This window comes from Melozone crissalis, unplaced genomic scaffold (assembly GCF_028551555.1).
Source record: "Melozone crissalis strain CALT ecotype California unplaced genomic scaffold, PUWL_Pcris_2 ptg000002l_1, whole genome shotgun sequence".
Classification (NCBI taxonomy): Eukaryota; Metazoa; Chordata; class Aves; order Passeriformes; family Passerellidae; genus Melozone; species Melozone crissalis.
The window spans coordinates 19,030,536-19,174,714 of record NW_026535780.1 but is presented as its reverse complement, the minus strand read 5'-3'; the positions used below and the strand labels follow the sequence as shown (position 1 = coordinate 19,174,714).

At 38.9% G+C, this 144,179-nt stretch overlaps 1 protein-coding gene across 1 annotated transcript; it reads right to left on the bottom strand.

Moving 5' to 3' along the window:
• Positions 1 to 73,319: 73,319 nt before the first annotated feature.
• On the bottom strand, positions 73,320 to 137,593 carry SLC26A7 (solute carrier family 26 member 7). Its single transcript, XM_054284252.1, has 18 exons — positions 137,401 to 137,593; positions 124,950 to 125,060; positions 121,118 to 121,290; positions 113,375 to 113,539; positions 105,451 to 105,603; positions 104,006 to 104,088; positions 102,326 to 102,473; positions 100,177 to 100,290; positions 96,792 to 96,869; positions 95,187 to 95,282; positions 88,426 to 88,532; positions 86,216 to 86,282; positions 82,447 to 82,563; positions 80,717 to 80,765; positions 77,974 to 78,074; positions 75,560 to 75,614; positions 75,367 to 75,470; positions 73,320 to 73,355 (listed from the first exon to the last, which is right to left on the bottom strand). The coding sequence occupies exons 1-18, from the start codon at positions 137,591 to 137,593 to the stop codon at positions 73,320 to 73,322; spliced, it is 1,950 nt and encodes a 649-aa protein (XP_054140227.1).
• Positions 137,594 to 144,179: the final 6,586 nt, after the last annotated feature.

Below are 144,179 nucleotides of genomic sequence, written 5' to 3'. Positions count from 1 at the left end.
GTAAGCCTGATATTTCCTTGGTTAGCAGCTTTGTTGTGCATATGCTGCTGTTATGATCTTAGTTGCATTAATGCAGAGCAAAAAGCCCCACAACCCAGAGCTAAAAACAATAGAAATAATAGTGGCATGTGCCAGGGCAGGCTTAGTGCGAGGTTCAAGCTGAACAGCCCAGGGTGATCTTTCTCTCACTCTAAATTCAGGTTCCCAGGGAAGATTGCCAGCAAGGCTTCCCCAGACAACATCCCAATAAATGCAAATACACACAAACATCGCAGTCAGTTGTGCTCCACAGAGGGAGCCTTTACACCTGTGTTTTGCTGACTCTGAAGCTATAATTTCTCAACACTCTGCAAGGTGTTTTGGATTGCAGCTGCTCAGAATTTAACATCACATCTTTTTTTATGGAAGTATCACTTCTTTTTTTTGTGTGTGTAAGGATTGTTGTTCCTTTTTTCCTTGAAGTGTAATTATTTCACAAAAACTGCTGTCAATTCCTTGCATAAAAATATTTTAATGGGAAGAAATATGGCTCATTTTTGATGATTTTTTATGGAAAACCTAAAATGAAAATAAAATTGAAAATGTTCAGAGACTCAATAGAGAAGAAAACATTGCATAAAACAATTTAAAAATAACATCTACAATTTTGACAAAATGTTTTATAGCAGATAAAGGGCTCATTTTTTAAAACAAACAAAAACATTTAAGCATTTGCCTCCTGAAATTCTCTGTTTCAATCTTAAACATGACCTATGACACTTTAAATAATTCTTTCTATTTATTCAATATTCCTAATTTTGATAATTCTAATTTCTGATTGTTAAAAAGCAAACACCAACCTTGGTATTTTTACTAGTTTCTCTGTGTCATTAAACTTTTGCTACTGCTTGTTTGGTGTGTTACTACTGTAGTTAAGTACGTCTCTACTACTTGGGGAAAAGATCCTGAAATAGCCCCATCCACACTGTGCCCATATTATGGCATTCCCAATGCTGTCAACAATTTTGACAAACCATTGCAGTGCTGTGCACTGGAGATACTCCTGCTTGCCCTGAGCTGCTCTCAGTCTTTCTCCTGCAGTGCCACTTTGCACTGTCCAGGCACAACTTTACTGGAGAATTAGGCTCAAAATTAGAAATAAAAATATCAGTGAAATAGATCAGTGTAGGATCACATTGGAACACAAGCATTTCAGTGAGGTTGGAGAAATCAAAAGACTAATTTTGAGTTGCAGGTTATATTTTTAGCTACATCAGGCAGTTTCTCTATTCAGCTGGTAGGAGCCATGACCTCTGTGTCCTGGCCTCTAGAGTACTTTGGAGAGGATACAGCTGCTTGCCTCATTTCTAGTCTCACTTACTACCAACATTCATAAACTTTTAAAAAATTTATGAGACCTGTTAAAAAATCAAAAATACACATACAAAGTAATTATTCATGGTCCAGTTTTATTTTCTTCAGCTGCTGATGTGGCTATTACATTTCAGAGTAATTGGTGTTTCATCAAGGAACAGTGCACCCCAAGTGAATCTCCTGGCTCACTCAGTTCTGACTGCCAGCTGCAGACTCAGTGTTGCACAGATAAGTTTGTGGCACAGGAAACAAACATGACAAACAATCCCCAAAGGAAGACAGTTAAAGCAACTTTCACAAACATTTGCCTTGGTGTTGCAAGCATTAAATAAAAATAGCTACAAGCCTGAAATAAAACATACTTTTGAAATCTCATTTTTTTCCCACCCCTGCAGATTTACATTCCTCTTAATGGCTTGAAATATTCAAGAATTAAAGTTTCCTGTCTGAGCATTTGATCTGAAATACCATATACAGATCACACCAAACTCCTATGTCAGTTTCTTTCACTTTGAGAAATACTAAAAAAAATCCTGATCTAAACAATACCTCCAGAAATAATGAAAGGCCTTCTCCAAATTCTGCAAATAGTGGCATTCAATTCTGCAAGATCTTCAGCTTCACTTTAAATTTACTGAATACAAAGAAGAACTTTCAAGAGAAACTCGCTAATGCCTTTCCCTGACTGCAAGACTGGAACTTAAATGTGCATGTGGAATTTTTCACAATATGTTGTGTTTGTGGTTTCAATTATCATCATAAGTGCCACAGTTAATCTGTAGTTCAACATGTGAAAATGTTTATATAGTTTTACATGCTGGCTTGGTAACCCGTACAAACATTTAGGTTTAAAGGAGCATTGCAGGTTGAGTCCTCATCACTTTACGAACCCTTACGTCAGCCATGTGCAGCACCCCCCCAGCTCTCTTGCCACCTGTGACTCGGCCACCCAAGCTCTTTCTCCTTCTGACCTCACCTCCTCCAGCCAGCAAGAGAAAGAAACCCTTCTCTGCCAAAGGCAGAGGAGAAGCAAAGGTGAAAGACTCAGAATGGAGGACTTCTATGATGCTGAATTCAGCAGAAATTTATGTATAAGGAGTAATTCTGAAATGACCACGCTCTTCATCAGTGGTTAATGCCAGAGGTGGATTTTCCCCAGCACACAAACAGACCCTGCTGGAAACAGATCTTTCTCTTCCCACCTGCTTATTCCAGCATATGCATGTTGCCTGGCAGAGGGGCAGAAAAAGCATGGCAGAGAAGGATGCAGAAGAGTGAGAAAGGTCACCAAGCATAGGCACTTCTTCACCAACCCAAAAGCCACCCATTGCACTGTGGTGCCAAGCACAGGACAAGCTGGTCACCATTCCATGGAAATGCCCAAATGCCACATTCCTTACCCCCAAAGGATCCTGGCTCTGACAGAGCATTCAGCTGATTATGACTGAACCTTTGAAAGCACAGATTCTTACTTTACTAACTGATCACACTGAAGAAATACAAATTGAAATACCCTGAGTGGTGGTGCTGCAATAGAGAGGATACTGAGGCACATCCTCAGCCTGTGCACTCAGAAGAGAGTGGGCTCCTATGGATCCCAGAGCATTGCTGTAAGATTGTGACACCCCTGTGCTTTTTGCCTCTGGGACTGCTCCACAGATTAACCTGCAGGACCAGATCAGGCTTTCTCTCCTCTTCACTCGTCTTTTCCAGGAGGAAAACCCAACTGCTCATCCTGAGGCCAAGAGATCCCTTCGCTGTCTGATGGAGGGGAGATCACTGACCTCTTCACAACTGCCCACAGACCAGAAACATTAACAAAGGACAAATCTTTATAAAAAGTTTGTCAGGCAGTTCACAGCAAAACTACTGTGCTCTGAGCTTCTCATGTTCGCATCTTATGAGAAAAAATCACTGGTACTGACTTTCACCATTTTTCTCAAAAGCTTCTTCCTGAAGCTGATGACACACATGGTAGAACTAGAAAGGAACTTAAATTATTTGTGCTGCCCATTGCCAATGGTCTTCTAAATAAACTGAAAATAAAATTGTACAGAAAAATTGTTACAGAAAAGAGCACAAAGAAGTAATACAGCTAAAGAATTCAACAAATCGAGTGGCAGCTTTTTTTTCCAGCAAGGAGTTGTAAAAAACTTTGGAAAAATCAGCTACTTGTGCATGGTCAACTCACCTTTAGTATAGAGTTTAAAGGTAATGAAGTACATTTTTTTACACAACAGGCTTGATGAAATCCTCATTCTTTCTCAAAATTCTTCTGTGCAAACCATGTGAGATGTATGCTGTGTATGGTGTAGCCAGTAGTAAACTATGACACATCAATAGAACTTAAAAAGCAATCTCAGAATCTAGGAGGCCAAAATGCTGCCTTCTGTTTTATCACAAAGGCATTACCAAACTGCTTAATATGTCAGCATCTCTCTAAGGTTCGCATCACACATGACACTTTAAAATGAGATTGTTCCCACTCAAAGGAGTTCTCCTAAAACACAATTCATTCAGACCCAGCAAAACCAAACCAATTCCCTGAGTTTCACAAGCCCTCCTAATAGCATTGATGTGATGAGAAAGGCAACATAAATCTAAATATTCATGGAAGTTTGTAGAAGGCACAGTTTAAACAGCTGTGAAGAAGCTTATTCTGCATATACACCAAATCAATACCAGTCTTCGGTGTGTGGAAACAGGAACATCTTCATTCAAACCCAGACTACTTAACATGTCAAATTCATTCTGCTTCCAGATAAATAATCTATTTCTAGATCTGTCTCTCATAACATTTTAGAAGTACTCCTTGGTGAGAATGCAATAAATAAAGGTTGTGCACTACTGTGCATGTGCGTGTCTGTGCTCAAAGCAACTGTATATTAGCTCCAGGAAAAGATTTGACTTTCCTTATGCATCGCTCCTGATTCCTTCATGGTTGATACGGACATACCAATGCTATTTCTTGGAACAGTTTATTCTAAGCTACTCTTTCATTGCAGCCAACAGGCTATTTCTTGAGCAACTCACTGTAACAACAACAATAATTATTTTGGGTGTCAGGTGATCCTGCACACACCTTTTTCATGTGGTTTTCTTTCTTGCTAATAGATAGATACATGAAATAATAATCCAACAGAAATCTGTGTTATTTTTACCACAGAAGAGATTCCTTTCATTCAGCAGTTTCACTTGGACAAGTAATACATGGAAACTAATGAGGGCTGTACAATGTAAAGACTGACAAAAATCCCATGGGGAACTTTGTGGGACATTTTAAAGCTTCTGGATGCTCACAGTCATGTGCCAGCAGTTACCACCCCACAGCAGAGCTGGCAGAAGCGTGTGCCCGTGAAGACCCCCAAGCACCACCCTCAGCAACGTTTGCTGAGCAGTTCCGAGTGCCAGCTGCAGGAACCACAGCCCTGAGGCTCAGGCTCCTGCTCCCTCCCACCGCACCACAGCAGACCTGGCAGAAAAGAACTGGCATGGGGGAACAGGGGGGATTTTTAAATCAGCACAGCAGCCTTCTGCTCCTGTGGACCAGCACATATTCATCATTGGATGCAGGGGACAGGGGCAGCTGGAGGAACAGAAACTCAGCGGGGAGGCATGTAAAGGTAGTGACCTTCTAGGCTTCCCAGCAAGATTCATCAGATCTATATGATAATCCTTGGAGACATCTGATACAATGTCTGTGACTGTTTTCTTAGGGATCAGCTCTGGACGCCAAATACTATGTGGCTCAGAGGAAGACTACAATGACTATGTATAGAGCTGAGAGAATTATTCACATCTGGATGTGGCTGGCAAATACCCAGCCAATCTGGCCTTTACTTTCAAATTATTACAAGTGTGGGATGATTCACATATTAAAGTCAGGCCTCAGCTTCTGTGACATGCACAGGCCTGGCGGCACTGTTGTGTCTGGATATGCCAGATCATGGATCTCACATTATTTCTTCCTCAGCACTTTCTATGTCAGACAATACTTGCAATATTAACTGCATCTCATGAAGAATCTCCCCGTAGGTGCAGTTGCCCAGCCACTGGAGGTACTGAAAGAGAGAAAATGAGAGGGTGTAGCCCATCCTGAGAAAGTGTCATCCTGACACTTTGAAAACAAATAGCACATCGTTGCAAATGTGTTGGGGAACAGCAGAGTGAATGATTCATGGAGAGTCATTTCTTGTTGCTGCTTTAGGAGAGGAAGGCCAAGTCTTTTCTTGTTTGCTGAGCCAAGCTAGACTGAACAGGTCAGTTATGGCAGCACCATCTTGTGGTTCCCAGTTAATATGGCCTGACCCAGGTAGCCTTAGGTGACAATTCATATGTACACATTAGAAATTATAATACCATCTAACTGCTGTTCTTTCCAATTTGCTGGATTTCTGGTCTTCTTCAAATAGATCAATCTGGAGCATGCAAACTCTGTAAACTCAGGAGTTTGGTTCAAGACATTGGTTCAGCATTGGTTCAAGACAAAGCAAAAGATGGAGAATCTCATTTTTGGTCAGAAATCCAAATGTCTTCTTAGAAGGTTTGATTTATTGCCTGCTGTGCAACTGTTACAGAGAATTTTACTCTGAGGAAAGAGAAATTAAAAGACATTAGTGCTATCAGAAGACACAGGGTGAGAATAGGTGATAAGCTTCTGAAAGGGCTTACAAAAACCTGGATTCCCTCTACTTTCAAGCAGAGATGGGGACAAAACATGACCAGTACCATTCCAGTTTAAAATTCCTGTGTGAAGGGCTGTTTAATATAATTTTGCCCTTGCAAGTGTTTGCAATATTTCTGATGCTCAATTAACACGTTTTCACCACCCACTTCCAAATAGATTTAAATTTCAGAGCAAAAAAAACCCCCAAAAACTTATTATAAAAGTAAACTTCTAACTGCATGCTGAATTAAAAGCAGAAAAATGTTTCTGCTATCAAAGCTCATGTAAGAATTCTTCATGGGCAAGCTTACAAGCTTACAAGGAGTATACCATCTCTTGAAACAACCTGAAACAGATGCTGAACTACTTGAGGCTTAGTTCCTTGAGGCAATTTTTGTACTTTAAAGTAGCACAACCAGATGTTGCTACCTGGAAGGCCTTCAACATTCATTGCACTTAACATAATGTGAAGATGACCAAACATCATTCAGAGCTGAAGACTAAATGCAGCAGAAAACATAACTTACTGTTGGTTTGGTATGGTCTTCTCTGCAGAATCAGTAATGATTGGAAGCTGACCTTTAAGACACATGTCTTAATACATACATTATAATATTCATACAGCTTAATAGATACAGCTTAAAAGTAAAGGGTGGCTCCACAATGCTCCATAATCAGAAAGGAAAATATAGGAACAGAAGATCTCATTGGAAAAAAAGTTAAGCCTAAGTGCTGGAGAATTCTGAGCTCCCTCCAAAGTTACTCCTCCTTCACTGGTGCTGTAGTGTCATTGCCCAATAACATTTTCACTCCCTCCTACAAAGAGGATGCAAGATCCTCTTGCATGTTCTTCCATGTTCCAAATAGGGCACATCTATACATGCTTTTGCAGTACCTTTTGGGTTTTTCTCAGATGCATTTTCCAATAATTGAGACAAAAGAGAGTCTTTTCACCCCAATCCCACTTAGAGTCTGATGAAACTTCACAATAGCATTCTTCTTTCACAGATAAAACTTTAGTATTTAAAGGAACTGCAGAAAAGTGAGATTTCCTGTAAAAAAATTCTCCTTTTGGAATTTCATCTCCAATCTAATTATTATTTCAAGTAATAGCAAATCATGGAAAAAAATAGTTTCATTGTACAAATTACCAACTTGCAATTAATCCAAAAGCAGCCCTAGATGCTCTTCTATCATCTTGATGCAAATCAGAAAAAAAAAATGGAAGAGGCACAAAAGAAAGTTTCAACATTCTAAAATTTTATTAAAGAAAATAGAAGGCCCATTTATTTCCCTCCTTGCTGATTGAAGTTCAGGGGTTAGCTATATTCATATACTATCTATTCAAACTGATTTTATTTTAATTTAGATAAAAATTGAAAATATTCATTTTTTGACAAACAGGAGAGTTTGTCAGGTTTTCCAAGAAGTATCTGCTATGCAAAACCCAAGCACAACTCAAGACTGCAGGACCTCAGAAGAAACCCACTGATACCGAGTTGCCTATTGTAAGGACACCAAGGTTATTTTGTTTGTCAGAACAGTGGCTAGAAGTATAACCTTATTCCCACACAAAACAGTAGTGTGCATGGCAATGTACCTCCTGCACATCAGAGCAATTCTCTGCATTTGTCATTTCCTTAGAACTTATTTTTCTAAGCTACAAAAAATGCTCCCAAATGAAACCCTTAACAGAGACTCAGGACTGAGCTGCAGTAACACACAGAGCAGAAATCAGGGTCAATAGCAGAGAAGCATATACCACCTTAAATGCAGCAGTGTTTAATAAATGACACTTCTAAAATACAGCAACTGAATTCTACTGGTGTAATTAGTAAGCTGTCTCCTGTACTGAAGGAATGAACAAGGACAATATTGTTGCTTATAATTCAGAGCTAGCTTGTATGAAAAAGACATGTGGCATCAGGAAAATGTAATTAATTTGGTGGTGTAAGCCTTCATAAATTATCAAGTATTCCCAATAGCAGTCCTGCAAAACTTACAGAGAACATGAGCTGCCTTTAAATTACTTAGTTTGCTTGCTACCAGAATTCTTTTAAGGTGGTTAGATACTGACACAGTATTAAAAATGCTCAAACTATTGCAACGGCTGACATATTGAACCACCTTTAATTAAGACCATAATGTTCCTTTGGGCCATACCTAAGACAGTAATCTGTGTCCAGAGGCTGTCACTCTCTTCTCTAATGGACTACAGCACACAAAAATTAATTATAGGGGAAAGGTTGCTGCTCCAACTGGGACTAGAGATTCGAAGGCAAACGTTCTGCTGTTGATCAAAATGAGTAGCTCCTTTTGCAGCAGCTAATACAGTTTCTGTCACATAGCACTTAACCCTCTCTTCCAGCATTAATATGAGCAAATTTGTTGCCCAAGGGGAAATTTTTACATTTTTTTGTATTCATTCGTTTGTTCATTATGATGCCATCACAATTTCACCTCTCTAAAAATCAGGAACAAAACTTAATTTGAAAAATTCAAAAGGTAACATCAGAGATCCAAGCCATAAGATTCTTGTAAGCCTATGTCAATAGAAACAGACAACAGCTAAACAAAGATTTCAAAATATTTTTAACTCTTAGTTGTTTAAATTTTTAAACATAATTGTTTGGAACCTGATTATGCTCTTTGTTTGCTTTCAGCAGATATTCGATGGTAAATAATTTTATAGGAGGGGTTGCTTGCAGACACAGTAGATTTTAACCAAACAATATAAAATATTAGCTAAAAGAGAATTTCAAATCATGGATAGTACTGCCCATTGCCCAAGGCTGTTAACTTTTTGACTCTCTGAACCAGAGAAAGCAAAGCTGCAGGAAACAGAAAGAAAAACATTCCCTGACAAAGATACCTTCATGGTAAACTCCAGTTACTTGTGTTTATCAAAGAATCCTCTTGTGTTGTGAGCTAACCACAAAGATTTCATAACTCACCATCAAACTCACCAAAATATTCTGCTGAGTTAAAACACATCTGCACAGTGTTGACACAGTTCCTGCCTGCAGGAGGAATGAGGGAGAGGGAAATGTGAGTTATTGCAAATATTTAAGCTGAAGCAAGGGGTTAGGGATGGAGGAGAAAAAGGCATAACCAAAGTAGTAAGCTTGAAGACAAATTGCTGGCTAAAAGGAGGAGACAGCAATGATTGTCTTGACACAGGATGGCCCATGCAATTTTTCAACAGACAATCATCAAAATTCAGAGCAGCAACTGCCAGAATATATCTGCAGACCCCCTCCTCCAGCCTCAGGATACAGGCAGCTCCCATGAACCTCAGGGGAAATCTTTCAAGCACCAGTGTTCCCTATTTCAGTAACACCTGAGATGATTAAATGAACAATGAAACTCAGCTGTAAATTTGCAGCAAGATTGTAGTCTGCAATCTGAATAGTATTAAGAGGAATGAAATAAAAATGAAATCAATGCTCACAGGATAATGTAAATCAGATGCAAATAACCTTCCATTTTATTTGTCTTTTCTTTGTTTCTTTCTAATAGTGGCATATTTAGCTCATGAAATGCTCCACATTTCTTTTAAAACCCAGAGACTCTATTAATTCAGAAGATTTCTTGGGGGATAAGGACATAGAAAGTTCCCATTCCCATGAATAAATGAACCCCTATCTTTGCCAGTAAATAAGTTCAAAATGCTAGTCAGAATCAAATATATGAATATGAAATGACAAAAATATAATTCTTATTGCTAAAAAAAACACAGAAGCAGTCATTTGTCTCTCAGGGCCGTCTTCAAATGCTAGTGTGGGCAGCATGGCAGGGTGCTGTAACACCCTTTTTTACAAACTCTTTGCCTTTTGTTTCCAGCTCACACAAACACAAATGTGTTTTTTATATATAAGTGATACATGTACCATGTATCCTCATTTTGTCTGATCAAAGTGTCTGGAAAGGCATCTGAATCATTATCCTTTAAAGGGAAAGCTAAATATGCAGCATGTGTCCTTAGGATCTTAAGGCTGCAGGTTTTAGGTTTGGTTCTGCCATCAGACTATGGTACTGATTTGGTCTAATTCCTCAATGTCAATAAACCAGCTTCCTAGCCTGCTGTATGGAAATATTACACAGTTCATTTTTTTTTCTGAGTTGCAATATAATTTGCCTCTCTAACACAAGCCCAGCCCTTATGAAAGCTACCTATTCATGAACCCAAATATCTGACCTGTAACCCTGAAGATAACGACCAACAAAACAATCAAAGTCAAGGACCAAAATACCTATGGAATCTCCTAATATCTCTGTGGCATCATGAAAATACTTCAGTCCCAGGTAAACTGTTTTGAAGCTAACACTCATTCTTCAACCTGCTCCAGGCCAGCCCGACACCAACCCCTGACAGTTGCCAGGAGCAGGCTGGAAAGTGTCGATTGGCATTTTGCAGGGGCAATCTTTCTCATATTTCCTTCATTTCCAAAATAAATCCCTCCTTCAACTGACATTAAAGCATTAATCAATAGCTGAAGAAACCAACATGCAAGAAGATTGCTCTACATTTCTGTTCTTGTTGTCAATTTCTGAGTAACAGACAAGACCACACAGCCAGTCCTTCAAGTCCATCACAGCTCCTGGCTCGTGGCACAGGCACACATGACTGTGGAGCAAACATTGCACCTCTGTCTCAAAAATTCACTTTTTAGCCCCAGTATAAAAACTTTCTTGGTAAGATGTAATCTGTTCTAGGACAAACATAAAAACAGGCCCTTGGTCCACACGGTGTTTTTTTACATTCAAATAGCCTCAACAGTTTTAGGCTAACACAAGTGCTTTAAGAATGCCTTGAAAACCTCTCCCAGAGCTTGTCAGATCAATATCAATACCCAGCAGGAGAGATGTTTGAACTGAGAAAATTGGAAGCAAATCTGGTATGATACTACTTTAGTCTTTGAAGCAAAGTGTACAGCCAAGCTGGAAGCCAGGAGAGAGAGCAGGAACTTCAAAGAAGTTCAAAGGAACTTCTCTTTCCTTTCACTACCACTCTTTGCTCAGCTGCGTGTTTCTGCCCGAACAGATTGTTCTGATACCTTGAAATGTACAATGGCACCATCCTATGCAGAACTGGTCTCTGTCAACTGTACACACCAATAAGTACCAAAATAAACCAAAAATCTCAGAAAAGCAATGACTTCATCAGTCTCTAGTCCTCCTGCTTTCTTAGTAAACTGTCAGAAAAAATAATCTCAGACACAAAAAATACTTCCAGGCTTCTCCAGATCAAATCTTTTGGGATTTGTATCTTCATCTATTATCCCCAATTGAGGAAATAAGGTAATAAATGGAAAGGACCACCAATCTACTTCATTAATGTCCCAAGTGTATGAATACACATGAAAATTGCTTTGTTCCTAGAGCCAAATAGCTGAAAATCCTACTTTGGGTAATCTTTGCCTAAAGGGTTGCTCAAAGTCAGCCTTTTTGATTACCCCCAGTATGGGAGAATAGCAAGGTGAGCAGAGACACTGCGAGAGTGTGTGCAACAGCAGCCCAGGTAGCTGTTATCAACAGGGAAGCATTCCTGCTGCCCAACCCTAAGGGAAACTGCATGGCTGAAGAGCTTTGGTCAGGAGCAGAAATAGAGCAACTCGGGCCAGCCCCTCCTGGACTGCCAGGAACGCTGGAACAGCAAACAGGCAGCTCCTTCTGCTGGTTATTCCCCATGCAGAACTGCTTTTCTTTGGGCTACAGGTACACTCTACTTTTCTAAAACCTTTACATCACCTGATTCTCTGGTTTTCCTAGTCTTGAATTCTTCCTTCATGCTCTATCACTTTTATATTTAACTCTTTATGAGTTATTTAAACAGCAAGGATAAAAGGGCACTTTCAAAACTCAGAAGATGAGATTTAATACCGACAGAGAGTTTGGGTTGCTCTAGATAGTGAAGTTAGGGTGGAAGAGGGATCTACCACCCATTATCACTAACATCCTGTTTCTTTGTCATTATCGCTTAATTATCTTGTCTTGTTTATTTAAACAACAAGGCAATTAAGAGGCATTGTCAATGGAACAGAGCCCTGGCACAGGCGAATGGTCTCTGCTGTGAGATAAATGCCAAGATATTTAACAGGCAGCAGCATAACAGGAGAGAGATTGTTTCCAAAGCACTGGGCAGTAACTGCTGGAAAATGTGTGCCATTGCTACTGCAGGATGCCTTACAGTCCTCCTAGTAGTCATTAATTGTCTGCTGCTGGGAGGTCCCTTGGTACTTTGTCTAGATATGGCTGTACCTTACGAATATACCTAAAATACTCCGCTGGAGTTTGGCATTACCAAAAGAATGTTGTAAATACCAAATGCCACAAACCAGAAAGAACTCAGAAAATAACAACTGGAAGTACCAGTGACTTACAAGAAGTAGCTAAATATATTTTCATTAGGAGATTACTTATAGGGCCCATGAGACGGATTGTCCTATCTCATCAGACCAACAATTCATCTAATCCAGTGGCTGTTCTCTGACAGCACCAAACAGCAAATTGCTCAAGGTGCATAATATCTTTGCACCGGGTAATGGAAGAACAGTATGCCTGTAGCAGAAATTTCTACCCAAAATCTAGAACTAGTGGTGCTCTCCATCCTGAAGTAGCAAGAATTGTTTGTCGTTCCATTGCTTATTTTAGTGTAATCATGCTATCCACTTGCACAGCTTAATGTTTTTTGAATAATTTTCATTTTGTCTGGATTTGCATCAAGTAAGAGTGGAAATTTGCACCTAGTAGATGTGAAAGGAGAACCAACTGCCTTTGGTAAGCACAGAATGCTTAAGGGAGAGGAGCTGTAGGAGTGAAGACACTTTGAATGAGCTGAAGGGAAGGAAAGGATTAGGTCTGAGGTTTGAGGAACTTTGAGAAGCAGCTGGGACCAGGCAAGATGAGCAACCCATGGGGAGCTGTCGTGGTTTGACACTGGCCCAGCACCAGACACCCATGAGAGTGGCTTGCTCACCATCCCCTGCCACAGCTGGGAGAGAAAAAAAAGATTTTTTCCCTCATCTTCTCCTGGTAGAGGAGAGAAAAAAATTAACAAACGCACCATGGGTGAGATAAGGACCAGGAGACACACTTCAAGGGAAAATCAGGCTCCACCTAAGGTTGCAAAGTGAATTTATTACTACCAGAATCAGAGGAGGATAATGAGAAGTAAAATAAATCCTTGAAACAACTTCTTCCCCCCCAGCCCTTCCCTCCTTCCCACTGACACTGCAGGGAGACAGGGTGTGGGGGTTTGGGTCAGTTCATCACCCAAGGTTTTCTTCCACTGCTCTGGGAGAGGAATCCATCCCCTGTGAGGCCGTGGGGTCCCTCCCACAGGAGACAGTTCTCTGTGAACTTCTCCAGTGTGGGTGCACTCCCATGAGCAGCAGCCAAACCACACCTGCTGCACTGTGAGTCCCTCCCACAGGCACACAGCCCTCCCAAAACTGCTGTGGTGTGTGGGTCTCTTTCCATGGGGTGCTGTCCTCCATGAACAGGCTGCTCCAGCCTGGAGCAGGGGCCTGCTCTCTCCACCAGATCACCCACTGGATCACAGCCTCCTCCAGGGATCCACCAGCTCCAGCATGGGCACCTCCCCACGGGCTGTGGGTGGATCTGTGCATCCCCCATGGATCCCCATGGGCTGTGGGTGGATCTCTGCATCTCCCCTGGATCCCCACGGGCTGTGGGTGGATCTGTGCATCCCCCATGGATCCCCAGGGTCTGTGGGTGGATCTCTTCATCCCTCATGGATCCCCAGGGGCTGTGGGTGGATCTCTGCATCCCCCATGGATCCCCACGGGCTGTGGGTGGATCTGTGCATCCCCCATGGATCCCCAGGGGCTGTGGGTGGATCTCTGCATCCCCCCGGATCTCCACAGGCTGTGGGTGGATCTCTGCATCCCCCCTGGATCCCCACGGGCTGTGGGTGGATCTCTGCATCCCCCATGGATCCCCAGGGGCTGTGGTTGGATCTCTGCATCCCCCATGGATCCCCATGGACTGTGGGTGTATCTGTGCATCCCCCATGGATCCCCACGGGCTGTGGGTGGATCTCTTCATCCCTCATGGATCCCCAGGGACTGTGGGTGGATCTGTGCATCCCCCATGGATCCCCATGGGCTGTGGGTGGATCTCTGCATCCCTCATTGATCTCCATGGGCTACAGGAGCACAGCTGCTTCACCTTGGTCCTCACCACGGCCTGCAGAGGAATCTCAGCTCCAGCGCCTGGAGCAGCTCCTCCCCTCCTCCTCCACTGACTTTGGTTCCTCCATTTCTTCCCTTCACATGTTCTCACCTCCTCGTCTTCTCTGAGTAGATGAAATACTGTGTGACTTTGTTTTGATTTTCTTCTTAAATGTGCCATCCCAGAGTCACTACCAGCCTCTCTCATTGGCCCAGTTCTGGCCAGCAGCATGTCCATCTTCTGAACCGTCAGGGACTGGTTCTGCTGGACATGGTGGAACCTTCCAGCAGCTTCTCAAAAAAGCCACCTCTGTGGCCCCCCACTATCAAAAACAAGACCATGCAAAACCAATACAGGAGCATTTCAGATACTCACACTGAAGCCTCCCTTCCACCCTTGCACCAGCCTCATTCTCTTTGCAGGAAAGGGTTTTCACTAGTCTAGTGGAATAATGCATATTTGTGGCAATGATTATAAAAAATGGTCTGAAGATTCTTTTTCCAGTTTTTCTTAAGGGCACAAAGTTCATGTTTTGGGTTTATGTTCATTTCTGCATGACCACTTTAATACAACAGAAATAATAGCAGACTACTCTGTGGGTTAGTGCTTTAAAAACATATTTATTTATTGATATTTTTAAGTGCTTGCTTTTTCCTTGGTGCTCTGTGGAGCCAAAGGTCCATCTGTGGCAGAAACACAGCACTTAGGAGTCCGGTTTTGAGCTTAGAAAATACAATTGCAGAAATGGTGTTCACTTTGGGATAGAAAGAGAATAAGAAATGGAGTGGAAGGCTGGAAGGAACTGGGAGCTACCAATAAAGAAGCATAGTTTGTTCTTTCATGATGTTTTGATATTCTACCTGTACTTGTGTATTTTCCTCTTTTTTCATCACCTTTTCTTGGTGATTCCAAACACCGGGGAAATATTGGTGCTGATGTTGCATAGATTTTTATGATAAATGCCACCACCACTTCATGTTCTCTCACATAAGTGAGCTCCATTGCTTGATTATCTAAAGATCATGTCTGACTCCAGTTATCATTACTTATTAAATCAAGTTTGACTCAGAAAAATAATTAAATGTTTAAATTAAGGTATTCTACTTTGTCACACAATTGGGTCTTTGCTGGCAAGTATATGGAACAGTTGTTAATATTGAAAAAGAGATGAAAGATGTTCTAAATTTATCTCTCCAACATTTCCATTCAGCATAATAATGGGCATTTGACAGTAATGCATTGTTGTTGAGCCAGTGAGAATCATTTCTGAAATGATCACACACCTTTTAAAGTAGTCTCACACAAACCTGGAATCATTCAGGGTGGAATAGATAAATTTTCATTCACCTGGGAGCTGTATTTTAGCTGCCTTATGGCTCAAATAAAAATGAACAATTTTCAAATGAATATAAAAATCATACTTAAAAGACTTCAAATGCAAAGTATATAAGTATTTTCCAGCATCCATATATAAATTAATATGTACCATCTGGGTTACATCTGGTGATATTAAAGTGTTGTCTCATGAGCAGAATAGGTGTGAGAACCATGAAGAAAAGCTGAGCAGTTCTGGCACTTACTGCAAAGGAGACAGCATTCATATGTAACTCCAAAAGTAAACTGGCATGTCCCTTCACTGCTGCTGCTTTTCTGTCTCACTACTTTTCTCCCTATTTTTCCCTTTATTTTAATTTTATTTTCCCTAAGGATGTCCAACAGCCTTTCCATGATGCAGGCTGTCAGTTCCTCTAGGTCCACCTTTTGAAGCAGACCTTCAGTCACGTTGTAAGTGAAATCCATGGGTCTTACATTTTCCATGGTGCTTCCACAAGGAAGCTCATCCTCTTCTCACCATTCTCTGAAAATTCTTCCCAGAAAAGTATACACCTTTGGTTCCTCTGGTCATCTTCAGTTTCTCAGTAAAACTTTCCAGTGGCCTGCCTTCCTCTATCCCATTCTTTTGTTTAAAGACTGTTATCCATCTGGACCTCACCTTCACCTCCCTCTCTTTTGCCTCAAATTACCCATCTTCCCCAAACCATATGTGTAGCTGCTTCATTTCTTTTCTTGGTCTACCTGGACCCTCAATCATGAGCGCTCTGAGGGCTCCCAATGAGCAGCTGTCTGGAAATTTTTGCTGTCTCCCAAAGCCCAGCGCACCCCAAAATTCTCTGGTCCCTCATAACACCATGAAAACTCCTTTACAAAAGACTGTATTATGTGTGCTGAATTCAGCACACATTCTATAATCCCAAAGTAAAAACTGAAGACAAAATTACAGTGTTCATTACTGATTGTAAGAGTAATCTACATATGACCTAGGATAAGACTGTCCACAGTGTGGAAAGTGTGAGACGGAAACACGGAGAGGTGAAAGGATTACCTGATGTCTTGCTATGGACTTCAGATCCTGAGGTGTGGTGGACTGTACTACCTCTCAGAAGTCAATTCCACAGTTGAAAGAGAAAAAAAATTAATATCCTTACACACAGCTATTTTATTTTTATTTTCAGAGAGAGTCAGATGAGGTGTTAATTTGATAACATTGATCTTCCCGCAAAGGGAGTGAATAACATGGCCTTTCCTTCTCCATTTCAGAGCTATTCTTTGCTTCTGTGGGCTACACAATCACACTGTGAGAATGGCCTCTGGCCATGTGCTACAGACAAACACACCCACTTCAAGAACCTGCACATTTCAGAAGAAATGTATGTAAAAGCTCTATGCACAAATAAAATCTCCACCAACCTGTAACTTGAAAGTAATTGGGCAAAGTGCAGGAGAAGATGCCCAACTTCTGATTTATCATGTGTGAAATTAAAGTACTTCAGCACAAGTCCTCACATGAGCAAGGGAGAACAGCACAAAATTATTCACCCAAAGACATTAATCTCTTTCTGCACATAAACAAAAACCATGTCTGCTCCTCTGACTTTTCATATAGGCTATGTTCATCTGTAGGATCTGCTCTTGCCAATGGATCTTCAGGTTCCATGTGCAAGAACTTCAACATGTAAAAAATGTGCCTGGAAATGTAGCGAGAAGGCTTCTTCTAGCTCTGACTCACCAGACACTAAGCTATAGACGAGTCTGGCACGTGTCTTTCCCTTTGCAATGCATGTAGGAGGCCCTGGGCTTTCCTAACATGCTGAAGCTCTGGAGATCCTGTTTGCTTTCCTTAGGTCCTCTTCCAGGAGCAACATTTAGAGTGGGAAACTGTTTGTTTTTAACAGCTCATGATATTACGCCTTTTAACTTACTTGATTAGGCAAATGAACACATTTTAATCTTCAGAAGTAGATTTTCAGACTGGCATCAACTGCCTTGAATTATGTCAAAAGGCAGGTATCTCTGAAGGTTTCTCTGCAAAAAGCATTACATAAAGACGTGGTGACAGCTCAAATTACTTCCCAACACACCTAAATGAATCAAATAAAAGGAACATTTTTCACTGCATTTTATGCCCAAGAAACTGAGGCTTGCAGTTGAACCGAGACTCATCATTGTTATGGCCCCAGTGCCTTTGCTCTCAGCCCAGAGCCAGCATCTTCTTTCCACACAAGACAAGTTATCTTGAATTTGGGCTCATCGCAGGAGAGAGGGAGGGAGTGAAAGGTGTCTCCTTCACTTGGATGAACTATGGTACAGGTGGAAAAGTTACAATATTTTTATTTTACTTTCAAATGAAGCGTTAAAAAATCTGCCAGGCAGAATATTTTTTCAGCTTTCTTTCCTAACCCTAGAGTGGCTGTAAAACCTCAGCAGTTAAAAATGTTTTCTCTGGCTCCAAGTCTCATGCATCCATAAAAATTACATTTTAAATAAAGAAAACATGTTTTGTTCCAGCTCCAGAGTGGCTCAAAGACATTACATATTTTCTAAAAATGCATTTAATTCTCATTTTAAAAATCCTTCAATGCACCATGACTGAATAATTTGTTGAAAACTCTATATGTGTTCTAATCTTCAATTTATCAACCTTAAACCAGCATTTTGGGATCTGGTAGAAGAAAAGCCTTAGATTGAAAACCTTTCATAGTTTCCCCTGACCACATTTAATTCATGGCCTCTCTGGGGATGTCTGGGCTGGATTTTGTGTTGTGTGAGAAGTAGAGCTCCCCTTGTTTTTAAGTCAAGTCCAGATATTTTTCAGAGAGCCTGAAAAGGTTTGAGACCTCATGCCTTAGAGAAATGTCACCAAACATTTCTGCCTCTTTGACTAAAGCTGTGATTGTCCTTCTCTGAGCAGAAGGGAGGGTCTCATGAGATGTGTAGCTCTTTCAGAAAGGATCCATCCTTAGAAATGAACTGCATTATTTCCATTGTTCCTTCCAAGCTCCAGTAAAGGCTCCCTCTTCAATCTTGAGCAAGTGACTGAACCATTTTCATTTCATTTCCTTCTTTGCAGAATGGAAAAACTAATTTTTACTGGCCTTAAGGCATATCGTGCAGAGATCAATTCTCATGCTTTCAGCAGGCAGCATTTTGCAAATGCCTGTTTTAATGGAGGTGCTCTGAGTGAGGACAGGGGAGGAGAATGGATGCTCAGATTGCCCACGAGGAGAGGTTGTAGGAGAGGGTTTGCAGGGCACAGAGCCTGTGCCCTCTCTCCCTGCTGGTCCCTGAGCTTTACTGTGTCTCACTGGAGGCAAGAGACAAAGATGAAATTAGGGGTTAGAGGGTAAGAGCTCCCTCCAAGGATGGCTATGACTATATAAAGCTGTCTTCTGCTTTGTTCTCCATTTCTAACTCTTCTAAGGGCCTCTAAAACTTATTCTCTGAGAGATCACATACATTATGGATTATTTTTCCCTTGCTCTCCCTCCATGTTTTTGCCAAAATGTTTTTTCTGTAAAATTCTTTTACAACACCTCACAGGCAGTTTGAGTGTTGCCTGTCACTCACAGTCATGTATGACAAGGTAACCACCATGCCACTCTTCATTCCTCAGATAAAACACATCCCAACCAGCACAGCCTCTGGTACATATCAGGTTCATCTGGGGCTTTGAAACAAAAATTTGGGAAGGGACTGATGAGAAGAGTTACTCAAAAGAGTACAAGAAATCATCTGAGTATCTTTAGGTTCAACCAGCCCCTTCCCACTGAAGCTGGCTGGGAGTATTTTGCCTCCATGGAGAGTGGTTTGCAGCTCCAACTTTTCTTCCTGACTCATGTCATAAGTGAATGAGAGCTGTGGGATAAAAAATGATGCCTCACAAGAGGTAGCTCCATCACCAGCTCCTGTGAGCTCAGAGCACAGCAAAGCTGCCCAGGCAGCCTTCGCCTCTCTACAACCAAGACACAGGGCACACACAGCCAGCAGTGCCCTGCTTTCAAAGGTGAACCTGCTGCCCACCACTCACAGAGCTCAGCCAATTCCCTGCTGTTGGAGCTCTTCTGGGCACTCTTGGAAATGGTCTGCATTTGCTTGCAAAACTTCTTAATATCTTTTTATATATTGAAAATTAAAAGCTGCCAGCAAGAGCAAATGGACTACAGCCATCTACAGTTGGAACATAGTGAAAGGCATACATCTTTATTTTTTTAAATAAAGTAATTTTAATTTAATGCCTGGAAGAGCCTGCTGTCATCTTCTAAGATTCTCAGTTCTGCTTAATATGAAGTGTTATAAACATGGTTAAGCAGTATCTGTTTATGTCGGAAGTCTAAGGGAATAAAAATATTTTCACAGGTCTGCTAAAAAAAAATGCCACGATCAGCTCTTCCTCATGCTAAAGAGCACTGATCTTATGGATGGCCACAAAAGTCACAGTCTCTCTTTAGCAGAGAGGAGCTGGAATACTTATTTCTTCCCTGAACAAAGGACTGTCACATTCCCTCTAAAATAATGAGCATTATTTATTCATGTACAAATAATTTAAGTGCTGAATGAAAGCATCCCAAACATTGTCTATTAATCAAAGACTAGAGAGACAGCTCTCAGTTACCACAGCACTGTTTTGCTAGATTCCTGATTCCTGCATCCCAACCAGAAGCAGCACATTGTCACCTTTTTGCTAGAGGTGACTACCAGAGCTGAAGGAGTAAAAGGCTAGGGTGGTTTTGTGAGCTGTGTACAGGGGACTCTGCATTTGCTGCTTCACCTGACTGGTTGTTTATGAGATCTCAGCAATCCCCCCACTGCCATGGGGCAGGGTGTCTGTGACGTGAACACAACCCATGGCAGTACCAAATGTTGCCACTGAGAATTAATTGTCTTTTGTTACATCAATTTAATGAACTGTTTTTCAGGGACATCTGGCTTCCCTGCCTGAGGGCGGGGGAAAAGGTGGACTACTGAGAAAGCAGGAAAATGCTGCTCTTCAGCACATTTTGTCTCAAATATTCCTATTGCTATTGCTTGCTGATATGGCCCCACTGTCCTACGGGGGATGATTGATCCACACTGCTACATGTTCTCTCTCCAACATCTCCATGCACAATCTTCTCCCACATTCCTCATGTTTACACTACATTACACTGCAGAGTCCACTTAAGGCTTTTCCCTGGTTTTCACGATCTCTGCTAAGCTCTTTTCTCCTCTAAGAAGACCTCACTACAACACACACGAACACTGACCAGGGCAGAGTGATTCTTGCCACCATTTCCTGCATTAGCACAGAGGATCACTGTCTCTCTAGAAGTGGGACCTTATTTTTACTAAATGGCCTGTGAAAGCATTTCCATTAGAGATGGTTTGGTGTATTATAACTAAGTGGACGGAACAAAGTGAACATTTATTTACCCAGGAAAATTTGGATCAGACAGCACATCTGGCTTTCATTGAAATCCTCAACTTTACTAAAACAAAGAGTCCAGCTGAGTCAATAGAGACTCAAGGAAGGCAGGTGGTTGACGTGACTGCAAGAGAAACAGGATCAAAACATGAGCATCATCTGAAGCTTCAGTTCACATCATTCCTGGAAAGCATTTTAGCATCCAGTCTGTAGAACTGAATGAGTAAAAGGATTGCTTGTAAGTGCTGAGTGCACAAAGAATTGTTTCTCTGAAATGTTTTTTTCTTTCTTTTCTTCATAAATCTTACTATCAGGTGAGTCAGCCTAACCACTGCACAAGTCTCAAAAAATACATGAGCCATTTGCAGTGGGTGACACGACCACACTCAGCTTCCTAGGAGCCACACCAGACAGACCGACTGCTACTTGTGCAGAGGCACAGGACATCCAACTTAGCTGTCAGTGCTTGGGAAGAGTTTTGAGAGGGATGAATAGTGCTAGGACTGAAGCCTGGCTGAAAGCTTTGTTCTGAAAGCAGTCACAATATGCAGCATCTGCTGCTGCAGCTTCAGGGAACAACAGCGATGAAAAAAGAAATTTTCCCTCATCTGTTAGTGCTCACCACTGTCCCTGGTGATATGGGATTCCAGGACAACAAAGTCCTTCCATTTCTAATCTTTTTCATAATGTGGGAGATGTGTCCTGCATAGTGGGCACATTAGGCTCTGTGGCAGTTTGTCCAGGATATCCCACTAGATCTGGAAAATATTTATTGAGGAAAGAGATGCTGCCATAAGAAAAAAATATTGGGACTGCCATGGAGCACTGAGTATTTTTCTCAGACACCAGGTGCTTTGAAATGGTGTTTTGCTCTTTCTGTAGGTAGCCTTATATCTTGGCAATGTGCTTATGTGAGAAATTATGTACAGAGGTGCCCTGTTTGTGTATGGGTGTATATGCCTGTTTTGGTGGATGTGCTGGGCTGTTAGCCTGGCCCTGACACTGTGGGACAGGACCAAGCAGTGCCATTTTGCAAATGCTACCATCAAACTGATATTTCAGTTACTATTTTTCACATCAGCTAAGACTTCAATGAAAGACTCAAAGAAAGAACTAAGGCCCCTTGATCCTCAGTCTCTGCTCTAATAAAGGAGTGATTAACATTACAGTTCATTATTAGTTTCAATTTCAACTCCCATATGAAGCTAGAGGAGCTGCAGTACTAGCCAGAATCCTATTTTCTGCCTGTCAGTTAAGCAAATGAAGTCCCAAGACAGTTTGAATCACCTTCATATATAAAAGAAAATTCTTTAGTCCAACACACCTCTGTCTTTCTTAAAATGCATCTTTATTCTGAAAAGTGACTGTCAAAAAGTTGCATCCTTTCACTCAATTGTCTATTCCTTGCCTGTATATTTATCCAATGTATTTCGTACTAAAATGAATTTTTACATTTTTTTCTTTCACTTAGTGTTGACAAAGGTATGAGAAAAAAGCTGGTTTCCATTCCGGCTCATTTGTCACCCAAAGAGTTGTTAAATGTTTTTCATTTCCAGGACCAAAATGCTGCCTCCTCAACTATTACTTTGCAAACTCAGAGGAAAATTTATCTGCAAAGATTTAATTGTGAGTAGAATTTGATGTAATGAAGCTTTAATGGCAAAGCTGTATGAGCCAGAAAATGCACAGCTTGACTTTCAGATCCCAAGCTGAGTCTGCAAGTGGAGATGCTTCCAAACTGAGAAAATGTCATTCAAGTCACTCAGGCACAATAAATGTGAATCCCTCACCACCTTTTTTATGGTAAAGAGCAGGCTCACATGCACACTAATGGAGGACTAAGACACTGATGGCTACTTCTGCATAACCAGGGTAGTACTCAATGCCAAGACTCAAAGAAGCATTGTGTAAAAATTGTCAAGCTCAATACACACAAATGGCCAAATGTGCTTTCTTCAGAGCAGAACAACTGTGGTGCACCAAAAATGCCCTATTTTTCCAGCTCTACCAGTTTGTCTAAAGAAAAATTACTCTCTAGAAATCCTCCCCTGAGCCGTCATGGCTGCAGTGACATTTCCACTTTTGCTAAAGAACTCATCTAGGGAGGCAAGTTCTAAGAAAGCCTCAGGGAGTGATGGCCATAAAAATCTCTGATTTTGTGTGAAGAATATTGAAATGTGCCAACAAACCAGGAGTTGAAGTCTGGGAGGCTGTTCTAGGTGAAAAAAGCAAGTACAGTAATGCTCATTGGAGAAAATGACAAAAAAATTTCTATCAGCTAAAAGTGTTCAACAACCTTTCCATTCCTCATTCACTTTACCAGCGTGGTCTGAAGATAATTTTGGAAGCAAATCTGTATTTAGAATCTATTCATTCAGTTTTCTTGCCTTAGGTTCTTCCTCCAGGCAAAACCAGCCCAAATAAAGCAGCTGACACTGTCCTTGTTTACACAGGAAAGTACTGAGTATCTTGAGTCTCTTGGCCTCTGGGAATGCTTCCAGGCAGAGCCAAGCTGGTTAAACAGCCGTCTGAAGCACTGGAGATGGAAGGTAAGAAGGCAAGAGTAGTCTTTGATAACCAGGAAGCTCCGATTTTTGTGATAATATTTTGTTCTGCTATTGTTTGTTGCTCACCACTGTTATGTTTTTGCCAAGGACGGAGTTCTCCCCTGCTGCAGCTTTGTAATTACTTGTGTGCTGTGAGTGGAATCATAGAAGAGTTTGGGTTGGCTGGGACCTGGACATTTTCAGCTAGGTTGGGTTGCTCAGAGCTGCCTCCAGCCTGACCCTGAATGTGCCCAGGGATGGAGGATCTGTCACCTCTTTGGGCAACATGTTACAGTGTTTCATTGCTCATCACAAAAGATGAATCACTCTCATCTTCCTCATTTCTACTCTGAGTTTACCCTCTTTTAGTTTTAAACTACCACCCCTTGCCCACCTCAACAGGCCCTACTGAAAGTCTTGTCCCCACCTTTATTAGAAGACCCATGTTTGTACTGAAAGGCTGCACTAAGGTCTCCCTGGAACCTTCTCTCCCTCAGGCTGAACAAACCCTACCTCTCTCAGCCTGTCCTCATAGGAGAGGTATTCCATCCCTTTGATCATTGCTCCCCTCTGGATTGCTTCCATAGGTCCATGTCCCCTACCCAGGACTCCAGAGCTGGGTGCAGCATTCCAGGTGGAGTGCCATGAAAGAAGAGCAGAGGGGCAGAGTCACCCCCTTGACCTGATGGCTGGCCATGCTGCTTTGGGTGAAGCCCAGGATAAAGTTGGCTTTTCTGGGCTGTGAGCACACACTGCTGGCTCATGTCCAGAGTGAATATCAAAGGGTACTTCACACAAGTTCTTGCTAAGGCCATATTTTTAAACGAGCACATTAAATAAAAAGAATTAAAGGCCAACTCTGAATCTTGTTAAATTTACTGTCATCTTGCAAATTGACAAGGATATCTTCAAAATTGTCCCATAGTAGCTCAATTCAGCTGTCATGTAGTCAGTTACAACTTGCCCTATTTTTGCATCAATAATTTCCCTTAATATTTTTATTTCTTTGGCCAAACATACAGTGTTATTGTATTGCTGACATATTTACTTGTTTCAAAAACTATATATAGTTCCTGGCTGGTTTATCAGTCATTTCAACAGAATAGGAGATAAAGTGACCCCTGTGTCTTCAAAGTGCTACATGAGGTTTTAGCACTCATCTCTCATTAAATTCAATGATACTCGAGCTAAAAGCATGAATAGTTCCCTCTTTTCACTGTCCTCTTACCTGCAGCTAAAAGACAGGCAAGCCTGTGATCATTCTTTTCTTTAGGTGCCCCATGTTAACCTGAAACTCAGTAAATACAGTTTTTATAACCCAGTCCTTTCGAACGTTAGTCCATGCAGCACAACACTCTTTGTTCAGCTTCCAGGTACAGTGAGAGAAGTACTCTTGATGGGTTTGTTCACAGTCTCTACATGGTTGCCAGTCCTTCAGTGGTGATCTGTTATATATGCTGTGAATAGTGCCTAACACACTTTACTGTATATGGATGCATGTAACTAGCACTATTTAAGTGGAACCTCAAATTTCTCAACATTTTCTAAATGGCCACGCTTCATTTAAAAGAATTCTGAAATCAATCAATGTTGTATAATAAAGCATAAGCGTAAAAATCATTTCTCCATGGGGCTTGGGTTGTTTGTTTTAGTTTTTTTAATTTCTTGTACAAAAAGGGATCCCAAAGCACAATCAATCTTCACCTGACAGAAAAACTACATGCCCCTTTAGCCATATTTTTGCTGCCTTTGTAACCCAAGGTTTTCCCTTTCTAACAATGCTTTTAACCCACCTAGGAGAAGAAGTGAGAGGTCCCATTTTCCCTTGTGTTGTGTTACTGAATGGGTAGACACAGAGGCTCAGAGGGATGAGCTCCTGCTCAGAGCAGCCTTTTAGCCCCCTGTAAGAAATGATGAGCAGTGACTTTGCCAGCTCTTGCTGGAGGCAGCTCTGACCTATGCTATGGAATGAGACCTGGGATCTGTGTGTCACCTACTTGCTTTGTGTGCCCAAAGATCACCTCAAGGTGAAGGGCAGTCTCATCTAATATATCTTTTCCTCCCCTTTTCAAGAAGCAGCAACATTATTCTGTTCATGGCTCTATTTAAAATTTATTTTGCTAATTCTGTGGCACAACTATATGATATAATATATAGTCATAGGCCACAGAATAATCACAGAGTGAATTAGGACTGCATTATGCTAGTGGAAAAGTACAGGTGAAGCCACTGGTTTTCTGTGAAAATTGAACAGGAAACCTGGAACAGGAACACAGAAGGCAAGTTCTTGTCCTAAATCCAAAATACAGCACTATACCAGGTACTGTGAAGAAAATTAACTCTATCGCAGACAAAATCAGATAACACCCATCACCCATTTCTAAAATGTAGAAAGGTGATGCTCTGCTCAGTAATTAAATACTTCATCACTGGAAACCTTAACAAGAATGTGCTAATTTCAGTTCAGAGTAGATGCTCAGAGGCAATAAATTATAATCCTCTATCCCACTCGCATCCCTTTCATGATTACTATACTGCTATGGAACTAATGCTAAGGCTAAGTGTTTTCTGTTACCACAACCTTATAAAAAACCTTCTTAAACCTAACAAAAATTAAGTGTTGATTATGAAATGTGAATTTCTGTATTCTGTTAGATGATCTCCAAAAATACTGATGATAAACAAACAAGAGTCACATAAAGGAACCACAGCAATAAACATTTCATTTACAATGCTTTCCTCCAGATGGTAAGAGCAAAAAACTTCCAATACTAAGGAGGAAGTATTTGTCATTAATATAATCTTTCATATGCCTGACTGCTTCTGAACTGATCTGGAGTAGAGCCCCAGCGTCACATTGCTTTTAAGAATAAGGGAATCCTGGTTGCCTTGCCCTGAAAGCAATCTCACAGGTAGGTATTAGCAAGAATGACCAGAGGACAAGCACTTTCTGTTCAGGTTCTTTTCTTGGCATTTTTGTTCTCCCAAACACTCTTCCATAAGTCCATACCCTCAGACCATTATCAGCCAAAAACACAAAAAACAACTGGATGTTGATATGCTTTTCTTCCCTGTTCCCTCCTTTAGTCCTCTTCACTCTAATATCTCATACCATTGTATTAGAAATCAGTTTAAGGCAATTTGTTGTCTTGCCTTTCTTTAAAACATTTTTTAAATGGATAGCACAAGAAGGAGCACTCTAGTCCTCTCACCTTATAGAAAATATATTGTTCCTTCCAACTTTTCAAGATTTATTTACCATACATTGTCACAGTGATGGCTAACATCTGTAAATCCATGGCTCTTGAGTTTTACTTCTACCTTAAGGTATCTGCAATGCATCCTCCAGATTGCTGACAGAACTGGAAGCAGATGCTTTGGAAACCATTTGGATTTCAATAAAGGAAGGATCCTTTATTTGGTCAATAGATTATGTACAGATTTCAGAGGGTGAATTGGAGTCATAAATCATAGAACTTGAGGGAACAAAATTCAGGTTCTTCTTCATTCAAAGGCTTTCTGAAAGACCTTGAGTAAGTAGTTTAGTCTGATATAAAATGTAAGTATTTCCAATATTTTTAATGAAGTATGTCAAACTTTTTCTGTTCTTTGGGAAGTAGAATCATCTCACAGCAGTGTTCATAATTAAATTTTCTAAAGGGCCAGAAATATCCAGGTACTATACTGACATCTCATAAATTCTTTTGTTGGAGCCTCCTTTCCTTTTCTGTGAGAGGATGTGTAGAATAAGGAAAATTTTCTCTTCTTCCTGGCTACATCTTTTATGAGTGGGATATAATGTAAGTTTCTTGAAAGAGTAGTCATTTACTGGCTCATTAGAAGTGCCTTCTTTTGCTACAATCTAGAGCCATGCATGGAGCAGAGAGGTCACATATGATTTAAAGAGTTATTATTTCTTTTACAGAATGACAAGTCTCCCGTTGTACTTGTGCACTTCCTTCTACCCTACCAGTCAGCACTACTAACCATAGCACCCACTTGACCACTTTCTTCAGAGGGTTTTTTTCAATAGCTGCCTGCAGCAATCTGTGTTCTAAAACCTCTGAAGTACCCAGGGCTCATTGTTGCAATGCCTGAAAATCATCTGACCAGCTCAGCTTGCCACTAATGCCTTTTGCAAAGGGACAGGCAGCAAATACAAATCAAGACTTACGACTAACAATCATTAAATAGTTTAAAAACACCCGAGTTTCTAAGATGTTTACAAACTGCAAGAGGAAAAATTTTGCAGAATAAAACTGCAGTCCTGGAGCTTAATACTCACTCTACTATTTCATTACTGCTCCTGTTTTATATTAGCGCACTGAGCAATTTGTAAGCGTCTATGGACCTTTTAGAAACACAGACCCAAAGCAATTGCCAAATGCTATTCGGGGCTGCTAATACGTAATAGTTCTAATGAATAATGTTTTTGTTAAGAATGTGGCAAACTGCTATTTATTCAGATGAATTCCAACCAACCATAATGCCTGGGTCTTACTTCTGAGGTATGAATGCAATAATTACCAAACACAGCTCTAAAATACAATTTGTTAACTTGGAGGAGATTGTGAGATCGTGACATACATTTAAAGTGTCCCCAAAGGTGCTTTTGGTCGGGTTTTTTTCCCCTTTGAGTCTTTGTTTATGCAAGCAGGCTCTACACTTACTGAATCCACCAGCTGCGTGTCTACACAAGCATTTCTGCTGCATGCATCAAGATTCAATGACTGAATGTGAAGCAAGCAATAAGGTTACACCAAAAATAAAGGAGGAAATGCATTTTCAAAACTGTCCAACTCTTTTTCATTTTTAGATTGAGGCTCAAAAGTAACTTACAGTAGTTTAGAAAATGTCCTCAGAATATGTCCCAGAATCAGCAGAGCTTTGAAGTTAGCAAGAAGAAGCAGCAGAAGCAAAGGTTGTGCATTGGAACTGAAAGCCATACAGTTTGCTTCTGGGGCCAGGGACACACAGACATGCATAGAGCTGTCAGAATAAAACAGAACCACAAGCAGCAGCCTGAGCCTGGGGGGATGGGAGAAGAACAAGAACAGTGTTGAGGAGGTGTCAGTGACTAGACAGAATCAAAACAAGTACAAAATCCAGCAATTATATACTTATTAGTTTTAGGTAAGCATATTCAACTTTGATGTCTTAATGTGGCACAGTAGATTGACAATTGATTTAAAATGTTATGAAATTATGATTAAACACTTTAATTGGAAATTAAACTAGAACTAGCATTGACAAATGTGATCTAGAACAAAGTAGGAGAACTCAAAAAAAGAATAACTGAAACTAACATATTGCTGAGGAACTAACATTGCATGACCATAAAAACATGCTGGAGACTGGCCTAAAAATTTTTAAACCACGTGATGTAAATCTAAATCTAATAATGTGAATCTGAGTAACTTGTATTATGTTGTATGAATTTCCCATCAGTCAGGACTGTTCAGGACATACACTTTCTTCTGTTTCTCTGCAGAGTTTCTGCTGAGCTTGCAGAGTTGCAGGCATGTTTTATGCTGGAAGAGACTTATAAGCATTTCAACTTATGCACTGATAACTGCAGAAATTTGCAGCCTCATAGCTGGGAGACAGATGATACTGCAGGTGCATTAGTACAAATATAAATGCCACACTATTTTTATCATGACTCATCTGGGAATTTAAAGAAGAGGCAGTCTCCCCTCCTGCAGCTGAGAAAGGCCGGGAAAAAACCTCTGGAGAATTCAAGCAGCTGGGCTGGAGAAACATTTTGGTTTTGTGCAACTCATAACTTCAAGCATTTGGAAAGCACAGCAAATACAGAGACAAGGGAGGGAAAAGACTTGGGTATATAACTATTAGTAAAGGAAGAGTGTTCCAAAAGTAAGGACAGGTAGTACTTCTCTGTAGTACTTCTCTGAATGTTCTGTATAGTCCTGCACTTTCCCATTATTAATGCAGAGTTTTTTAACACTAGATGAAGTGTTAAAACTGGATTGGACTAGCTTGTCACATACACAACCACAGAAGGCGATTAACAGTTGAGGATGGCAGAATCTACTTCATGGCAATACAGACAATAACATCTCTGTGGCTGTGATCTTGATTGTGCAGAAGCCAACTCTCCCACACTAGGATCCACAGGAAGAATCTGAGTTTAAAAAATGTGCTAATTTTTTTTAAGGAAGTCCTGTGTGTCTGTGTCCTGAATCTTCTCCTGATTGTTTGACATTGCTCTCTCACAACCCATTAAATGAGCACAAGTGAGGACAAGCAGGCAGACAGATGCAGACGAGAAGCTGGTGGGAAGAAGGTGGAAAATTTCAAAAGCAGTTGTGCCTCTTTAAAAATACTGCGTGAAATGGCACCAGGGAATATGTGATCTGGAGAAAGGAGACCTATGCATTTCCCTCCAGGAAAAGGCTGAGGTGATCTAGGCTGAACTTGGAGGGTCTGTGGCTCAACTGATTCTTGCTGCAATGAATCTCTGTGGCAATCCACTGAGCTAGAGAATGCTGTCCTCACCAGAAGAATAAAAGGTCTCATGGTGTCCAGCCTTGCAAACCAGAGTTGACCTGGCCAAAGCTGTGGTCAGGACAGCAGAGTGGAAAAAAGGCTTAATTTTAGAAGAAAGGGTCAACTTTTGTGCATTAGTTTTGTATATGGGTTCAAAAATTATTTTCTCAGTCACATTTAACTCCAAATTGTACATTGCATGTATGGGTATAAACTTGTCAGAACATTTTCTTGCTGGTATTTTAAAACGGAAATTAATTAAAAAATTCAAAAGGAATGATGAGCAAGGTATTTTGATGAAATTTTTCTCTCCCCCTGTAAATACACTGCATGGGCTGGGGGCTCCCTCACAGCCTGTCATGCCCACTGCCCCAGCCAGGGACAGGGCAGGACAGGGGGCAGCCTGGGCAGACCCAGCCCTGGGCATCAGCCTGGGGCAAGTGGGGGCCAAGGCAGGGACAGGAGCTTGGGCATTCTAGGACCACCTTCCCCTGCCTCCAAAGGAATGGATCAGCCAAGGCTGCCCTGTCTCTAAGCCAGCCCTGGGCTGGCAGCCAGATCCCCAGAGGGAGATGTTCCCAGAGCCCTCACAGCCCTCTCAGAGACAGGTAAGGATTCCTGGGAATGCATTTCTTCTGCTGAGAGGAGAGGAAGGAAAAGCCCTTTTGATGCCTGGGTGACATTTGCTGTTGTGGTCCATGCCATCTCAAAAGAGGAGTAGGAAGACTGAAGGATGATAATCAACAGGGCAGAAAACATGGAAGAAAATGAGAGATTGATTAATTGCCAGAATTATGCTGCCATGAGCCTTGGAACCATTAGTGTACTGTAGCTTCCAGTAAAGCTCAATCCTTCATTGCAGTAATGCCTTAGTAATTAGTAATGTCTTAGATATTCCCTAACTTAATAAAGGCCAGGTGAATTTGGGGTATAGATCTTGCCCAGGGAAACACCAAGGATGTCTATTTTGCCCATGAAGGTGTAACATGCCCCTCTGCGCACCCACTGCACAAGTTTAGCACTCTAATGAAGCAGCCACATTGTTTTCATCCTAGAAAACATCCCATTCATTGTTTTCACCCACTACCTTCTTCAGTGTTCCCCATTCAACATATGGCCCAGGCATTCCCACAACTACTTTAGCAGACATCATTCAAATTAGATACTGATCACATCTTCATTTCTCACAGAGCTCTTCATTCTGATTCTTCCACAGGCACTAAAAATGCCAGTTATATGGCATTCCTGACACCCCTACAATTTAACCTCTGAGGAACTGCATCACAGGTAAATGCAAGCTCCTTCCTTTGGATGACCATTGGAGATGATGAGCTCCTGATACTTCAGATGGTACTGCAATTTTTAGCTTATAACCCATTCTCTCATGGGTCCAATCCATCAGTTCTACCTTTGTGAGCACTTTGCATCTCTGTTAGCTTGGCCTTAAGAAATTTGCAATTAGAGACCAGAAAGCAAGGAACAAAGAGGTCAGTGATCCTCAGAGGAAAATAAGGTTTTATATGGCTTGCCTAGCATCACAGAGGAATCCTGGGCCATAGATCCAGCTGTCTAAACTTGCATTTCATTGAACTGGCATGAAATAATTTCTTTGCTGAAACACATTCAATCAGATTCCCAAATTTTTAATAAGGGTTTTTCAGGTAATGGCACCCTCCTTCACTGCAGTGTCATAGCACCAGAGCACCTGAAACATCTTCATTGCACACACACAGTGCAATAAATAGTCTTAGATGCAATCTTAAAATAGAAGTTTTTAACTTTTGAAGGCTAAAAATTGAAATTTATTTTTTGGATTTTGAAAGGTCTAGTATACTTTTAACATGTCTCATCCAACAATTTTAAGTTGTTAAGGGAGTCCTTGTAAAATCTGCTTTCTTTGGTAATATGCGTGCTATTATTATGTTTCACATGCAAATTAAATGTGAAGGACCAATTACACACTGCCTTTTATGTCAGTGAGTAGTTTTCAAGTGTAGGAAGTGTAATAAGTAAATTTCTTTCTGAGAGGGGAGTTTTAAGCAGTAGTTTTTTACATCCACTCCATACTTATATTTCCTTATTAACAATGACTGTGAGGAGCTCAGATGAGAAGAGTCAGAACCTAAAATCTCAAAGACAGTTTTTGCAATCTTCACTCACTTTAATGTTCTTCTTCCATTGTGTCCAGTAAGACAAAAAACCTGAATTTGTGAGGTGCTGAAGAGAAAGCCATCTGATCAGTGAGAGATTTAGCATAGGAGGATTCAGGGCTTCTTGATACCACCTACACCAAAAGAATTTAAGACTCACAATGTGACCCTGGTCAGGGCTAACAAACTAATGGAGAGCCCTGAATGGGCTCAGCCCCATTGCAAACAAGGGAGATGAACAGCTGGTGCCTACAGAAATGGCAGGAGAGAGGTGCAGTAGGGCTGGAGGCAGGATGGGGAGCCTGCCCTGCAGGGATGTCCCTGGCCCCTGCACACAGTGCGTGTGACCAAGGAGCCACGGGGAGCTGCTCAGCTCCCGGCACTCCATCTGCCAGCAGCATGGTGGGCCTGCAGAGTGAAGGAGGTACATCCTCCTAACATGCCAGGTGTGAGTCAACACCTGCATCCTCTTTGAAACAGTTCCTCCTTCTCCATGCCATGGAAAAGTTGTACACAACATGGAATATGCAGTGACAGCAGTTGGCAGCTGCTTAAGCCCAGGCAACTATTTCATCATTAGTCTGAGTGCAGAGTCATGCAAACTGATCACGTTTATTGCTGATTTTGTTTATACTTCTGTGTACTAACGGGTTTTCAGCCAAGAGTAACTCCCTTGTTCAGACCCAACTCATTTGCAGCAGAAGTGATCCTCAACCCTGCTGCATCTGTGTGCACCCTTGCGAAAACAGAGGGAGGGTGGCAACAGCATTGGGAGCAGTGCCAATCTTGCCTTGCCAACATGGATGTATACTCTAAAATATCCAGAGCTGCTGTACACAGGGAACTGTGGTGAAAAGGACAAGCAGATGTGATTTACCTAATTGATGGCCTAATTAGGATCTGAAGAAGAGGTGCGTGATTTAGTGCTGTTGGAAAACAAGTTATTGAAAGGATTGAAAATTGATATAAAAGGTCTCAGTGGTGTTTAATAAACAGAATTCACTCCAAAATGTTTTTAAGTGTTCCAGATCTCATTTGCTACAACAGCTCTGCCAGACTATGATCGCCATGTTCAGTACAGAGCCAAGAGAGCACAGCTGGGGTGAGTGGGGGTTGCCACTGTTTTCTTGTACTTCTCTGTTTGATGTGATGCCTGTCCCTTAGACTGTGGCATTAGTCAGTAGACAAAACAGTGTGCAACATGCCTCTCACTTCAGTGAAACTCCCACGTTCATTATAACATGTTTTGTTCAGCAATTTCCACTCAGTTGCATTTTTAAGTGCTTCAAAACAAGTCACTCTGGGCTGGATGTGGTTTGAAAAGCAGAGAATTGCAATGCTCAGCCCTGAGGTGGTCCTCCTGGAGTTTACTTCTTCCTTCTATTTGCTCATTTGCCACTTTATCTTTTCTTCCCCTGTTTCCCACAAAAAGGAATAAACTACTGAATCTCCCACAGTATTGTCAAATTCTAGCCATCAGTCATGAGGTGGTGCTGCACCATGAGGGAAGCCAGATGTCTCTAGGCCAACCTTGCTCTTAAGATTTCTAAAACAGATATTTGGGCCAGGGAGGCTGGGAAGAGAAAACTTCTGCTTGATTGATTGGAAACTCAGTAGGTTTTTTTACAAAGACGGTCTTGAGATGAGTGAGGAGCAAAGGCAACAAGTAGGTGACAAGGAAGGATCTTGCACAGTCTGAGTCACTTAGCAGTTTGCTCCACAGGAAAGGAAACCATTGAGTGCAGGGAATCACTGGTGATGGGATTGCTGACAGAGCTGCCTTTGAAGTCAGCTTGGGTGCCACAACTGGGCAAAGAGCAATGTGAGTGACAGCAAATTTGGCTTCCTGTGTAAAGTGATCCTACTTGCAAGTCACCTCTCTCATTTTGTATCTGGATAGCTCATCAGGCTATGTCATGTTCACACCATGCTTGTGTAGAGGAGGGATCCCACACCTGTGGGATACTGCATTAGCCACCGTCAGCAAAGAATGGTCATCTCTTATCACTTAGAAAGGGAGATTATAAAAGAATCTGGTTTCCTAAAAATAGAGTCTCCAGGTGTTTTGCAAATCCAGCTTCCCACACAGACACAAAGCGGTTGATCCTTCTGGATTGATTCAATTAAATGTGACACAGATGCAGAGATTCAAAGGTAATTAACATCTTTAAAAAATATGAGAAGTTAAGGAGAGAGCCTCTATGAGACAATCATGTGAAAACAACCAAAGAATCTATCCTTGACAGAGCCTTCATGGCTCTATCATACAAGCAAGAAGCAATTTTCCTCAAAATGTCAATCAAAATAGCACCTTCTTAGATACCAAACTCAACCATAAGACATAGCTTAGTAGAAACTCTGACTCCAGTAGCTCAGATGTTCACAGGACAGTTTGTTCTCTGTGGGAAGCCTTCTTCTTTGAACTTTCTTCCTCCACTTGGTCAAAAAAAATGCATTAATCATCTTCCCAGTACAGTGCTTGCCTTTAAAGACTTGGGGATTGTTGCAGGAAAGGCCTTGAAAGGGTGAATAAAGAATATGTTTTGCTGATGGTTGAAATTAGTTGTGGTTTAGATTGATTTTACTTTAGTTTTATGACAAAGAAATCTGAAATACTTAGATGTATTTTCTTGTACATTTGTAATGGAAAATGAAATATAGTAAATCTCTGAATAAGCATTATCCAGTCCTTGTTTTATAAGCCTATGGAGATGTAGCCCACAAAATAAATAAGCACAATATCACCAAGTGCTGGACTGGTCAGAGTAAGCTGAAAGATGCAAAACCATAATGAGACCTGCTTGCTTAAGCAAGAAGGACATTAGTATCCAGCCAATGATATTATTCCCTTCTCTTTTGCACCCTCTTATTTCAAGAAGCCTGTGAAGTTCCAGTCTCAAAAAACGTAGCCTGGTACTTCTGACAGGAGAGAAATATGCAAGACTGTTGATGTGGCCTCATCATGGGTTTTGTTCTCTTGTTATTTGTACCCAGTTGAGAACTGACCTCATTCAGCACAACAGAAATGTCACCTTTCAGGTGGTTAGAAAGATTTAAATAGGAAGCAGGGTTGTTTTCTTTCTTTCTTTCTTTCTTTCTTTCTTTCTTTCTTTCTTTCTTTCTTTCTTTCTTTCTTTCTTTCTTTCTTTCTTTCTTTCTTTCTTTCTTCCTTTCCTTTCTTTCTTTCTTTTCTTTCTTCTTCTCTTCTCTTCTCTTCTCTTCTCTTCTCTTCTCTTCTCTTCTCGTCTCGTCTCTTCTCTTCTCTTCTCTTCTCTTCTCTTCTCTTCTCTTCTCTTCTCTTCCCATCAGTTACTGATCCAACATATTCTTGATACTGGAGAAAAAAGGAGCTGGGAAAAATTATTTATGAAATTTTCAGGTATAGGTATGGTCAAGAAGGGACTTGGCAGCTATGTCTACTCCCAACACTTGCTGCTTTATCTTGGAGGTGCCTGAGATATTGAGGATACTAAGTGCCTGACACTGGGAGCTGCTGAGATGCCATCAGCAGCAAACAAATTTCTGTCCCTGAAGTTCTGGCAGAACTCCCCAAGGAGGCAGCAATCAAGCACCTGTGGCCTCCACAGGTTGGTACCAATGCTCCAGCTCCAAAAAACGGGGTCTGGCCCCGTTTCTGCCACTTAAAACCCCATGAAATCTGTTCCTTTTCAGCCATCACTCTTGGCTAGACTATGAGTCAAATTTAGGATTTTCCATCCAAGCTCTTAATTTGCTTCCCCAACATTGAAAGCACTAAGTTTGTACTTTGGATACTTGTTTACTGACTAAGACCTCAAATACACAGTCATCTGACACATTGCACAGCTGGGCACACATCTCCAATGGGATCTTCTCATCCAGCCATACATCAAACAATTTTTTAGTAATTGTCCCTTCAAACCAGAACAGCTTTCCATACATCCCTAAGATCACCAAGGCCAGAATTCATTGGATCTGAAACCCTTCAGAGTGCCCATTTGCTCAGATTTGGGATATTGATGGTGGTTTTGAATGGTACAGGCCATATTGACTGAAGCTGTGACTGTATGGACAACAGAGGACTGAGGAAGTATTAAAGGGAACAGCCCTATATAAAAAAAGGTAACATTTAAAAACCACCTTATTTCTGCTGGAAGTCAAGCACATTTCCTCCACGCTCATCTCCAGTGAGAAATACTCTGGAAATTTTCCCCCTGCTATGCTAACTAATCTGCTATAAGAGAAAGCCCAGTTGACTTTGAAGTGGTAAGTATGCTTAAATTTGCTGCAGGCTTCAGTATCCCTGAGGGTCCCTAAGGCCTACAAATTATTTTTATTCATTTAAAATGAAATAGAAAAAAAAAATCAATACAGCTGAAAAAAAGACACTGGAGAGTTTTGTAACCCCCTCACTCTCCCTACGGTGTTTCATCTTCAACCGAATGGGATCTCCTTTATCTTTTCTTCTGGAGAAAATTCTGCTTTCATTCAAAGCAACATAGAATTTGACAAATGGTCTGGAAAAGGCACAAAATATTGCTGCCATAACTATGTCTGTTGTGAATTAGGACTGTTGGTGTGTTTGTTTGCATATTCTGCCAGCAGTGTATATGGAGAAAAGCTCCAATGAAAGTGCTGTCACAGAAAAATTTATTACTGCACCACAGGGTATGACTGCAGCAAAGATGCCATGTTCCAGCAGTCCCAGGAACACTGCAGTGGAGACCCTGTGTTGAACTTTGTCACACAAGAGGAGGGTTTATCTGGTAGCCTATGCTGATATCTGTGTTTCCATATCTTCCGTGCTGCTACTTAACACTTTATCCCTCCTGAAGCTACTGGAGATGCATCTGCCACACTTCTGTCAGACACCCGGTTACTCTGCAAGAGTAGCATGGGCTGACCCAAGGGAGCACAGATTTAGTGTTTGGAGGCAGTTTTCCTCCTCCTGTTTGTGGAAACAGGAAGCTCAAGGAACAAATGTGTCGTCCAGCCAACTTGCATCAATAGATTAAATACTGTAACCCTGCTATTCAGGCTATGGTTACCTCTGTGCTATTCAGCTAAATATCCCCCAAAATATTGAAACATTTCTGGGAAATGCTTGTCATCGTATATTAAGCTTAGGTCCTGCAAACCCTTCTTAATCTTCATACATTTTCCCCACATTTCAAGTGTATTAGCTCCTATGGCAATGAGATGCCATTGGTATGGGAGAGCTCAGTGGCATCCATAATAACCCTTATTTAGGGAGAATTATAGAGTCCGTTTATAAAACAGAAAGTCATTTATACTATGGTTTGTCAAATAAGGAAAGTGTTTATGGGCCAGGTTTGGATCTGGTGGTGTGGGTGGGAATTTTGCTACTGCCTTGAGTTGTATCCAGTAAGGTCCTTATGCTGCACACCATATGTCTTGCTAACCACCACACAATCCCTCACCCCAAACTGCTACCTCCTCTGTTTTTTTTGGAAGAGTATCTACAAAGACAAATTCATGCAAAGTACCCTCATTGTTTATAAAGAATACTAAAAGCATAAATATTCTTAGGAGTTCCTCAGTGATAGGAAAATCTAGGTTTCAGACAGAGATGCCAGATGATCTAGTTGTTGATTTCAGAAAAAGATTTCTGCAGGTACTGCACTCTCTTCTGTTTCATGTCTCTGCACCCGCCTCTCACTGACTCCTGGCTGCCATTTTAAAGAACAGTATGGAAATTATTTCAGACATGTAGAAGATGGGGTGTGATTCAGTTCGAGATCTCAGTGGGCTGCAGGGATGAAACTGGTGATTGTGAAAAGTCTTCCTACACATTTTCCATATATTTTACATGTCATCCCACAAAAGGAATGAAAATAGAAGAGTCCATTTTACCAAAGCTGTGAGAAGAAGAGTATAGAAACTAGAAAGGTGAGTAAAATATGCCAGAATGCCTCCATTTCACACAAGCTATTCCACAAAAAACAGGGAGCAGTCACCTTCCACACACAATATTTCTTAAAACCTTTGCCACTAATCCACTTCCTTCATCATGTATTGTGTGCAATGCACTAAGTATAGAGAAATAATTCAGAAAAAACAAGATAGCTCCCTAAGAAAATGCAAGTCTGAAAGTGGAATTAATAGCCAATGGTAATTTAAAAAATTGGATTTGGACTTGCGTGAACTGGCAGATCAATATTCCTGGAGTTTTGAACAAGGTATTTTTGGAGGAGATTTGAAGTGAATGAGGGAGCTGCCCTATGTACTGCAATGAGAAAAGACTTGGATAAAATAGACCTGTTATATTGATTTAAAAGGTAATTTCCTCATGAGACCCTTCTACACTACATTATTTTGGTCATTATGGGACTTCTGATGATTCTCTACTGATAGAAATAGTATCTTTAGACAGACACATGGAAGCGTGTGAAGGAAGGCATCAGGATGACCATGCGGAAAGGACTTTTTATTCTGCAGTGCCCTCAGACGAAAAACACTGCCTGAGGCACACTGACATCTGAAAGCCTCTCTGAGCTAATTTCCACCTTCCTCCTGGGACATCTAGGATGGGGAACTCTATATATGAAGGCAACCAAGGATCTTATGGAGGGATCATATTACCCTCTAGAAGCAGCATGTGTTTGTCAAGATCCAGCTTTGTGGTTGCAAAGGGTGCTAAATTTTAGAAATTCAGTGCTAACTAGGGAAGGCTACAAGAAGTTTTAATGTCTTACATTAACTTTCGCCTGAACTCTATTCAGCTCTGCCTGACTCTTTATGCAATATGGGACATATTGATATGTGTCAGTTCTGTCTGGAGGGATGTACCAAAAATATATCAATCTTGGTACATGATGAGACTGAATTGAATATTAAATTGTTATTCTACATAGGCAACACATTGCCTAGATTGACTCACACATACAAAAAGAAATGTCTGACTTAATTTCTGTGCTTTTTATGTCATTTTTGTGCATTTCTGTAATTTTAAGAAGAATCTGGTCTACTTTCACAGCTAAAGTTTGTTTCTTGTGAAAGAGGAACAGTGACATCCTGTGGCTCAACTATAGTAAAAACACGTATTTTATCACTACCCTTTCTTGGATGTATTTTCTCTTCTTCTATATAACTTAGCAAGAACAGAATCTAAATCTTAGCTACCAAAATAAAAAAAAAAAAAGGGGGATAGCACTTGTGAAATAATCTTTCTGTATATGTGGGATTACAGACATGAAGAAATTGAAGACATTTAATAAATGTGACATTCTAGCTTCATGCTAATCAAAATAGTTATTTTAAATTATAATAATAATTAGAGAAAATAACTTACAAAAAGACTTGAAAATAGGTATGAAAAGTGACTTTTGAAAAATAAAGTCTCATCAGGTCTAGGATTTAAGCCTTTCTTTAATAAGCACCTTTTTGTCTTTGGAAATACTTTGATTATCACTGTTAGCAGAATGTATTTGAAAGAACAGACTTCATTCAGAATATGATGGCATGTCTTCAGGGTAAGCTGAGAGCAGCAGCAAATGTAATAACTCAGCAAAGCATGGTCATATTCACAAAGGAAAAAAAATCTGATATATTAATTTTAAGAGCAATTTCCTCATGAGACCCTTTTATACTACATTATTTTGGTCATTATGGAACTTCTGATAATTCTGTAGTGATACAAATAGTATCTTTAGACAGATACTATTTTCAGATAATGTACTGAAAATTATACTAAAGGAATTTTACAAAGGCCTTGCAACAGTAACATAACAGATTTCTGTAGAAGAAAAGAACTTCAGAACTCCTCCCCTTTGGTATAAATTTAGTGTCATATACTGGTGACATCCTGAAGAACTTAAATCTTAAGACACTATTTTCTTATCAGATGTTTAATCAGAAAGATTGTTTTTGTAGTTGTCTTCACATCAGGTTCACACTCTAGATTTTCTTCCCAATATATGTTGCTCTATTTGCACATTCATCAGTTGTGAGGTTGTCCCTTACTTGAAACTAGTTTGCTTTTATTAAGATTCTCAGAGACAGTCAGTGGAGCTGTTACATTACAGCTCTGCAGGTTCTGCTAGGGCTCTTGACTGTGGCAGCAACACAAAGAGCAAAGGTTCTCCTGTCCCGACTCCTCAAACACAAATGGCCGAGTGGATGGATGACAGTGATGAAGAATAAAATTGGAATTGAAAACAAACCTGTTCAGACAGAAAGGCTGAAATGTGTTTCTTGAGCATAAGTGATTTTCTCCAGGGCTTCAATTTCATGACTTTTTCCCCTTCAATGCAAACAACCTCCAAAGGCAGAAATGTGTTTCTAGGAAAGAGGACACCTCAATGTGATGTCAATGTTGTGCATGATGCAGACATTCATGATGGAAGACAAGAATTCCAAGGCTTAAACTGTAAAGAAAGCATTGTTGACAATAGATTATTTCTTACCTTTCTTATCATTCAGAAGGTATGATCTCAGATAGGCACTATTTTTTAAATATAAAGAAAAGAAAATTCATACAGCACAGAGACTGTTCACTGAAATAGCTAATTTCAGAGACAAAAGAATACACCATCTAGCATTTGCATGTATTTCATTATGTTTGACTGGCATATGGTGATCCGTAAGCTTGCTGCTAATATAGAGCCTGTGTTTTTTAATTAAATTGGTGGTCTTAAAAAAGGTACCTAGTCTCCAGAGTAAGGTATAATCTTTTCAATTTTGAATATTGCATGGTCTCACACCAGCACTGCAGTAGTCCTAAAATTGCTTCAGCCTCTAGAAGTTGCTTCAGAATAATTTTTAAATATAGGCTTGTAAAATTATAGTAAAGGACAAAGCAAAACTATAAGCAGGGATTTCCCCAAAGAAAAATGAAACAAAGAACAGCGCAGGCTATAATTCAAATTGTCAATTAGATTTGACTCAGAGGAGTTTGAAAATTAAGTTTTTAATTTCTATATATTCCTTCCACTAATCTGTTTGTGAACTTTAGACTGTCAGCTGAGAAACAAAAAGAGAGAAAAACTAGACTCTTTTGAACCAGAGATTTAATAACTCCCCCAGGTCACAGTGCTCATTATAAAGGGAATGAAGTGCTGGTTCTTGGGCAACAGAGCAAACATCTGCATCCTGAAACAAGCCAGGTGCTCTAAATCAGGGCAAAACCAAGGCAGCCCAAGCAGCAAAATCTGAGCAAGTCCTCTGTCTCTCCAGCCTGCCTGAGTCCCTGCTATGATTGTGTCTGCAGCTGCAGCGACCTCCCAACCGAATAAGCACACCTGGAAACACTGATGGGCAGCAGCTGTCTGGCACCCACAGCGAAATTCCCAGCAGGCATCAGGTGTTTGCCTGGCTTTTCCTAGGGGAGCTGGATGCATGTGCACTGTGCAAGCTTTAAAATGTCATTGTTAGTTTGTGTGTCAGTGAATAACATTTAGGTCTTGAATTGAAATGACAAGGGAAAGAAACATTCTGCAAGACATTCTGCTATTGGCAAAAATACTCGCTGCATTTTATTGTGAATTTCCTTTCTGTAAATCCTTCAAGACTCTCTCCTTGTGAACAATAAAATGTTACCTTACAAACAGCTGAAAACTGTGCACACCTATCACTATAAGCAACGCATCATCTCCTTTATATTCCCTTTCCCAGACACTGCTTTACCAAAGTACAGGATTGATTTTCATGCATTTCTTCAAATACTTCTGTATAATAGCAGTTTACATGAACTCCTTATCTGCTCTGTTCTTCCCAGTCTGCCTTTGCTCATCAAAACCATACAGTACCTGCATCCTGACTCCTAAAATGAAGAGAAGCTTTCAAGAGAATCACTATAGGAGATGCCTATTTACACAGGGGTTTGTATACCTATATACTTTTTAATATCAGCAGTGCATGTGTAGGAGTATTCACATCCCTGCAGATATCCTCATGAACAAAATCTTTCCCACTTGAATGTTTGCAAGCCAAAGGCAGAGCAAATGCCACCAAAGACTGCTTTTATGAATGGGGATCATGTGGTTTTATTTTACTCCAAAGGTTTATGCATCTGGGAGCTATGTTGCATTGCTTGAATGGTGCATTTTTGCTTTGATATGATTTCATTCTCAGCTTGGTCCAGGAATCATGTATTAAACACACTTGATTTCTTTCATTGGGTGAAAAAAGCATTGGTTTTGGTCATACAATACCGTGTCCCACTCCATAAATGCACAATAGATATTTTAAAACTGCTAAAAAATCACCTTTTGGGTAAATCATACATAAGAAAGAACATTCCCCATGTGTCTGGGTTTTCCCAGGCATGTCCCCTTTTACCTCCATAATGAATCTTAGGATGTAGGAAATCCAAAAGCAGCCAGAAATCGTACACTGTGTACATGTGTCATTTGTCTGATTCCCCTGGTAGTTTATAGACTGTGCAGATGACAGTGTAAATGCAGCGTGTACTGGATCCATCTGACTGACTGTCTGTGCACAGCTGCACAGCACATGCAGAGCACATCAGACATGCTGAGGTTGGGATGCACTTCCAGTTCATATGTAGGCCACCTGGGTGGCTCATGCACACATACTTCTGGCCAGGAAACCCTTGTCACAAATACAGCAGTCCTAATCTAATCCAGGAGAAGATCTGGAAACAAGTGCCAATCACCACAATTCTTCTGCTTACTCCCTTAGGCATGTCTGGCATTGCAGATAAGAGATGAACTCCTACCTGTACACACTGAACTCTTCGGTTTATCTTTTTGTAACGTTGCTATTCAAAAGTTTTCCCACCTTTCCCAATTTGGATTTATTGTGACTTCAAAATTTAATAGCTCTACACCATATTTTACAGGTGCCTATATGAAAGGAAATATTTAATGCATTTATTTTCTAGAGATTGTATTTGGCATTCCCAAAAGGGGTTTCCAACTCCATGTTCCAAACCATCTGAGAGACAGCAGCAGCCAGAAACTTAATACTTTTACACAGGCAAGACCTGGTTCTACTCCTGCATCCAGAGCCCAGGATCAGTCATGAAGAATCAGTTAAACGCAGGATCTCCAGCAGAGCTTAGCTGTGTGCTGGCAAAGCCCCTCTGAAACACTTTGCACACTGAAAGCCTCCTGTAAATGATTTGGCTTGTCTTTGACCATTTCACTGGATTACTTGATATAAACACTGAGCATTTGTTGCTTGCTGTTACACAGTCATCTCCAGTTAGCCATCCACAAATTAGTGGTCAAAGTAAAGTAATACTTTGTTGCTATTTTCTCTTCCTCTGGTTTTGTGTTCACTGATGAGAAGAACCTGCTTGTTATGGATGGATGAGTTTTTCTCAGGATGCTCTATACAGAATTGGATTGTGGTTTAATGTGACCTCAGCTCTGGATTTCTGTCCTGTAAGAGACATTCAGATTTGATTTAACCTTTGCCTACATTTGCACATGACTTTTGGATGAGACTTTTTTTCTTAAATGGTATTTAGCACCAGATTATAAAGACATTTTCAGCCTTAGAGTCACCTAAGCAAATGTATTTGCCAGAATCACAATTATTCATCAGCCCTTCCAGGAAGTAAGTACCATAAAGTATGGGGCACTGCACCTCGATTTATATCAGCTGCTCATGTTCCAAATTTAATTTTAAAAAACTGTATATGCACATACCTATAAATATGCAATGTTTTTCAAGAAAAATCATGCAGTTTGATGCAGCTTAATAAGCACTAAAACAGATGATATTCCAGTAACATTGCAACAACTCATCCTAGAGACTTAAAACCATTGAAAAGCTAGAGCTACCAAGGCAACCTTGACTGTGATCCATATCTCCTTAAGTCACCTGGCTCTATTGCAATAGACCATCTGATCACTGTCTGTAAGTTAAAGGTCTGTACTTCAGAGAGGTGTTTTTTTCTCAGAGATGGAACACTGTGGTCTCAGCATGTGCAGCAATGGTAGAAAGTCAAGGGATAAAAAATCAAGATATTTTCTTTCTTCTTGCGGTGGTTTGACTCGGAAGAAGTGGGAATTCTGGGATGCTGTCGTCAAACCAATGGGTGCTCGGATTTTGATATTGGCACCTGGTGTGGCCAGTGGGGTTTGGACACACCTCCGAGAACACACAGGGGTTAAAAACCAGAGCTTCGGCCCTGGGAGACTCTCTTGGGACTTCGAGGGAAGGAGGCCATATCGCCCTCCCTCGTCCAGCTGCTGCTGCTGGGCGGGGGAGGGGCAGCCATGTGGTAGGCCTGGGCCTGGACAGAAATGGGGGGTGAGGGGGCCCTTGAGGATGGAAGGGTGGAGGAGCCCCAGGAGGCATCGGGCAGCCACCCCCCCACTCCAGCCCTCCCAGGAGAGAGAGAGAGGGAGAGCCGGCGACGACGGAATGTGATAGCCGCCGGCCAAGGAGGAGAAGGGCGGGAGTGCAGTGAGAAGGTGCCCGGCCAGAGCAGCAGGAGTGTGGGAGTGCCGGAGCTCTGGGACAGGAAGAGACTGAAATTTTTTAACCCCTTTCTTTCATGATTGGGACCTCGCAAAAATGCTGATCCTCCTCGGAGCTGAATAAGAAGAGAGATAAGAGATGAGATAACAAGGACCTGCCCCGAGAGAAGTGGAGAAGACTGGCTGAGTGGGGAGAGAGATGATTGGAGTGGCCTTTTGGCTGGACTTTTCTTGTTGGCCATAGACTGAACCATTTTTATTCCTGTGACACAGAGACTGCATTTAGGAGAAGGCAGTGCCTCAGAACCAGGAGGGTTTAGTGTGGGTACCCCTCGGCCCCAGGGGGTTGGAAAAAAACAGGGGGGACAGATGTCCCAAAGCAGAGAGTGTGCCTTTTTGGAGTGAGACAAGGCATCCTTAAAAGACAACCCTAAAAGCAGCTCTGGTCCATGCACAGTGGTGAGAGCACTGGGCATGGGAGGAAGATGTCACAAATGGCAAAAGGACTTTCCGGGTGGTGCTGAGTGACATGGAAGCACATGAGGTTTCAGCGTGTTTCCAGGGGAAGCCTATGGTGCAAGAAGGACTCCTCTCCTCTTCATGGATTGAAGTTTGAGTATTCTAAAGGGTGGTGCCAGACTGGGCAGTTGGTGATTTGGGGGAATGTATCAGATTGGGAAATTTTGGTGGTGGGGAGGAGGAAAGTGCTTTTTGTAAGGTTTTCCATTTTTTCCCTTATAGTTTTTTTCCTTCTTTTCTTGTAGTTTAGGTAATAAAGTTTTCTTTATTTCTAAGCTGGAGCCTGCTTTGCTTATTCCTGGTCACATCTCACAGCAGACACCAGGGAGAGGGTATTCTCATGGGGGCACTGGCTCTGTGCCAGGCCCAAACCATGACACTTCTTGGCAGCAGAGGTTTGGAAGCTTTGGTAATGTTATTTCAGAGTTAAAGGTAGCCTCAATAGCTCCAGCTCATTAAATTTTCATCATTGCTAAAGCATATAGATCAACAACATGGATATTTTCTGGAGAAGGTGGATCTGGTATGGCAGGAGGTAGGATACTTTAATGACTCTGACAGTGCTGCTGGTGAATACATAATAGTAAGTGTTGATAAAAGATCAGAACAATTTCATTTTAATTATTTTAAATGTAATATATATATTTTAATGTAATTTGTGTCTGAATAGCAAAGATTATTATCAGGTAACACCTAGTTTTATAAGGAAGTCCTCACAAAGTTCAGCAAGGACAGGCTCAAAGTGCTGCACCTGGGAAGGAATAACTTCATGCACCATTGTATTCTGGGAGCAACCCTGCTAGAAATGAGTGCTGTGAAAGGGACCTGGGGTCCCAGTGGACACCAAGATGAACATGAGGCAATAATGTGCCCTCCTGACTAAAATGACACATGGTAGCCTGGGCTGCATTCAGCAAACCATTACCAACAGGTCGAGGGAGGTGATCCAGCCTCTCTGCTTAGAGAGGTGAAGCCACACCTGGAGTGCTTTGCCCAGTTCTGGATTCCTCAGTATGACAGAGACATGGACATACTGGAGAGAGTGCAACAAAGGGCCATGAAGATGTTTAAGCATCTGGAGTATCTGGCCTATGAGGAAAGGCTGAGAGAGCTGAGACTGCTCACCCAGCAGAGAACACTCAAGGGGGACCTTATCAATGGCTAGGAACTTTTCAGCAGTGCCCAGTGAGAGGACCAGAAGAAAAGGCACAAAGTGAAGCATAGGAGGTTCCCTCTGAATAGCAGGAAACACTCTTTTACTGCCAAGATGACCAAGCACTAACGCAGGATGCCCAGGGACGCTGTGAAGTCTCCCTCCTTTGAGACTTTCAAAAGCTATCTAGACACAGTCCCGGGCAAGCAGCTCTGGGTGGCCCTGCTTGAGTGGGGTGAACTAAACCAGATGGCCTCCAGAGGTCCTGCCAACTTCAGCAATCTGTGAATCTGTGATTTTGAAAAGAGATGAAAACTTTGCCATGTTTAGTGTTCCACCACTCATTTTAATCATCAAGTGGGGCTGTTCATAGGAGCTGCAGCTTCAGGAAGGGACACATCAATGCAGAACAATTTTAAGAAAACTCAGGTCTCCAATCCCTGCAGCTCATGACCCAGCAGTTAGTCAGGTACACACAAGGACCACTGCAGTGTTTTCCTCACTGTTGTTTCTAGCCCTCACACTGCTGGCTCAGAGAAAAGAGCAGCACTTATGTGCTGTGAGCACGATGAGAGTAACCCAAGGGAATGGGACCCCAGCATAAAGAACATGCTGTTTCACTTAGACACTTTTTCAGGAAAACGAAAAAAAACTTAAAATAACATGTATGCCATCGAAGCAGTTTCCTTTGGATTAAAAACAGAACATTAGACACATATTTAATCAGTTTTGCTGTCCCGGGGGTGTTAATATTTGGCACTATCCCCCTTTCAATTAAGAGGTGGTTCTCTAGTTCTTAAATAAAACTAGTCAGGAAATTTCCACAAATGCTTTCTCATATAAAATGCATTTTCTGCAAAGCTGAACTTTACTGCAAGGAAACAATAATATACCTTGAAGTTTCTGAATCTTCACTGGGCAACACTGACTCCAAGAAAAACACTTGGCTGGTAAAAACACTTCAGACCATATCAGTTAGACCTTACCTCATGGTCACAAAAGTCATAGAAATGTCTCATGGCAGTTTAGTTCAGATAATACATGCTCTAGTTCTTTTCTGCAAAAGCTTCCTTAGACATTCCTGAAACTGAAACACCAGACCAGGTCCAATTGATCTGGGGACCCTAAACCACCAAGGAAAAATGGGGATGCTGCATTTGAACTACAATTCCTGTGAGGAATCCAAGTCCCTCTGAGTCTTGGACTCAGAATGTTCAAGTAAATAAATCAAAATGAAACAATTTTATTTGGAGTTGTTAAGAAATTTAACTTCAGTCAAAGGAATTGAAAGCATCTGCTGAAATGCATTTTAACTAGTTCTGTAAAAATATTGATATTCTTTGTTCTCCCCCTTAAAATGCAAAGACAAGTAATGTCTTGGGGTTGTGGTTCTACCTTTCTGTGTGAAGCAAAATGTAACAGAAACCTAGTCTGACCCAGAAAGTCACCTCAGAGTCTGCTGAAGTTTAAGGCAAGGATGAGCCAACATCTCTTTCAGTCTGTTCTCCTGGACATCTCAGAGCACCGCATTTTATCCAGTGTCCACGCAGTGAGTGAACTCAGCAATACGTGTGACTGAAGTAAAATTTGTGTGAACAAAAGTCTCCCAAAGAAAGCATTTAGACTTGTTTAGGCAGTATCACTGGGGTTTTTTTGGTATTGTGTTGCAGTAGTTTCTTGCCATTGCTGCTCAGGGCCTGTTTCATGTTTTCTTCCGACTTCATCTTCATATGGCCAGAGCTTCCAGCCATAACTCTTGCTGTGGTCATATCTGTTTGATTAGAGATTTCTTCAACATCCACCTTTTGACTTCAATAAACACACTGTCCTTCCAGTCAGTGAAGGGATAGTAACTTCTCTTGCTCTCAGATAATTTTGTTTACTCTTTTTCCTTATTTTCCAGAACTATTTTTTTTCTAATTGCTCAACATCTTGTTTAAAAAGCTGACTGCAGTCCCGTGTGTCATGTTCGCACACTAGGCTTAAAATGCACACACAGGAGAAAAGTAACTCCTGATTTCTACTTATCACTGACCTGGTTGTATACCTGGGGACTTCATAAGTCATCTGGCTTCAATATCATGGCAGCAAATTGTCATGAACTTTAGTCAGTTTCCAAGTCCTTTGTCTTGTGTTCCCCACCTTGTAGCTACAGTTGCTTCCCAATACCTTCTAACCTTACCAGGGCACTCTTAACTTTTTATAGAGTACTACAATTCTCCCTTGACAAATTTATCACACAGGAATATATTTAATATATTCTATGATCCAAAAACTAATCTGAACTTTGACTTTTGCTTCCATAAAATAAACAACTCTCTTGAGAAAAGGATTTTTATGAAGAAGTGCCGATATGTCCATACTTTCTTCCCTTTCCTCCCTCCGTTTTTTTTGATAACACACAGAACACACAAAAGCAAAACACACAGAATACAATCAGACTAAATGGCGATGAATGTAAGTTTTCAAAATCTTCTAAATTTTCCCCTTTTTTTCCTGTTTTTACCACTTTTTTCCCCAGTCAAATTCCCCCTCCCCCCCCCCCCCCCCCTTTTTTTTAAAATTTTCATTTCTAGACATTTATGTAATGTGCAGCTATGGTCAATTCTAAAAGAAGATTCTAAAAGAAGTGAAAGAAGCAAAAAAGTCTGGAATGTTTTTCCATAGGGAAAGCACAACCTGTGTTCTACTTTGTTGAAAGAATGAAAAGGAATAAGTACAAAATATATAGGATCTCACCAAGAGACAGACTAAGAAGAAAAAGAAATCTATAAACTCAGAACTAGTCAGGACAAAGAAACTTGTACACATCTTCTCAGAAATAACTTCACTGCAGTCAGTGAAGGTAAAGGACTGGGATACACTGGAGTGGTCCTGGTGTGGTCTTGCAGATTGAGGTGGGAGCAGAAGGGAGCACTGTGAATTCTTTCCACATGGAGACAAACATTTCAGTGTCCAGAGGGGTTCAAAGATAGCAAGAGGACAGGAACTCTTCCTGAACTAACCCTTGAAGAATAAATACCAGTGGTTGGGCTTGCAGAGTGGCTTTTTGTAATGGGATCTAAACCTATGGCAATCCCTGATTGCACCTCGGTGACCCCCACAGCAACCCTCATTTAAGTTACTGACAACAAGAACCCTTTACACGCACTTGCTTACCTTGCAATACAAGCCATCTCTGCTTCCACACCTTGTTCCTTAAAGCCTGGTGGCTCTAATAAAGCCACCAAGAAAATTCCCATAGATTTCAGTAAATACAAAATTTTACCCATTGTGCATTTGGGCTGTACCACCATTAATAAAAATTCTACGAGTACATTCAGTGACAGATGAAAAGAACCCAGCCCCCTTCTATTGTCCTTTGTTCTGCATCTGGCAGGGATCCAATCCAGCAGCAGGGTCTCACTAGTTAGGGGGAGAAAAAAACATTGTGTGATGAAATATACCCATGCAAGGCAATGCTCTTGCATACCTCCTTTTCAGCTGAGGCAACACAAAGTTGATAGACAGCTAAGAGTGACACTCCTTAGCTTCCACTAATCAAAGTTTTTGAAGGGCAGGCAAATAAGAGAAGATGATGTTCCTAAATTTTTCCATGCCATGCACATAAAAGGACATATCCCTCTTCACCCAGTGTCATCAGGAAGTGGCTCTCCAGAATTAATTAGACCAGTTCTCTTGTACATCAGCTGGGAATCAAGCTTCTTTCGTTTGCACTTTTGAATTTTAAAGGAGGAGGGTACTGGCTATATGTTGACTTTGTGTGTGTCTGCATCTGTGTGTAAATCTATGTAGAAAAGCTGAGTGTAAAGCTTGGAATAATCATTAGAATATTAGGCAAGAGAACCAGAAAATCTACTCACTTCCTTCATTTCACTGAAAGAAAAGTATGACAAGGAGCAAAACCCAAAGCAATACTCGACCCTGGTCTTTGGATGCTGGCTCTGAACTGTCAGTGGCCATTACATCAGATAAGCCATGAGCCTAAGCCAAAGTCTAAAGCGTTATAAGGCCAGGAAGGTAAAAAGAATCAGGGCCAGTGCAAGCTTTAAAAGTCAGCAAAGAATTTTAAAGCCATATGCTGCTTAACAGGCACCAGGGTAGAGGGAACGTGAGACTAGAGAAATATGATCTGCAGATCAAGTCCTAGTAACAATTCTGGCAGCAGCAACATTCAAAACCATCTGCAGCCAGTTTAGCAAACAATCTGGAACACCACCAGGAACAAATTAAAATAGTCAATCCTGGAAGTCATGAAAGTCTGTATGAATAAGAGCCTGAGCAAATGAAATGGTGTTTTCATGAGAATATCTTGCAATATTCTCAAAAAACATCAAAAGATTTTTTTTGTCCTCTCTTTCATGTGAAGACAAAAAACTGAAAGGAGAGTCATATGGGTAGGCAGAAAGCAAGACATTTCAGCACTGGAGCTCCAAAGCAATCAAAATGCCATAGATTTCACTGGCAGCAATATTAATACAAGCCAGGAAGAGTCCTCCTGTACACTGCAGGGCCTCAGACCCAGATATTCCACTACACTTTGCAGCACATGTTGAGTGCAGGAGCTGGGAAGCAAATGTGCTGAGAAATCCCACGGAGAGGGGTGTGGGTGAGAAAACTGGCTAACATATGCCGTGCTCCAACATGTAGCAATTGAACTCTCACTACATGGATCTCATTGTGCAGCACCTCCTCCAGCAAGTGAAAAAATCCAGTGCATGTGTGTAATAGGTTAGGAGTTGAGGATGCAGTGCCAACAGGAAACGGAAAAGGGGAGACAAGTAGAAAAACAGGCAGTTGTGGAAAATGCAAGGAAACACAACTCCATTAATGCTATCCAGGGAGCATCATGAATTGTCTGGAGTGAAGAACAAGAGAGAAAGTGCATTCAAAAAGGCTCACACATTGGACACAGCACAGCCAGGGACCTCTGTTGTGGACTAGATCCCCTCTTTTGGGGCAACTTCTGTCTGCTAAGTTTCACTGCAGGCACGAGAGGCACCTTCCGCTCCTGCTGCTCTAGCGCCATGCCCTGCTCTGCTCCAGCAGAGAGCAAAGGCCTGCCCACGCCAGCTCACCCTCCTTTTTAACCTGGGAAAGACAGGAAGGTTTTCAGTTGTGAGTTTGTCTGGATTTTTTTGAATCAAAAGGAAAGCTGAATTCAATCCAAATCCCTGGCACTTCAGATTCTCACTAGTTTAGCTGAATACAGGAGCTATTGGAGCACTCTTTTCACAGAGCAGTTTGACCCATCAGCACAGATGGAGACGCAGAACATACGATCTGGGCCAGGTTCTTGTACAGATACTGCAGGGTGTGAACAGGCGAGTTTCATGCAGTGTCTATTAAAAGGAACATTAGCATAGTATTAGCTTGGTTTTGAGCAGCCAGGAGGACAACATGAGAATAAAAAATTAATTTGTTAATCCTGCTGTGACTCTTGTTTTCATGACTCTACTCTTAGCTTTGTTACTCCAGAATTAATAGACATTAAAGCAGAATTGTGTCTGCTTTAATTACAAGTCCTATCCTCTTTGGCTTTGACAGGCAAGGTGAGACTGAACCCTTGGTCCCTTTCCTGAGGAGGGTTATGTTCCAGGGTTGCTGGCATAATAACAGAGTTGTGATGGAGCTGGCTCATTCCCAATCCCTGCTGCTCTTTACTTTGCCCAGGAGAAGCATGGTTAAGCTCACAGCAAGTCAGGGCTGATCTCCCACTAGGTGATTGTCTCGTTGCCATTCTCTGATTATTTTCAATCCAGCCCTAAATCTACAGTCAGAGCAAAATAAAATAAAGTTAACCAAAACAAAATATAAAATTGCAATAAAATAAAAAAAATAATAAAATGAAATATAAAATAATTATTTATATCCAAGAAAACATTTTCTGACAGTCTGAGGCAGAAGAGGGGAAACCAAGCAGGCACCTATAAAACACCATTGCAATTTGTGTATCGAGGTTTTTTTTTAGTGCAGCGGATGGCAGGCAGCATTCCCGGCTGATAAAGCTCACAATTAAAAAACACAGAGAGCGTCCCCTGGCTTTTTAATTGTCCTTTCTAAATCACCCATGGCACGGAATTGCGAATTAAGTGGTTTAATAGCTGAATCATACGAGTGATTTTGATGACGGTTTTATTTTCAAACGAAGGGCGAAGCGGGCCCGCAGCGTGGGGCCGGGGGCGGCTCCCAGCGGCGCCAGGAAAGGTCCGTGCCCGCTCAGGGTCCGTGCCCCCCTCAGGGTCCGTGCCCGCTCAGGGTCCGTGCCCCCCTCAGGATCCGTGCGCCCCTCAGGATCCGTGCCCGCTCAGGATCCGTGCCCGCTCAGGGTCCGTGCCCGCTCAGGATCCGTGCGCCCCTCAGGGTCCGTGCCCCCCTCAGGATCCGTGCCCGCTCAGGATCCGTGCGCCCCTCAGGGTCCGTGCCCCGCTCAGGGTCCGTGCCCCGTTGAGGGTCCGTGCCCCGCTCAGGGACCGGACACCGCTCAGGCCCCGTGCCCCGCTCAGGGTCCGTGCCCCGCTCAGGGTCCGTGCCCCGCTCAGGGTCCGTGCCCGTCTGGGCCCGCAGGGTCCGCGGCCGGGCCGGGGCCGCCCCGGGGGAGCCGAGACGGCCGTGCCGGCACCCTGGCTCACCGCCCTGCCCGTGAAAGCAGCCGGACACGGCTGGTGACCGCGGCATTCCGGGGCTGGGCAGCTGCCCGAGCCCCCGGGGCAGGAGCAGCGTCCCTGCCGCTGCTGAGGCATAGCCCGCAGACCGGGCAATGGGAGAGCTCGCTCCAGCCGCTCCACGGGGCCCCGAAATACCGACATGGACCATCCTACCGGGCAAGGCGGCAAAGACAGGTGTAAAAATAGAAGGCGGGTTCCATTTTCACTCTCATCTGTATCCCTCATTTCATGCCCAAACTTCGATGCATCCCTGTACCGCACACCTTGTCTACCACCAACAACAGAAGCCCGTCCCAGCTGGGGCTGATACCAGAGTAGAACCAGAGAGCAAGATGTGAGCCAAGAAAATGCCTAGAGGAAGGCAAAAGTCCCTGCCCTTGTCCTGCCCTCCTTCCAGCAGGAGCAAGAGGGATGCAGTATTTGAGCAAGGGGGTGACCAGAGATGGGAACGTAGACTGCATCATCTGTCTCACATCCTGTATGATCAGTGATCAAAACCCCAGATGCCCCTTCAGGCCCGCAGAGAGGAGGAGTCATTTAAATGCCTCAGCTTGCCAGAAAGACATGTCTGTGGAGGTCTTCAAAGCCTCTTATCCTTTTTCCATCACTTCTTAAGGGAATATAAGCACTGAGTTTAGCAGCGCTGTTTGATTAGGTACCCACAGCACAAATCTACATTTGGCAGACAGTGCCAGACCTGTCACACACCCTGTTTTGCAAAATATTTTTTCCAAACTTAAAAATGCTCTGTACATTTCTGTGTCTGTTTTTCTTTGAAAGTACAGAGGACTTGAAGCCAACCAAAGAAACTTGTGAAAATAGATACGAGGGTAATTTCTCATGTGTTCTGTAGGGCCCCCAACTCACCATAATATCTAACAGGCCACAGGAATTTTTTTTTTTCACAGCTTCTAAATCCCCAGTAAATTAATTAAAGAAGTAGAAATAAGGATAAAAATGCTTAATCATTTTTCCCCAATATATTGCATCATCATTAGGGCAGAAAGACCCAGAACTTGGGAAAGCTAATAAGTCACAATATTTAGAGCAGATCCCATGGTTTGTGAGATGTAACAAGTTCCCAGGAGCAAGACATAAAATGAAATGGAAAAGAAATGAAAGGGATAAGGAAGCCATAGCTAGAGGTCTTAACATTTTTATGGAATAAGATATCCTACCTACAGCTTTCAGCACAAAATGACTAATATAAAAGAAACCTGAGTTTCACCTCTCTTAAAAAAAATGTATTTTCACATACTTTCTTTATATGTTGAGAAAGGATAAATGAACTGTGGAGATGTTTTTAAAGAGCAAATGGATGACCAAGTTGGATTAGGCAGGGCTGTACCCCAACAAGAGTTTAGAAAGCAGGTCCCTGACCTCTTAAGATACACAAAAAATTCATCACTGATGTTAAGAGATAATTGAGATTCTTATAGCCACAGGGGAGGGGAACCAGAAGTCCCAGTGGGTAATTTGTGGACAAATGAAGTCAACAACCAAAAATACACAAGCAGGTGATTGCAGCAGAAGTACTCTGTGTTCCTAGAAACACTTCATGAATCTTGGGTGAAACTCTCAGGCTGAATGCAAAAAAAAAAGTATTCTTTATTCTCTATTATACTTTATTAGTGAAATAGTTTTATTTCCAGAAAAAAGAATAGAAATAATTTAAAATTACTGTAATTGAGTACTTACAAGCCCATTGATTGAGAAATAGACTAATCATGGTATTTCAAATGGAAAATTTGTTCTATGGATGAATTACCCATTATTTTCTCATTTCAAAATTGTCCTAGTTTTCTGGTCCCCAGAAGGGGCAATTATAACTTGAACTGTTTAGAGGTCTGCTATTGAAAAAAAAGCATTACAGCACTGTTTCTCTTGTGTACTGACATCCATCAGTCAAGATCATTCTTCACTGTCCATCACCCGGTGCAAGAAATAGTGCTGTGATTGTAATAGTGTATGATCAATATCTTCTGCTTTGGAGATAAATCTCATTTCTGTAAACGCCTTGTCTGCCACCAGCAAGAGACTGTTACTCTATGAAAATATGCTGTTTCTTTCAGATTACCTCATGATTAAAACTTTATGGCTCTTCAATTAAAATTATAGTCAGGAATTTCATGAGTATTACAATGTCGTATGTAAAGCTCTGGCTAACTGGCTCTGTGGTAGAAACAGAACGAAGACAGAAAAGCTGCTTCTCCTGGTCCTTGGCTTCAGATGCTGCCTCCCAGTTATCCTCACATTCCCATTCCCAAGAATGGTGCTTCACGTAGGGTATCTAAACAGGCTTCTGATAGCTTCTGACCTGTACCTACATCTTCCAGCCAGCTATATTTTTAAAAGTGGATTTTCCACCCTATCCTAACTTTATTTAAATCACAATTAAAGATGTTAAAACCAAGAAAATGCTTGTATCTCAACAGTGAAACTATTATCTCAGAAATTGCTTCAGAAAAAAAAATTGCAGCTAATATGGAATACTTTGTATAATGCTATAATTATTTTTAATGGAAACTAGAAATGGTTTGGAATTAAGTTGTTCTAGAATAAGCAACATGCTTATCAGTGTTACTATGGACTCTTGATATGGACTCACATTTTCAAGAAAATTCCATTCAATTTTTTTATCACATACTCTGAAGATTCCCCTGGCAAGAGAAAAGTCCCAGCCCTTGAGCAGAGTGAAACTGTCCAGCACAAAAATCAGTGGTAAAAAATCTGTTGACTTGGGTGGGGTAAGAACTGGTCTGGAACAACTGGAATTTCCATCACTGTAGTCATTTTCCTTGTAAATACTTCTCAGGTTAATACCATAGCCTTGCAGCTTTCTTGTAAAGTCTGTTTTGGTTTAAAATGTTGCCCATAATATTGTAGAGTAGAAATATTTTATATGAGAGTAGACTCAGTTAAGAACTAATTTTTTTTCCCCACAGTTCTTCCTTTCTTGGCAAGATCTTGAAATAAAGCTCACAAAAAAAGAGGATTAGCACCATGAAATTGAAATATTTTATACAAATGGAGGTGTAGAGAGAAGCTGTGGTTCTGAAAATTTACAGGAAGTGAAAAGCTTTGTATCAAGTATCCAAAGTCTCCTTCCAGATAGTGAGCTGGGGATGATTCATCTTTCCATTAGACAATTCACATTATATATGTCCAATTACTTTCAAGATATAAATGGATATAAAGTTAAGGGTACTCTGTGAGATTTCAAAACAGCTTTAATTGATTTCAGTGGGAATTGCATTTATGTATCTAAGGGGAGAATTCAGCTGTTCATATTTAAAATGTAGAATCTCAACATCCTAAAAAAATGTAGCAAGAAGCTGAAAAAATAGCTTAGTTTTTTTTCTCAAGAGAGATAAGAATGCTGCAACTTGCATGACATACAGAACAATAATTTGAAAAGATGGATATTCACATCACCAAAGATGTGATTTTTAAGTGCAATTCAGATAAGAGGCCTGAATCTCAGATCAGAAAGAATGTCCTAAGTTTATGCCAATTTCATTTCGGACAGCTGTCTGAAAGAAATAACAAAGCACATTTGGGAGAGCTAAGGGTTAAGGACTACTGCTTATTTACTTTTTCTTTGGAGCGGTTTGGTAGGCTGATTTGTCATGCCTTCATGCCCCTCTGCAGGGAATGGACCTGCTTATGTGGTAATGACCCTTTAGAGTCAGTGATTTCAGCCAGCTCTGACAGGAGTATTGTGCTGGCCACCAGTCCGGTAGTTAATTCAGATTGGGACTGGGGAACCCACACCTCCTTCAGTCCCAGATGCTCTCTCCACTTTTTCCTCAGTATGAGGAGGGGAGAAGCAGCAGCAGTGAAGACCCTATCAAGGGTTTACAAAGCCATGTGTTTTCTGGCTTTGGCAGGATGGCTGCGGGTCGTGCACAGAAGTGGGAGTGTAGGGGAGTGCTCAGCACTGAACTGTGCAAGAGCCAGCAAGATTAACCCTTCTTAGCCTATGCATTTGTGCATTTTATCCTCAGCAGATGCCAGGTCAATGGGCACCAGGACAGGAACTAGTAGCTATTATTTTCTCCTCCTGTGTGTTTCTCAGTGTAATGTACAGTTAGTAGAGTTACTTGTTTCTGTCAGTATGGTTGGTGTCTGGTGGGCATTAACTGAAGCAAGTGCACTGTGCTTAATTTCAGACTTGTGAAGGAACTTTATTTCATGACATGTTTTCTTGCAAGAAAATCTGGACAATATATTAGGAGAGCTTTTCTGTCCCATTTCACCCTCCTGCATTTAGTCACTTGACTCTCTTTAGCTCACTTGTGTCTCACAAAATCTCCTTTGGGCAGTGGTAGCAGAGCTAAAAGCTCAAAGATTTATGACTTCAATTGTTTAGCTCGCTGGCAATAATGCATCATGATAGAAGCAATTGGTGGAACAGGCAGCTATGATACCATTCTTTTATGAAAAACTGTAGTTGGAGATAAGAGAGGCAACAGAAGTCTCTTGTGAATATTATTATCCTCTGGAAATTATCCCCAAAAGATTTGCAGTTTCTCTATAGACTGTGACTAGAGTTCATTGATCCACAGACTATCATCCTGAATAGAGATTAAAAACAGATGGCTGTAGTTCTCGGCTTGGCTACAAATCTCAAAAGAAATGAGAGGGAGTACAGTGGTGACTGACCACAAATGAAAGCATTGAAAGGATTCTTCTTTTCTTTCTTTAATTCCCTATTTCATTCCTCTGTAGTTTTATACAAAGTCCCTTATACTTAAAACTCAAAAATATCAACACAGAGAAGGTATGCAAAGTATACTGAAGTAGATCAAAATTATACAAAGTATCCTAAAAATACACTACAAAAGTCTTTTATGTGGGGCTTTTGTTAAGTTATTGTGCGGGAGCAGTGCTTTGTCAGTGAAAAGAGTCTTTGTATAAACTGACTTGAACTGATGGTAATCCATTTTCTTTAGTGGCTTGGGTCAAGTGAAGAGTAGGTATAAATTATGTGCCCTCATAAAAGTGATAAATATACCTAACTAGTTAAGACAATACAAACCTGAACCCTCAAAAATAAACCCCCAAATATTTTAACTGTCAAGCCAAAATACTTGGTTTTATTTAAGATATGCACATATACAAATTTGTTAATATAATAAGAAATATCAGTCTTCATGCAGCCTCATAGACCAAGATTTCCCAGCGTCCACTTTCATAGTTTTTAATTTCTATTATTACATAGTGCCATTAAAATTTTTGAGTAATAATTTCTCTTTTTTTCTCCTTTGAATTAAGTTAAGAGGAGAGCTGAAATTCTGGTATTTCTCATTAAATAAAAAAAATCTTTCAGTACATGCTGGTTGAAGCAATCTATTTTGGCAATCTATCTCATGTTATTGTAGTCTAAACTCAATAATATCAGTCTAGCAAAATAAAAATTACTCTATTTCAAATTATAAAAATTCTTGAGATTCCAGTTATAATTCTAGATATTTTGTTTGGACTTTATGTTATATTAAATTCTCATTTACATAGAGCATGATATTCAATGCATTTGAATAGGATAGTAAATGGAACCAATAAAAGAATAAATCAATTTTTTTTGTTTTTTTTCATGGTACATTTGCTCTAAACCAAGGATTTGAGAATAATGAAACTGAAATTTTATCAGGAAGCTGTTTCATAAGATTGTATTCTGTGTCTCTCAGATAGCGAGTTGCAAGTCTGGCTAGGCAGTGAAATACCCATAGAGTTCATTGTTCAGTTTTAGTTCAGCTTTTTAAAACATTTTCAGATGCAAGTTGACTGCAAAGTGTTTTCAGCAGAAATCTCCCTAAATACCAACAAATTATTGGAATCAATACTGATAGCCTGGTTTACATAAACAATATTATTGTTGTAAGCATCTTGTGTAAATAGAGCGTTGTTTTTGTTCTTAGATTAAGAGCATTTTTATTTTGCATTCATTCCTGGTAATAGAGTTCAAGCATAGGTGTGCATTCTTCAAAATCACTGTCAAGGAGTAGAGAAACTTACATGTCTGTTGTTCAAGTGTTAGTAAAAATTATGTGCAAAATACTGACCAAAACTCACCTTTTTTTCAATATTGACAGTCCATGAAAGACATGGATTAATTAACTGAGTTGCTGTTTATTGTTAATGCATAATAATAAAAAAAAAAGCTCATCTCAGTGTAAGTTAATGGAACAGCATCAAAGTGTTAAAAAGATGTCAGCCATTCACAATCTGCCTGTGTTAGCATTTCCTGGAGTGGATAACAGCTTGGAAACACAACACTACAGAAGTTTTGGTCAAGACAATTCCATCCTCTGAATTAAAATCTTTGTTTTGTAATTAAAATTTGTAAAATTGAAATCTGTATCTTGCAGCTAAAACACTGGATGCAGCTCAAACTGAGCCTTTGGAAGGATGTTAAGGGTTTTCAGCTGAACAGCCACTGAGGCTCTTATCCCCCATAAACTAAACTTGCTTTTCCCTGGTAGATTATAATTTCATTTGCATCATTGTTATTCTCTAGCAACATGGAAGGGATTTAATTCTCATTTACATCAGGCTAAATTGGCAACTTTCTATCAAGATATTTTCCCCAGTGAAAAACTATTTTGCAATTAACATAAAATTTTTCTAAAATAATTGTAAAATGTTCATCCCTTTAATTAATAGTGCAAAAATTCAAATAAAAACTAAATATTTTTTCTGTTACCAGTGGTCAAAAAGCACTTCACTTTCATGTGTCAGGTACCAAATCAGTAAAGCTGGAACAAGAGGCTTTTTAAATCAAAACAGTTTCTTTCCCCTGCTCAATCCCTTCTCAAAGAAAATAAAGGGTTTTTTTCCATAAGAAAATTCAAGAATTATTTTGGTTTTACACACTTACACCCTCTTTAGCCAGCTGTGGTTTGTGGTGCTGTTGGGTGCTATCAGACTTCATGAGGCAAGGCAGGGAATATCTCAGCACATCAGCTCTTAAGGGTTCAATCCATAAATCCAGCTCTTTTTTGATCATATTTTTTGATGGCAGATAAACTGATCTCAGGGATGCTCTGCCTTTTTTTGCCACGGTAAGACCTACTTCCCCTCAAATCTCAGATTGGGGAAGACAACAGTATTGCCTTTATTCCAGATGCACAAAAAAATTGTAATAAAAATTACGTTAATTTCAAAAAACATTATCTCTCTTATTTTCTCTCCTTTGTGATTGAATTCTGATGTGAGTTAGACTAACTAAACTTTTTAAGGACCCTGGAAGAGAAAAACTCAAATGGATATATCAGTTTTTAAGTTATAATCCAATATATAATTTATCTTTCAGACTATAAAAGGAGACCAAGAGACTGCCTGTTTCTGGAATATTGTGCATGTGTATGTGTAGATTTCTACTTAGATGACAAGAAACACGTTCCTCCAAAACAGAGAGGATTGCTTGTATATTGAGGAAATGGGAATGTTTTGAATAAAGGAAGTTACTGGTCTGGTTCAGTAAGTTTGTACAAAGAATACTAAACTGGATCTATTAATCTTTTAGCAAAATTAATTACTGTTTCATCCTCATGAACTAGCATAGGCCTACAAGTCTGTGACTGTAAGCAAGAGCTCAACTACACTGGCTGAACAGAGTTTGAAAAATGGGAACGCATAATCCATTGATTTCTCTGTTGACAAAGAGGTCCAGACCTTCAACACAAGATACCAGACAGTTTAGAGTTCAGTTACACAGTTTTGAACTCTGTAGAGGAGCTGGACAAAAATGAAGGTCTTCCATTAAAGCAAATGTCAGCCAAGTTTGCAATGCCTCTTTGATTAGTAAAAATGGCTTTGCAAGTTATGCCTTAGAGTGCTTCCTTAAGGTCCCATTTCCCTAATTTTCTAAATGTGGTCTTATTAACTCCTCATGTACTGACTTATTATCACTGGTTCAGTAATGAGCACTCTTCCTCCCTGGCTATGTTGGTTACCAGCTGCAAAACATATTCATGATTCTCAACTGCCAAAGCTAATTCTTTGTTATTCATTCTCCTTTCTTATAACTTTTTCTTGTTCATCTGATAAAACATCATTTAAAAAAAGAAAACAGAACATGATCCCTTACCATGACTAGTGAGTTTTTTTCCCATTTATATTTCCATGCCCAGGTAGAACATCACATGAAATTTGCATGGAGGTCTCAGGTGGGAGTCTGAATAGTCTCCCAACACTCCAGACCTTTCTGATCAAGTGTCTGGCTCAGAATACCATTGGTACAATGGTTAAGAATTATTTTGAACAAAAACCCCCTCTCCAATAGCCCAGACTCAAGTCCTGAATTGTTTATTATGTGAACAGTGAATATGAGAAATGAATCAAAATATCCTGCTGTTAAAATGACTGGTGTATCACCACATTTTTGAAGATAGCAACTATTTTTCTGTAATTTACAATGTCTTACATGCTGCAGTGCCCAGTGTTCAGCCAAGAGCAGCAAGGAAGGTTAACTAACAGTCCTTCTCTCCAGAAGTCAGATGATATTATTGATTGCACTGTTATATAAAGGAAACAAGGAAGCCACATTAATTTTAGTTTTGTTGAGTAGCTATCCTACTGAAGGGTCAAAGAAGAAGGAATGCCTTATTGAAAACAAGTGGAAACATTGGAAAGGAATAATTAGTCACAGGATCAGAATGGAGAAAACTACAAAAGGAATTGTGTAATTGTGTGTGCTGTAAATGATAGTACAGACTGTGAATTTTAGGATTAAGTGAGATGTATTCAGAGTATCTGCTTTGCTTCAGAATAGAGACATAGATGTTTTGATTTTAAAAAAATGCAAAAAAATGAACAGTAGAATCAGTCTTACTAGCCAGAGATGGTAAGCCATAGCTACATATATCTTCCAGGGGAATGACACAGTGGGAAATGTAAACTATCTAAATAGAGTTCCTGTTTCATTCTGTGGACTGCCCAGGGAGCCAGGTAACCTTTACTTCAGTCACTGACAGGTTTTTTGAATTCAAACATCAGTTGGACATGCCAAGTCCATTTTAAGCACTATAGTAGTGGTTAGAACATGTATGTTACCTCTAACAGTTGTGTGACCAGCTTGAAGGGGAATGTTCCCTGCAGAGTCTATTGGCCAAACCAGTGTAAAATATTCCACTTCAATCTCTGTGTGCAGATATAGGCCTCGCCAGGGATAGTGAATTAATTAGTTCTGAGACTGGGACAAGTGTTGGCAAAATAGAGAGGGGTTTGAAGCAACCTCCTTTTTGCTTTTCCTGTGTTTTTGTAGGAGGCAGTCTAGATGTTGACTGACATGCAATGCAATGATCGTTGCATTCATCCTTTTTGAACAAATGCAAAAAATCTGATCTTGGTGAATTTGTCATATTGTATTTATTGCTTTGTTAGAGATATCAGTTGACACCACAAATGAAATAATTAGGAAGTCCTCCAGAAGGATTTTAGGGGATGGAAGCATTTTCAATTATAGAACATGTGTTTAAAGGCTTTTAGCAAAACCCCTTTCCCCTTCTTGAGGCTTTACATCTATTTTGAATCACAACATGGCTGGTTTACCTTTCTACCCTTCTACTGTCACTGTTTTTATCTGGAAATATTTTTCATGGGATAGGAGTGTCCTGTACAACGGGGAAGGAAAACATTTTTGCTCATTCAAAACAAATCTAAGGATTTGATTGTGGAATGAGAAAGGGTCTGATGACATTTTCTAGCAGCTAGCAAATCATGCTGTCATGCATAGGGAAAAAGCCACTAAAATATCCCCAGCTAAAATATTGCAAAATTATGTAGAGCTCAATCCTAGGGAGCCATCTGCCATGTGAAAGCTCCACTGATTTCTAAAGGCATTCATTGCAGGCAGGTTTGCAGAACTGGACGCATAATTTGTCCCTTTTAGAAACCATAGCTGTTGAAAAGAAATCCTGATCTAAAACATGAGTGGCAGAGAATGAAAAAAAGTCTGTACAGTTGGGTGAAAAGTCCCCACCAGAGCTTGTGTGCTGGTTGAAAATGCACCCCAGCTACAGGTGAGAATTGAGCTGCTCATGAAAGGTCTGATCCTGCCATGTATGTGCATGGAAATCTGACTGCTGTCAGGGAGCTTTCTGTTCCGAAAGTGTTCAGATAAGGTTCGTCCTCAATAATTGGCTTTTTCTGTATTATTGGCCCTCTAAAAACTAAAGGTAAATAATTCCAACCAACAGGGAAGAATTTTTGATGTACACTACACTTACGTGAAGGGATGTGTTTAAGTGTAAAATATTTTAGTATTGCCTTCTATTTTATTGAGAAATAACTGTTGGAAATGATTTAGTGGGTCCTGCCTTGGGACAGGGAGACAGAGAAGCAGCTTCTCAGGAGCTTCTCCTAGCTCTCTGTTTCTGGAAGCACTGAACCTCAAAGTGGAGAAAACAATCTTCAGGGAGGCAGAAGGAGATGTGTTTTACAAATTGCAGCCTGATGAGCTTTTCAACAACATTAAACACCCACGGAAAATTTCTTTAACACAAATACTAAATGAAAAATCTCTTACGGCAGTAGAGAAAGCTTTGATATATATCTATAAAATAGATAAAATTCCATTAATTTCCAACTTGGGACAGACGTTATATTTGAATTTACAGACATGCCAAATGGTAATTTTGGCTTCCAGTTCTTGAGATGTGGCTGATCTATTATGGGTGATAACAGCATATGCTACTTTCTGAGTCAATTTCTATTATGTCATGAGAAGCAACACAGCTAGTAATGGAAGGCATTTTTGCATTAGCTAAAATAGCAAACGAGGTCCATAACATAGAAAATAGGTGGGTTTCAGAAGTAGATTCAATATTTGAGATGCTTGTCAAATTCAATACTGAGTAAATAAGTCAACAAAAACAAATCTTACATGAAAAGTGAACATGGCATATAGCTTGTACAGAATTTTTTTTTTTCATGATGCCAGAGGGTTGCATATCTTGACAACTTTCTTTAGCTGGTTATGCCTGGAAGAATTGATGGAGACATTTGGCCTTTATGTGGGTCTGTGTCTGAACTTGTATGTCCCAAGGAGGTAAGTGGCTGCTTGAAATGCTGTGGAGCGGGGGTGAACAGCCAAGAAATGGGAGCGTCTGAGTGCAATTTGATGGAGCAGATGTTTCATCCCAGCGCTCCACAGCTGCCTCAAGGCTTTGTCTGGTGTCAGTCCTTTCCTAAATGAGTTTTCATAATGAATTTATCTGTTAATTGACACATAAAAATCTATGTTAATATAACATTAAGGACCTATCTCATATTTGCAAATGCTAGGAAATTGAAGGGAAAAAAAAAGCTTAAGCTTGACTGTCACCAAGACTTACCTGCTGTGTTCCGTGGGGGAGAAATCACTGATGCAGAAACACTTTTCATACCGCAGAGTTAGACATCACCTTTTTTTTTTTCTGGTCCTTTTTGACAACTGTGTGGGCAGAGGAAACACCTCCAACAACTAGTAATAGGTTTAGGAAGTGCTTGTGACTTTAGAACACTTCATTTTCTTCTACCTAGTGTCCAGACTTGTGGCTTTGGTGGCACCAGAGTTGTCCACAGCTGACCAGACCAAGCAGTGAGGCATTTCCCTTATCCCCTGCAGAAATATAGAGGTGCTTCTCATTGGTCTTTCCAGTGCTGGCGGAGAGCTAACTTATTGCTAGTCCTCTTTTCATGGATAACCTAGGGCAGCTCCTTCAATACAATAGCCCAGGTTTTGCTGTATGAGTTGAGAAGTGCAGAAACAACTTCCTTCTCAGGCTGGCAAAATTCACATCTGTCATTCTATCTTCAGGGTAAAAACCTTTCTACTGGTTGGTGAGTACAACAAAACTATGCCAAAAAGAGTTTAAGCCTTAACTGGGCTGCCTGGCAAAAGGAGACACTGTATTTTTGTGGCTGGGGAAGTCATAGGAGTGGGGAACTCCTGGGCACCATTCCCTCTTCCTAGGACAATATATGTATTTAACGTTAAACCACCATTATGACGACCAGACCCCAGGAACTCAGACTGCCAGCTCATGCCCTCTGCTGTCTTTGCCCTTGTCACCAGTGAATCTTATTGCCCTCTTTTGTATGCAGCCAGATAATGTCCACAGGAAGGAGAAATCCTGGAAGAGTTAAGGTACCTTCCTGAGGTAAGTCCAGACTTGGGCACTGTAGATTTTAGCAGTCTGGAAACAATTGGTTCAGGTTCTCAAACCACACCAAGGTGCGCGCAGCCCAGGCAGGCAGGATGATGCCATTCTAGGCTGAGGCCATGTTTACAAAGACAGATTCAGCAGCTGTCCAAAGCCACAGGAATGTCACTCTCCTGATAAAAGGTGCAATAGTGTCTCTGCCTGTGCTAACGCTGGGTTGCCTGCTGCTCAGTGGGTCACAGTGGTCCTCTGTGTAGTGTCTGCACATCTCCAGGGCAGTGCATCTCCGTGCAGCTCTCCTCAGTACTGAGGGTACTGAAGACTCTACTGCACTGCCTGGTTTGGCCTTTCCCTGCACAGACAGAGTGGAGGCACTCACCAAGGCACAGCATACAGGGTGCCCCATGAAACTCTACCAACATTGCCCATAGCACACTGCTGATTAGCCCTAATGGACTGGTTATTCTAAAACTCTTATCCTAGCTTAGAATTAGTCTTTCAACTGAAAATTTTTCCATTTAACTTTCTTTTTGTTGCACACTTCTAGTCCTGTGCTAAATTTTCTTTGATGCATGACATGAATGCAGCTGCCAGTACCCCAGGTAGATCCTGGTGAAGTATCTGAATGGTGAAAATGATGGAGAAATGATTGAAGTGCTTTGAGCACAGGGTTTGCAAGGGCTGCCCATAACATGGAGGCGGCAGTACTTGGGGTACACCTGTTTGTCCTTATGAACCACCTGTCTCTCTGCAAAGGTGTAGTCTGTGAGGCTGAAAAGAGGCAGACGTGAGCTTTGTAATATGTGTACTTCATACTTATATGAATGAAACACCTATAAATGATGCATTTTTTTCTGAAAAAGATGTCAGACTCAGAAAAAAACCAAACTCCTACTGATATGAAGTAATTGAAATGCTGCTAAAACCACATTAACAGGATCAATCACACTTGTGAGGAAAATTATCCTTGTGTGAAGCAAACTGCACTTTGGAAGAAAATGATCTTGTGTAGTGATCAAGGACCTGCCCATAGGAGTTTGTTCAAATTTTTGTGATCTGCCTCCCTTTCATCCAGCACCTCCATGCAGCCTGACATCCCAGCTGCATCCTTGCTCTTCAGCTTTTTCATTCATGTGCAGCATCATAGTCTTGTTCACTTGATTCTTTTTCTCCTGTACAGTTTCTTCCCATATCCTGCTGTCCACCCCAGCACCTTTCTCCTCCCAGTCCCATGCATGACTGAGAGTCTCACAGCCCCCCAGCATCTTAGCCCTGGTCTCCAGCTCTGCATCTGCAGCATTTCACTTGTATTTTGATCATTTCTGCAGCCACTAGTGCTCTGCAGTCTGTAGAGGAGCTTGTCTCCTGCCAGGAAAGAGGCAGAAGGAAGCAGCAAAGTGAGCCATCCCCAGGTCTGCAGAGCACCACAGGTCACCTACAACACTGTCTCTATTTCGTGGGATTGGGAACTGAAGATGAGGTATACTGGAGACCTCTGAAATCAGGGCAGTAGTGGAGTCAGGCCAGCACCAAACCTGAGCTGTGATCAGCAGATTTAAACACAATTTTATTACTAAAAAACAGATCAAAATGATCACAAATTGCATATTGCAAATGTAATATTCCAAAACATGCTTCAAATCTGGAAGCACTCCAGAATCAAAAAAAGTGCTTTTTATTTTTCTTTTTTTTTTTCTTTTTTCTTTCTTTTTTTTTTTCTTTTTAACAGATAAGTTATAATTGTTCTTGTTCTTTCAAAACATACCTTCCTTTATGGAGGTATTCTCAATTAAGATTTTGGCTATAGGAACCAAGCTAAACCAGAAAATAATGAAATTCTTGAGATGCAAAAATGGTCACAGAGAAAGAGAGAAGAGGAAAAGGAACTTGAAGCAAAATGCTGAGGGTTTTTGAAATTATTAATTTATACTGGAATATAAACTACACACTCTGTAGTATCAACTCACAATTCCAATACTGTTGTTGTGAACTCAGAGAGACTTTATTTCCAGACCCAATGAGCAGCACACATTTTTTACTATACTATCTGAGCCTACAAATCAGAGCAAATGTGCAAAAAAGCACCTTCCCCAAAATGTTAAAACTATTAGTTCCAAGTAACAATTAAGGGAGCAGATAATTTTGCCTCTCAAATGAAATATAAAACAGTGTGTCCAAATTAGTGGGATTTGTTTTGTGGGATATAAGTGAATGTACAGTGTACAGCTTAATTCAGCATTGCAGAGTTTTCAAGAATTCTTACAATTTTGCTGTGTTTTTAAACTGCAACAAGATCACAGTCAAAGCACAATGGGAATGAGAACACTTCTCATCATTGAGTCAGTCAGAGCAACAACATAAGCCACTCTCTTGGTTCTTCTTAAATATTAACCACCTGAATTTATCCAGCACAAAAGACCTCTTTACTGGAAAACACACGAGAAAAAGCAGATATTTCTCTGCTTTTGCATGTCATGCTCTTCAGAACTGCTGTGGAGCCAAAGGATTCCCTGTAGGGAAGGAGTTGCACTTCAAGTTACCTTTCAAGTTCCTGGTGAGAGCTGATCTTCAGCTTCTGCGTGCTCATTCTGGGAATAAAAATGATGATATTTTCTGTTCTCTCACCCCAAAGAAAGATAACTTGGATGTTTCCTTGCTATTGTCTGAGTTTAATTGGAAAGGAGAGCTCTAAAAAACAGCCTAGCTCTAGAAAATAGCCTATGTCATCGAGATTAAGAATATTTAGCTGTCTAGCATCTAGGAGTTTATGGAACTGTAAATTGTTTACACTTTTTCATACCACTGTAAAATCAAAAAAATGTAGCAGTTGCATTCATTTTTGTAGAAGCAAATGCTTTCATAAATTACCAGGCTTGAAAAATTAAGCTGCTACATTCAAGGCCAAAGTTTTAAAGATATGTCAATCCATTTTTCATTAATGTCATTGCAGTTATTGGGAGGTGGTGGGAAGGTTTGCCCATCATTTCCTCTCTACTGGGATAAGCCACAGACTGTACATAAGCAGTGCCGTCAGTATGTGCCAGTTGGATATGAGGTGCACCATCTGTAGATGCAAATGACAATATTAAAAAAAGACATATTCAAATGACTGTGCATGCAAAGAGGCAATACTGGGGAAATTGGACCAAGATTTCTGTATTTCTCATAGAGGTAAAAATGTGTTACATGCCATACTCCTGTAAGAGCTGTGAGGAATTAAAACTTCTGAATGTAAGGCAAATTCTCTTTTTTCATTGTTAAGATCTAATACATTTTGAGGTTGGAGAAGGCAGCATATGTCCTAACAAAGTGGCTAGTACAGAATATAAATAAAGAGACTTGAAATAATGAGGGCTTTTTCCTCCTTCTACATGCAAGTTGTCTCATATTCCAATTTATTTCAGTATAAATTTATTCTTGCATATGCTAATACATGGAATCGGAAAAAGAAAAAATATTTAAATACATTATAAAACATATGGAAGCATACAGATTATGTGATCTTTAGTAAAATCTATCTTAATGATGAAGGCACCATTTAGCATGCACTCTGGAACTGCGCTCCTTCATTTATTTATGAGTTCCTCTAGACAAAGAAAGTATCTTCCAAAAATAGGAATACCATATTTTCAAGGCATACTGTGTATTTTATTTTTGAAACTAGTAAATGTCAAACAGTATTCATACACAGTATTGACACATTAATGTTTTCATTCAACATTGAAGATACCTTTCCTTGTTACATTATATATTTATGACACACAGAGCTGTCAAATAAATTATGTCAAAGCAGCTACAGCCAGACCTTGTGACACTTGAATCATAGAATCAGGGCAAATAACCTTTAAAATGAAAGACATATGACAAGAATTAGAAACATTTAATTTGCATAAATGTAATGTTAACAGTCTTTTCCTTATTACATATTTTATGCCTAATTTTTATTGCCTTTATATTCACTCTATAACATCAGTTTGCTATCTCTTTTTTCCTTCATTGCTTGCTTTGTTTTGGAATGTGTGAAACAAATTCTGTAAGCGCATGTGATCAGATCACCATTTTAATATATCTCCTTATCAAATCTTAAATGTTGAGAAAAACTCTTTACTCACATGATATACTATTTTAAATGTAGAATAAGTTCCTAAAAATAACTAAAAATTCCTAAACACATCAACTAAATATATAATCTCTGATAACTTTGGACCACCTCTGCAAAAAAACCATTGTATTTAGGTTCTCCTATGAAGTGCAGAGTACACCAAATGTGCAGAATTGAAGCACTGATTTGCAAAAGCTTGGTGACTCATACACACTGAATTTTGCAATATAAAGTCTGAGCATGTGAGTATACATACAGGAAGCAAAGTGAGTGGTTAGATTTTCAGAATTGCTTACCAAGAGTAGTAAACTCATTAGTTTCATTACTTGAAACCTGTTGGCAAATGAGAGATTTCCTCAAGTCTCTGCTGGCGGGTGCAGTCTCTCTCTTGCTTTAGAAATCACTGAGGACAGAGAAGCTCCACAGTTTGCTCTTACTGCTAACACTGCAGAAGCTCACAGATGTAACCACACTTGATAAAACTTTGCATTATTCTGAAAAGTCCCTAGGGATGTTCAAGCAAACAAGGCTGAAGGTACAAAGATGAATGTCTGCAGCAGCAGGGCACAAATAACTAAACCCGTTATTGTTCCTGACTGTAATTCCCAACTCCATTGAGATAGTGTGGCCAGGCCTGCACAGCCATAAGGACACACAGACTTTGTGCAGGCTCTTTGCTACAGAATGAGTTTGGCTTCCTTGGCCCTTCTGGGTCAGAAGAATACATCTGGTTTATTGTAATTAAGATATTCTTTTATAATAACAGCAGTTGGACTAGATGATGCCTGTTGGTTTCTTTCAAATGTTACTATATTCTATTCAATTCTATTCCATTCCAGTATAGCTAATTGTGATGTTTTGGGTTCCATGTATTTACATAATAATTCTGAGAGCCAGAGGAAAGCCAGTGGACAGTCTACATAAAAAAGCATTAAGAGAAGAGTAGAAATTGATAGTGGGGATTGCCTCCAAAGCTTAATCCAGAAGTTTTAGGGTGTTTCCTTAAACCTTCACCAAAGAATTAAACACTTGTCAGTTGAGTCTGTCAGTGGCACAAACACACCATCAATAGGGATTTGCAAAGAGCAACTTGGGGAGGACATGAAGCAACTCCCATCCCACCAGCAGACCAACCATGACCGGGCAGTCCACGAGGTCTGATGGCAATGGTCTCCTGGACATTTGAAAACAGGCAAGGTGCAGTCACATGTTTTAGTAAACTTCAGTAGCTCAGAAGAGTGGGTGGTGGAGAAATGGAAACTGCGTCAGTGGTTTGTAATTTGAAATTTGTTCTTCCAAGTCAATGGTAAAAAAGAAATAATACTCCATCCCCCACTGCCCATAGTTGTATAGAGCAGCTTTGTTTTGACAGAGCTTAAACTCAGTACAGGTATTTTAGAAGAAATTGAAAGGGCAGCTATCTTCACATGCCCCTTAAACACTGTTCTGCTGAGAAACAACTATCCTAAGTGATGCCACTTGCCAGACAGGGAATATAATTAACAATACATGCTCTCAGAAACAGAAAGTTATGTAGAGTAATTATATATCGCAAAATAGATTACAGAAATATTATCCCAAATCCCAGTGTTGGAAGGTTGGAGCTAATGGGAGATAAATGTTCATCCCTAAACCAGCCATTAAACTGATCAAAAATTATTCCTATTGAAAGCAATAAAAATTAGAAGCTATTTTGATAAGCACTACAAAATTGATTATTAAATGCAAAAGGTTTCTTAAAAGGCTAATACTACAAGGAATTTTAAAAGAATCTGTTTTGTTCCATTTACAAGATCATTCAGAATAAAAGTGAAAGTCTACTGAAAAGTGATGTTATCTTTGCTAAAGACCCTATTTTTAACAATTTCATTAATCAGCTAATCTATAAATTTTCAGAAAAAACATTCAGCTGACAAAGAACAAATGCTGAACCTAGTAGAAAAGATACCATTTATTCATTTATTCAGTTTGCAGTTAAGTAGAAATCTCCATTCAGCTGTGACATAAAATTGATGCTTCTGCGATTAAAGTACATTGTAAATAGTTTCTAAAGTGTTAATAAATTACTAAAACTGTTTCAAGAAATTATTAATCAAATGTTATAGCCTGTTACAGAGTCCAGTGATGTAATGAGCCATTTGCAGTCAACTATAGCATCTGAAATTAATGTGCTTGGGACAATATACAGAATTTATTTCTCCTGCATATAATGAGTTTCTCACTTATCAGCCTTTTGCATAGTAATTACCAAAGCAGTCTCAAAAGAACTTGAACAGAACATTTCTAGTCTTCTGTGGGACAAAGCAGGGAATAACTACAAGAGTCACTCATAATTGAAAGGGCAAGAAACCCCACGGCTCTCTCCCATTATCATCTACTAGTGTGGAGTGACCAAGACTTGAGGAAAAGCATATCAATGTCTTAACTATGCAGAGATGCAGAAGTCACTCCATGAGCCACTTCATCTCCTGCAGGCATCAGCTTTGGGCAGAGAGAGCAGGGAGGGTCCAGACAAGCATACTGATGTAACTGCTGCTGAAAACAGAAGGCTTAGAGCTAGATTTTGCCTATATGTGTCAGCTGCACAAAGCCTCCTTGCACTTCCCTCCTCTCTGTAGTGTAAGATGGCTGTTACAGATGTGCCATATTCATTTACCTATAGCTTCCATAGATTTTTTAAGTTGGTAAAAAAAACCAAAACCCCCTACTTCTTTTCTCATTTGTTGATTCCTTTTTGCTCAACTCACATTTGACTGCTGGTGTCCACATAAGGGAAGAAAGGTAAGAGGAGAAAAATCATACATAGAATCATAGAATGGCCTAGGTTTTAAAGGCCCTAAAGATCATCTGGTTCCATCACCCTGCCAAGTGCAGGGACACCTTCCACTAGAACAAGCTGCTAAAAGCTCCATCCAACCTCACCTTGGACACTTCCAGAGTCAGGGCATCCATAACTTCTCTGGGCAAACTGTTCCAGTGCCTCAGCATTGTCACAGTGAAGAATTCTTCTTCTAATATCTAGTCTAAACCTACTGTCTTCCCATTTGAAGCCATCCCCTTGTCCTATCACCACATGCTCTTGCAAATAGTTTCTCTCCATGTTTCTTGTAGGCTCCCTTCAGGTACTGGAAGGCCTTAATATGTTGCCAAATAACATGATAGCTGTGTGATAGTATGATCTAATACAATTGCTGACAACCCATAAATACAAACCAAGTACTCAACCTGTGAGTTCCACCACCCACTTTGTGTGCTCACACACAGTAAGTATACTGCACATCACATCAGGATTGTGGCTGAAATGTGGCCCACACCTCAAGTGCCACTATGGTCACCTTTCAGCTGCCTCAGCTGAAGATTTCAACACCAAACAAATCACAGCTCAAAGTGGAAATGCAGACTGGAAAAAATGTGGAAAAATGCTGGAAAAAAGAGTAAGTTTTGGAAAAATATTACCAGTTTTTCCTCTTCAGACTGAGACTAAAGAATACCTGTGGCTTTGAAAATGTAGCAAACCATAATAGCACAAGAAAACAAATATAGAGGGGGGCAATCCAGTGTTCTTAGTCAACATGTATCTGCCTTTTCTGCATAGACTTGTGAGTTCTCCCACTGGTCTGAGCAGGCATTAAAAAGCATACAAAACCAAGTACAAAAAGTGAAAGCATATGATAGCTGTGATGCTGTTACTGCAAATAGCTGTACTGAACAGAGGAAAGAGTAAGAACAGCCATTAAAAAATGTATGCATTGGTATATGCCTTGCTGCAGACACTGTATCAATTATAATATACTCTTTTAAGAATTCATGTCTCTGTTCCATACACAAAACTACAGATGAATATTACAACTAATGTTACAATAGAAGATACTAAATGAATACACCTAACTGGTAAACACAGTACCTCGTGTCTGCTTTCTAATAATTTGTATATAAATGTATATAAAAATATTTTATAAAACCACTATAGAACAATTGCATAAAAATTCTCTGAGTGATCACAGCTGAAAGATTTTCTCTCTGAAAGGTAGATCTGTCGTTACTGAACGTACTAAATATATATGGTATACAAAGATCATCTATGAGATCCGCTGGAGAAAAAAGTGAAGGAGAAGCCACGTTGTAGTTCATTTTGAATATGAGCAGATGAAACTCGCTATGCTCAATGGGTGGGCATCACAATTCACTCTGTTCACTGAACTTGCTGTAATTCTAAAATGACAGAAACAGAAAAAAAAGCATTATAATGTTTTCCTGGAATATAAAGTAAAATTAGGATATGAAGGAGTGCTAGCTTGAAAACACCACTAATATTAAAAAAAGTTATTTGTGATTAAAAAAAGTTATTTAAGATTAACTGCATAAAGTAATAGGCAAGTATCCTACCAATTTATAAACATAAAAATGAGAACGACACATTTTCATTGGAGCATGTAGATAAGAATATCTTTTCTAAACAGCAGCGGAGATGAAAATGGACCACAAAGCCCTCTTACCTCTACCTTTCTGACAGTGGAAGACTATTTCCTGCTATATGGGGAAGCTGAAATGTGAATCAGAACAAATCACTTTCTGTTAGTCTCCAGCCCCTTCCTCGTATTTTTTTCTATCCTATTCTGCCTATTCTGTCATGTTAACACTGAAGAGTCCTACTGACCTCAGCACCTTAAAAAGGCACAGGAGGAGTACATAGACTGGTAGGTACAGTGTGCTGCTGCTATTGCAGTCACCCTGCCTTTTCACTCCTGTCCACCTTATCTTCAGGTGTTCAACACAATGAATACATAAAAATCCCTGAAGTACATACTGTGAATATTCTGAAGAAGCACCAGCAATATATGTACTGTTCATGATTACATTTAGAATTTGAGTTTGCATGTAAGCCTTTCAGACTAAACTGCTAAGCCACTATGCAGAGGTTTGACTTGCCTAGTAGCTCTGATAGAAACAAGCAATCAGTTCCTTAAAAAGTGCACTTTGAATTTTAACTCCCCCTTTTCGTTATGAACATTTGTCCTGGTCTATCCATGTTTCACTTCCATAAAATGGGAATGCTGGTACATAACTATCTTATGAGAATGTTAGGAAAGTTAATAATGTCAATATAAAAAGCAGACATTTTATAACACACCAATCATTCTAATTCATCTAATCAGACCCAGACAAAATATACAATAGCCAACCCCATTATTTTTGCCCTGCAGTTATCATTTCAGCAAATTATTTTTTGTAGGACAACATAATGAAAAATGTTGAAAAGCGCTGAAGAGAACATGTTTTTCTGGTCAATTCACGAGACCAACTATGCCAACTCACCTTAATCTGGATAAATCAATGGAAAGTGGTTTTGTCCATAGGCAAGTCTGATTTAATTAGCTAAATACAAAGTGAAGAACAAAAGACAAACGACCAAACCACAGACCATGATGAGTTTAATGTCTCTTGGAGAAGGCTCTGAGCCAAGCTCTAGCCAAGTTTGAATCATAAATAAAACCATGGGATAGCACACTGCTTTTAATGGACACTCACTTGCACTGCCATGACAGTGGAAAAGAATCACATAGTTCAAGAGGAAAGTCCAGGTTTACAATCTTTTTAAAAAGGAATGCAGGAATCATTGAACAAGCAAATAGATGCTCAAGCCTCCCTTCTCCCTCTTGCTCTCTCTTCTACCTCGTGCAATTCCCCTCTTTCCATCAGTGAGCCAACACAGCATGGTAGAGTGCAGGACAGAGACAACATTTCTAACTCAAACCAAACCAGCTGGGGATCCAGAACCGTTTCAGTCAGACCAGTGCTCTGATGTGTGAAGAGCTTCAAGCATCCCAGGCTGAGAAACAGGAGTGTTGTTTCAGTAATGCAGAAGAGGCTGCGAGTTAATTTGTCTCACTGAGGGGCCGTGTTAGGTGTTTCTAGACGACATAAATCTTTCCAGTGGAGAATGAGCCCAGATTAAAGCACCACAACACAACACCTCTGGATCTATCATAGAAGATGGAGATGTTGTTGCAAAAGTAGATGTGGTGATGGGAAGAGAGTGCTAGCAGCAAAAAATGGAAAACTGCATTTCTCAGCCTGAGGACTAGTTGTAGATTACAGACAGATAAAAGATTTCTACATAAAAGGTTCACTGGGTGAATAAGACTTTCCCAGACTTTAACAAATTGCTGTGAGTATCCAAGAAGCCCTCCAGGCTTCACCTACTCCTGCTTGTAAGTCTTACCCTGTGAATCGGAATGGCATCAATTGCTGAAGAAATAGATTCAAAAAATACAGGATTTTCAGAGTCAAGATTTCCACCATACTGCATTGCTTTTATCAAGGAACCTGCAGTAAAACAAACACATGAGCACTGAGAAGGTGGTGAAGATATATAAACCATCATGTTAAAATTTTTACTGTAAGCTGATACTTGCCTTTGCAGTGTGCTAGCAACACATCGATGTATCTGTTTTTACAGTCCACGTAAATCTATGTTTGAAGACAAGAAATTAAAAAAAAAAACTGTTTAAAATACCAACAGAGAAGAAAGTTCACAAAAAGCCCACCTTCAAGGTAGGCAGAGCCCGGAGTGCTGCTGCAGCAGCTGTACTGCCAGCAGCCACCAGAGCGAGCCCTTCTATAATGCAAACATCACCAAGCCACATTTATTTCCTGCCACTGCTTCACAGTACTCTACAGCTCTGCTGAGAATTAAAACTGAATTTGAGTAATAATTTTGCAATTTCTGGCTGTATTTTTTAGGGGTATTATTTCCACTTCTCTTTTTTCAGTGTGTTTTCACATGTCCTTACCATATGCTTACTTCCAGCCCACACAGACAGGACTCAGACCTAGGAAACTTTGAGACTTATATCAAAAAAGCACCACAGCTATCATGCTGCATTGAGCAGTAAGCTGTTCTTTATTATTTCTTTGAAAGTGTTCAGCTCCCCAGAGACAAAATATTAATAAGATAGAAAACAAAATCAAACCAAACCAAAACAAAACAAAAAAAAAAAGTGAAAATAACTCTAAAAGCAGAGTAGGGCATTCTCCTGCCAAATGAGGAATATCCTAAGCAGTTACTGCTTCAAAAAATGTTTAAATAATCCATGTGAAGTAGAAAAATTCTGGGAGGAGATTCAGTGAAAACCCCATCAGAATATTCTATTTTTAAAATAAAGCTAAAATCTTACTCAGTTCAAAAATCCTCCATCTCTGACATCAGTGATGATATTTTGGGAAGGAGTGTAACAAGGACATGTTGAGTGTGGTTGTCTTGGTAGGAGGAGGAGTAACTTGGTTTTGGACCAACCATTTATCCAGAGGCTGCACTACCAACCTGTGCACTTCACAGCTTATCCAGACTTACCTCTCACAAATTGTCAAACACATCTTTGACATAATTTGTAACTTGGAGGTCTCTAAGACCTTTTGAAAATCAGTTTCACAAATTTTTAAATGAATACAATATTGAATGCCCAATATTTCAAATGGATATTAGTGACTATTAGTGACTATTGTTCAACAATTAACAGTCCTATATGATCTGAGTTCAGACCAGAGCAATCCAGGTCAGTTTCTATCTATGATGAGCTCTTCCCAGTACGAAAGGATAGGAAAAGTACTGATAGGTAATAGCTAATAGTCACTCTCACTAACCTTATTTTTCCAGTTTTCTTTTTCATTATATCCCTGCCTGTATGTGTAGTTTTAATTTAAAATATTTTAAGGCAGCATTTACTTCACTGTGCAATCACTGCAATAAATTGAGAAAATTGTTAGGGCAACAAGAGGTCTGGGCCAAGACCCAAGTTCAAATCTAGCCCTTTATCTTACTCAGAAAAATTATGCAAACCAAGTCTTCCATACCCACTTAATGCTGTACTCACTACACAACTTTTAAACTCCAGACTCATAGACTTGTTTCGATTGGAAAGGACCTTTAAGATCATCATGTCCAAGCAGTGACTTGGCATTGCCAAGTCCACCACTAACCCATGTCTTTCCATCCACTCTGCCCCACCTGTGGCACCACCTGGGGTTGTTGTGACCTGAGTGCAGGACCCAGCACTTTGCCTGGCTGACACTCACACAGCTGGCCTTGGGCCATTGATCCAGCCTGCCCAGAGGCCTCTGCAGAGCCTTCCTGCCCCCCAGCAGATCAACACTCCCACCCAGCTTGGTTTCTTCTGCAAACTGACTGACAATGCACTCGATCCCCTTGTCCAAATCATCACCAAAAATATTAAACAGGACTGGCCCCAAGGGAGCACCAGTTGTGGCCAGCCACCATCTGGACATAGTTCCATTCACCACCAGTAACCAGTGACTGCTGGGTTTATTCTTCTGGGAGCATCTTGGAACTCCTGCACCGCCTGAACCCAGTCTGCAACATACATTACCCACAGGAGAAAGGATGAAGATCATGTTTTGACCTCTGGCTTAGCAGACAGTAGAATATACAGATAAAATCGCAGAATTAAAGCTGAAATTTTAAAGCAGTAAATTTACTCATCTCTACAACTGACATGGCAGGGTCAAATATGACGAAAAATCAACTTAAAAAGGGAAAAGTTCCAAAACTCCTCTTCATTACATATAGATACATAGATTTTCTCTGTTACCCAATAGAATATTAGGTTATTAGATATTTTTTCTGTTACCCAATAGAAATATTTTAATGTAATTTTTTGTATATAAACACAGTACAATTTAATACCAAATCTCTGTTCATCTTTTCTATAGGTGAAAGATTTATCCAGTGACATAGGTGGAGTGACTAGTAGTTGGCCCCAATAACTCATATGTATAATTATATACAGAATGTTTCTAGTGTCATGAATACCTGAAGAAGCACGGAGACTCCAGTGTAGTCAAAGAAATTCAGTCCACTGCAGTCTAATATCAAAACATGTCTCTCACTGTGACACGGCTGCACCAACTCACCTACACATTTGATAAATGAAAACCTTTAATTAAAAGGAGAATACTCAAGAAATGGGTATAAGAATGATGAAATCTCAACAAAATACACCCAACCTATCACAATAAAATTGTCATTGTTATGTGCTGGGATATCAGGAAAGCAAGTGCCATATTTTAGAACAACAAATGAAGAACCTTTAGGGCAATGGAAAGAAGTGATGACAGACAGAATATATTAATGGTGATGTTTTAGGCAGCAATAGTGTCTCAAGAATTAAGCAGTTGCTTCTTCAGACTTTAATTTCTCATTGAGTTGGCTTCTTTGGAAGATTTTTCATGGTATACAAAGACAATATATCTTTTTTTTTTTTTAATTCTGATATGACACTGATTTCCATAGGCCCTAAACACCTGTCTATGGCTTAACTTAATATTCACCCATAAGGAAGAAATAGATCTAAAGTGGAGTGTTTAATTTTCCTAAGGTTTTACTATGCTGGTTGTTGACTGGGTAATTTTTTAATACACAACTACACATTCATGCGGGAGAAGAAAATTGTGTTGGCAAGATTAGCAAAATTCTTATATTCATTCTTCAACCTCAGGCCATCTTGTGTTTAATCAAAACATACTCTGTTCTAAATGCATCCTGAGCTAGCACACAGATAAATGATTCCTGGCTTTCATAAAGTGAAAACTAGAAAATACTGCACATCTTATTTACATTGTTCTGTGAACAAATGTTTGTTCACAATGCACGCAACTGAAAAAAAAAATGAAGGAAAGCAATTCTGATTGTAAAGATGAGTTAAGCTGAATGGCTTTGGCAGAGCAGAGGTAAAGATTTTAAACTATTGAGGAGACTTGGAATTTTCCCATGAGGCAAATTTATAATGATGGTAATTCCTTTCCGATAGTAGTCTGAGAGCAAAGACTTTTGGACTTGCATGTCCAGACATTTACTGTCTCTGTTCTGTGCAATGTGCATGAATAGATACATACAAACAAAAAGATAGGATTTTAGAGGGAACCTCCTGAAAATTACTGTGATAGAAACACAGGAGGGGTTCATGTGATCTCCCAGGCTCAGTGTAATAATTCCCTGCTGCATCCTGAATTGCAATAGAGGCTTTCTGGCCTCTAAATGGGGGGGTAGGTAAAGACCTGCACCCTCTTTGGATCAGTGGCATGAGCCAGAACAGCTGTTTCACTTGGTGCTGATAGAGACAGTATTCCCCAAAGGGATAAAGGGAAGATCCTGATGAAAGCATACATTTTTTTCCATGTTTTCCTGGACAACTGCCATAAGGCTTAAGGATTGTGTCCTCATGCTCCCATCCTTGAAAATTTAAGCTCAGCATTTTGCTTTTCTTTTTAAAGAGATTTTTCTTTTTTCTCTGTTTGTTGTTGAAAAGACCCTATGAAGAATCACCATAGACTGGTTGATATAAGTAATGACAGCATTTAAGTCCTCAAGGCAGGTCTTAGGCATTCAGAAAAGAGGTCTTGTGCCTTCTGTCACTTTTGTATATGAGAAACCAATTCATCTTCAAGATGACTGAAATGTGTACTGGTAAGATCTCAAACATAATATTTTACAATATAGTCAATAAAATACAATATCATCTTCAATAACCCTTTTCATAGCTTGTTATACTACAGCAAAGCACTTTGTCCCCCCTAAGTTAACTAAACATTGTAGTACCATAAAAATGTTCTGAGTCTAGTTAACAAATGCAAACATTCAGATAACAGCCTCCAAATCAGGTTTTCTACTGTGGCTTTAATGCTTATAAGGGTTTTAAATAAACACTGTTTTAATTCTATCCACAATGAAGTCATCTGTATAAAGTATCCACTGCAAAAGGTTGCTGCAGCTCTCCCATGGGAATGTATGTGCTCTGGTTTGATTTAAGTGCTGCAAAATGTGGAAAGAGTGGAGTTTCCAGCTTAATCCTTAATTGAAAGGAAAGCTCTAGGGGTTTTTATTATATATTGTATCGATATACTGTATAATATTGGTGGTTATCGCATCACTAACAACTCGGTTGACATTTTCTGAGATTTTCTCCTATGTGGCATTAAAGATCCCAAAGATTTTACGTGGTTCTAATCTTACTTTTACTTTTTCATACTAATATACTCTGCATGCAAAAAAACCCCAAGACTTAGCTTGGCAAAACAGTCTCTTCAGCCTGGTCTGAAGATGAGTCCAGGCAACAGTGTGGGAAGGGTTTCCCCCACTATGTACTTGTCTCTTTACACACACACTCATTCCAGTGCAATAAGCAGGGACACAGAATCAGAGGATGGGCTGGGTTGGAAGGGACCTTAAATCATCCTGTTCCAACCTATGTGTGATGGGCAATGAGACTTCCACTAGAAGCGTCCACTCCCATAAAAAAGGCATTTTCAAGGGGTTCCCTGCTTTTGAAATCTTTAAAAGTCTGTCAAAACCAGAATGAATTACAGGACTTATTAGGCCAAGGTTAGCATAATTTAAGACTGTTTAGCATTCATGCTTCATTGAATGTTTGGTCTAACTGAAAATATTTATTTCCTCAGAACTTGTGTGCACCTAGAAATGTATAGAAAAATGTGGAACTATTTTGCACACTTACATCCATTTTGGTTTTAACACCATTTGTAGATAACAAACTCACCATGGCAACTTCCATTGGAAAATGAACAGAGCAATGTGTTCTGCTCACACTGAAATAAAAGCAGCACATTATTAACATACCAAGGAAAACCAGTCCATTGCACAGTGAAGAGAGAAAATCAATGCAATACATAAGAATTCTGTTTCTCAGTACCAAAGTTAACTCATTCTCTCCAAAATCATGCCCTATGCAATAGCCTATTGTATGTATAATGTTTTCTGGTATAACTTTAGAAGAATGCTGAGATACATACTCAAACTGATATTTGCATTTCTTTTTAGCTGGCTCAACCTCTGTCAAGCTTGGATTCACTAGAAAGCATATTTTGGAAACAATGCTTTTGGAAAGCGGGAGGTGGTTAAGAAGTGGTCAAAAGATGGGAAAAATGTTCTTGACAAGAAAAATTCTTGGCAGTGATTTTATAAGATTAACTTTAGATTAATTTTCTACTTGCTGCAATCTCATTTGCTATGCTAATATTTTAGTAAGAACATTTTTGATGTGTAAATTTATTAAAAAATTACATTAATCTCGACAATTTTTATAATGGTTATTTCAATATGCAAGTTCTCATAGAAACATGAGTTAAAACCAGAAACAGAGAACAGAAACAAAAGTGAAACTGCATTTTTTCACATCCATTATGTGCTACAGAAAGACATTTACTCAACAAAAAAAAAATTTAAAAAAAAAAGCACAGTGTTTCAGACAGCTGTACTGCTGAGTACCTTACAGAAGAGACAAAGGGTAAAATCTCCTTTATAAGTAATGTACAAATTAACTTATTAAATTGACTCAAATTAATTCCATGTAAACCCTAAGTAATTTCTCCCTGTTTGGAGGCTTTTTTATCAGACTAATCCAAATCAGTCAGCCTAGCAAAACCAAGGGAAAAAAGCATCACATACTCTTTGTCAGGAGACAGCAGAGGCGGTTAAGACATGTTGCTGCCTTAACAACCCATCTAAGACACAGCTTGGATTTTCTCAGCCCAATTTGACAAAATGGATGAAATTGTCTACAGTAAGCATTGTATCATATTGGAATGTCTTCATGGCGCTGATAGAAAAATGATAATTTATCTTTTCCCTTTTAGGAAGTGTTGCAGGAAGTTGCAGTAGTTATGTGCAGATGAACTTGGAAAAATACTATACTTACAGGGATATTCTGCAAAAATGTGATATACCTAATTTGTATGCTGTTTATTTTTCTGATACAATCAGTGCAAAAGAGGAAAAAGAAGCAATATCATTGATAAAATGTAGCCACTTTCTTCCTAATTCTCCCAAAATTATTTATAGTTAGAAATGAAGTGTCTATCTCTCAGGGATTTATCTCCAGGAAAAAAAAAAATCACATTTTATTCAAGCACATTTGTAGCTACTCATTGTCCTTCTAAAATCCCAGCTTTATATCAGATGAGATTATGTAAGTTCTTCTAGAAATTTTTGAGTTTTGGATAAGTGCTTTAATGTCTCTTACAGGACCATATGCAGAAATAGAAGGGATATTATTTTCAAGTAATACAAAAATAGTCCATATTGAATCTGATTAAGATTAGAATTAGCTTTATTCTAAATGAATAATTTCAAATGTTGCTTCTTTATACCTGTTTCAGTATCTGATTGCATTCTCTAAGAAACTCAAGGAAGGCAAACACATTCTTCAAGCTAGTCGTGGTGATTACTGAAGTGTAAAGCACATCCCACCTTGTTTACAATATCACATACCTGGCTGCTCATGCCATCCTTCTGGATTATCTTTAACAGGTCAGCGTGAAATTTTCTGGCATTCAAAAAGACTAACGGGCTGTTGACTGAAACTATTTTTACCTGTTTTAGTGACTCCTGGGGAATGAAATAAACATAATGCTGAAAAGTTCATCTTGGATTTGGAGAACAAACCCCAGACTCATTTCTTTAAAAAACCTGAAAATACCTGTGAATTAACCTAGGAGGAGCTTTGGATTGTGAAAATGATTTAATAGATAATTATATTGATCAGCCTTCACACATAACTGAAGTAAGAATGGAAACACAAGTAATATATAATGAAAATTAGCTATAATACTATTTAGCGTGAAAACAAGCATAGACATTACGAGGCATACTACTAAGAACTATTAGCTAACAATTATAATAGCATTATTTCAGTTGGTGTGATCCCCAAGTATAGACAAGGTAACATTTTCAGACAGGAAATATATTTTATTAGACAAACACATCTTGTAAAAAGTACACAAGGATTTAGGGCAAACACTGCAGGTGATTTGGGGAAAGCTGGCAATATTCATCTTGCTCATCTGAAGATGACCTTAGTACAGAGACAGTTCTCCATGAAAATATTTAATGGATACAGATCAACCTTGAGTGGCACATTTAAAGCTTTACCAGCATATTTCTACCACCAACACAATAATCTTCACAACTCTCCATTGCCCTTGAGCCTGTCTCTGCACTTCACTAAATAAGCTACAACCAGCTTACCAGCACCTTCAGTCAGACTGTGTAGCTCAAAACATGAATGTTACACAGCAGAACAATTTTGGAAGGACACCAGATGATGTTCCGAAACCCTCAGGTACAAGTGGCAGACATTTTGCACAAAACAAGTGCTATTTCTCTCACTCTCAAGGTGTACATATAAAAAAATCTTCAAAAGCCAGTAAGAAAATTAATATTTTTATATATATATTGGACAGCAGTAAGACATGCTTAAAGACTGGTTTTGTAGGGGAACTTCTGTAGAAGTTGCTTCTATTGAACTCCCAATCTTCCGCAGGTTGTGTGACAATGGAAGCAAAAATCAAGAATTTGCAAGAGAATAAAGGTCAAAAAATACTCTCTTTCTTCCTAACAAAAATCATGTAACAAGGTCACAGTCAAACACAAGTATGTGGAGCTGACACGGACCATTTTTTAGGTAGTTAAAAATTGTTCGGGATTGCATTGAAGATATGCAGTTTTCCCAACAGACTTTCAAGCAAAACAGAAATGGAACCACAAACCACATAAACTATCTCCTTATTGTAGACTGCTATTCAGACTTCTGGGAATGAGATGATCTCTCAGACACCACCACAGTGACCATGAAATAAAGGAAACATTTCAAACATCCCAACTGAGGCAAGGAACCCCAGACTATGTGTAGGGACTTTGCGCAATTTACCTATGGATGTGATTGCAGAAAACACCACAAATGAGTTTTGCCACAGTCAGATATGTGGCAAAACTCAACTGGCAGTTAAAATGTATCTGTTTGTATGGAATAGAGCTCTAAACTAAGGGCAAAACAAAGCATGGTATATGCTTGAATGGAGAAATGCTCTGACATCCCACAGATTCCCACAAAAATGATGCTATAGACAGCTTGGTGTAGAGACAAGTGGACACTTCAGTGCCATGGCAAAGTAGAAGATAAAAGATAAGAAAAAAGGAAGACTGATGTGCAAAGATCAAATCCTGTGATGATCAAGCTTCTATAAGTACAAAGTCCAAAACTTGAAAGGCTCAGATCATAAAGCCAGATCAAGCAAATGGCAGACTTGGGTATAATTTTTGTCCAGAATGGACAAGGTCAACTGGACCTAAATTAGACCAGCCAGATATTCCTGGCTCTGGTTTGACTATTTGTTGACAAGAACTGTTCAGAAGAAACCAAAACTTCCTCTTTGTTGTGTCCTTTCTAAGAAAGCAGGAAATTTATCTCAGGTGTCTGTTCCTGCCACCCCTTGGAAGGCCCGGGGCGATTCCCCTGCACACTCTGCTCGGGTGCGAGTTCAGTGCCAGCGAACGCCTGGGATGAAATGTGTTTCACATAACCTTCTAAATTCCCTTTGATTTTTTCCACATTAAAGTGTCTTTTCTCTTATTGATGAAATAACCCCTATAAATCCTTAATGGCAGGGTAGATCATTAAGCTTGCATATTTTCATGTTTAAAAGTCCTGTTGTTTATGTCTAATCTGTTACTTACCAGGGAAACTTGGATCAGTCTAACATTCATACATTAAAAATTACCCTAAATGCCTGCTGTAACCCAGTGACTCTAAATTCAATTAAAGGCATGTTTTCCTTCTTTGTTTTGTGTAATAGCTCTTGAGCAATTTGCGTCTCTAACATAATGTTATTTTCCCCACTGTCTGCAGACACTAGTTTGTTATTAGGTTACTGGCATTAATCTTACTGAATTAGGGGGAAAAAAAGCAGGGGACCAGCTTTTTTAAGCTTAAAAAAAAAAATGTATAGGCATTTGTACAAAGTGCTTCATGGACCGACATGAAAAATAGCAGGCAAATCAAATTTTTGTTACTCATCTCTGACAAAGTTACTCCAACATTTTTATTAAGAATGAAAAGTAATATGATAATTGACAGCTGATCCAGCCTCAACAACAGTGTTTTTCATTCACATTTCAGAGTCCTCCCCATTCTTATGTACCTGTCACATTCCAACGTTTCCCAGCATGCCAAAACAGTAAATGCCCTTGAGCCCTCGGAAGTTCAGATTTTTAGCCCAAGATAGCTTTGATGGAAGACATTTGCCAGAAATAATAAATTCTTTACAGAAGATCTGCTTAATGGTGAAGCACTAACTGCTGAGCATGTAGTTTAGTGATACATAAGACTCTCCTTCAGCACTAAGGGAAAAAGCACAAAGAAGGGAAAGGAGCACAGCGGAAAAGGCAGGATGTCCTGGTGATGGGGCTCTGTGCTGAGAGGACACATGGTTCTACTTCTCTCTTGGCTGCTGACCTACCATTTCATCTTGGAAGAGGGAGTTCACCTCTCTGGGTCATTACCCTTCTCTCCTTACCACAGACCTGAGCAAAAAGCAACTTTGATGATAATTGCAATGAAAATAATCTGACTGGTTGGTTTAAGCTTTTAAGAAGCCAGATTTAAAAGGCACAGTCTTTAGGAGAGATTCTTCCACCCATTTTTCATGTACACAGGGTGATGAAATTTGCGAAGCAGTCTGTAACCATTTTGTGGTGTTGCCCCTCTTTGCCCAGCCTTGTGGTGTCCTCTGGGACAATCTGGTCACGAGGGGTTGGGGAGAGAAATGGTTTCAGAAAAGAGATTGGGGATGATAAAAATACCAAAGGGCTTTTAGGAAAACTGATAATAATACAGAGACTGCTATTGTCTGCTCAGATTGCCCTTGCCATTCCTGGCAAGATATTTACTTAAATTTAGAATTAGGAAACACTGAGAAAGAGCAATTCATAACTATAAATGACAAATAAACTGAGATAGATAAATCTAAGAGGACTTGCCTAACTTCACTTTGCAGACAAGCAGAACCACCATGAAAATATCCCAGTTTCTGATGGCCAACTATAATATTATTATATTATCTTGGCTTAAGATTTCCAGTGGTCATATCATAAAAGCATTCCCTTGGCTCCCCGATTATGATCTAGTAACTAACTAGAGAAAGCAAACAAATCTGAATTAGTGAAACACACACACAGAAAGTTAAAAAAGAAATTAACTTACACAATTATCTTCTACTTTGTATTTGTATTCCACCTCTTTCATATTTTTCAAATTCAGTGTCTTTGCTCTGTGATCAATACATAGAGAAAAATCTGTACAGTTAATCATTCGTAGTCTTGAACAGAAACAAAAAGACACACACCCCAAGCTACAGCATAGCAATTTAAAGGTCCGAAAATGCAATCTGGGAGTATTCTTGTTATTACAGACCTTTTCTTTTCTGATAATCATCCTCTTAAACAGTAAAAAGCTCATTTTAGAATTGTGAGATCACTTTGAAAATATGAATAATTAAATTCTCATACAAAGGATATCTTAATTTTAATTTTTGTTTGCTGGCCAGAGCTACTTTCAAGTCAAGGTAGCTCATATATAATCTATATCTTCAAAAGTAAAGAAGTTTAATTAATATTTTTTACCTGCAAAAATCATATTGTAAGGAAAGGGAAAAGAAATATGTAGAATAGTTGTGGGTCATGCAAAACAAAGATATTTTATTTGTCATCGAAATTGACACATCTTTACATGATGAAGCAGAACATTGCATTCTAGCTATCAAAATGGGGGACTTACTGGAAAGCACCAGTATTCCTATGCTCTCTACGGAGAGAAAAGAGAAAATTGCCTTGGAAAGGGAGCTCAGTGTTAGGATCTTCTGATTCAACATGCCGTTTACAGCAACACATTTAACTGGAACTATCTATCCTCTGAGACAGATGCGCCAATATACCAGGAGTATTTGCAGGTATTGGGGCCAGATAAATGAGCCTTGCAAACATCAGCTGTTCTCTCGTCTCTGCATAAATGAAACTGTAGCTGCTGCTGCTTTTAATACAGTCTGATACATAACATGTACCACATCCAGCACTCTGACATCTGAACAGAAACTTTACAATAAATAATCTATGGTATTTTCCTTGCTTCGCTTCTGCTAACACTTCTGCTCATGATTGCACGGGTTACTACACATTATCTCGTTAACCCCATCTGTGCCGTGCCAGTTTGAGGGCTGCTGCCTTGTTCAATGCCTTTAGATGGTGTGGACAATCATGTGCAGCTTTACTGAACACAGAGATCAGCAGGAAGAGTCTTATTTACATTAATAAGTGCAGGTTCAGACTGAGGTCTCCTCTACATCTGGCTCTTTCTGTTAAATATCCATCACTTTCTGCTTTTGGAGAGCCTCTAACATCCAGGCTCAGGACAAAAACAACATGAAAACTTGCCTTTTGCTTTACTACAGAATTTACCAAAATTTTAGTTTGCTGAGTAGCACAATGTTATCACAAATGTATCCGTTAATTCAAGCAGAAGCAATCTCCCATTATTTTTAACTGCCTTGAAATTTTGAACTATTTTCATGCTGGTTCTTTAACTTATTCTATGAGAATAAAGCTGTGCACAAATGTCTAACACCATTAACTTTAACAAGCATTTAATCGAGCTGTCTATATTGTGCTTAATTTCACTGGGATTCAATGTTCATGCAAACAACTGCATGCAAGCAGCAAGTCATTTCCAGGACTGGTGAGCTGTGGATTAATTTTGTAGCACAAATCAATCATGAACCTCAGCTATATTTCCCTTTACTCATGATCCAAAGTAGCAACTATAACATCTTAATTAAAAAAAAAAAAAAAAAAAAAAAAAAAAGAAAACCAAACTTCTGATGGCTCTAGTTTATTTGTCTTGACTTTTCTAAGTCATGCACAGAACTTACACATTTTGCTAGATATTAGAATAGTTGTACAGTTATGTTTCATTAATGTGTATTAGCAGTGCAATTGTCAGCTACCAATTCCTGTGCAACATAGTGCCTAGGAGTTTATAAAGGCTCTGAGTTACTAAAGCTTGCCAGACATACTTTTTTCTTAAGGAGCAAATAAATATCTAATGGAAAAAAATATTAGTAATCTTCCAGTTGATTTTATGCTACCTTCACATAATGAATCCTACAGATGTGTAATAATAAGAGAAATCACAAAACAATGCCATTTTATAAAATGTTTTAGAGATTCCTTAGTCTACGGTAAATGGACAGATGTGACTTTTACTTTTGAATTGTCTTATCTTGCAATTTTCTGCAACTGAAAACCTGAAGTTTAGTTGTTAAATTTACTATACCGTATGTCTATCTTGACTGTGAAGCAATATGCAGAAGGAATACATAATGAGGTGCTAGTGGAACATTTCAATAAATTGTTTCTTACCTGGGAAAGCGGAAAATCACGATTGCTATAGTGCACACAACGCCATACAACAGTCCCACGTTAGCAGCAAAGCATATTGTAAACACATAGGTACTAACCCAGATGCTCTTTAAGGAGGGGGGAAAAAAGAAGTGATTAGTTTCAAATTTTATAGCAATGTGCATTTTACGAATCAGAAATAAAGATTTTTAAAACTAAGCTAGTTTCTCAGGTGTGAACATTTGGATCTTTGAACTGGCAAATACTGAAGACTGAATTAGCAATTAAAGTAATGCCTCCCCATGGGGAACCACATGCAGCATGGCACAGCTCTTCCCAGTGCTCACAGAGGTTCCTTCCAGGGTTACTTAAAATAGCATTTGTACTTCTGCTAACAGCTCAAGTCAGAATCAACTCAGTTGTTTCGGAAACCTGTATTTTATTTTTTACATTGCAAATTCTCATCACCTTCTTCGCTGCACAGATTTTAAATCCTCCTTTCCTTTCCCATAAAGAGGTGCCCTAATGAGGTCACATACAGAGACCTTTTCTTCCGCTAATCATACAAGTGGGAATTATGATTGGCAAGGAGGCTGATTAAAAGTGGCATTTATCAGAGTATAGCTGACTAAAACAACTCTATTACAAATAAAAATTACTGGGGAATTAATTCCTTCCAATGGAAATGGTGAGATTTCATATTACCTCCCCATCTTTCAATGTTTGATTACTAAAACTTTGGATTAATTTTAAATGCAAATTTAAAAAATACTCAGAAGCATATCTGAAACTAAGATCACTTTAAAAAGAAATTTTAAAAAACTTTACAAAACTTTCACATTTCAATTTTTCCTTAATTATTTTCTTACCAGAAATGATCACTTTTCTTTCCATACTACAATGATGTGTACAGCCAAGAGACATGCAGATTTTACAATTAAAAGAAAAGTATGAATTACTCCATTTCTTATACCAACTTAATTGGTATGATAAAGCACATCTTTCTTTCCCTGAGGGAGCCTTAAGCCAAGATTGCCATCTAATCTGTATATAAAAGGTGTTAAAAAATACTGGAAAGTATTTCATTTCTCTGGATATACTGATCCCCACAGGTGCCCATTTTAAGAATTACAGAGCTGCTTGTTCATGTTTGCACAATAACAGATCACATTACAACGGCACAGTCATTTTTAAGATTATCTTTTCTGTTTCCTTCACTTAACTCACGAAAGCCAGAAACAATAGGATACTTTCAGCCCAAGCACAGGGATTTTGCTTGAGCAGATTTCAGAACTGTTATTTTATGAATTATTAAGTGTAATTCATACCATGCTAACTTGTGCTTCACAGAGGACAGAATGTTACATGACTGTTGAGAAACCTTTTCCCCCCTCATCTTCAAGATTCCTAACTACTGCAAAAGACTTTTCAGTTTGTTCAACAGGAGGGCCACTAGGTAAGGAGGTGGCTCATCCTCTGAAACTGTCCTTAATCACGAGCTGTATTTTGACATGACATCTTATATGAAGTGTTGTGCATATATTTGCAAAGATCACCTTTATGAACAGCAGATATTGAGGTCTGATTAATGAATAAGAAAGTAATGCTAAGATTTATAAATCCAATATACATTTATAAAGAAGCTCACCTAAGCCTAACAGAACTACTGAAAACCTGAAAATCAGTGAGATCAAGAATTACACTATCTTATTAATAAGGCTGAACCCTTGACAGCGCCTGAATCCACTCCAGTGCAATCCAGTTCAGCTGCAGACCTGAACCTCATCACATCTGACTAAATCACTGCTGCAGACCTGCAAACTTCTTATGTCTCAGAAGAAAACAGCATAAAAACACAATACAAAATCTGCATAGGAAGAATCAAAGCCAGAAATGTTTAAGTACTGCTGACTACTGAGATGGCTAGTTAAGTGCCTCTCCAGTACCTTACATCTTAACTGTATTCAGAGACTGCCATTGTTGTAGAGGCTGAGCCAAAACTCATATTCTCATTAATCAACCACTCTTTCAGTGCATCATATTGGCCTGGAAGCAGTTCTTCTTTAATTAGGGTAGCATCAAACTTGTAGAAAGAAGTTATGTTGATCTGATAGACTTCTTTTTTAATTCATGGGTTATTGCAAAGTTCAACATAGAAGTGATAAAATTATCAAAGTTATCCTTGGCAGCTTACTTCAATATGGTTATTGCATGCTCCAGGACAGATAGAATCTGATCAGTCTTCAGATCTTAGCAATAATGTGTTATAGGCACATGCTAATATCAAAAACCAAAACAAAATCCACCTTCAAAGTACTGTACTAATTTAAAGAAAACTCTAAAGAGGGAGAAAAGAAACAAGCAGAAGAAATAGATTTGTGTCAACTCCTGTATGTATCAGAAAGGATCAGAAGCACTGAGAGGTACAGTGACTGTGTATAGCAGCTGCCTCCTCTAGACCTTCCATTTCATAGAGTCTAATCATCCACCACTGATGACAGTAAAATCTGCATTTGGTAGGAAAAATATCATATAAACAAGTTGCAGAATACTTTCTGAACCTAAAGCTAAACAATGCAATGCTAAGGTATGGTGATAAGTGTTTAGGTACGAGTTTAAAAGCAGATTATGCACTTGCCTTGTTTCATTGCAAACTGAGGAGATGATCAGCTGTTGCATGAATGGATAGGGTTCCTTGCACGTAACTAGCTGCAACACAGCTGTCTAGTCTCCTACCATAATCAATGGATGGTTATCAGAATGGATAAAATTTAGGATGCAGTTCATCTCACTCCTACCTGGTTATGCTGTAGCTTAATGGAGGAAGAGATGAACATGTCTCAGCTGACCAGTTCTGTGCTGTCTGTAATATGAGGCTGTGGTGAGCTGCTCTAACAGAGGCCCTCCAGCATATAGCCAAAAGAATCCCAATAAAGTCCTGCTCATTCCAAAACTGTCTCAGCAGAGGATGCTGGAGTCCTGGAGGAGGCTCTGGCTTAAAGGACTGAGTGACATGGCCATGGTCCCACATCCTTCTGCAGACAAATGACTAATGTGTGCATTCATCTTCAGCATACCCTTCATGAAAACTTGGCATTCAAGTGAAGCCCACCACAGCCATAGGGCGGGAACTGCCTAATGCACTCAGGGACATGGTTTAGGAGTAGACTTGGCAGTGTTGAATTAACAGTTGGATTAGACGGTCTTTAAAACCTAAATGATCCTAAAGTGGTACTGTAGTTCTTTGATACCACCTACAGCACAAGTAATATAACTCACACTAGCATATTCATTAAGGCAGGAAAACCAGAAAATCTCCCTAGGATGCCATAAAATAGAATCATGGATGTAAAATAATTCTCATAGAAGAGATGGTTTCCTACTTTGTAGAGGAAAGCAGAGCAGAGCTCTCTCTTTGTAAAGCATAGCAGAGCCCTGAGAGCTCTCAGAGCCCTCTCACAAATCACCCATGTGTGATGAACAAATTTAAGAGGCCATTTTCCTCCTGAGGATAGTATCTGAAGAAGTTCTAAAAAACCCCAAGAAAATGCACTATTGAGCTCCAGATTTCAAGGAAGACCCTTTCTAGGGCCTCTTCTCTAAATATTTTGACAAAATAGATTGACAGGATATTGGATACGTGTCCCAGAATTTCACAATGGCAAGATCTTGGAGGATACTTGTCAAAAATGAGACCCTCATTCTTGGATCTACTTTAATTGCTGAATTAGTAGCATTCCTTACATCCTTTAATATTAATATATGTGCATACAATTATGATTCATCCATAACTGCCTCTCATCACAACACCATATTGGGAATGTGTCATTTTTACCATAAATTCTGGCCATTCTTTCTACTTTAAATGTCAGGCATGCAACCTGGCTTTGTCTCAGCTGTGGTCATTTTCTGGTCAAGACAGATATGTAACTTTAAAACATTTTTTTTCTCTTTAAATGCCAGAGTATTTCATTGCTGAACTTCTCAAATCCCTGGTATATAATTAACTCATGAAAATGATCCTTATTCTGTTATAATTTTTCACTTAGAACATCACCTTCTGAAATATTTTCCCCCCATCTCTGGTTACTTTCGAGTCCAACTGTTAACAGCAAAGAGAACATTTTTCTTCAGCAGTCCATTGCCAGGCAGTATTTTTGCCTGTCTTAAAAGGCAGCTTATCTGAGATCCTGAGCCTTAAAATCAAAAGTTAACAAGAAATTCACTGGCCTTTTTAGTAATACTAGGAGAATATCACAGGTATCACCAGCCCTATCAAGCTGGAGAATAAAAACAGCAAGCTAGTAAAATTGGCCTGCATAAGAAATTAGGCTTACAGGAAGCACAAGGAAATAATCTTTTGACCTGAGGACCTGAGAAGTGAGATGTATTTCAGACAAGGTCAGATTAGCTTCCTGGCTTTTCTCAGAAAAAGCAGAAAAGATCAAGACAAATCACTCTCAGTTATGAATATAACATATATAGTGGAATAATGCAGTTATTAATCTGAGATTGTTGAAGTCATCCAGCCAAGGTGTAGGGACTGACAGAAGACCTTAACTGAAGCAGGAGACATTTGAAGTTCAAATGGCAAGAAAAAAACCTCTGGAATAAGTGGGGTAGTAGCTGAAAAGTAATCAAATGTGATTTGAGAGGATGTAAATCTGAAAGAAAAAGCCACCCATGGCTGAAAGAAGAGATTTCATAGAAACACAGAATATCCTGTGATTCAAGGAGCCAATGGATTTCCTCAACTCCAACCCCTGAACAATATCATACCTTCTACATTTAAAAGGATTGTGTTTATAGAGAACTAATCAACAAATAAATATATTCATCCCATTTGTGTCTAATGAGATGCTTAAAGAAGTGTAAAGGAACAAAGTAACAGACTCCATAATATTCCATTTCCATGCACAATCATTTGCCAGACCTATAACCAAAACAAACCTGGCTTCAATTCTACATGAAACACACCCTTCAAAGAATCAGTTCCAGAAAGGACAACTGCTAATTATTTCCAAATGTTTTGTTAGGGTTTCTGTCTTCAGAACACTTTGGATAACCTGGGTGAAGGAATGATTCATTTCTAGTGTTCTGTCAATTACTGGGGTGAATCCTTTCAGGCCAAAATAACCAGTGTAGTTACACAAATCACTGGCCTTGGTGGGGCTCCTCAGAGCAGGCAGCAATGCAAGATCAATGTTTATAGCCTTTCTTTAAACTATGCTATTTAAGGCAAGATGATTTATCCTGTCAAGCTAAGGACTGATGGTTAAACTACTTGAAGATAAATCATTGCTCAAGTATGTTTAGTCAAAAAGATGAACCCAGCAAACTCCTCCGTTCTATAGCCTCTCTTAGAAATGATGACAGATGTCAGAGATGTAATAACTAACTACTCACACAACCTTTTCTGCCAAAACCAGAAAAGCAAAAATCAGTCAGGTTAGTCTATCTGTGAAGACACGTCAAATTTAGTGAGATTCCAAAATATCTTGCTGGAAAGTGTAACTACTTATTATCTCAATGAACTGATGGAGAAGATATATCTCTCTCCCATAACTACCAATGTTTGAATGTTAATGACTTAAATGTTTTTAAGTCTATTGTTCCCAAAATAATTCTTGATCCACATCATCCATAATTTCTGTCATTGGCAATATGGGTTAAGCTGAAGATCAAATACAAAACAAGAGATAGAAAATATTTTCAGAACTTTACTGCTTGAGGAAGAAAATATTTCAGGAAATACGGAACTTTTCTTCTGGATAATACAAAAGAAACCTCCAAAAACAAGTCTTCTGAACCTCTAGTTTTCTGCAGCCAAGTGTGAAAAGTCTCACAAACTTGATGTTGCTTACTCAGCTCTGTTCCCCATACTAAAATGCAGTAGTCTAACAAAAAAAAGTTTTATTCTTTCTAGACTTAACCATTACTGCTATAGAATGCTAAGTAACTGGTGGATTCAAAAAAGTCTTGTCAACTCCAATTACCTGTATTTCCCACCACAGACATGGACTATGTGGCCAAAATACCTTTCTGAATATTGTTAACTCAAACATGCAGAACGTCAGCAGAAATTTTGGTTCCACGAATGGGCCATTACACCCAAAATCTCCCACAGAAGAGAAATCCAGGAGTCTTCTTACATCCAGGATTCATCTTTACTATGGAATTCTTGCAAATTCTCTCAGACTATTTAGACTTTGCATCAAACTAAATTTTCATACTCTATCTCTTCACCTATCTACTTTTTCTGATGTATTCCTCCTCTCATAGCGCAGAATCTTTCACTGTGTTCAAACAGTAGATAGATTTCTGCAAAATCTGAAAGAATTAAGGCAATTTACCTACAGCACCCCTCACTATTTATCTTCCTGCATCACTAGTGCTTCCAGTTCTGTTTGACCTGTGTGGTCATTCCCTATTCCCAGAGGATAGGATGCTACCAAAATCTCTTCAATAACACTACAATAACAAAAGCATGTTAAACAGATAGGAAAGACATAAAAATTAGACACATATTTGCTCATATTGTCTTGATCTGTCTGCATACATATCTCTAGCATCAGGTTTGATTCTTTATCATTGGTTAAAATGGTATTTTTTAATACAACTGATATTACAGATGCTGTTATTCTGAGCTGATAGTGCACAAAAAGTACTACTAATATTATCTTGCACTTATTTCTTCTAGGGCCACAGAACTGTTAAAGTTTAGTTAACAGATGTTTGCCAAATGGTCTCAGGAAAACCTCCTTACATTAAGTTTTACTTACCCAGTCTATTTTATCCACATTCCAATATTTTTTTAAGTCACGGAACTGCATTAGCATCCCCTTCAAGCCGACAACAATAATGCTTGCTAACACACACTGCAAAGACATAAACACAAAAGCCATTTGCATAGTTGTTAGTGAAAACAAATGCTGTTTCTTTAATTTAGCAGTCAATATCATAATTAAATTATAAAAAAACTGGTAGGTGTTTAGAAAATGGGATAAGCACAGGTGTCCTTGTGACAGCTGCTAACTGCAACAACCACCCTCTCCCCGTTTTTTTTGTGAAGGCAATCTACAGGCTACCTAACTGAGAGAAAAATGACAGAAACCTCAGGACTACTCAAGACTCTTCCATGCCTCACCAGACCAAATACATTCTGCCACAGTCTGAAGGACTCGAAAGCAAATCATCACTCAGCTTCTATGTAGTGAAGAATTGTAACTCCCTTTCCTCACTTCCTTCCCATCCCTAGAGAAGGCCTCTAAGGCAAAGATCCATTAATTTTGAGGCAAGAAAAATTATTTTTTTTTGTTCTTTGACTCAGGAAGTAGGAGGAGATGGATGAAGAAATCATCTAGAGCCAAAAATAATGGAGTACAAACCAATGGACTTACAGTGCAGAGATGGGGCTGAAAAAGCATATTAGAAGAGAAATAAATTATCAAGAAAGCAAAAACCAAAAAGTATTTTTAAAATATGGGTGGAAAAACCATATGGGTTTTTCATATGGGTGGAAAAACCATACCTACAGGAAACTGGTCAAAATTTACCTATAATCCATATGAAAACAAATGAAAGTAGGGAAGAAGTATAGCAAAAAACCCAGGACATATTGTGTACCCATCTTCAAGTGTCCTTACTTTGCATGGTTAAAATAAGCTATAAAAGGATCTGTGTTTGAAAAGTGAGAACTTTCCTGACACCATGTAAACAATAGCACCAAGCAAGTTTAAAACATAGTTGAGTTAAAACTTCATGTACATACATGGCAGAATTGTGGATAATTTTGGAGCTCTATTTAGCAGCTTTGACATGCCTCTAGTTAAAATTAACTATTAATTTGTAATACCAAAAGCTAGATATAGCTTATGTGAAAAGATGTCACACTACTTTAAAGAGTCTTAGCATAGATGTATGACAGAGATATGAGAATACTTTATAGTCTTTTTGTCATAAGCTTATATCAGTATTTAAAATAATTTGTATCATATCTATCTGAAAAGCAAAATTTGTATCATGTGCATATCAGGAAAAATATCATTAATCTTCATTAATTTCTATGACACTTTGTCAATTTACAAATCTGCAGTGACCTGGATGTATATTTTTTGTAAACTACATGTCAAAAGTAAGTAGAAGAGAAATTCACTTCTATACTCTGATGTGATAGCCTATATATGTAACTATATATGTCTAAAATCTTTATGTCTTATGCTGTCACCTCTGTACTTTATGATTTCAAGATTTACCATACCCTTACTATTCTTTCGGCCACTGAAATTAAATAGAGCTGTTTTAAAGGTTGCACTGTCTTTCCCTGGAAGAAAATGTCCTTAGAAAATGTTTGACATCTCAATCTTTAAAAAAGTTAAGTAGCATACCATAGGAAGCCAGTACAGCAGAGGTCCAATTGTGTAGATCACCACAAGAATTAATACACAAGAGATAAGGCAAGCCACCTAAAATAATAAACAAGAGTTGCAGATCATTCAGTCTAACAACAAAAACAACAAAGAAATTGTGAAAAGGACTAATTTTAAAATATTGTAGACAAAGTCAAGAATCAGATGTTGAAGGTGTTAGCTATTAATGTATCTGTGGATTGCAGATGCAAATAATTTCAATTTTAATCTCTGATTATTGCCTTTAATCAGCTACAGTGATGAGATAGTGAGAGATCTCAACATCTGTGCTTGACCCTGCTGCCAGCACCCTGACACAGATCAGAGCATCACTTTCACATTTGGGTATTAAGTGGAACGTGTGTGTGCAATGTCTCATCCCAGAAGTTTCTCAGCACTCACTGTCATTCTGCAACTTATTTATAGTCATGCACCCTATGTTGTACTAAATAACAGATCTGTCATAGCACTAAGCAAGAATTATGTATGCTATCATTTTTTCCACAAGAGAAGACTTCTGACTTCTTTTGTTGGGATTAACACTAAAAGAAAACTATTTTTAAACCAGAAACTACTAACAATTTCATTTTAATATCAGTGTATTTACTTAAGAAAATGTAGGTACCATTTTAAAAGTACATTAAAGATTATAACTAATGCAAGTAATATAAATTCAGAAAAATATATGGTCTAATAATTACATATTTCTTCACAGTATATATGGTATTAATCTGATGGAAAATGACAGTAAAATTGCACTGTCCCATTCTGCTGTGAGTGCTCACTGAGTACTTCTGCTCTTATAAATATACAGTTCAGATTCACAGAAGGTTTTTGACGATAAGTAGACAGATGCTCACTTTATTTTTATATTGATAATATGTTTCTTTACTAAAATAATTAGGTTTCATTTTAAGAGACAAGTTGTTAAAAACAAAACCAGACAAGTTGTTAAAACACTAGAAAATTAAAGTCATGATGTACTTAAAAATACCATCAAGAAGGATAGACAGAGTGTTTACATAAAAAGGGACAGAAAATCTGCTGGTAAAGTCACAAGGAACTTTTCCCTCTTTCTGCCTTCACGAAGAGCAAGAAAAAAAGTGTTGATTCTATTTGAAGGACGCTTCTAGTCCATGACAGAGTTTTTCACTTTTCTCCCAGGAAAATATATCACTGAGGAACAAATGACAAAACTGCAATCCAGGTATAGCCCTGGATTGGCTATACCTGAGAGTATAGCCAATTTGAGATAAAAAGACTCCTCCGTGCCCCTGAAAGGCTCTTTGCATTTCTTCCATGTGCTCTGCCAAACTGACTTCCCTCTAAGTTAAGGAAAGGCCTCTTTTTGCCTATGACCTGACCAAAATTTATAAGTGATGATCTTGTCATCTCCTCATTCTGTCTGGACAGCCACAAAGGAGAGCATTAAGCTGATGTGTTGCTTTCCAGGAAGGCAGGGGAGAGATTGTTATGCGTAATAAAATACTCTCATAGTACTCTCATAACCACACTCTTAACTTTTAGACACAGGCACTGCTATACTGTGAAACCAATGCGAAAACTGGGTTTTATTGTGTATTTGCTGCCTTGAAATCAATTGTAGTGGTTTCTTTTTCCATTTCATGTGTTGAATAACCTTTTATCAGGGTCTTTCCCTTCATGTACCAGAGCCAGGGTGCTCAAGTACCACATATGCCTCAAGGTTATAGGTCTGCAGGTTACCTCAAATCTTCCATGGAAAAGCCAGTACAGCATGATGCAGTACAACTGTAAATTGTACATTCAGTACATTAACAGATTACAGAAGAAAATGTCTGTGAGGATGACAGCTCATTGTATGACATAAAATTCAACTAAAATACATGAAATAACTAATAGCTAAGTGGTAGCTAAAATATTTTCATATAAATACTTTTCAAGATTGTTATTTGTTAGATTATTCATTATGATTAAGTGAGTTCAAAGTACTCTGTAGGCTTATTAGCAATTATTTAACATGTAGATTATTGGAGTAAAGTCCTATATAATTCCTTAATATTGTGGCATCTGCATGAGAAATAATTGCAAGGCATGGTTGAGGAGAAACTACCTATGGACTGTATTTAGTCTTGTAGCATTTCTTCCTTGTAACTAATGTCCTTTGTACAAGAGAAGGCAAGAGAAACAGCTGTAATATGAAATTAGAATCATTGAATCATAGAACTGTTAAGGTTAAGAGACCTTTAAGGTCATCAAGTTCAACCATCAACCCAGCACCACCACCATGTTCACCATTAAACCATGGCCTCAAGTGCCACATTCACACAATGTTTGAAAACTTCCCAGGATGGTGAGTCTGCCATTACTCTGGGCAGTCTGTTCCAATGCTTTACAGCCCTTTCTGTGAAGAAAAGTTTCCTGATATCTAATCTAAACCCTCCCTGGATCAGCGTGTTGGTGTTTCCTCTTGTCCTGTCACTTGGACAGTGTTATTTTGCTATTCTCCTGTTACCTGGGAGAATAGCAAAGGACATGACATTGATGTGGCAGGCTGCCCCTGAAGGGCCCCTGAGTTAAGAGGAAGAGGCAATGCTGTGGGGGTGCCCCAGGTGGTTTGCCACCGCTCTTGTTCCCAAGCACGTTTCGGACAGGTGACAGGGTCACAGTTGTCATCTCAGCTATTAAAGTCCCCTCTTTCCTGAGCTACTGTAATAACACCTTGTAGGTTTAGTTTCCTCAGTAGGAAATAGCAACAAACATCCTCAAAAATCTAAATGTCATCTCTGTGGGCTCAGTGTACACTGAGGGACAGGACAAGCACACCATGTCACAAGGCAGAAGCTGGGAGATTACTTGTGTTTTTTTAACAAACAGCTCTAAAGGTTACTTTCATTTTCTTTTGGAAATCTGATAGAAGATAAATTAAATCAGAGAAATTAAATATGATTTTTTTTCCCCCTAAACTTTGGTTTAGACTGCAGCATTAAATCCATTAAACACCATTAGAGGGCACTTTTGTTACAATGCTGACAAATTCACATAAACTGAAAGGGCTTTTATGCAGTTTTCTGCAGTCTGAAAACACAACTACTAACTTCCTTGCTGTCACAGAGCTTATATGTCATATTGAATGAAACAGGTAAAAATTAATAAATAGAACCATTGTTTTTCCTAGAAAGACATCACTGATCAGATGCAATTTCATGCAGATTGTTAAAACTGACAGGGCAGAGGCATACCCAGGAAAGAGGAAAATGGAGGCTAGGAAAATAGAATGGATAAATCAGTACAAATTGCAGTGAGCAGAATCATAGCTTTAATTCTCTGACATACTTCACTCTAAGCCTGTGTTTTTATAGCCTGTGTTTTTAAAACTCATTACCTGTGTTTTGGCGCCCGTGCTGTATAAAAGGGCCGTCCGTCCCATCGCTGCAGCACTTGGTATGCAAAAGAAAAATGAAGCAATCACGTTGCTGAGGCCATGAGCCAAAAATTCCTGCAAAGTTGTTAAATAGAAGATGTTTTTTCCTATTGTGCTGTCATTTCAATGCCTCTTGCCAACAAAGGAGTCCCCTATGCAAATATTAGCAATAATAAAAGATGGACACATTTTTGAGGGAAAAAATCCCACAGGTACATGACAAAGGGCTTCCCAACAGAATAGACCTTCTCCCAACTCAGAACTAATTTGAATGATAGAGCTGTTGAACCAGATTCATCAAAAGCAGGAGGGACATTTTGTTCCCAGAATAAATGCTATTGTCAAGCTTTGAAGATTAAGTTCAAACAAAATATTTACATCTTGATCCATGTCTGCTTTTTAACAGAGCCCCAAGTACTGGTGTCTGGAAACTGTCCAGATCATTTCTGGTGCATGGCTCACTGGAAAAAGCCACTGATTTCTCTTCCTTTAGAGCATGTTCTAATGAAAATGTAGTGGTGTGGTAGCCATAATTTATGCACACTGTCCTTCATCACAAATGTATTTGATGTTTGTTCACAGTCAAAATGCAGACATGTCTGAACAAAGGATTCATAGGAGAAAAGGTGGAGAAGTCACCGTGTATGTGCAGCCTAAGGGCAGTGTTTTCTAAGGAAGGGTTCCACCATGGCCACCCAGCATCACAGACTTTAAGGAGCAAGTCCTGAGGAAAATGTGTAGGAAAATGGTGCTGTATCCAGCCAGGAAAACAGCAGCTCATGAGTTTGTGTTCACAGCACAGAGCAGCACCCCCTTAAAGCTCACCCTGCAGCCTCACAGCCCCACAGGCCCCCGTGCCCAGCACTATGCCTGTCCTTGAAGGCAGCACAGCCACACCACCTCACTGCTCTCCCCTCATGAAGGTTTTGCTCTTGAGATCCATTATTTGATGTGGACATACACAGAGTTTCCAAGACTTCAGTAATGAACTTGTGTAAGCTACAAGACTTCCAAAGGTGCAGAAGGACACAGATGCATGGAGTGCCTTGAAACACAGATGCATGGAGTGCCTTGAAACAAAGCATTGTGTCTCCCTGGAGTCTGACCTGCACTAAGCTCAAAGCATTCTCCCTCTGCTCCATAGAAACATGGCTCTGAAGCATCAATGGAAATTCATAGCTCAATGTATTCAAACTGAGAAATATTTTAGAGACCTAAACAGCCAAGAACGTTCCCACTGTGTTTTCCAATGACATACAAGCTGTAAAAAGCAGGACCTGATGTAGCAAGACCAACCTGTCTAGATAGAGTGTTCAAATAGACCTCCAGCTGCAAAACAACTGCTCTTCATTCAACCCTATGCCATTTATCCCAAACCACTTAACATAAAGGTGGGGGCAACATTTTCATCTCACAGTACTAGTGCCAGTTATCTGAAATTGAGCCTTTCTTCCCACAGTGCTTGAATTAGCATCTCCAGGGATTTTCAGCAGGCTTGGAGTTACCCACCCACCATGACAAGCGCTGTAGTAGTGTAGAGACTGCCCACTTTTATTTAAGCATGTTCTCTGCAAAATGGAACTCAGAACAAAAATCTCCTTTGGCTGTAAATCTGGCAGCACTCTCTGAACTCACCCAGCTTCTTAGATACAAATAAACCTTTATTTCAGGTGAGACTTCTACTTTGCATAAGTAAATAATTTCTTATTATAACATCAGGTAAATCCTGGGACTATAAGTACCTGGTTTTGTTTCAGAATTGCTTTGTTTCATTAATGGTGGCTGATTTAACATCACAGCTTGTCTATAAGAGCTCAGCTGCCAGAGGAGAAGCTGTCTCATCCTAGAGCAGTGAAAAATGCATTGATACCCAAATGCTGCACTGAATGTAGCATTACAAGTTTATCCTGAAGGATGCGCTTCCCCAAAAGGAGCAGTTCAACCAATGCGGGCATTCTGCAGAGATAATTTAAACAAAACTTGGGTGTTTCTGTAAACACTAGAAGGTGTCAGGATGCTATATGGAACTTTTCCTATGAGTATTCATCTATAATACTCTTCCCAAATGATGATTTCAAGGCTCAGTGACACTAAGAAGAAAGAGCTTTACCTGGTTGTCATCCACAGTGTATTTAAACTTTTTAGCAGAGCCCTGAGCAAGAGCTAGGGAGGCAACATAACCAACCAGTGCCACTCCAAAAGCTTCAGTGACTACTTCAGGCAGGACACTCATGGATGGTGCTTTTGGTGATGGCAACCTATAAAAAATGAAGACAGTAATTTTTGAAAAACTTGATATGTAGTCTCTATATACCTACAATTTATGTGAATACCATAGAAACAATCTCTGCAGGAACAGCTAATTTTTGTATTACTTGTAAACTTGTAAGGTAACATTTTGCAATATTTTAAGATCTCTCTGTTGGGAACAACAGAAGAGAATTTGTAGAAGATGAAACAGTTTCAGATGGAGTATTCAATTTGAAAACTTCCATTTGAGAAATTATAAAGAGATGTTGATGAAATAACTCCACAACTGACAAATAAAATTAGCAACCATTCACTAATTTTGTAATGTTCAGAGAAGAGACTACTGTATGTTTTCTCTTTTTTAATACAGTTGGCTTTCCTGTAAAGTTAAATTTAAATCTTTAAAAAATTTTGTATTCCTGTCAGTTACTGACAGTACAGACACTTATTCCATCTAATGGGGATTGCAATAAAACTACTCAAGTTATTAACCAAATGACCACAGATTGTCTCTGAACTCTTCAAAAAGACTTTGGTCTTTCCAGAGCACAAATCACACCATCTGAAAAGCAAATTGTGCTCTTAAAGTTTCTGATGCTCTCCACTGATAAGGCAGTTAGGTATTTTGGATAAATGCCTAAAAATATACAGGAATTATCCAGGCTCTGCTTCTGGTTTTCAACACTACCTGTATGAGATTAGACAGAAAATAAATTCCTGTATAAATTTGCACAAATACAGTTGACCTGTTCATTACACATAGAAGGGGCACACTTAGCCCTGTTTTAGTCTCAGATTCGTAGCATGTTCTTAACTTAAAACACTTAAAAACTGTATTCTTTCTCAGAAATGTCCCTTATTTCACCTCTTTCAGTGCAAGCTGCCACACATGCACTCGTGCTGTCTTGGCCTTGTGTTTTGTGAAATTTAGGGAAACCCTCCTATATCCAAGCAGGAGAGTACACAACAGCTGTGCTCTTCCATACCAACCTGTAGTGTGTGAACATTTTCTCTGACATTTAATCTAATTTCTCTTTCTAGAAAATTATATTGAAATTTTTTTGCCTTCTTTTCAAGGTCATGGAGGAAAGTGTATCATTAACTACAGTAAAAATGTTCTTTTCAAGATTCAGCATAATTAAATCTTTCACATTTTCTCAGAAATTGCATTTTCTAAAATTACTGTATGGGTGGGGAATGTTCTGCTACAATAACCCAACCCAACCCTCAAAAAGCAGGTTGCAATAATCTTGTAAAGAGCGTCCTGCCTTCCTGTCATACATCATCAAGTACTTAGTACCTACTTTTTATTCCACACAGCAATAAAAAGCTATGAAAACATCTAAGGATGCATTTTTTTATGATATCTATGCATGTGTAACTTGTTAACATGGGATTGAGTTGTAAGAGAGTGAGGAGACAGGAAAAAAACAAAATAGATTTTTACCATTTCTTATTTCAGAAACTCCTTTGACCTTTTCAGAGACTGTTCTCAGAAATAGAAGTGTTTAAAAGCCAGAAGCTAATAAACCCACATTACCCTTTAGGAATATTTCCCACAACTTCTATCCCGTAGACGTATTCCATATCAGCATAGTAGCAAGCAATGGATGTAGCAATTATCTATTGATTCAAACAGAAAAAGGTGTTACATTTCTGTTCCTTCTGACATGGTCTCTATTATTGCCATACCTAAGCACATGGCACTGTTCATACATTTATCCTTAGATCAATCCAGTAAAACAGGAAAGTATTATGATTTTGTTTTTGTTTTTTCTAACAAATGTGTAAGAGAGTCAAAAGAAACTAAGATTTGGACACAATAAAGACGTGAGACTGTAGTGCAGTTTGCACATTCTGTGTTAATGAAAGAGATTTGTATGTCTCTCTGTAAAGCCCCAGGAACCTTGGCAATCAGTGTCCAAAGTCCCTCTGTTCAGCACCTGCCCCAGAGCACTGCCATTCATGTAAGCAGCTTAAAGCAGTTCATGATTCAGGTGTTCCTGAGCAATCTGACCCAGCTCATGTTCTCTGAGCACATCTAATCCACACTGGCTGTGTTGACCTCAGCACAGGACACAGCAGAAGATGTGTCTGCCTCTTGTTGTTATGTTCTGTCAGGTACAAATCTTGCAGAGGAATATAAAGTTTGACCCTGAGGAGGTTCAAATCCATTTCCTGTATTTCAAATGAGATGAACACACAAATCCCAATAGAGCAGGGTTCCAGGCTGCAATCCTTAGTTTGCTGGTACGTTTTATCCAATATTTTTAAAAAGGTAACACTGAGACCAGGACCACGCTACCTTTTCCAGCATTTTGCCCTTGTAAATATTTTTTCCAGCAACAAAAGTGTAATTGCAGTAATGCACTCTGAAAATGACCTGTCCTTCATACTTTGCATTTTCTTTTAGACGTTTAGAGAAAAACAGAAACTTTCTAGTGGTGATCTTGTGCTAATCATATGACTACAGCTTAATCCTTAAAGCAGGGATTTATAATGCAACTACTAATTTTAATTTAGTTAAAAGAAAACTAAAAACTGTTAAAAGAAAACATGTTAGTAAAATGACAGAAAGCAATAGCATAGCTATTTAACTTTGCTGTAGATAAATCACAAGCAACATCTAAGGCACAGCTACCCAGCAGAAGACTTGCTTGGAATTACAACATGCCAGTTACTTTTTATTTTCTATTTGAAACTTACTATACTTTAACATTCTAGGCTTTATGTTCTTGTAATTATGTAAAAAGTGGTAAACATATGAAAAATATTATACAAATTGGGAGCTTATATAATTTCTTTCTTAATTATTAAGCCAAACTGTTTCCTGTTTTTACAATTAACTTACAGCCATGAAAATCAGCTGTCTGTTTAATAAGTGGCAGGTGTGGGTAACTACAGACAGTAGTAGCAGTAAACTTCAGCAGCCTGAGCCACTGAAAGCTTTGTAAGAAAAAGCCTGATATATAATTTTGTACTTACCAAAAGCAGATCGATGGGAAGGACAACTTTAATATTTCTGTGAAATTTCTCATTCAGTTCTTTGACAAGAACAAGTACCACAATGCTCAGCAAGGAGAGAAGTAATGCCTCCAACTGAACTGATCTGATATTCTCAAACACATAGGCATAAATCTACAGTGAACAGCAAATAACAATCACAGGTCAAAAAACATATTCTGGATCACAGGCCATGGCATCTTCTCACAACTTCAGACAAATAATGAGTGAGAGCTGAATCAGTACTGCAGGAGCTGAGTCATTGGACAAGTTTTTGGCCTGTATTTTAGATTTTACAAAGAAGAAAATCATCAATTTACCACTCTTATGGACTTCTGAAAACTTTAAAAAATGAAATTAATATTCATATATATTAATTTACAAATTTCTATTAGTAGAAGCAAGCTATAAAATTCAAATAAATGTGATATGTTTCCTTTTCTTTTTCAGTCTCATTAAGTTCAGTGAGATAAAGGAGTGTCACATAAAAACGTTGAGAAAAGTTTCTTGCACAAAGGTTTATTTGTAGTGGCCATAGTATATAACATCCACCAATGCTAGTAGTGAAAGTTATTTCTCAAAAAAAAAATTAAAATATGAAAAAAGGAGAAAAGAGAAGGAGAGAAAAAAGAAAAGGGAAAGAAAAATGCAGTAGTGGCTGGATGGGAAGAGATGCAACAGGAATCTTCAAGATGAGCATCCTCCTCAGGGCATGCTCTGCAGTCTGTGGGTCATTTTTTCAGAGTAACTTTTTCCCAGAGTAATTTCAGCAGGGCATCCTCAGCCCTCCCTTTGGTTGCCCTTGGCCCTTGCACAGTGCTCCATGGAGCTGCTTTGGTCAGGCCCAGGTGCTGCACACACTCAATAGATGCCAAGCTTGCATGCATGCGTTACTGGTTATATAAACAACTGAAGTTATCTGCTTAGCCCTGTTTGCTCCTTTTCTACTCACTGCAGAGTTAAGAGGGAAAGAGAACACCAGGCCAGAGCTATGGAGCTCAGTTTTTCAGCAGTTAACATGTGCTGCAATCAGCTGTAAAACAGGTTAGAAAAATGTGGTTGGATCTGTGATGAACAAAGGAAATATCAGCGCTGAATTATAAGGAAGATGCAGAACAGAAATACAGAACAGGAACAGAATGACCAATGGTGAGGAGAAACAGGGGTCTTTGGTGATTAATACCATGTTGTAAGTGACAGGCTCAGAGAATACAGTTTCCTTTGCACCAGCACAGATGACACAGTGAACTGTAATTTTTGCTGTGTGCCGAATTTGTGGGTTCAGGAAATAAGGCATAAATCAGTATGGTAGCACATTAACAGAAAGCAATGAAAAAATTACAAGTTTGCTGAAACAGAAGGGGTGAAGAAAGTTAGAGAGACCATCTATCCTGATAAAGAAATCATGAGATCTCATCACAACTTCTTTTTGGACCTCATGAAGAAAAGCAATATTGCCTAAAGAATAGCAAGCCATAAAAATGGATACAATACACATGCTTACTAAAGTTGTAAGGGAAAAAACAAGATAGGCTCAGTCTCTTGAGTTCTGCATTTAAATTCTGGGAACTGTTGTGCATACGGAAATATAAACCATGGAGAGAACAGAAGGTAAGATTAGGATGTAGATTTAGACATCATCACAAATAACTTTTTTTTAAACCCCAACATAAAGGATAATAAAATAAAGCAAGTGAAGCTTGGAATAATAATAGTAGTATTAAAAAGTAGGTGTTTTCTCTGGCAATGACTAAGAAGATCACTAAAATAAATCAAAAGTGTCACTTATAGTTTTGTCAAAATAAAGATTAATAATTTTCTGCTCCAGAGAACTTATTCTCAAATACATGTATAATGCTAACAAGTTTTGACAGTTTGGAGGTTAAATTCATAAATTTATATTGGACAGGGAAAAATACTAGAAAAATTATCTTAGGAAAAAAACCCTTGTTTTAGCAGAAAGGTAGTTAATATGATGATAGAATTTATTTCTACTGTTCTGACTCTGTCACTCATTAAAGAAGTGATGCTCATATTGAAGAATGAGTAAATTAAAATGACTTCCTGATTTTTTTTCTCTCTGAAGATATTTTCATAATCTAGAAAGGGAAAAAAACCCAACCTAAATAAGGTTTCAGAAAAGTAACTTTCCTCATAAAGAGCCAATGTAGCCCTTGCAGTTTCGATTAAGGATGCACAATATAACCCAGCACAAACATTTCTCAGAAACCAAGAAAATATTTTAAAGTCAACTTGTTAAGTAATATGATCTAAATATTTCTTAAATCTGAAGAATGGCAATTAAACCACAGTTTTTAGCCACATATTGCCCCACTGTAATCAGAAAATATGTGGATTGTGTCTTGAGTGGCTTGGGACTAGATCTGTACCCATAATTTTCCAAGAATGCATTTTCAAGAGGGCACAGGACTTGGTTCTGTGCCTAAACAGAAGCTGTGATTAATTAAGACAAAAGAAGGCAATCTGGAAAACTGAGCCCACAAACTCACCAAAGACTGAGCTAGATCTAAGGTGAAGAGGCAAGAAAAGGGAAGAAATTGTTTGATTCCTACTTGCTGAAGTCAGAAAGATGGGATTTATTTTGCAATGAATGCTGTCTATTAAAGTGTTAGCATTGGCTATCTGTGTTCATGGCATCAAATCTAATTTTCTGAGACAAAGTGAGACAAAATACTGAGTGAATAAATAAAATTTTAGTGAAGAAATATACACAGGCTTCAAGAATTTTTGTCTTTCAAATTGAATAAAAAAGGCATTTCCATTTAATTTTAAAAATATATGGCCGAATCTTGAAAACCTCTGCCATAGTTTTTTCAGATTTTGCAACAAAATCTTTATATGAACTGCCTAGTACATCCTTTGGTGTTTCTTTGAAGTCATACCCTTCTGTATGCAGTCTGCACCAGCCAATAAATGAAAAATAATGGAACTACCAATACTCTGTAGCTCATTCAAATTCAGCAGCCCAAACAGCACTATCCCCAAAGTGTCTGTAGCACACCAAAACAATTCTGGCAGTGATGCATTAGTATTAAATTAATGACTGCATTAGACTAAGGAGCTTCCACTGACTAGTGGGTTCCTGGGTAACCCTTTTCTGAAAACCTAAAACCACTCAATTCATGGTATGACCAGTGAAATGAGGAGACCCTTTCACAAGAAAGAAAGAGCATGTGGCTCTTAGCAGGAATGTAATTACATTCCACAGACATCTCTTTAAACTGTACATTTTACATTGTATTCCAGTCAGCTACTGTACTCATCCAAGATCAAACTATAAATCCTGAATCTAAATACATAGAGCTCAAGTTTCCAACAGCATTGGCATCTGATTCAAAAGAAGTATTTACAAATATTTTAATCAAAAATGTAACTTGGAAATTATGCAGCAGAATTTAGCTTGATATTGCAGTGTATGAAGCAATCTTTGTCATTAAATAATTAAAAACATTTTTTAAATCTTTTTCATTCTATAAAATATTTTAAAAATCAGCAATGATATATTAATTGAGCTGTTTGCCTCTTGTGTTTTTAGTTTCATTGCTAGTTTTGTGTAAATATTCTTAATAGAAACTATGTAAGAATATTATGAACAATCAGTGGACTTTTTTCTAATCAATGTAAATTTTGACCTAAGTGAAACAAAAATTATTTGAGCTTTGCACATATATATACAGACCCTGAATGTTCCTTTTCTCATGAGAAACCATCAGTTTTGAGGTGATATTGAACATTGGAATGATTTCTATTCTAGAAAGGGTTTGTATTTGGATGTATTAATGAAATGCTCTGAGTTGTTTTCTTAATACCTACGTGAAACCCCAAAAAATTAGCTCTAAAATATATGTAGAGGCTGAAGCAAACAAAGGAATTAAAGGAACATGTTATTTATGATACATTTTAAGAGTAATTAATTTCATTTTCAAAAAAATTTCATTCTGATGTTTTTTAGATATGTCACACTGGAGGGAAAATGTACAGGCAAATACAGTAAACTGTAGAGGTAGCTGGGGAAAAAAAGAGTGAAAAGAAAAGACTGATAACAGAATGTGAATGTTTGGGGGTTTTTTTCAGATTTGCAGCAAAACCACACAAGGACTTTGCAACACAGTCACAGAAGACCCCGTTTTGCAAAGCAAGTTTCTTACATTACAGCTCATTTTGCAGTGTTTTATTTTCTAAGAAACATGTGGAAAGATAAATGTATCTATACACAAATAAGGGGGAAATACAAATATGTTCTTTCATTTTCAGATGCTGAGTAAAACTTGATGGCTCTTTTCCCTTGTAAAGTTAGATCTCACATGTATTATTCCCTCACTGTTTTTCTTCTTCACCTTCACTTTTCCTGTTCAATTTGCAAAATACCAGCTGATGCTGCACTGTGGAGCTCAACTGAAATGTGACAAACTATGTACAGGGAAAACAAAATTTATTGTTACACAACCTGTGTGTAAACACAGAAATATCACAGGCTCAGGGCCAGTGTGCAAGATTTGTTCTCCATATGCAAAGTTCCTTCCTATGTATTTAACCATGATCTCACATGCTATAAAGAATTCATTTCACTGGCTTGCTCTGCTTGCAACTCTCCTATCACACTTTATTAAACATTCTTATTCTTGCTTTGCCAACCCAAAGGCTGCCTGAGGCAAAGCAATTGGTTTTGTGAATGGGAGGTGTCTTGGAGTGGACAAAGAAAATAAATGTAACAAAAGCACCAGACTTTGGATTTTGAGAATTTGAAGTGAAGAACATGTCCAGAGAGACATGCCAAAGTTGCCTTTCACTCTCTAGATATGTGTGCAAACTACCTTATATCTACTTAATATAATTCTCACATGAAACTACAACCACAGAAGAAAATTATTGTTTAAGTCTAGCTCTGGTGCTTTTGACAGAGATACTGGATCTTCTTAAGGCAATTCATAAGTCTGAACAGACACCAGAAATATTTTAAATTATTTATATAGTAAAATTGCCCCTTTTTTATCAGTCTTTTAAGTTGTACAGAATAGATTTTTTTTTTTGGTCATTTACTTTCACACAATTTACAGAGCAATTCAGTATCTTAAAAAAATCAGGAGTTTTTCTCTGGAATATGTTCAAAGGGGTTTGATTTCAAAAGAGAAGAGAAAGGCAAAGAACTTGTTTCAAATGCATTAAAAATACAAGGGATAAGGGAATAGATTTCTTTCAAAGGATTTGAATGACCTCATTTATGATATCATCAGCACACCAAGGTGGAAATATTTCTTCATATCACTGCTGTTCTTTATTATTGCTCATAATGTGTATTTTGATTATGCCTTGGCTGCAGTACTTAACACCAGTCATCTCTACAAGATGAGAATATTCCTATATGTAAGTATAGTCTCCATGGAAACGCCACAAAAAAGAGACTATTCACATTTTATATTAAGAATCTTTTATGAAAAGGTTTTTAATAATAAAAAAAAAGAACCATTTTTAATAGTCTAATAAGCCAACTGATCACTCATAAAAATAGCTATGACACTTTTAGGTATATCTCTACAAGATAAATGGATAAATTACTTGTGTTTATTACATGCTCCTAATTTTCATTAATGAATTGTTCCTGCAAAAAAATTAACAAATGTATTATCCGTATGAAAACCTACCAAATTTATAAAATACTATGAAAAAATATTCTAAAAAGCAACATCTTCTAATCAAGATTTCACATTAACAAATTTTCCAAATAATAGGAAAAAATAAAGCACATACTAGGGCACAAAGACATAGTCGGTACTTTTAAATAAGGTGTCCTAATTTATTGGCTGCCTAGATGAAGTCTCACTATCAGTGCAATGTAGATATCACCTCAGCAAGTAAATACAGTTTTATTATGAGCAAAATATAATTTTGACAGGCACTGTTGTAACATTAATAATGCCAAGAGATTATGCTCACAGCACTGAAATTCAGGGTTTGCTGGAATTAGTTACCATCAAGAATATGTTTGTGACTCTGTAATAAGATTATTCAGCTTTGCTCTTTAAGGTATCAGCCAAAAATATGAACTTTCCAAGGGCTGTGACCATGGCACTGGTGGTGGTGCATCACCCCCTGGCCCTGCCCAAACCAGCCAGGTGGGGATGTGTCCCTGAGCAGAGCAGGTGCTGCAACACCAGCACCCACTGTGGGGCTGGGGTGGGGAGCAAAGGGTGATCAGTCATCCCCTGACAGCCCTGGAACGTTCCCTGCCTCAGCTGGAGCCCAAGCAGAACAGCACCATTGTTGCCGAAGTTTTGGAAACAATTTCCAAATGTTTTGGAAACTCCAGCAGTTGCCAGCGTGGGTTATGGTCAGGATGGAAACCAACTGGTGACTAAAGCAAATCACCTTGTGACCCTGCACACAGCAGTCCTAAGTGAGGCCTTCTGAGCCCTTCTGGGCCACAGTGGGCTGTGCCAGCACCTCCCTCTCTGTGGGGCACCTCTCAGAGCTCGGGAACCCTCAAGTCTGAAATGCTCAAAAGACCATCACGGTGAGGCCTGGGCTGACACACACACACACACATATGCACACACACACAAGCACACACACACACACACACACACACATGCACACACACACACACATGCACACATGCACACATGCACATAGACTCCTTGAGGAGCAACCCCTGGGCTGATACACACACACACACCCACACCCACACACACCCACACACACCCACACACACCCACGCACACGCACACACACACATGTACACATGCACACAGACTCCTTGAGGAGCAACCCCTGGGCTCACACACACACACACACACACACACACAACACACACACACACACACACACAGACTCCTTGAGGTGCAACCCCTGAACCCCTGCCTGGTGAGAAACACTCAGCCATTTGCCATGAATATTTCCCTGAAGTTGAGGGGAATTTTTTATAAGCACCTTTACACTGACAGACAGACATGCATTTATCTCCGCCTATGTGCATGTGAAATTGTTATGGTGTGAATGTTGTTACGATGAAACTGTAATTAAGCCACGGTTATATTTATAAAAAATTCCCATTGAATCACTTAATAAATGTTAAATTACTCAGTGATCAATTTCTGTTAAATCCTTTTGCACACCTTATTTTTTGTGCTCATACCCTTTGTGCCCTTACCCTTTTTCATCCTCAGTCTCCATGTAATCTCTTATTAATTGTTACTAATCTAATTTTCCTATGAATGCCTCATCCTTGCAGTAAGTAAGAGAGTGAACTTTGCCACTGAACTCTGTTAAAGTCACACTTCCATAAGTTCATATTAAGCTCATACCTGCTTTTTACCAATACCCCTGTTGGTATTGATGGTAAGGATGCTTTAAGCAGCCTTACTACTCATTTGCAACAATACTGCATGAAATGTAGCATGCATTTTATAAAAATTACCTTCAAGCCGTCCACTTGCTGTGTTTATGGCATAGTCTCATGTAATAAAATAATAAATAACATATCTAGAGTAACTTTTGCATAGGAGATGCACAAATCATGGGTCATTTTCCTTTCACCACAATGATGGTCAGATTTCATTCAGTAGCATATAAAGAAAATATATTTAAATTTATATTCCTTCCACATGCTGACCCAGAGAGAGATTACCCTCCCTGTATGGCTCAGGATAATAAAAGGGATTATGGATACCCTAAGAAACATATTTTAAATTAATTACTGTACCCATCCCTGCTAGTTCTCTATCAGGTTTTCCAAATCTTGTTTTACAAACAGTTAAAGCAAGATGCAGATTCATCTGTTCATTCACACATGTGCATAACAAATTCCATACTATTACACAGAGACAAATAGTGCATATAATAAAATTTTATCTAATGAAGTAAATCTCATCTCTTTAACTGAACTCACATGAAAAAATGCCAGTGGTCCCGATATATATGGCATTTTCATTCCCAGCAGATACTTCACTTGCGAAGTCACGACGTGTGTAGCTGCTCCTGTTGTCATGGCACTTATGACAGGTTCTGTTAACAAGAAAGTGGCACTGCCCAACTGCAGCATGAACATCACTACCTAAAAAGCAAAGGCAGGAGGATCAGCAGCTTCTTGGTGATAGGACAATGAGTCAGAGTGCTTTTAATAAGTTATAAGATAAATGAGCTAAAGATACAAAGCAAAAGTCCTTTGGAAGATAAATCTATCTGAAAATGGAACCCACTGAAGTTCTGTGGGTTTATCTGCACTATTTTACTCACTAGTTTACCAGACTCTAATACTAGTTTAGCAACAAAAGCAGAGTCAAAGAAACTCTAAATATTGTCTCCTGCTCAAATATGTAAGCACAATAAACACCATAAAAACATCAACTCAACACTGCAACAAGTACAGCAACTCAAAAATTGAGGCTGGTTCTGAGACTTATTCCTGTTCCACTGCTTTGCAGCCTAAATGGGCCAAGAGCCATATCTTGGTCCAGCTTACTGATTGCCATAATGTCACTATCAGGATTCTCAAAATTAGTAATTTCAACAGATACCAAATTTATGAGGTGCTACAGAGACTCTTGTGGTGAGACCCCTAATCCAGAAATTTAAACTACAGCAGGATCTGCAACTATTGTAGGTATTGTTGTGTTCAACTCTTTTCTCCCCTTATCCTGTGCTTGGAACATTCTTTCTCTCCAAAGTATGAATTTTGATAACTCTTCATTCTTTGCACAAAGTTGCTACATGACTACAGCTGCTACTGTGGTGTACACAACACTTTGTGCTTTTCTGATCCACATTAAGTTACATTGACATTATCTCCCTTCACAATGAGTTTTGCAGTTTCTAACTTCTGCAGTCTTTTGCATTTGCTGCTCTTCTCCCTGAAAAGTTACATGCTCTTGGCACAGAGTTGTTTGTTACAATACTTTCTAAGAGGTTCATTGTGTGTTTACCATACTAAAAATCATCATTTTGGAATATATCACAGTCTCCCTTGCTTTTTGGGGGGTTAGATTTTTTTGGTTTTTTGTTTTTTTCTGAAGCTAAAACTGTTATTTTCAGATGTTATCTTTCTTTATGCCTGAACACCATTCATGTTCTCACCATAAAGCTCACCTGTATGCAGAGAACTTTGGGCATAGTACCGCAAAAGAAACAAAAATATCAAAATAAGTGGCTTTTAATTAACCACAAAACCTCTAGTGAGCAATATCCTCTTCCATTTGAGAGATTAAATCTGAGATTTTTCTTCTACTTCCCACTAATAGCATGTAAATTTCTCTTTACTATGAGCAATTGGAACATTGATTGCCATTCAAGATTGGACTCCAATAATGATAATTACTGTGTACCGTCAGTGAGTAGTAATTTAGTTAGTCAGGCCTAAAACTGATAATTACTAATTTCAGATACTTTGTTTAGCTGTTTGTTCTAACAGTGTGTCTACTTCTATATTTAAAACGTTGTTCACAGTAGCAAAGTTCAATAAGAATTCAGTTCTCCCTTCTCTTGGGAATTTTTGTTTGTTTTCTAAAATTGGTTTCTATTGTCTGAATGTGAAATTTCTAACTGTGTAATAGCTTAGTTTCCAGGAAATTGGATGTTTATTTAGCTATGGAATCAAAACCACAGAGACAATTCTGTATACTACATAATATCAGAGAGAAGTATTAGTTACTATTAGCATTTCAGAGAAAGTTATTATTGTGAGTTACAGCAAAATGATTGCTGAGCCTAGAAATTTTAGCATCACTCTTAGATCTACTTTTTGGTTTTTTACTTTTTTTTTTGTTTAATCTTCAGCATTTTAAGAGGATGCTTCACAGGTACTAACTAAAAGAACACATTTCAAACACAATTTTTATTGATTGCATGGAACCGTGGGCTATGTAAAATAGATGCAAACCATGGGTGTGGTTTCAGTTAGACAATTTCTGTAGCCACTCAACTGAACAAGCAACACTTGGTGCCCTTTGCTTCCTGCAGAAGGCAGCTCAGGACTGACAGAGACAAAGGCAGTACTTCATGAGCATGAACATCCCACTCTTTATTTACATGATAGAGAAATAATTATGATGTGCACCCATACAACTTCCATGGAGAGGATCTAAAAGTGAAGCAACCAGAACAGGAAACGTTCTGGGTGGAGGGTGTAATTTTTAGCACAAACTGATATGGGTACCTCATGTTGTCCCTGCAACATGAGTAATGGAGAGAAACCGCTTGGATCGTGAGGAGGAAAAGGTTTTGAAACAAGCCTCCCAAATCTATCTGCGTGTGAATTTTCCTGACAGATAAAATTATTATTAGCATTTACACAGGCCCAGATTGACTCTAAAATTAACCCTCCATGCTGGGCAAGAGCCATTTAAGCTTGGCTGCCACTGCATTTTGAATAAACACCATTTGAAACTTAGCTAAGCTGACAGCACTCAATTACATTACATTGCGTTATGCCATAAAATCTTTCACCCAGTAACACTGACCCAAGTGTAGAAAGTTCAATATTCTTAAAGAAATGTCTAAAAATCTGCTTTATTTTGGCTATTGGTTGTGATGCTGATTTTTGCAGGTCTTCCACTTTATTTTCTGGTATATTTTATGATTTCTTTTTGTTCCTGATGCAGACACACTACAGAGAAAAGTGCCACTAAAGTCCTGGAACAACAACAACAACAACAACAACAAAAAGGCAAATATTTTTTCCTTTTATTATTTATAATAATGCTGATATTCTCTTAACTTGTAAAAGAAAACAAAGTTTCACTTATTTTAGAATTGCATCCAGAATTTTTAATTTTTAAGAACTTAGTTCCTAGAGGATAAAAGCAGATTTCAGGGAAAGAATATGCTCAATATAAAAGTGGTTTGAAAGGCACTTGGCTATTGATTATTTGTGTGGCACTTCCAGTACATAATACTTTGTAAAAAGGTTCCTTAAGAAGTAACTGTCTTGAGATGAATTTTGCTTTCACCAGGTATAAATTCTTGAATAAATTCATGTAAATAAAATAAAGACCTTTCAGAGAAAAGAAAAAGCAATATAAGATAAAGTGAGGGAAAGCAGCCTTGAGTTAATGCACAGTAAAGGAGAAAAGATCACAGAACAAAGGTATACAATGAAGTGATTAGACAGAAGTAGGGAAAGGTGTGATTCCCAAAAAAAAAAAATGGAAAAAATAAGTAAATTTCAAAATGGAAGAAAAACAATACAAAGAGAACCTTTTTTGCAGCTGTCTTTACTGCTCCATAATTTTACTCTGACAAGTAGAAGAGAATGGTAATTTAGTCAGGAGAAGAAAAATGAGCAATCGCAAAAAGCAAAGCCCTCTATGTTCATTATCCAGAACCTTTGGTTCTTGCCCACTTTCAATACTTTCTTCCCATGACAACATGCTCAGTCTGTTATTATTATTATTAAAATTCCATTCAACATGTAGTCAATTTAACTCCATGGCCAGTAAAAATTTTTATCACTTAACAGCTCTTTGGAAATCACCAAGGTCGAACTTTCTGTCCCCAGAAATTGGAAGACTGACATGGTGTTGCCTGCTGCACAGATCCAGCTTTGGAGAGTGAATTTTAAACCCCTCAGAACTCCACTGTTCTGGAAGGGGTTTTCCAGTGTCACAGCAGACAAATGGTGGGGCCCTTCCTGACCATTTGCTGCATGGGCTGGGTGGATGAGGCCAGAACTGGGAGCATCTCTTGGAGCACAGGCTGCGAGCCTCTCATTTAGTACGTTTTATTGATAATCTTAAAATCTAAGTTTGCAAAAGTGAAGACTTCTATGGACACTCTGGAGACAACAGTCAGACGCAGTTCAACTCAGCTGAGCTGCCAATTTAAAATCTCCATGGCCTGCTTCAATGGACATCTGACTGGCAGACCGCTAGCTTTTGGTTCTTTGAGCTGCAGCTCCTATGTTCATTCTGGGTGTCCTGAGAGTGTCTGGTAGCTTCTGATGGTGTGCACAGTGAACTTTCCTCATTCCAGGACCTGAAAAAGTCTTTTCTATGGTTTTTCTGTACTAACACATGTGGTAGTATGCTCTACCATAATTGTGAGAATCAGAACTCCCTTTTGAAAACTTGCAATTTTCAAAATACAGAATAAGAGCCTGCAATGAGGTATTTCCATTGTAAAAGAAAAATGAACTTTTTCCCTGATTATCACTGTATAATAGACTCATGTTTTTACCTCATGCAGAGCTACGGGTGACAGAATATTGCAGCATCATTTTTCTCACAGGGTAATAGAGATTTGGACAAGAATACTGCCTTACAAAAATGTCCTTCTTATTCAAATGTACTCGTTTTTTATTAACCAAATTGATAATAGACTGTGTAAATTTGTTCTCCTGAATACCAGAAACATTTTTATATCCAACGCTGTATATCAGCAACTAATTACATGTTAGTTTTTAAAATACTGTAGATGAAAAACTTGCCAATAAAAATGTTACAAGACTGGAATTTAATAAGCAGCTATTTCTCCTCTAGAGAAGAATAGCCCAACTGAAGTCTGTAACACTGTGGTCTTGAGAGAATTCAGGTTTTTTTCCTAGGATATTTTTTCCTCAGTTTGATCTGCAAGGAGCTTTCCTCTATTTATTCAGCAAATCTTAATCTTGAATTTCATTTTAGTATGCTGAGATTATTTTAGAGACACATATATTTATGCAAACATTCTTGCACATATATTAATAGGGAAAAAAAAATCTTACCCAAAAGCACTTTTGAGGATTTTTTTAATGTTATAAAGGCAGCATCCAATTTTAATTACAAAATTACCCCATATATGTCTGCTATGTTCCATCATTTTCTCTTCCCATCAATACCTCCAAGGTATTTGATATCAGGGAAGATTTCTATTAGCTTGATTTGTTTTCTATGCCCTGTTTATTTTTATAGAGTAGCAGCTACACAAACATTAAAAAAACTTCATATGCCTTCCATTCTGCTTTTTAAAATGAAATAACGCATGCATTATATTAAATGGGTATGGTAATTGAAGTTTTTATTTTATGTTTACTTATTTTCTATTTTAATACTATTTTAACTTCATCAGAATGCCTCTTAATATAATTCAGTATTCTTTCTCTTTTATGAGCACTTCCTTAAACATTAGATTTCAGAAGTAGTTCAGGACTCTGAAATTTATTACTTTGAGAAAAACTTAAGCAGCTAAGCCGTAATTTGAATTGTGGAAATCTCTACCTATCCTTGTATTATGATAAGAAAATAGTGCTAATTTTTGTCTAGATGGCGCTGAAATTCACAAAGCCTGCTCAGAGTTTGCCTCACACACAAATGCACAGTTGTGGTCTGCAATAAACACAAGCTAGCCAACAGCAGTTCATCTCAAAAACGCTCCCCCTTCCCCCACCTTCCCTCCATTACCCACTATTTTTTATGTTTTCTCTTTTATTTTAACATTATTTGCTGATTTGATTACTTAGCCATGCTACTGGAAAAATAGCATCAAATTGCTTTTTAGGCCAAGGGTGTACAGCTCTTTACCTACTCTTTCCAAGAAGGAAACAGCTGTTTTGGCAAGGACCTTTCATCCTTTGCCTGGAAGATGCCCAAGGTAGGGATAAGTCACAGCATCTGTTGTTTTTATGCAATTAGTGGCTGATTAGAGAACTGCATTTTGACTATTTTTCAGAAAAATTAAGTCTTATAGTAGATAACATAACCCAGGTCTGCTCCCTTCCCAAAGCAGCACCATCCCAGATATCAACTACACAGAAAATCCAACTTCTTTTTGTATTGCAGGATGTCTTCAATGAAAAGCTGTTGCCCCAAAATGCATTGTACTATTCATCTTGTCCCAGAACACACATTAATTTCAGGCTACTAGGTAATTTCTAATCTAATCTGATAAATAGAAGAAGGTGACTGATTCAGCTACCCATTAAGAGCAACACGTGCCCTGTCACCTTATCTGGGGTTTGCAGCAACTGTTAGTTGGGAGACTGGAATCTTGATTAGAGACATAGATTGCCACACTTAACAGCACCTGGGAAGATGCCAAAGTTTAATCTCAGCCTTGATCAGGACTTTCACCTGCATATTGCAGTATTAGTATCTTCAAGGCACTTCTTTAGGAAATAAGTGTTTATAAGTGTTACTCTGGCCTGCAACCATTAAGCTCACACAAAGGATGGGTGGCAGCATGGCAAGCACCAGCTGTGTTATATAATTCTAATGTAAGTGACATTATTGACCTGGGAGAGGAGCCCATGCACGTGGCACAGTTCGCTGCATCTGAAGATGCAGAGAGGATTTACCAGTTCTTCTCACTCCAGTCAGGATTAAAGAGGACATAGGCTGAGATAAATCAACTGATGCACATAGGCTGAGATAAATCAACTGATGCAGTGGAAGGCATATGAAAAAGCAGAACTTTTCTGGATGAAGGAGTGTAAGAGGTCTAGAGGACTTGCACACCTAACACGATACTGCAGCCACCAAGCAAAACAATTTCTGCGTTGGATTTTGAAGTTACATCAAATGAATGCAGGCACCAGCTTCCCACATAAGGCACTTTGGCCTCTCTGGGGATGATGCAGGAGCTTTCAAAGGCACAGGACTCCTGCATGAAGAGCTCCATTCATGCTCTGCTGTTGCACACACCCTGCGTTAGATGCAGTGCTGGGACAGCACGTGCAGGCACAGCCAGGCACAATCTGCATCAGCTCTGCTGTCTGGGCTGTCTGTAGGCTGTCCCTCATGCTCCAAAGTCATCATCCAATAAAAGAATTCTCGTCATGATCCAATAAAAGAATTCTCATCATAAATCAATAAAAGAATTATAAGAACACACCAGAAATAACAATGCTTCTTGATATTTCCTACTGACTAACATGAGTATACACCCCAGTTCCTGCCAAGCACGTAGGCTACTGAAGATCCCATTCTGGGCCCCTTTGCTCATCCTCTGCCTGGGAGAGGGATCCAAAGCACCAGGTGGAGGGGTCTGGGTTTGTTTCAGGAGCCCAGCTACCTAGGAGGAGTTGCAATGTCACATGCTGGAACAATTCTTCTCTTTTAATATTTACAAGGAAAGAGGGAAGCCTTCATTGAAAACCTAAGCACTGGCAATGGATGAAGAAACTTGGCCCCTTTAGCCAGAATAGGAAAAAAGAAGAAATTTAAAAGACCTCTGATCATTTAAATAAACTTTAGAGAATCATTTGAAGACATCTGTTTTACTATTTCACTTTAATGATGGGTGTGTGAACTCTAAAGAGAATTTAAAACTTTCCCTACTGTTTTTAATTATTGGATATTGTATAGTATTGCTTTTCAAGCCAAGGGCAACAGAAAGCCACAGGAATATGTCAGTGCTTACCAGGAGCTGATTCATGTTTGTTTCTGAAGAAGGAAAAGAGACACCAACTCCAAGTGAGTATTATGGTAAAGCTGACTGAAGGTGATTTTGCTTCATATTGTAAAACTGAGAGAATGTATATAGATAACTACATCTCAAAAAAGGATTAGCAAATTCTTAAAGTGCATTAATTTCATCATTTGTGCCCATTGAAGCAGATGTTTTCATTAGTTTTCCTCAGAGAAGTATAAAAACTATTATAAATGTCATAGCTGTAACAAAGGCAGTACATCATTAGCATACAGAAAATGGGATCACCACCAACCTGAATGATTCCACCTAGAAATGAAACTGCTGCTGCAACTCCAATCCTCTGCATTTCAAATTCTGACAAACCCAAAATTCCTGAATTATTGTTTGCTGTGAAATTAGTTCTGACTGAAGGAACAAGACGCTCAACTGCATTGGCAGATATTAAGGAAGTTAAAGCAAAAGTTCCTGTAAAAAAAGCCACACATTATTCACGAATAATTGTATATCTGTCTGTACTCATCACTCATGGTCTCTTTTTTAAAATGGCCATTATAAGTAAAAGTGCCATTTTTTACATTCCTGTCATCATAAGAACAATTTTAAGATATTTTTTTCTATGCAACACACATTTCTTCCCATAAAATACCATTTATACAGGCAAATTAAATGAAAATCCTTTTTTAAGCACATTAATTAAGACAGGTTTACAAAAGGCATTCAAATACAGCAATTTAAAATGATTTCAAGTTATTTCAAGTTATCAGAAATGCTTTTAACTCACCCTGGATGTGATCAAGCAGCTATTTCTCTGAGAATCCCAAGTGTTCACTATTCAAATGTCTAGGGCAATTAATTCACACTATATATATAGTACCTAGCCCATTAAATAGTACCTAGCACTCTAATAAATGGAGGCAAATTATGAGAAAAACATTTATTGGCTGAAAGAGATAAAGCATATTTAATGACACAAAGATAAATGAGGGTGACAATTCAACATTAAAAGACACAAACATGCAGAGCTATTAGAGCACAGGAATATCTTGCTATGTCAGACCAATGGCCCATCTTGCCCAGTACTCTGCCTCCAGCTGTGATAGTCAGAGGTGTTACCTGGGGAATGCACACAAGCCTGGCCATTTTCTGTGGGCCATTGCTCTTATTGCCAGCATCCATAGCTGTTGTGTTAGTGAAGTACTTCCTTAGCTGGCTTTTTTTTATTTTGTTTGTGGACTAGCATTCATGAATTTATCAAAGGTTGTCTGAACCTGCCTGTAATTTCTCCTTTTTCAATGTTGTCTGAGAGCAGGTTTCAGAAGTTCAGCACCTGCTGTACTGTTTTCTTTAATCTATACTTTAAAAGTCTTCTAAAACAATTTCTCTCTGAACTCACATTTTTTCTACTCCTGCAGGACCTGTTGTACACAGTCCTGCCCTCACCTTGGCCTTCACAGGGTAAAGCCCACAGCATGAATTCCTCAGGAACCCACCAGGGATTCCACCAGCCTGAAAAGTGACCATGAGGTCCAGCCTTTTGCTCCATATCTTTCAACCTGCTAATAATTAATAAAAGGACTTTTCTTCTATCACAAGGACAACTTAGTTTCTTTAGTAACCTTTGGTGTGGAGCCTTATCAGTAGCTGTTTGACCATTCTGATATCTTATATTCAAAGTATATCCTTTCTCCATGCACTTGTTGACATTCATGCAGTAGTCTAGATGGTAGTGAGGTAGGATTTTCCTTTACAGAAGTCACATTAACTCCTCTCCAACAGGGTCTGATTACACATAGCTTTTATTGCCCCATCCCTGGAAGTGTTCAAGGCCAGGTTGGATGGGGCTCTGAGCAACTTGACCTAGTGGAAGATGTCCCTGACCATGGCAGAGGGGTTGGAACTAGAAGACCTTTAAGATTCCTTTCAAACTTGGCCATTCTATTGTTGTAAGTTGTTTGCATAAAATTAAATTTGTAAACACCTTACATGAAGTTCTATCTTAAATCAAAGATGTGTATGTGCTGTTTATGGCAGATAAAACTGTCTCAGAGAATGGTTCAAAATCAATTATGTTAAAAAAAGTCAAAAGCTGTATGTATTTGTTGCTCAGGTGAGAAATCTCTTAAGGTAGATCAGCCTTTTCAAAGAAGAGGCATTTCAAGTGAATAACAGTTAACTGAACAGGGCCTTTGATGGATTTTCTATTTCATACTAACATGACTGCCTTCACTAACAAAGAACAATTTTACAGCCTGTGTACATATGGAGAGCATCTCAGATCTTACAGAAAATTCTGGTAAGTGAAGAGGTTGTCTCCAAAGTCCATAAGGAACTATGGAGCAGCTGAGGCAGGCAGTATGGCTCCTGTACACTCAGCTACACACCACAATGCCTTAACTGGGGCTGGGGGAACAAGTGCATGAGACCTTCTCTCTGAAAAGATCAACAAAGATGTCGCTCAAATTTCTTAATTTAAAAAATTCCATATGTGCAAGAGAAGTCCTTTGTTGCCTTTTTTTTTTCATTGAAATTAAATTTTGAAATAGAATTGTGAATGGAAAGAATTTCCACACCAAGGACCATGCAGAAATCTGCAGACATGAACTCAGCAAGGCATTCAAGGCATTCTCTGAACACTCTTCTCTCCCAAGGATAAAACATCAGACTTAACAGCATACTTACCTATTTTATCAACTGTTTTCATTACTAGAATTTATGGCACCCAGATGCTTCCTTATCTTTCCTACATATGATGGATTCTTGTCTTCCTAATAATCATACAACAACAAACTTCTGACAATACACTTCTAATTTTTTTTTTGTTTTGAAACAGCTTTTTAATATAGGCTATAGTTTTAATCTATCTGTATTCAAGAGAAAAATTTATTTTCCAGATTCTAAATTTCCACCTTTTCTTGGAATGCTTTAACATGAGTTGAATACAGTCATTACAACATTATGACACTAACACATCTACAGATCCTTTTTGGACATCAAAAGGCTCAAATATTCTCTGTACATCTAGGGAAAGCAAACTTCCAACTTTCTTTTCTTCTCTAAGACAATTTATAGCTGTTCAGAATTGTATTTTTTTATAATGTAACTGAATATTTTTGATCAAAAAGGGAGCTCAGAATGTGTTGCTAACTTCTTAGTAGAACATGCATACACTTGTGCAATCAGACTCTGCAGAGTTCATTTTGAGTGTGATTACCCAGAACCATCTTTTGTCCTTTCAGGAGATTTTCTGCTCTTCAAGGAAGAGATACTCCTCCCTGCTCAAATCTTCTGACAGCCCCAGGGGCTGCTTCCCTTTACCCAGCCATGCTGTGTGTTGTTGCTGAGCCTATCTCACCCTTCTTGCAAACTCCCGGGGCCACCAAGTGCCCACTTCTGCCCAGCAAAGGATTTGTGGTTCAATCTAATGAGTATTATTACCAGCTGCCGTCTATAATTTTGATTTCTTTGGGCTCAGAAATAGAGCATTCATCAACCTATTAGGAGCCCAAAGCCATTCAATTCTTGAGCTGGTGAGGCTCTGCTGAGGGTAAACAAGTAACTCATACCTACCAGCAGAGTGGCCGGGCAGCATCTTTCTCTGCCTGCCCAGCTGCTCTGCAAGAGGATCAGAGTCCTTACTGGGAGAGTCTCTAGCTTCAATACAATAGCAGGTAATGGGCTCAGAAGGTCACTTTTGTTTTTCTTTTCCTGAGAAATGCAGGATTTGTGTTTTAGACAGGTGAGAAGTAATGTGTGTTTTTTGTGGTTTAAGAGACAGTCGAATGTTTTTCATTTCCATTTACATACATCTTGTTGACAGAGCCCTGTGTTAAACTCTTAGCCTGAAGCAGATTTCTAAAGCAAAGTTAAAATACAAAAGCTCTTAGTAAATTACATTTAGAAAGGAAGTGTCAGTGCAATATAAAATTATAATGGCAGTAGTAACTCCAGTAAATTCTTAACGAGGCTTTTTAAAGTACTTAAACTGACAAAAAATAGTTATAAAGAGAAGCAAAAAACCATCTTATTTCTGTTTAATTATAGATAATTTTCCTTCCATTGACCTTTACACAAGAATAAATTTCAGTATCCAGTTCTGAAAACTACTTTAGCAGACAGACACTTACCTGTTGCAACGTGACGTCCCATTCCAAATATGGCATAAATAATGACAGGGAAAAAAGATCCATATAAACCAAAAACTGGATGGACTGAAGACAGAACAGCAAAGGCCAGCCCTATAGAAAATTAAAATTAAAAAATACTTCACTGTATGATGATAAAACTGTTCTGTTTGCTTTGTTGTTTTTTATTTTTATGAGGAAATGTCTACAATTTTATTAAGAGCAGGAAAAATACTCACCTTCCTTTATTAAAATCTAGATTCTAAGTGAACTACTATACAATAAGGATCAGAAATAACTGTGGAAGATTTTTCATTTCATCATCCAAATCCATATATCCCACCATGTTTCCAAGTTGTCTCCATTAGTGGTTCCAAGCCTCTTTTAATAGCCAGGCCTCACAGGAGGAGGCAGCAATGTTTCACCCCCACCCTCACAAACGTGGGTTTGAGACTGCCAGGCGGTCTCCAGGCAGTGGGATGGTTATTTTTTACAAATATTTCAAACCTGTAATTTTGGTTTGGATGGAGCCCCTTCAGTCCGCTTTCTTCTAATTTCTTAAACAAAAAACTATTCCAGAGTTCATCTTCTTTAGGGGGGTTTATAAGCCTTTAGACATTAACATTTCTTCCATCATGTAAAGCTGTCAGTTCAGAAACAGAAAGTACTTGACTTTCATGTTAAGATGGAGAACAAACAGAATTGGTTCAGGTTTAACTTTTAGACTTCAGGTTTAACTTTTAGACTTACTAATTACCTTCATTGCTTAGCTACAGAGGACAACATCCATCCTTTTCTTAGAAAGTCGTGGACAGGAATTCGTCTTTCAACAGAAACATTTCTGCAAAGCAGCAGATTTGGTTGCTTTTCAAATTGAGATACCTAAGATAGCAAGTGGCTGTCTTGCATTGGCTTCTTGCAAGTCACCAGGAGACTCCCCAGACTTGCTCCAGATCAGCAGGCTCCACGGCCATGTCACAGCTCTTACTTCTGGAAACTAAGAGCGGGAACACTTGGCTTGCACAGCTGCTCCATAAATTTTGGTGAATGCCTCATGATGCAGTCTGGAAGAAAGGACTGGCCTGTGTAACACACAAGATGCCTTTCTCAGGTCCACCTTCAACCTGAGTGCGCTCACCAGCCTAGGGCAGACGTGTGTGCACTGGGAGAATGAGCACCTGTGGTCTGAGACAGGGGAGATTCAGATCTGTGCAATGGAGCTGCCTTCTGTGTACATGTGAAATCCCCGAAGAAAACTAAACCTGTAGGATTCATTGTTCTCTCCTAACTGCTCCAGAAAGCATTCTTTGCCTGAAATGTTGGTGTTATGGGGCTTTGATAGTATGGAGAGTGCCAAAAAGTGTCTTTGTTTATGGGTTTTGAGAGGCAGTTCTGAACATTTATATCCAAAATCTCCTTCTCACCTTTTCATTTGAGTCTGTAACAAAGTGCACGTGGTGGTGGGGGGGAGGCAAGAAAATACAAAAAGGTCAGAAGTGTCAAGTTCTCAGTGAAGCAGTTCATCTGTTCTTAGAAAAAACCTCGCAGTGAAGATTTTGCTGAGGTGAATCCTACATGGATCATTTTCATCCACATTGTGCTCAGCAAAGTAGCACTATCAGTTATGACTTGGGGAAGAGATATTTTTAAATCTGTTTAGTTTTGAACTTCTTTTAAGCAGAAATGGACTTGGTTGCTCTTCAGCCTTATGATGAGTGCATATACTGATAGTCACTTCTGTATTTTTCTCTTAGCACAGCAGTATCATAAGCCAGAAAGCTCTTTGAAATTGTAGTGTAATGTCCATGTTCATATGATCAATAGTGGTAAAAGAAGATTCTGAACCAAGAGCAACACAGAAGGGTGTGCCTGAGGAGAATAAAAACAGCACAGGAGAGAACTACATGACCCAATCCAGATAAAATTGAGCATGGAGGAGGGAGGGAAACAGAGAATAGGAGAAATAAATTTTTAAATCTTGTTTAATACTGGAAAATTCTTCCATTTTACCCATTTTGAACATGAACAAAACCAAACAGAAAGAGAAAATTTGGAATTAATTTACTAGTTGAATACTACTCACACACATATTCCAGACTTGCAACAAAGCATTATGCTAGGCTAATTATTTGACTCCAAAAAGTGAAGGAATCAGAAAAATCAGTATTTCAGTCATATTTTAATTATAACAACATAATTGAAATGGAGTGACCTGTCTGTGTACTTGCCAAGTATAAGGGAATACACAAGGTTCAGTACTGAATGTTGAGCCAGATATGTACTTTAGAAGGTTTTTGGGAAGAGCTTGTTGATCCTGGTTATAGTTATAAATCCAGATTATCTGCTGCTGATAAATATCACTTGTTTACAGGCAGATAATCTGAGCTTAAATTTGGCCCTTGTTTTTCTCCATTTCATGCCTGGACTTTTCACGTTTTGTATTGAGTTTCTAGAAGCAATTTGTCATTCTTTTTCATGGTGAGGTTGTGGCAATCAGGCCAGAGCTAAAACTACCAGCCTTTGATTTGAGTCCTGGCTCTGTTTGTTAGGTTTTTACTCCCATTACTGAAGGATGTGTAGCACTTACTGAAGTATGTAAGAGCAGAGGGGCATTATAAAATAGAATCAGTAAAGACTTCAGGTTTTCTTATTAGGCATAAAATGCCCTAAAAATTCAAATACTTTTCAAGATGTAATCAGTAGTATATTTAAGCTTATTTCATTAATTTTCATATTAAACTTCACTGCAATGCGTTCTGTTTGCTCAAGAACTTTCCTGTCAAAAGACAAGAAACATTATTTTCTTTTTTTTTCATTCCATAGAGTAATACTTAAAGAAAATAGATCATAAAGTAAGGATCTCCCATAATCTTCACTGGCAATATGGAGAAGCCCCCATGGCAGTGACATTAAGGTTTTCATATAAGAATACAAATTTCATGAAAAGAAATGCAAACAAATATTGAGCAGTATGTTTGGATACAGTACATTAATATTGTTTGTTTTAACTACCTCCTTATCATAAGATAACATTGTGGGACACACTTTCACTGAAAACCATGACCTGTGACTAGCACCAGGTGCTTTCCAGTCCTCTGGCACACCAGGCTGAAAAGCAAGGGATCTTTAACACTTGGTGTCAATGCAAGCAACTGCAAAATAACAAACTCAATACAAAGAGAAACAAGGCCATCTCCTGCCGCAGGAGAAAAGTCTCAGTTTGAGTTGGAAGTTTCTGCTAATTAGATTAGTGCCAAAACTACAGCAATAAAAAAATATTTTCCATAGGAAGAGCTGTGAATCACCAGACTATAGTCAACTAGTTAACAGTTTTCTGCATCTGGAAATATGCTCATGATACTTACATCTGTTCTGAGGAAAACTCTACCACATCTTTTGGAAATACTAGGTGCAAACCAGAAATTAAAATAAGAAGCAGGAAAAGTATTAGGCCAATAATTAATTTGAGGAGTATCAACATGAGTATAATTTAATATTTACTGTAAAAAGCTTTATATATTTTAAAAGTTTTTCTGATAGAGTATATATTCAAATAACTTTCTGTAATTGTAACCTTTTACTCTTAAGTGTGACTATTCCAAGATGGTCAGAGCCCAGGTTTATGGAACCCTAAATGTCACTAATTCATCTTATCCCCCTCAAAAATACTATCTTCAGTTGTGGGCACTCTCTAATGCTTCAGAAAAATATAATTTCTCCATTTCTACTCCTTCTTCTCACAAAGCTCTATTATGTAGCAAGAAGGGTATTTTCTGAGGATATAGAACTGACACATGTTTAATCAGTCTCCTATCAATACTTCCTGGAGAAATCAAATCAAACTAACCAATGACTCATATACTAGGATTTAATTTCTAACTCCAGGATAGGTAACGTCTATTGAAGAAAAAACAAGAAAAGTTTTTTCCACTATAGGAAAAAAAATAACATTATATTTTCATTATAAAAGTCTTCCTACACAAACCTGCTAGTTCTGGAGGGTTCTTTAACAATGGCATCATAAAAGCTCTAAACACAAAATGATCTTTTGGAAATCATTAACTTCCAAAACTGGGCAGCTCAATGTCAGTTCTCTCAATGCACATTTGCTGGGGCTGCAGAAGTGGATTGTACCTTCTGTCTCACTTATTTGGTGACAAAGTACCAAGAGCTTAAAATCATTCCTTGGTTCTTCTGTCATTCAAAGCCTGAGGCAAATGAAGAATGTAAAGACAAAATGGAAGGACAGGCCTTCAAAAACGAACCATAAATCTTTCAGAGACCACACAATGTTGATTTGGCAACCCCCTTCTTTCTGAAGGATCCTTCAGTGCAGCTCCTGCCCATGCAGCAGTCTCCTTCAGCTTGGTAAGAGTTAAGCACCTCAGCTGTGTTAGCCATAGTACCTGAATTCGCAGTATTTCACAGATTCTGAAATGCAGCTCTCTCAATGTTCCATCTGACAAGCACATCAAAGGTGGATTTGAGAAAACATTGTGTTATTCTGCCACTTTACAGATCCCCAGATACTGACATTTGTATCTTAATGTTCAAAAGGAAAATATGCAAGCATTATGGTACAAGAAGTAAGGGGATGGCATGACCAGCTTATGATTTCACTGCTCAAGACAGCTTGACCCTTCTGTATGCAATAGATACGTACAAAACAGCACATTAAAAAATTCCTAGTGTTTTCTTTTCTTTTAATAGAGCTCCTCAAAAAAATCTATCAATCTTGACAGACAATCTGAAATGTTAAGATCCCTTTAGGATAAATTTGACACCATATCTGAACACCACAAAGATTTTATAAACTGCTTCACAGGGAGTTCTATTATCCACTAGCCAGCCGTAAAACCGGAAGAATTCAGCCACCTCCAGAAACAAAGAAGGATTTTGACAGTGGATTATAGGTAAAAATCTCTGTATTTCAGTAAGAATAAACAGAGAATGAAGCCTTCAGAAGTTTCTGGCAAGCAGGTGACTATGAGGTAATCTTCTGAGAAGCATCAATGCTGTGGAGAAACAAAAACCTGTCATGAGTGATTTGAGGCCTTAATCCCGATGAGCTGGACTTGCTGAAATCCATGAAAAGGGCATCCATTTTGGCAAATCAGTCGCCAAGGATCTGAACACTAACAGTTTTCTGCTCTGGAAGATTATGTAGGGTGTCATTTCTTCCTTCAAGGATCAATGTTTCCTGGGTTGCTCAGTCTCTGTCCATGGTGCTCAGGCACCCCAAGGCCCACGCAGCTCACCTGGGCACGCAGTGAGTGCACACCAGAGTGCACCTGGACAGGAGACCCCAGGGCAGCCAGAGGTCATCCAGAAGATGAATTCACATTTCTAGCAGTCTGTTAGACAGGTCTGCATTAGCACATGTGTAATTTGGAAGAACTTTTATAGACATTAGAAAGAAAATATTGCATGCACAGCAGCCTAAGTGCCTTGATGCTCCACTGGAGAGTTGTAAAGTGTGAAACATTGTCCCACATTTTCTCACTAACATGGTAAATTTCATATTCTGCTTACATCATTATTCTTTGCATGAGAGAAGTCTTACAGAGTTCAACTGGACGCTCTTCCAGAAATCATGAACTACATGGATTCTCCAATGCATTCTGTAGGAGGTTTTTCTGGCTCTGTTTCCAAATGTGCCTATTCTATTTCATCTACACGTGTTATTTGTAAGCCAGATGTATATTTACAAGGCAGCTTTACCCCTTAATAAAATTATTAGCTCCAGTTAGTGAGCTTAGAGTATATTTATGCCTACATTTATGATCAGAACCTGAAATAAACCCCTGGCAACTATCACTCTTGAGAAGACACAGCTGGGGTTCCTCCATGAAAAGCTAAGAAAAAAAAATTATATAAGTTCCTGGCATCATGCCTTCCAAAACACTGGGCACCAGTTCTGAAATGCAGGAAGGCAGTATAGTTAATTTTTTTTAATGTCAGGGTCTCCAGCCAGTGTTAAGGAATTAGTTGTTCAGCAATAAATCCAGCTCCAGATTAAATGAAGTTTAATTAAAACATACAAACCACACCAAGACTCAGTGAGTTATTATTGGGCTTGAAGAATGAAAAAGAAAAGAAGTTGGCAGAAATAACAATACTGATTTCATCAGATGCCATCTACATATTTAACTTTTAGAGGAAATATGTCTCTAGGGCCCTCCACCCTCCAAAAAAACAGCCCACCAAAATCCACTTGAGCCAAAACATTTCTTGTTCAGGATAGGTCACAGGAAAGGCAGCAAATGTATAATACTATATATAAATTCTACATTAAGCATATCCCTGTAATAGCTGCCTACAAAAAAATATATTTTTTTAAAACTACAAACACTGACATCATTGCAATCTGGCAAGTTTGAAAGTCCAAATCTTATACCCTCACGCTTCCAGCGAGCAGCTACTGAGTACATGCAATATAATATTCAGAAAAATATTTATTTCAAAAGAAACAGAAAAATGTTTATGATTCCACAACTTAGCAAGCAAAGACTGAATCAGAAATAGAGTGACAGTGCTTTCATTTTGAAACTCGCACACATTTGTCTTAACTTTTTCATATATGTACAGAAGTTCCAAACTTCACTTTTACTGTTTTTGGAAAAAAAAAATAAAAAACAGCAGCTCAGAGATCATAAAATTGAAAGGGAGCATAAAATTGTGAAGACCTTCTCTTGTGGTCTGCTCCCCCTTATGACAGCCAAACACAATTGTTTGTAATTTAGCACATCCATGAATGGGATTATGTGATAAGGAGATCCATCTTCTGAACCCAATAATTAAATATAATATTTTTAGAACTACTCCCAATTTTAAATCTAAACAAATTCAAGTTACTTTATTTTCATTTCTCTATGCGCTGCAACTGTCTTTTAATTTGAACACCTTTCCTGATAAAGAAAAAACCTTCTCATGTTTTAATTAACCTGAGCCATTTTTCTCCCTAATATAATCTCTGTTTTTCTACTCCTTCTCCTAGCCTGTTCTTCTACTGAGATCATCATCTATGAACAGAGATAACCAAAATAAATGAAACACTGTATTTTGCACTTATTTTTTAAAGGCTGTAAAAGCACTGGTAGGTTTGAGGTTTTTTGGAGGGGTTTAACTCAGTTGCACTGTTAAACATGCATTTCAGTAGCAAACTACTGAAACCTGAATTCTTTGCACCATAAACTCTCAGTGTAGTATTGCACAAGTACTTTCTCTATTTTGAGCAAAAGCATTTTTGTGTGTCTAATTTCCCTACCCATAAACTTTTCTATTACTGGTAAGTGTAAAGAGTTTTAAATTGTTATAAAGAAAAGTGCAGGGTATAAGTATTACCATCACCCAGAAAATTACCGAAAAAAAAAGAATTTAAGTCAAATGTTTGTGTAAGCAGGAGACAGTCTGGTCATTAATAGCTTGAAGATGAGGTTTATAATTATCAAAACCTCAAGAGAGATCTTGGAAGAAGCCTGAGAGAAGGGTTGACATTGTCTGAAGTTAGGTACCTACATTAGTTATTTACATCCAGAAAGAGTAAAACAACTTCAGGTGTTATGCAGAGCACTTAATTTTCACAGCATTTCATGACCAAAATACTTCGGACACATTTGTGTCCCCTACCTGTATAGACAAGATAAATAAGTTACATACACTAAAATATACATTCAAAAAATAAAGTATATATTCAAGAAGACTAACTTGGGTAGTAATTCCCCTGGCAATTAACTCATCTGCATGACAGAGGGTATCTTTTATAAACTTTTTCAGATAAACTTGGTTTTAATTGTTGCATTCAGGGACATTCAGGGAAGCTTACTGATGGGTCATGGCACATGGTTTCTATATGCCAGTCTTTGTGAGCAGTGTGCATAATTCTGCCCAGGAAAAAACAAACAGCAAAACAAGCAAAAAAAAAAACCCCAAATCCCACATTCTAAATAGCAAAAAAATGAGGAATGACTACCAAAAAATATACACTGCAAAATTTAAATCCTGAGTAAAAAGCTGGTTTTTTGAAAAGACAAGACTGAATGAAGAAGAATAGCAAAGTGGATTATCGGTAGATGGATCAAGAGCTTGGTAATGAATAAATAATATCAGGAAAGATCACCTATGAAAGGCCATGAAAGTAAAGATGAATAATTTGCTTGGTGCAATAAAAGTTACCACTGGGCAAATAAGCTAAGCAGATGCATTCTGAAGAGCTATGATGGGATTATAGCACATGTTCAGAAGGCTACAGAAAAAAAATGATGACAGTTTCGTGAGATTTAGCTACATGGGAAGACTGTATCATAATGCATCTTAATTTTATCATGTAAGGAAACCAAGAAAAATTCAGACCCAGGCTGATCAAAGTATTCTTCTTTTATGGGTATGGGTATGAGTCACACAAAAAACCCACAAATAATTCTATTATGACAGGTCAATGGATGAATTACAGAAAAGAAAACTGTAAGACCTGCCTTTAACCATGAACTGTTAAACATGATATCTTTATCTGTTTATTACCCACAATGACATGGATATAATGGTTAAGACACCTAAACTTTGATGTCTGCCTCATCAGTGTCTACACTTGAGCCCATCCCTGTTACACTCAGAGGAAACTTATTAATATAATTAATGAACCTTAACAAAGCAGATGGTTTGATTTAGTCAGATTAATCACCCCTGTGATGGATTGATTCTAGCCAGCAGTTAAGTACCCATCCAGCCACTCACTCCTCCTCAAAGGATGCAGGAGAGAATCAGAAAAGCATAAGTGAGAAAACTCGTCAGTCAAGATCGACAACTTAATAAGAGAATGAAAGAAAAGGAAAAAATAGTGATGTAAATGCAGTCATTCACCACCTCTCACAAGCACAGAATCACAGAGCAAACTAAGTTTGGAAGGGATCTATAAAGATCATTGAGTACAGCTCGCGACCCTGCCCAGGACACCCCAAGAGTCACACCATGTGCCTGAGAGCATTGTCCAAATGCTTCTTGAACTCAGCCAGGCTGGTGCTGTGACCGGTTCCCTGGGGAGCCTTTTCCTGTGCCCAGCAACCCCCTGGGTGAAGAACGCACCCTAAACCCCTCCTGACTCAGTTTCCTCAAGTCCTGTCCCTGGTCACCAGAGAGAACAGATCAGTGCCTGCCTTTCCACCTCCTCCCAAAGCATGTTGAGGTTTCCCCTCGGTCTCCTGTTCTCCAGGCTGAACAAACTAAGTGACCTCTGCTGCTCCTCATCTGGCTTCCCCTCAAGGCCCTTCATCATCCTCCTTACCCTCCTTTGGATTCTCTCTAATAACTTAATGTTCATTAACTTCCATCAACTAAGTCTTCATTGACCATTGAAGAACACAGAAACAACTTGCTGAGAACTACTTACCTGCACAGCAGACCCTTTGTTTTATCAGCATGATTTCAATTTGGAAAGGAAAAAGAAGGTTAGGCACTTATGGGACATCTACATGGATCTAGCAGTTGAATTTGTTTGCAAAGATGAGGGATACAAAATTAAATGGAAAGACTCTTCACAGAATGACTGTGGATGTGGTATTAATAAGTTTTAAAGGGAAAGGGAAGAGGACAATGAATGCTAATCCAACAAGAAAGTTAGGGATTTATTTGTTAATTTAGAGACATATTGCTCTGGTCTATCAATAACAGAGTTTTGAGAAGTTTTTGAGACAAATTATACAAATTATGTTGTGATTACCACAATATAAAAGCTCAAATTTCTTAACTTCCTATTACAGTGTATAGCAAACTTCAAGACTGCATCATGATGTTCATTTTAGATTTAAAGATTATTTTATCAACCTTAAGTATCAAAGTAAGAATAAGGATTCTTTGTCAGCATTATTAAATTATACTTGGAACTAATATTAAATAGCTGGAACAGATGAAGCCTGATTTCTTTTACTAGTTTTGACTTGTGGCTGGCTGACTTTGTAGTCTGAAACTGTGCAAGTCCAGCTGGACCTTTGTGCCAATTGGAGTATTTGAAAAGGCTTTTTTTTTTTCTTGATATTTTCATAAAATTTTTAGAAACATAATTATCTTTGACATTTCTTTCTCCATATTCTGTAGAAGTAGATAAAGGACTCTAAAACTAGGGGATACATACAGAGAAAATACAAGTATTTTCTCATAAGGTAAAGATCCCTGAATTTTGGGACTTCTGAATTAATATTTATTTATTATTTTTAGCAGACAACGAAACAACTACAGGAACACTTTCAGAACGACTGCCTGGTTTCAGCAATGACTCTTTCATCACAAATGCCCAGCAGTACATTATGATAATCCCACGCCTTCACTTTCCATCTTGTTACACCCCTCAGTCTCCTTTTCCCCAGCCCAGTTTTGTTGCTTTCACTACAGCACAGTAAGGACAGTGACTTCCATCTTTTCTTCCTTGCAATACAAAGTGAAATCAGCAATTTTATCTAAAATTCAGATTAGAAGTGGGAACACAAACGCCTTACACGAGATCAGAGCAGTTGCCAACCTGAATAGTCTGAATATGACCAATACCAGATGAGTAAGAAATCCCACAGAAGGAAATTGTGAAAAACACAGCTCATTTGCAAGGCCTTTCTAATTATTCTCAAGCTACTGGACTGCTCTCCACCCTAGAGTTTGCAGTTTTCATCACTCAGAAAACTGTTGCATATGAATACAACTGCACATTTTTCCAAGTATTTCCATTACTCAGGTTTATTTCCTTATACTAGGATTTGCCTAAACCTGTTGCTGAGGTTGACAATATGCTCAACAAATCAATTATCACCAATTAACTTTTTTTCCTACTATTATTAGAACTTCTGCCTTGCATTGCATTACAAAATTTCTTGGTTTATCTTGTGGGTGGAAGAAAACAGTCACAATAGGACCTCCAAAAACTTGGGGTTTTTTGGCTTTGTGCTATATAACAAATGGAATTTCTTTTCATCCATAAGTCTTCCTGTGAAAATATTCGGATAGTGCTGGTAACTGGAATGCTTACAGCACTAGGGAAAGAGCTTATATTTGCATTCAAATTAAAGCAGCACAAAGATGATGAAATGCTTTTGTCTCTAACTCTTTTCCTATTTCATCCCCTAAAATCATTCCAAAACCTTGAGAAGTAGCAAGCAGAGAAAGAAAAAACAGATCAGGAGTTTAAAAGTATTTATTTTTGAACAGTATAAAGATAAAATTGTTTCTAGAGTACTTATAAATAAACCAAAAACCACAAACCTGTATTTTTTGTCTTCACAGATTTATCTGTGACAGTAAACAACTTCTTGGTACAAGAGTCAAACATTAAAATCCTGGCTAAAACTCCCAGGACTGCAGAAATATGTTTAACATAGCATTTTTGATTAATTTTAACATACTGTATTAGCAGCATTTTAATTACAATTGTTGTATGCACACATACCAGTGAAATTAGATACATTGCCAAGTTACAGTATTAAGGTTTCTAAAGTTAAATCATGCCAATGCAGATGTTCCTAATTACTTTGAAAGCACAAATACTTATACAAATCAGTTGTTTCAAGCTGCAGCATAATTCAATTAAAGGAGTGTTTAACAACATGAATGATAGTTAAGCACACATTTAATATGGAAGACTGTTAGGAAACAATAGATGTCATTCACATGAAGGAAGAAGTTAAAGTCCATCTGAGATAAGAAGCTGTGATTTGTCGGAGACAAATATAAGAAATTATCATACGAAGGTGACACTATCAGAGAGACATCAAAAACTGACAAAAGCTTTTATTTCCTCGCAGCAATCACTTTACTAAGCAAGATGATTGGAACTTAAAGTTTCTGCAGGTCATTGTGCAGGGTTTGGGAAGCTTTTCCTTTTTTCTGCTTTTTTTTTTTTTTTAGCTGTAAAATGGAGTCTAGCTCCACCCCTGCTTTGTATTGCTGCTTGAAAAGAGGTGTGGTAGGTAATGCAATACAGCATTAAATCAGCACACAAGCCATGGATGCCACAAATCCTCTCCCTGGATAATATCTCTGGCAGGAATACTCTTTAGGCACAGAAAGTTGTGACCTCTTCCTGCTGTGCTTTGGAATTTTACAGGTATTAGTATCACACATGTGTTTATTCCACAACAGCTTATTTTATAGTGCAATTATCATTGAGTTATATTTTGTTTTCCATGTAAAATGGAGAAAAAGATGGTTATTTAACTGATAAAACATTGTATATAATATATATCCTGTATGAAGAGAGTTACTGCTCTCTCACCTTCCATATTCAATGTTTGAAAAAATGTCAAAGGATAAATAGTAAAGTTACACAGAAATTAAATGAATTCTTTCCACTTTTACACCTCCACTCTATAAATTAGTTAAGACTATATATTTTTCCTTATATTTTTATTTAGATTCAATCAACATTCGATATGACCAGACAAACTTAAAATATTAATTTGAAATGAGTTAACTGTACCTTGAGTCACCTGTTGGATGGCTAGCATCATCCCAGAAACAGTATCAGGAACCAGATTTTCCTTCCAGTTGTAGACAGGCACCCATGTCAAGATAGGCAGCCTCCTCATACACCAGGCTTTGATATCTTCTAAGCGAACAGCCTGGATCTTCCTCCAGACTGTACTTCTCTTCCTTTTTGCCCCTGTCATCATTCCTACCCCACAAAAGCAGTGCCTCTGTCAGAGGAGCGCACTGTTGAGGAATCACCCTGATCTCTGCCAGTGTCCAGTTTTCTTCTAAGATTTTTCAGTTCCAAACTGCAAAGAAAAAAAAATGAACAGAAGCACTTAAAATTTCTGCAGCTGTTCTGTAACTACACTCAATGAAAACACTTATTAAGTGCTTCAATCATATAAACAGCTACATTAAACGCAAGAACTGTCTACAGAAAAAGATCATATTTTCTGCTGTTTGCAAAAATTTGGTCTAGTCTCAAGTTAGTTTGTGATTCTTTCCAGTAACTTCCCGCTTTATATCCCTGTAATGCTTGTGCTTTTGGCCTCATTCCAGTGGCAAAATGAGGTATTACTGGGTGTGTGTGTGATATAGGCTGGGCTATGCTAATCTGAGCAAGAAGTGCCCAGCAGAGCAGGCATCTCCCTGCCAAGCCTGGGAGCAGCCTGGTCCCTCCTGGGGGAGCTTTCCTGGCCGCAGGCGGGAGGCATCGAGACCTCAGTAAAGCTCGTGCTAGAAGTCTTGTCTTACTCCATCAGCATTTTGTCTTCTAAATTACACAAAAACCTTGTTTATGTAGCAAATGCAGAACATCAGGTAGCAATAAGCCCTACCAGAAACATACACAGAATCTCTCTGTGGGCTGAAAACTCAAACTTCGGAGTAACAAGCTCAAAGTGCAGAGAGGGACTGCAAGGTATCAGCTTCACATGGGCAGTGCCAAGAATTCTTGTGACAATCATTCTTGTTCAAAGCTAGTCCTTTCTGCTCTTGGCTGTCCACTCCACAAAGGCTCTCTCAGCACAGGCTGTTCACCCAGTAACATTTGTTCTTGTAATAATGTCGTGCACCTTGTGTACGATATAAAGTGCTGAGACACGAAGTGATAAGGACACAGAGGAGCTTTAAATGTTCAGGCATTAAAATGCCTTGACTGTTATGGAGCAAGGACACAGTAAGCTTTCCTCTAAGTTTTCTGTATCTCTGGATGGCAAAGAAATTTAAGTTGAAATGCAAGATCCCTTATATGGGGGAAGTGTCTTCCCAATCACTGTTCTGTAGTAAGCAATAAAAATCAAATTTTATATTTTTTAAATATTTCCTTTTTTAAAAATAGAAATTAATTTACATTTTATTGTTTAAATTAAGGCAAAAAAACCCTGAAGCATTTTCTACCCAAAACAATTTTAGAAAAATGAGACTGCTTCCAAACACAACAGGTAGACTGGCACAAAGACAAATGCATCAAGTCATTCTGCTGAGTGACATTCAGTTGGTGTCCACAACCGTGTCCCATAGAATTGCAAAGATAAAAAGGAAAAAGGAAGAGAAAGAAAGAATTTCTTAGCATGAGACAGACCCTTACTTTTAACTATTCCTGGCATACTTACTCTTTGCCCTGCCCACCCATTAACAACGTACACTATTTAAAGACAGGTAATCTTACTTCTGTTCATTACAATAAACCTCTAAGCATCAATTATTTTCATTTATTCTTTTTGTAGTTTGTGTTTTTTGTTTTCTTTGTTTTTTTTTAACTTGAAAGTGCAGTTCAAGGATTTCATAATTGAGGCATTTATGCCTGCCAAGTTTTCACAATACAAATCTTTTCCTTACAATAGTTAGAAGTGGACAGGAATTCACTATGTGAGCTTCAATGAGGGCTACTCAGCAGTCAGGTGCTGCTTAGTTTTGATGAAATGTTCAGTACCTCTAACTATAACAGTATTTACCATGAAATAAAAATCAAAATACATTTCTACACATAAATATGCATGTGCAAAAATATCCCCAAATATAGGTACTTGTGTAAAAGAGCCAAGGAGCCTAGCCTCTTTTTTTTTTTTTTAATCATTGTTTGCTAAAAGCTCTGGATATTCTGAAACAGGCAAAAAAACCCACAGTGGGAAACCAAAGAACCGTAGCTAAACACACAAGAACATATTCTCCAGTCCTCAAAGTTCTTGCACCAAAATACTGACGATGTTTGAGCAGGTCTGTAATTGAGCTTTTCCCACCTTCTAATTGCAGAGTCAGTTAAACTGGACAAGTTTACCTCATTCCCAGATCAGTATCTGAACACCTAGGATTTCCATTATCAACAGATATTATCCCCTACCAATAACAGAGGATGGTATCTCTCTGTAAGTGTGGGCATGCATGAGTTCAAGCATCCTACAGCTGTTGTGGAATTTTTGTGGAAATTTTGTTTAACCCCAACAAGAATTTTGATAAGTAAAAAACTGCATTATCCATAAATCTGAAGTTGATAATACTATCACTATTGAAATACATTCTTCATTGTAACTCAAATAAATAAATAATCCTAGTTACCTGTGACACAAAGCAATAGTTACAAACCCCCAGAAAAATCAACGTTTTTAAGGGAAAACTGATGTATAGGTATGTATAACAAGCCTGTACCTCACTACAAAATATTGCAGCCTTTGAATCTTAAAGAAACCTAAAATCCCCTCCACTTTCCTAGAGCACTTCAGTATCCTTATGGAAACACGTTGTATCACACACACAGTGTTTAAACTCCTTCCCATCAGCTGTTATAAATCTTTAGTGTATACACTCCCAGATTACGCAGGCTTTCCATAGGCTGAATTGTTTCATGATGTACCTGAGCTATCAGGATTCTGAGACCCTCTCTTGCTCTGAAACCAGTGAATAAAACTTCATTTTCTGGAACACCAAAGGGTAAACATGAGAAACCTTTGGTTTTATACATTTAAGTCAGTGTATTTACACATACTTCTGTAATATTAGATGCTTCACAATTAGCTTTTTTGATAATCTCATATGAGTAAAACGTTTCTTCAAGTGATTACCATAGTAGTTTTTTGTTTGTTCTGGAAATGCATAAAAATTTAATTCTAGCAGGATATTTATCTACAGTGCTAAAAAGATAATTACCATAAGTCAAAAATTAGAATTCAGATAGTATATAGAAGGAGATATTTATGGCATCATGAATCAGATATGGTGGGCTTTAAAATCCTGATTTGCAAAAAGTTTCCAAAAATAAATGGGGTAACCTCAGCTCCTCTAACATTTACATACATGGGAAGTTTACATACATTGGTGGATATATGAAGAAAGGGGGTTTGATTCTCTAGCTCTGGCCTCAAGGGATTAAAAAAAAATATAATCTGACACCTTACTCCAATTTAGACGCCAAAAGGAAAAAATTGTGGTAAGCTCTGACAAAGAAGCCCTAAATCCATTTTATATGGAAGCAGGAAAACCTTTGGAGGAAATCTTTGAATTCTTGCATGAGAACTGCCTTTAGATGTCACATAAACTGGCAGGCAAGTTCAAAAACTATACTTATGTGTACATACACTCATAGAACTTAAATGAAGTTATTCACACCTCAGACAGGCATAGATGGAAAAAAGTGGAACATGTGGAGTCTCCCTCACTGGAGATATCCAAGAACCATGTGGACACAATCCTGTGCCATGTGCTCTGGGATGTCCCTGCTTGAGCAGGGAGGTTGCACCAGGTGACCAACTGTGCTCCTTTCCAACCTTGTCCATTCTGTGATTCTGGCAGTGTGGCTTGATCTTCATAAGTTTTCTCAGGAAGGAACTAAATATTTGCAAACATCCAGCATTAAACCAGTTTGAGCTAACTGAACCTGTGCTCTGCTGCTGTGCATAATTTTTTCCCCTCAAGAACATCCAGAGCACCCAACTCACTCACTGAAGTCCGCCCTTCCACCATCACTGGGTAAAGGGAAGCATGTGCTAGCATTAATCCAAAACTACACACACCTTCTGGCTGGCCACCGGCAAAAACATATTAGATCTTAAGATTTAGATCTGAATAGATAACGAATACATAATGACTGAGCTTTCCTCACCTTTCTATTCTGTGCAGAAAATAATTGCTGCTCATCCTTTTCCTCTATCCTGACCAAAAATTTTTATGAACTCAGTTTTGGTACTGCTCTGTTTCTGTCAAAAAAGAAGTCAAGTATGGCTAAAGGATTAAGGTGATACTAAATGAAAGACTTAGGAAAACAAGACAAGCAAAAATCTTGGTCACATAAAGCTTGTGTCTTTAGCAATTATGGCTAAAACTCCTAGACAAATTTTTCCTATGAAAAATTGAAAGTATTTTGACAAAGCATAACTGGATAGGAATGAAAGTCAAGTTTTAAAAAGAGGGTGATAGGAACTAATTTAGAGAGACCAAATTGTGCAGTTCATATTTTGCAGAACATAGCACATGGGAATATAATACAAGCTACTAGAATTAAAACAGAGTGCTGACAAATGCAACAACACAAAAACAGTGATAGCAATCCACACTGTTCAAAACAGCATTCCTGAATTTTGAGAATTTGTAAAAAAGTAGGTTATCAACCGCATGTATTACATAAACCTGGGTTAAACCACAACACTGGGCAGAGAAGAAGCATATGTGTAAGTATGCAAATCATTTATTACTGATATTTAAATAACTTCCCCCTCTGAAATTCTGCTGTATCAAAGCCAGACAAAATCCACAAACTCCAAAGCTTGCCAATTTATCTCCCACGCTTGGATGCAATGCATTTTCAGTAATAATTAATTTCACGAACACTGATTTTAGTCACCAATTACTTGAATGTGGACCTAAACTGAGAAAGATACGATTCTCACCCTTAACAAAGCACATAAAGCTATAATCTCCATCCCCTCATCATGCAGATAATTGACGAGACTATGGGCACAGTAACACTGAGGCAACACAGAAGCCAGGCATGGCTCAAAAGGCTTGGGCTCTACTTAAACATCTTCCCTGCAAAATGGACTTTTCAGCTCTTTTAAGGATGCTGCGCTAGGCAGAACTCGGTGAAGCAACACTGACATCGAGTGGCTTGGCCCGGTATTTCCCTTTGGCTACGCTAATGTGACGCGGTGGGAACTGATCTATATTGTCCACTATGGTGGATAATATGAGCTATATAGTTTATTAACACAGTTAGTTGAAAATCGGATATCTGTAGCATCAAAAAAAGGTTTGCTCCCTAAATTTGCAATGTGTTTACTGGCCAGAAATTTGACAGGAGGTCAGCTGATTGATCAGCAAGATACTGAACCATGGGATGTCCTTATGCTCAGGATCAGTCTGCTCTGTACACACCTAATGAATGGGGAAGGGAGTGCAGAATAGGAAAAAAAAAAGTCATAGTGCAACCATCCTCCTGATGAGATCCTCTGATCCTGATGAGATTAGCTGTCTGCTAATAAATTGACATACAGGTGCTAACGAAATTTAAAAAAATTTTTTTTTTTGCTAAAATAATAGCAAGTTATATTAGATAATTTTAGCATATCTAAAATGACAATAAGAAACATAGCAGTGTCCACTTCTTATGAAAAATATCTGTAAAGAACATGCAATTTTTCATTTACTCTTAAGGTTGTTTCTAGCAGCTGTTTGAAGGTTACCTTCAAATTAGTAAAAGACAGCTTATTTTTTTCTTTTTAAACTGGGTTAAGTGTCACAGAATGGACTAGAAACAGATTTAAGAACTCTTACATTAGAAAAAACGTCTTGATAGCCAAAATTCATAAATCTCTATACACAGACAGTGGCATTTAACAGACATACTTTGTGGTAACCCCTTCCCCTTGACACAGATTTGTCTGTGCAAGAGAAATCCTGTTTAAGGTTTCAACATCAAAAACACATGTTGAAAAAATATTTAAATCACAGGCATTGGTTTCTTCATATTATTTCACTTAACCAAAAGTTACGACAGAGAGAGTAAACCAGATTTTGTGATTATTGAGTGCACAAGCCAGCCTGTAAGCCATGAAAATAAAGGAGAACTTTTCAACTTAGGAAACCAAACAATTCAAACTCAAGTGACCCCTTCTCTTGCATATCTTATTAACTGGTGGGTGCTCAGCAGCCTGTGGAATGGAGTAACCACACCACAGAAGCAGATCTTCACTGGTTTCAGTTCCAGCCTTGACCTCCAGAGAATGAGTCAAAGCTTCTGCTCACTCTGGGCATTCCAAAGCAGTGTGTACTGAGCCTTTAAGCACATCTTGAATGTCCATTCTCATGTCTGAGACCTAATCTGTAAGGGATGGTGCTGAGACCTGGCCCACCAGAGGCTGTGGGACGCTGGGGCGCAGATGCAGCTGGGAGGGCCAAACCTGAGCTCCTGTAGAGGAACACAATCAATGCAGGCAGCTCAGGGTGCAGCTGCAGAGCCAGCTGCAAATCCAGCTCTGGGTGGCAAGAGCCACGAGCTGCAAAGGGCTGGGGACCTGTGGCACCAGCCAGGTGACCTGGCACTGAGACACAGAGGGAGCCAGTGAACCAACAGGAACACCCCAAACTATTGCACACCTAAGGTAAGGTTATAAAAGCCCCAGGGAGTCCTTTATTAGGCTCCACTTCTCAGCACAAAAGGTTATTCTGTTGCACCATGATTAAATTATTTTAAGGATCCGGAGTTCTAAGAGTAATATGGGAAACCTGGGGTTGAGCCAGTTAGAGAACCTGGTTGGAGGATGTGAGTGTGGAGTGTGGAGTTTTTGAGTGTGGAAT

Coding starts and splice junctions, on each gene's coding strand:
- SLC26A7 (XM_054284252.1), bottom strand. CDS start 137,593: ATGATGACAGGGGCAAAAAGGAAGAGAAGTACAGTCTGGAGGAAGATC. Junction 86,283..88,425: donor GTGATTTTCCGCTTTCCCAG/GTAAGAAACAAT, acceptor TATTGATCACAG/AGCAAAGACACTGAATTTGA. Junction 80,766..82,446: donor AGGATGGCATGAGCAGCCAG/GTATGTGATATT, acceptor CTTTTATTTCAG/TGTGAGCAGAACACATTGCT.